Raw genomic sequence first — 142428 nt, forward strand, 5'->3', positions numbered from 1 at the left:
AAAACAATTCTGATCTCATTTGCTTCTCCTGTGCTGTGCTCACATGTGGAATGTGTTTGGGGATTGTTCACCCACAGGTGATTGTTCCATTGCATTCTGCTGGGAGTTGTTTTCACTCTTTGGCCAACCGGGGCCAGGCTGTGTCAGGGCTCTGGAAAGAGTCACGAGCTTTCATTAAATCTATTTAGCACTGTGTAAATATCCTTTCTGCATTCTTTTATAGAATATCATAAAGTAATAAATCAGCCTCCTGAGAACGTGGAGTCAGATTCATCATTCCTGCCTTCGTCAGGGCATTGCTTGCAAAGAAAACAAACCTCCATTCCCAAATCCTTCCCGGGGTCAGGGCTGTTTATTCCCTCTGCAGGGAGGCCTGAGAGCCCCTGGAGTGGGGCTGTGCCTGCAGGGCTGGAGCTGTGTGGGGATGTGGGGATGTGATCCCAGGGAGGGACCAGCTGGGTGAGAGCCCTGGGGGCCAGGAGTCTGCACGTGTCTGAGGGTGTGGAAACCAGAGGATTTGGCTACCAGAGGGCTCTGAAGAATTGCTGGAGAGGTCTGGGAGTCTGGAGGGGTCAGAGAGGAAGGTCCAGGAGCAGCTGCTGGAGACACACACTCAGTGTGGCTGAGCCTGTGGCAGCCTTGCCTCTGCTGGGGTCCCACATTCTGCACCTCCCCATGAGCAGCAGCATCAAAACCCAGAATATTCTGCCCCAGCTGGCTACAATTCATCTTTGAGTTTGGCTTAGTAAAGGTGAGTTCAACTGAAGTATTTTAGGAACAGCAACTTCTAAAATTCCATTTCCACTTCATGTTGGATGTAAGTGATTAAATGTGATTGGAATGTGTGAAACCCCCAATCACTTGTTTTTAAAATTTTAAAAGTTTAATAGTAATAAAATGGATATAAAAATAGTAATTTAATTAGAGTAGTAATAATTTGACAGTTTGGATTAGGACAATATGAGACAATAAAAACAAAGAGTTAGGGACAGTCCAGGTACCTCTTTCTGGGCAAAATAGCCCAAAAAAGGCCCCACGTTAACAGAGGATTAACCCTTAACAGCAACAGCCTGTTGCATATTCACACACCTCATCCATGGTGCATCAATTCCATTCACACACAGGATTCTGTCTGGGCAGTGTCAGCTTCTTCCTCTGAATCCTGATGGTGTCTCCAGGGCTGAGCGAGGCAGGAAGAAGTTCATTTCTCCTGATAATGGGGCAATAAATTCTCTTTCTCTGGAAGATTTCAGTGTCCTGTGGCTGCTGTCTCAGTGTGAGTCCTTTCTTTAAAAAGTATCCTACATAGCACAGTTTCTATTTTAACATTATGTTATAACCTAAACTATATTAACACACTACTTAAGAAAATTAACACAGCATAACTTTCTATCATAGCACATATAATATTGCTTTTAATATTTGCAAAAACCAATCATAAAATACCCATTTTTCACAGAATGGAGATTGAGAAATCCAGAACAAGCTGTGTTAAGCCCTGAGCTGGCACTCAGAAGGAACCAGGGTTTTGTGCTCTTCGGTATTCTTTGGAAATGTTTGAATGGCTGATGATGGCATTTCTCTTTGTGCCTTCCTGCACAAAACAGAGTGTGAGTGGATCCTCAGAATTCCTGGGGAAGGGCCGTGTGACAAACATTGCCTTGAGCTTTAGGACTGACCACCAGAGGATTTTCCAGCTCATTTCTTTTTACACAGTCCTTTTGTGACAGGAATGTGCCCTCTGTTGACAGAGTGACAAAATTGTCTTTTGTCTCCTAAAAAAGGAAATAAGCCCAGAAGTTTCTCTCCTCGATTAGGTGAAAAGACATCTCATAGGACCTGGGGGACTTCACCTCAAACTGAAGGATGGCCAATTGGACAGGAGCCTAAAAGTCCCACCTGAGCAATTTACTAAAAAAGGAGAGAGCAAAGAAACAAATCACTCTTGTGAGGTGTTTTACCAGGAGCAAGAACCTGCTGCTGTGTTAAGAGTTTTGTTATTTTGCCTTTTATTAAAACTTTTGGGTTTCCAACACTACCACAAAAGCCATCCTGCTGATTTTATGCCTCCAAAGGTAGCTGAGCTATCTCGGGTATCATATATATATATAAAATTATAGATCATAAATTATAAAATATATAATTCATTATATAAATCTCCAAGAGCTTATAAGACCTGCCTCGAGGAGACCATACATCAGGCTCCCAGGTGAGAATTTAAATAGAAAGTACCAAAAAAACCCCAAACCATGGAGGTTTGCATGGCTTTGAGACCTCAAGTACAAGCCAGAAAGGAACAGCTGACTCTGCCTTGGCCCTCTTGAAAATCTGTTCCTTGTTGGTTTTGTGTATGTGTGGAGGGGGAAATAACTGCCTGTGTTTAAACCAGTCCCATCCTTATCCCCTGAAACTGGAACAGGTTCCTGCCATTGAGAGGAACAGTGGGTTTGTCTTTCCAAAGCAGCTGTGGGTCTGCTGGGAAATAAAACCAACACTGGGAGAGAAAAGAAACAATGGGAAGGATTGCACTGATTGATGATGGAAAAAGAGATTTGCTTTTGCAAATAAACTTCAGGTTTGCTGATAAATGAAATTAGACATTGAAAGATGAAAGAAACAATGGGGATGAAAAACCCCTGAATTCCATAAGAATTAAAAATTAAAAGGGAGGGTTGTACATTAGAGGGGAATTTTTGGGATCAGGTGTTCTGGGGAGTCTGAACCTCTCAAGTACCTCAGAAATGGGGAAAGAGAGAAGGGAAATGTGGCTGGAAATTGGGATAAAAAGGAGGCTGTGTCCTCCAAAAATGGGAGAGACCCCAGGGGATGCCCCATGGCCTCTGCCTTGATTGGAATGAAGTCAAAGGACTCCTCTGTCTCCTGTTTGGTGTTTGTGGGTTAATTTTCCTGACACTTGTGTCTAAACCAGTCCCATCCTCATCCCCTGAAACTGGAACAGGTCCCTGCCATCATGGAGCCTCAGGTGGCTGCCCTGGTTCTGCTGCTGCAGTCGGGGCCCTTTCTTTCTCTGGGGTCTCTCCTCCCCAGGCAGTGCATGGTTACCTGAGCAGTGCTTCAGCAGGAGGGAAACTCATGAGGGAAACTCAGGAGCTCTCAGGTTTGGGGGCATCCACCCTTAGTATTTCAGGCATCAAAACTGAAACCAGTCACTTGTTTTTAGAATTTTAAAAGTTTAATAGTAATGAAATGGTTATAAAAATAATAATGTAGTTAGTGTACTAAAAATCTGGACAATTGGGATTAGGACAATATGGGACAATAGAAGCAAAAATTTATGGACAATCCAGGTACCTCTTTCTGGGCAAAATAAGCCCAAAAAAGGACCCACGTTAACAGAGGATTAACCCTTAAAACAACAGCCTGTTGCATATTTACACACCTCATCCATGGTGCATCAATTCCATTCACACACAGGATTCTGTCTGGGCAGTGCCAGCTTCTGCCTCTGAATCCTGACGGCGTCTCCAGGGCTGAGTGAGGCAGGAAGAAGTTCATCTTTCCTGATAAGGGAGCAATATTGGGGAGGTCGTGGGGTTATGGTAATTGAAGTGGCTTTTTTTTTTGAGTGGAATTTTTTTTGAGTTTTGTTTTTTCAAATTTATATATTTGTGTGCTTAGGGTAGTATTGTAAAATCAGGGTGCCCCGATGAGGAACAGAATGATTCATCTGACTCCATCTTCTCAGAAGGTTAATTTATTACTTTATGATATTATATTATAGAATACAGAAAGGATACTTATTGAATGCTAAAAGATAATAATGAAATCTCGTGACTTTTCCCAGAGCCAGCTTGGCCCTGGTTGGCCAAAGAGTGAAAACAACTCCCAGCAGAATGCAATGGAACAATCACCTGTGGGTGAACAATCCCCAAACACATTCCACATGAGGACAGCACAGGAGAAGCAAATGAGATCAGAATTGTTTTCCTTTCCTCTGAGGCCTCTCTCCCTGCCTTTCAGCTTCCCAGCAGAAAAACCCTGGGTGAAGGGATTATTTCAGAGAATGTGAATGGCACAGGGTGGTGGTGTTGCTGCTGCAGCTCTAAGCACCCGCTCTTGTCTGTGTGCTTTCGATGGTCCATTCAGGGCTGTGGTGAGGCCCTGACCTTGTCCATTTGAAGGTGCCACCTGGGGAGCCTGCAGGAATGGCTGAGGAGTTGCAGTAGGTTGGGGAGGCAGTGAGGAGGAGCCAGGGTCCCCTCAAGTTTCAGCAATGCCAAACCAGCTCGTCTCCTCTTAACCCAGGCTGACCCTGCAAAGGCAGCATCGATCTCTGGGCACGGCCTGAGGGCCTGAGCATTCTTAGGAGAATGGTGAGCAGCAGAATTGTTGTTTTTTAACTGCTGTGCAGCTAAGATCATGCAGTGATATTTGGTGTTCTTTATTACAGCTAAGACAAGAGCCCAGTGACAGCAGGAGATTCCCAGAGGGTGAGGTGCCCTTCCTTCACACCCTGTTGCAGTGTGTGTTTTTGATTGTAATGCAGTTCCAGTAGTCAAACAGTCCTTCCTATGTTGTACTGTTATAGCATATTTTATTACTAAGGGATTGTTCCTTTCCCCCCTGTGTTGCTGTTTTTTGCCCTAGCTGTCCATCTCCCCAAAGATCTGCCCTTTTACTCCCTGCTCCTCCTCCCATTGAATGTCAATCCCTCCCCAAGCCTGCCTCTTTCTCTAGAAACTTCTCTATCAATTTTGTATCCTTCCAGACCCCATTGGTTTGTTTAAGTTGTTCTCCTCCCCTATAGTCCCCTATTGGTTTAAACATTGTATTCCCCTCCTTGTGTCCCCTGTTTATAAACTGATGTGTGTCTTTAAATCAGTGTCTTTCTGTCCCTGACCCTCCTGGGAATGAACACCTTTGGGAAACACACAGAAGGCCTCTCCCTGTTCCTTGTCCCTACCCCCAAGGCAGTCCACCTGTGCCAGAGAGCAGCTGTGCCCTGCAGCTGCACCCTGGATTCCACAGCTTTCTGGGGGTGACCCCCTCTCGCTGTCAGGAGCTGGTTGGGCTGAAGAAATCCAACACCACAGCAACACTCAACATGGATTCTCATCCTCAGATGTCTGAGAGATAGGTCCAAGGCTGGGATCTAGATAGGGAAAGAAAGGGAGGTGCTGGGAGAGCTTTTTGAGCACCTTCTTTGGAGATGGGGATGTGCAAGAGGTGGCCCCTTAGGCCACATAAAGGAAAAGTCTCACAATGCTGAGGTGCTCAGGGCAGAGCAGTCCCAGTGGGTGTCGTGTCACTTGTCTGTGTGTTTTGTCTTTTGCCTTAGCCCTTTGAGGGGCCTGTCAGAAACCCAGGTGTCCATCTTTGCATCTCTGACCTTAGTGTTCCTGGGCCCAGTGCTGATTGCATCAAAGCTTTGACTCAGGATCTCAGACAGGCGTTGGAATCCCATCTCTTGTGGCATCCACTCAGATGTCTTGTCCTGTTCTGAGCTGTTCTCCACAGCTGTGCACCGCAGCGATCCATTCTAGTGGATTAGGACTTGTACAAATGCCATGATAGGTAGAGCATTCTGACTGTAGGACTCGGGTGCCCCCCTTTGTGGTGCTTGGAATAAGTAATTCAGTGAGCACCTTGCTCCTGCAGGGCTCTCTGAGCCGCGTGTGCTCGCCATCGGTGTCACCTCTGTTGTGCTGTTCCTCACTGTTCTCATCGAGAGAGAGAACAATGCTCATCTCTCTTTGTCTCCCTGCTGTCTGTGTGTTTGGCTCTGCCCTGCTGCACAGCCTGGTATAGGGACAAGTCCCGGGGACTTGAAATTGTAATGTGTGCTGTAGTTGGACTCCAGATGGGATTTGTAGTTGGACATGAGCTGTTGGGTTATCCTGCAGCGCTCTGACTTCTGTCCTAGCATTCTTTCAGAGCAGCCAGATTAAATCCATGGCAGAGCACCCCATCCTGGGCTGTGGGCTCTCCCGAGGTCAGCCACTGTTTGTCTTTGCAGGGGAAGGGTCAATGGTGACTGTGTTACAGCCTTGTTCTGTCTTTTCTTTTAGGAATTAAAACCAGATGTTAGCAGCCAAGGAAAGTGGGCAAGGTGAGCAGTGACCAGATGCAGCTGTCATTGCTCAGGTCTCAATTTCTCTTAGGCACCATTGTTGTCTGTGTGCTTTAGGAGGTCCACTCGTGTTAGAGGGTGAGGACCTGTATGGATGTGGCCAGAGGGAGAGGACTCTGCCCCTGGGTGGGCAGCTGCCTCCTGAAATCCTGAACTGCACAGGACGTCTGCCAGACCCAGCCTGCCACCACCTCCAGCGGGGGATGCCTTGACTGTCCCAAGCACCTCCTGCAAGCTGACACCAGGAACCTGGGCAGGTGAGTTTTGTTTCCCAGGGAAGAGGGCTGGTGTTGGTGTTTGGGTGCCTGTGGCCTGGAGTGGCCAGCTGGCTCCTGAAATTCCATATTTCGCAGGATTCCTCCCAGACCCGAGCTGGCATCACTTGCACCTTGGGCTGCTTTGACAGTGCCAGGTGGCTCCTGCAATCTGCCATCAGGAACCCTGGCTGGTGAGTTTTGTTTCCCAGGGAAAAGGGCAGGTGTTGGTGTTCAGGGGCCTGTGGCCCGGAGTGGCCAGCCCCCTGCTGAGGTTTCTCTCAGTTTTTTGAAACTTCTTCTGAGCTTCTAAAAATTGAGTTAGTTCAATGAGTAAAGCTCAGAGCAGTTTGACACAGTTGTACCTTGCCAACACTTAAGCAGTGACGTGCTGAAGCCCATCCCATGGGCTATGTATGATGTGCTAAAGGCTCCATTCCCTTGCTTGTCTCCACCTGCTCTGACTGACATTACATTTTATGTTACCTGGGACAAAGCCTATCCCTGTTCATACACTCCTGGCTTAATGTGGTGCTGGAACACGACTGCAGCGTGTCTAGGCAAACATCAGCCTTGTGACTCTGCTTATGAACAGTCTTGCTTAACTAGCCTTAGGCAAAAGGCAGCCCAAACTCTGAAAAAGGGGAGTATTTTAGATGCCCACCTAGAGACACTGCAAAAGTGGTCAGTGCTCAGTTCTGCATGAGACCCCACAGTGTCCTCCTGCTGACCATCACCCAAATTCCAGTGTCTCCTCAAGCCCCAGCATCCCTTGGCCACCACCTCCTGCAGCATAACAGCTCAGACACAAATCTGTGGGAGGGATGATTGATCAGCAGACACAACTGCCTTGCAGGTGCCAAACACCATCCCAGCAGCTCACAGGGCACAGAGCTGTGGCAGTGCTCAGCACAGGGGGGATTTTTAGGACCTGAATCTCAGGTGGAATCAGCTGTAGCTGCACAAGCCCCTGCTCCCTCTCTTGCTGCATTCCTGTGAGTGCTTGACTCAGGCACTGATCTCTGCCTCCTCACACTGAAGGCACTGAAGTGTTTGGAACTGTCTGTGGGGAACAGTGACCTGGAATCATTCTGAAACTATACCCAGGGCCTTGTGGACAGAGTTTGTGTGACGTGGATGGGAAACAGTCTTGTCTTCTGTTCTCATCACTGGCCACTCGCTGAACTCACAGATGTGGAGAAAGCTCAAAGAACCAGAAGGAATAATTAGCTGTGTGGAGTCCAACAACAGGTTTGGGGAAGCTCTTTCCCTCCTGGGCATTGTTGTACTCACCAAGGATGGGTGAAAGGCTTGAACTTGTTACTACTTGGCTGCTGCTCTGAGGCCTTCCTGGACTGTAGTCCTGGTCTTCAGTCCCATTCTAGGGGAGAGTGCCAGAGCTAATTTTCTGTCCAGGATGAAGGGCTAAGTGAGGTTCAGATCCCACAGGAATTTAAACAGGAGGAGCTAGGACCAGGCTCCATTACTGGTCTGCTCCTTATAAAAACACAGGAGCTGAGCAATGAAAATGCCTCACTAACCCCAACTATTTGTGTGAGAAAGAAGTCACCCAGACAATGATGAGAAAAATAGGTGTTATCTTCTCAACAGGAGAATACAGAGACCTAGACTCAGCTCTGCAGCTCAGCAATGCTTTGCAAACCCTTGTGACCACAAAGAAACTGCACCAATACTGGTGGCAGAAGGAGACACTGGCAAAGAAGTGCTAAGTCTCATCAGGAACAGAAGAAGAAAGCAGGAGAGTACTGACCCCACAAATCCTTTGCTGAGGGCACATAGTGGCTGGACCCTACACTGTTTGTAGGGTCACTATTATGGCAAAGCTCAATCCCAATCCTTGCTAAAGTCTGCTGCTTCCACTTCTCTCTCACCAAGCTGAAAAGTCTCTCAGAATGAGCAGTTTTGTCTTTTCCTGATGCCACCTAATGCCCTTCCCCAGCTGCTCAGCTGGAGCTCAGTGGTTCAGCCCTCACAGCCCTCACACCATTTGTGCAGAGGAAAAGAGGGTGCAGCTCAGTGGGGCCAGGACTGACAGGAACTATCTGAGAGTGGCTGGAAAACCACTTGGAAAACTGTAACAGAGCAGCATTTGGACTGCAGAATAGCTTGGATAGCAGGGGCTGAGTCTGCAGCACAGAGGATGACAGAAGCTGGAGGAGCTACTGGGCAGCTACACTACAGTACACAATATGTCATGGGATCTTTAGTGCTTAATTTTGATGATAACTTATCATCCCTAAAGATAGGTGAGAGAGGGAGCCAGACCAACTAGAGAGTGCACCTGGAAGCACAGCAAACCTTCAGGATCTCTGTTTCCCCCCCCAGAGAACACTGACCCACACTGATGTCACCTTAACCAGAGCCAAGTGTTTAATTGAGTGCAAGGGAGTGACAATGGCACAGTGGTTGTGCTGGGAGGGTGATTCCCACGGGGCAGGGGGACAGAATCTTCAGAACAGAAGTAAAGAAGTGAAGGCAGCTCCATCTTACAGTGTACAATGAGAAACAACTTATGCATCTGGGGGCAGCATTGGAAATAACGCTGCCTCCTAAGGACTTGCAAACACCCCAGGCCTGAGGCATCTCAGCATGACTGAGATGAGAGATTAGTCAGCACAACCAACTCCCCAACATCAGTACTGAACATCAGGCAATGGAGCTAAGGTTTGCTTTATATATATATATATATATACATACACACATATACATATATATATATATATATATATATATAACCTATCACCATATTGATAAACATTCTTTGGAACCTCTCTGAGGGCAGAGGTAAGAACAGCAGTCAGCCTGTTGGCACCTCAGCACTTCTGTTTCTAACCAATTAAAAAAAAATTAACAACCTTAACAAAAAAAGCCACAAGACTGCTGCCAGCATGCCTGGCTGGTGTTTAATACTGCTACTCCATCAGGGTTGGAGGGAGACCTGTGTGAATGGCAACAGTTTGCACTGTGACTTCTCCAGCTGTGCTGCAGAGCAGTGCAGGAGTCCCAGGAGGGCAGTGGGATGCAAAGGCTCAGACCTGTTACCAGTCAAAATGTGTCAGCAGCAGGGAGCTCCCACGAGGAGAGAGTGAGCTCACTGTGCACAAAGCTCCCTCTCTTTCTCTCTCTGTGCTTAAGGCTGAGTCAGGGACCCTTGGGACTGTTCTCAGCCCACCAGACAGAAATATGTGTCAGTTATAAATACATCACATCAGCTGGGGGTGTGGGCTGTGGTTGGGATGGGAGAATTTAGAATGGGTGCAGGGAGGAGAGAACGGAAAAAGACATCTTACATTTCCAGCACTGGAAAGAACAGTTTTGACCTCACACAATAAGTCACTGGAGCTTTTCAATAGTCTGATCTGGCTTATGCCCCATCATCCTTAGCACATCAGAGGGAATGTTGGCTGGCCAAGGGTTAAACAATCCCACACAGTGGAGAGCAAATCTGCAGTCTGCTGAGAAGATCCCAGCCACATCACTGATGATCTCAGAGTCCACCTTGGAGGAAGGAAGCAGCTCACGGTCTCACACATCGCTCAGGGCCTGCAGAGAGCCAAAGACAAATGTCAGCATGGACCTGCCCCAGCTCTGCAGGCTGCAGGGGAAACATGAATCACCACCTCTGCACACAGTTATGGCATTTGCCTTCATCCCTACAACACTCTAATTCCTTAATTTTTTTCTGGAACCTGCAGTTGCAGCCCAGTGGGCATACAATGGAATAATGTGGAAATACAGACATCCTTCAAGAAGCAAGACTGATCTGTGCTGGAGCATCCCTTCTTTACCCTCTTGTTTGTTCTAGAAATCAAGCACATTTTATCTAAGACTTTTGGAGCTTTCCAGTGGGAAACACCAGTCCTGCCTCCAACACCAATCAGAAGAGCACAGAATAGTTTGGGTCAGAAACATCATCTTAAACCTTAAACATTATCTTAAACATTATCCTAAACCTTAAAGTTATCTTAAACATCATCTAAAAAACATCTTAAAACACTGGACAGTTTCCTTGTCTAGCATGATGCTGCATAAATCTGTCCTGTGGTCCCTGACTTGTCCAGCTCCAAATTAGATATTATTTTTTTTTACACTTGTTCCTTTCATGCAGCAGAATTGTGATCCCATAATGGTGCATAGTGGTGACTTTGGTACTTTTATTTTCCCCTCTGTGGGCAAAGAAGAGAGTTCTGGGGAGGCATGGGCTTCCCTTCAGCATGTCTGGGACTTGACAAGTGAGCAAGCCTCGTGCAGTCAACAGAGCTGGCACAGGCTGCTGGAAAGATTGTGGCCCCAGACTGAAAGGTTCAGGTCAGCTTGCCTGGACTATTGGCCATCCCCCTGTCAAAGGGGGATGTGAATAAGTGCCAGCCTCTGAATTGCTGGTAAAAATCATCTTGCACCTGGCTTTGGTAGGTGAAGTAGGAGTGATCTGTCATCAAGGCATGGCACATGAGCCCAAAGAACAGCTCCTAAATGAACTCTGGTCTTCCCTGACTGACTCATACTCTGCTCTGTCATACAAAATGCTCTCCTGCTCTGACTTGCCCACAGAAGTCTTTGGGACTGCAAGAAATCCCCAGTCCTGTCTACTCCCACTCCTATCTCATCCTAGAGGGAGGTGTTGTGGCAGAGGCTGGCTCACCTTCCGTGCAAACTCTGGCAGGATGAATGCTGCCCTGTGAATGTCAGAGTTGTAGTACTTGAGACTCCTCTCCTCCACCTGCTGCTGGGAGAGCTGCTGCACAGGCTCCCGGAAATTTGTGTTCTGCAAAAACAAAGTCAGCAGCTTTGACTGTTTGGATAATGTAATATGTGTTGTACAATAATTAGTGCTAAAGGAAATTAAAACCACAGCATTTGCTGTAGAAAGCCAGGGTCGGGCAACAAGCAGTAATAGGCTATGTGATAAGGATGGAGATTCAAACAGCAGGGAGAGGACTGTCTCCAGAGATGGATATTTCAAGGGATTTTTCAATCTGACAAGACCCCAGCAGGAGGCATTTCATAGGCATCATCAGAAGTTTATCTCAGAAGGTTTTCACCGGACAGGATTCCAGCAATTATCCACTAGTTCTGGGAAATGTGGCAGCAAGAAAGAAAAAACACTATAGTATGCTAAAATATGCTAAAGAAGGGCCACTTCCAGAGCCCAAAAGATTGTCTTTTTCCCTTAGAAATTTCATCTGGAGACCCACAAGGACTTTGGTGTGATAGAGACCAAATCCTGGGTTCCCCAACTCTGACTGCCAGGCTCAGAGTCGAATCACTTGTGGCTTCTTCCAAATTGATATTTTGATTATTTAATAAATCTCCTTAATTATTAAATTGGAGTACTCATTTATAACAGATAAGGAGCCAAAGGCTGTGTGACAAGCATCCTGATGCAGGGCAGAGAACTGAGATGACTCACAGGAAAACAAACAACTTTCTGTTCTAGTATGAGGTCAAAGGTTCTGCGCAGCCCCAGTACCAAGGGCTGGGGTTTGAGCTCTGTAACTCCTGTGACCAGCACTTGTGCAGAGCTGTCATTGCATGAGGTCACACTGCATGAGCCGTGTGCCAGATGTGTGCCTGAGCATCCAAGAAACAAGGCTTTGCTCTTCAAAGGAGAATCCATGTTGGGCACAGTGCATGCTGCCAGCACCCCAGGTTAACCATGTGCAGCAGCAGCAATGCTGGCACCCCAAACCCATCTGACAGTCCCACTGAAGCAGACGAGGAAAAGAGTAAACTTCAGTGGCCTGACAGAGTTACCAGCCCACATCCTAACACCAACTCTCACTTGGAGGCCTCTGAGCAGATTACCAGTCACAGGCTGATTCTCAGAAGCTGCCTACTTTGTAACATCAGCATCAAATAAGCCAAAACCTTAAAAAAGTTGGAAATTACTTTCCCCCTTCCAAGTCTGTTGTACTAGACAGAAAACTATGACCATTTTTAAAGCAACTGGTAATTCTGCACTTCATTCAGCACTGAGCAGGCCCCAGAATCTTGAGGCCCCACAGCTGGGAGAGCTGAGTGCCACAGCTCAAGTTCTGCAAGGGGCAGCCTCAGGCAGACAATGGAAAGGGCCTGTGAGGTGCTGACACTCACGGGGTTCTTGCTGCAGAGCATGAAGCCGATCTGCCCGCTGGGGTACGTGGGGATGGTGCAGTAGGCGTACTCCACCACCGGGAACAGCGACTTGCAGAACTGACGCATCTCCTTAATGAGATCCAGGTGCAGCCACTGGCACTCACCTGCAGGGGAAAGGCAGAGAGTGAGAGCTGCCCCTCTTCCCTGCACAGAACTGAGCCAGGTTAACAGTGGTTCCAAGTCTCAACCTGTCCAGCTCATGTAGTTTCAAAGACAAGACAAGACCCTGATGCCAGTTTTGCTAAGCCCAGGCCAATAATGAATGAGCTGACATAGATCAAAACCACTGCTTTTCCTGGGACATGACATGTTTCACTCCCTGCATCACATCTCCCCAGGAAGAGTCCCCTCTGTGCCTCACACTTGGTGTGTAAAGGTCTGGCATCAGTCTCTGCCCAGGGACAGCATCCTCACCTTGGCAGCAGAGAATGCCATCTTCCCTCAGGGCTGTCTTCATCAGCTGGTAATAAGATTCTTTGAACAAACTTTCTGCAGGACCTGGGAGAAAGGTGAATAAAGAAAAGTTTTGAGCCTAGGTGAACCCCAGACTGCACCTAGCAGGGCAAAACAGCCAGGATTTTAGCTTTGCTAAACAGCAAGCCCAGGTCCCCTATTAAACCAAGTCTTAGCAGCTGCCTCTTGCTTCACCAAGCACTTTCTAAGCAGAACTCCTGCTCCAAACTGCCTTTTAGAGATGCATCTCTCTGTGTTGACTAGGGCAGGATTGAAGGTAACTCAGCCTTGTTGATGGATTCCATATCTACATGTGGTCCTTCTCTACCTCAGTTTCCCCCTTCAGAAATACAGCAGCCTCACCCCAGCTATCTTCAGGGTAGGGGCTGCACCAACAGTGTATGAGCCACTGCTTTATCAGCAGGCACATGTGCAAAGCTGCCCTTCCAGCATGGGATTGCTGCACTCAGGGAACAACTCTGCCAGAAGAAATAGTTGCTGGAGCTGAATTTTGAGGAGAGAAATGTAACAGCTGGCTTGAAGGCCTGCTGATACAATTTTATGGTTTCCATCCTTCCCTTTCCCTACTAAAAGAACCAAGTTGGCAACAGTCTTTTCACTTGAAAGGATCCTCAGCAGGCTGGCATAGCTTCCAAGAGGTAGGCAGAATAAAAAAAAGTGAAGGAGGTATGTGGGAAACAGTGCCCTTTTATGGCTAGAATTCTTACCCATGGGGTCAGACGAGTCTGTGATAATCACATCAAAGGCTTCTTGATTTTGTTTCATGAACTCAAAACCATCTCCCACGTGCAATGTCAGCTTAGCACTGGAATACCCCACTGCCATCCCTGGGAGGTATTTTTTAGATACCTGGATCACATCCTGAAACACAGAGAGCACAAGTGGGTCAGAGGCTTACAAGAAGCTGCTTCTCAGACTGCTGTGCAGCTGTGACTGGAAGAACAGCACAATGAGTCATTTCCTTCAGTACCTTCAGCTCAAATCTAGTGAAATCCACAAAAGCTGCCAGCATCTTCAGCCAGCAAGCCACTCTCAGCCTTTTCCTGCAGCCTCAGTGTTCAGTGACACTGTTGTTCTGTCTGTGCCAAACTCAGCAAAAACCTGGAGCTTCAAAAGCTCCCTGAGGAACTGAGCAAATATGATTACAGGTCAGACTGCTCTGTGCTCCTTTTTCCTACAGAACATCACTTGCATAGGTGATCTCAGCTAAATCAATTTATTTTTCTTCCTAAATAAAACCATGCCAGCAGGTTTCTGAATGCGAGATGAGAAATATCCCCATTTCTGCACTGTAGCCATGATATCAATCCCCCTGTAAGATAAAGTTTTCTCTCTAAAATCGTTAGGCAGCCACTGTCCTGGGCCCAGCAGCTGTACTGACCACTAGCAGCTTCTCAATATGCTGGTGTCAGGCAGTGCTTGTTAAAACCAGGCCCGTTTGCCTACTTAGCTGGCAGACAGAGCACCCAATCTCATATAGCAGTATTTCCTGTTCTCAACAGAGCTTTACTCCAAGCAAAAATTTCTGAGAAAAGGCTGAGTAAAGTAAAATAAAACTGGCTGAGAGAGGGACTGGGGAAAGAGTAAACTTCAGTGGTTTGACAGAGTTACCAGCCCACATCCTCTCACTTGGAGGCCTCTGTAAGCAGACAGGTTACCAGTCACAGGCTGATTCTTAGCAGGTGCCCACTCCCTAACAGTCATCATCAATAAGCCAAAGCCCCAACATGCTCTAATTGGTAGTGACTTCCTCCCTTCCAAGTTTGTTGTACTAGACTGAAAATTACAGCGCATTCTAAAGCAACTGGCCTGTCTATCACAGAAGCAAATCCCTGCTGCTTATTTCCTGATTTTGGTTGCAAGAGACTGCTCAAGAAAGCAACCATCCTCCTCTGCCAGGAGCACTCTGTTCGGCAGCGAAGGAAAGGGAAAAGCAGCACCTCCACAAAGCCAGGGCACTCCTCCAGATCCCGTGCTTGGCCCACGTCTGCCTGGAAGGGCCTCAATCGTATGTGTGTGAAGGAAATCACACAGAAGAGGCAGCCAGCTGCCACGTAGATGACTTGTAAGGCAAAGAGAGGTGGCGCTGTCATTGTCACGCCAGCAGAACCAGCAGCAAACGCGCCTGGTGCTGACGAGAGACAGCAGGTGAAAGCGCAGCTCCCGTGGATGATGTGAAGTCGGGCTCGCTTTGCCGGGCAGCCCGCCCAGGAGCCCCGAGCTCCCGGGGCTCCTGCCCGCAGCCGGGAGCCCAACGCACCTCATCGATCTCGCACTGCACCACGGACTCCACGGTCGGGTGTTTGACCACCTCCCGCAGCACTCCCCCGTCGCCGCCGCCGATGATCAGCACCTGGCACAGAGGAGGGCAGAACAGGGGCTGTCAGCGGGCCCGGCCCGGGGCACCTCCGGCTCTACGGCCCGAGGAGGAGCGCGGGCAAGCGCTGCGGGCCCGAGCTGCCCGGACACGAACGGCGGGGCCCAGAGCCCCGAGTGGCCCAGGACAGGCCCCGGCAGCCCTGCAGGGGCTGGGGGAGCCCTGAGGCGCGGGCCGGGGAGCGCTCACCTTGCGGGGGTCGGGGTGGCTGCAGAGGGGCAGGTTGGCGATCATTTCCTGGTAGGAGAACTCGTCCCGCTCCGTGCACTGGATCACCCCATCCAGGACCAGGACGTTGCCGTAGGTGGTGCTGGGCAGAGCGGGGAAGCGGGGTTGGAGCCGGCCCGGGGCTGCGCTCCCCCGCCCCCTCTCCGCGCCGCCAGGCCCCACCGCGTGGCGCTGACCGGCCCCGCCATCCACCCACCGCCCCGGGCGGCCCTCCCGCACCTGCGGAAGACGAGGATCTCCTGGTAACGGGAGCGCTGGTGGTGCAGGAGCTCCTCCACCTGCAGCGACATGGCCTGGCCGGGCCACAGCCGGCACGTCTCGCGGAACCAGCCCTCGCGGATCAGCGCCGCCGCGCCGCGCTCCATCCCGCACCGCAGCGGAGCGGAGCGGCCGCCCCCGGGCCGGGCCACCTGCGCTCGGCTGCCGCCGCCGCCGCCCGACCGCACCGGCGCGGGAGCCGCGCGCAGGGCCCCGCGCCGCCCCCGCCTGCGCGCGCCGCCATTGGCGCGGCCGCCGTGACGGCCGGGCCGCGTCAGGGCCGGGCGGGCGGAGCGGGGCCGCCCCCGCCGCCACGGGGAAAGGGCGTGCCCGAGCCGCGCCGCCACTGCCCCTGCTCCCTCTGCCCCGAGCCCTCGGCACCGCTCCACCACTGCCCCTGCTCCGTCTGCTCCGAGCCCTCGGCACCGCGCCGCCACTGCTCCTGCTCCCTCTGCCCCGAGCCCTCGGCACCGCTCCACCACTGCCCCTGCTCCCTCTGCTCTGAGCGCACGGAGCCCTCGGCACCGCGCCGCCCCGCCTGCGGAAGCGCCAGCGAACAGTTTTCGGGAAAACGAAAAGTCTGATTCGGGTGGTTTAAGGGTTGGACCTATTGAGGCTGAATTGTGTTGGATTGCACGAGGATGATTGGTGAGAGCATCTCTCAAGCAGAAAGGCTGAGGCAGTTGGGGCTGTTTAGCATCCAGAAGAGACGGGCGAGAGGGCACTCGCGAATGTGTAAATATCTAAAGGGAAAATGCCAAGAAGAGGGAGCTAAGGCTCTGCTTAGTGGTGCCAACCAGTGGGACACAAGGCAACAGGCAGAAACTGATGCTCGTGAAGTCCCAGCTGAACATTAGGAACAACTTTCCTATGTGGGTGACCAAGGACAGGAATGGATTGCCTGTAGAGGGTGTGGAGACTCACTGGACGTATTCAGGCCTGTGCCACGTGCTCTAAGATGACCCTGCTTGAGCAGGGAGCTTGGAGCAGGTGACTCGCTGTGGTGCCTACCATCCTATGATTCTGTGGATATTGCAAAGGCAGGTGCAGCTGCAGCGCTGGTGGGCCCAGGGCCTTACAGCTGGTGAGGGCTCAGTGGCCTTACAGAATGCGGTGTGTTCTGTGAGAAGCAGACTTTGGGAGAAATGCACCAAGTTTCTACCGAGAGTAGTTCTCCAGCTAGGTTACACAAAGACCTCCAACAGCTGCTGCACAAGAGTAAAACAACCTCACAGTAGGGGACTCCAGTGCTACAATTTCACAGGCACAACCAAGTGGATAAAGCATGGATGTAGTTGCTAGTCGCTTCCATTAAAGACATTTTAAAAACCATTTGCAATTCATAAAGGGAAAACAGAAAAAGACTAAAATTAGGATTGTCCTTGAAATGTCACTTGCCTTGGAATTTGAAGCAGAGGATTTAAACCACAGAGATTTTAATATTCCCTGGGCCAATGGGGGTTTTGCAATTTCTTCAAGTTAAAGAAATAACAAGAACTGGTAAAGCTGACAAGGAATTGGCAGCCCCTGCAAATGCACTTGGAGACAATTGCTATTTAACTGCCTTTTTACAAAAACATTCTCCAACATTCAGCCCTGCAAGCAGATTTTATAAGAAAGAGATTCTGTTCTACCATTACAATGCTTAGGCAGCACTGCTCACACTAAGATACCCAAGGAGGAAAACCCCTCCTCTGTTCCTTGCACTCCCTATTTCCCAGAAACAGGGAAAAAGATTGAAAACAAACTAAATCTCCTCATAGTCTTTGTAAAATAAAGCCCTGTTAAAATGTCAGAGGTCTTAATCAGAATAAACTCTGTCACTGACCCATCCAATACTGATGATACTATTTCTGATACTCTTTCTACAAAGACTTGAAGATAACTCACTGTATTTAAACTTGGACATGTTAGTTTAGATGTAGAGATTCAGTTGCAGCACAGAACCCTCTACCTTTCCCCCACCACAACACTGCCAATCCATGTTCTTCCCTTCTGCCTAATGCTCTTTGCTCTTACTTTCATTCTGGAACTTTATGGTGAAACCATTGGTCTCCTATACCTCTTTTTTTTTTCCTTAAAATACAATCTTTCCATTAAAATACAACAATACTGTGAGGTAAAATGCTCTTTTTCTGTATTATCTTCTCTTTTTCTGGATTACCTTGTATTTTAAGAGATGAGCTGTGAAGTTCAATTTGTAAGCAGGGTCCATCATAAAAGACACTCTGGCCTCATTTCCTTCTCTGAACTGCTGGGGTTTGAGTTACATCTACTGCATCTCTCTAATTTCTGTGCTACCTATAGAGATGCCAAGAGATTCCTCCCCTACTCCAAAGACAGGCTGGTTCTGCACTTCAGGCTGCTCCAGGAAGTGACAAGTTTAGCCTAATTGTGTTTGAGGACACAGGATCAACTTTCAAAATTATAAACAAAGCAACACTGTGAGTACAATTAGGAGGAAAAAAAAAGCAATGTGGATATAACAAAAGTGACATCAGTTCAGATGTTTTTCCTTTTGGAATAAAAGGATTTTAATGGTTTTAAAAACTTTCCTGTACAAAAACTGATCAATGGCTGGCATTTGCTTTCCCATGGTGGCAACACTTCTAATTACTGTTTCATTCTGCAGCAACTCCCACAAGTCCTGTAACAAAGATTATCTCTTTGGCCAGTGGTGTGTCGAACCCCTGCAAAAGAGTTTAACAAACACTTTAATTCCTGCAGTAAATTCACTCAAGATTGAAAACTAACCCTGTTACAATGATTCTATCAGGAGAGGGTCCTGAGGCAGAGAGCACCCTTCTCCCTCCAATGCTGCCCTTAGCTAGTGTTGTTTTTTTATGACTGTAACACACAATAATCAAACCCTGCAGGCTAAACACTAAGTATCTATTTGGAATAAGAATGTTCATACTTGGCAGTACTCTTATTCCTCCCAAGCTAGGCAGATGTTCTCCACTTCCACCTATCTCTGATCAAAGAAAGCAACTCCCACACCCTTTAACACCAACTTTTACCTCAACATTTCAAACCTTCCACCCAGTCATTGTGTTAATCTAAATTTTTGCATTAATTTTCATGCATTAATCCTAAATTGTGGTGGTTTTTTTCTTTTTTTGTCCTTTAAACTGATGTCAGGGTGTGATGCAACCTCTTCCATTAAACATATGCTAAAGCTCCCACAGCAGCAGAGGACAATAGCTATGGTCTGCCCATGGCTCTGGGGTAGGGTGTGCACACACTCCAGTTGGATGAGAGCAGGGTACAACCACACCTTTCAGCTTTCCCCACCAGGTAGGACATGCTCCGGTTTCCAGACTGTTGAAGTTTGTTAGCTCCAGCAAATTTCTGCACACAGAAACAAACAAACAAATCAAACACCACCCACAGTGAGGTTCCTCCCAGTTATATTCCATGACATTCATGTGCTGCCAGATCTTTCCAATTTCACAGAACTCTGCTCATTGACTTCCCTGTGCTGGTCACAGACATCCCTTAATATGCATAAAAAGGCAGCATAAAACATTGTGTCTGTTCAGCAACAATCCATGGCTTGATTGTTTATGGGTTTTTTCTTCTTTTCAATCTCAATTAGCAATAAGTTAAGTAAAAAATCTCTGAGCTGAGACTGTTCCTAATAACAGTACTTGGAGGGGTACATGAGCAACGTGCAAAACTGCCATGTCCTGGAACCACTGGAATGCCTGTGATTTTTGAGAATTTAATTTGGAACTGGAATTTGTGGTGTTTTGCTGTGGTCCAAATGTCACGCTTGTGACGTATGAAAGCGTAGGTGTGAGCAATGTATGAATAGGTGGGAAACAACAAGAGTCTGAGGGACTCCAAGGAAGCTGCTCCTGAATAGGAAGAAATAATAATTCAAAGCATGAACTTGGGATTGGAAGCTGCCTCTCAGCAGCTGTTAGGGAACATTCTGCAGATGCCCAAAATATCATGTGCCCTCCCAGAGAGCCCCTGGCTGGGTACATCCAGTTTCCCACATTTCTGTTCCTCCTTTCATGGCAGGTCCATACCTTGCCTGTGTAAGCTTGCTTGGCAGGATCAAATTGTGGTGACTGTTTTGATTTGCTGCCTCCTAAGAGAGAGAGGAGAGAAGCTGTTACTAAAATTTTCTATAAAGAACAATGCATTCCACAGTGTTCCTCTGATGATATGGAGGTTTCACTACAGTCTCCCACACAGTAAAATCCAGAACAATCTTTTAAGGGCAGGAGATGGATGTTTTTCAATAGCTGCTTTTTTACAAAGGAGTCAAATCTCCTTTGCCTCTTGGCTCCTGGCTCCAATTAAACAGATAAGAGAAAAGAAACAAAATCCAAATCCACAACCCACTTGACCAATTGTTTCAGGATTTTGCTTCCAAATCAGAAAAGGAATACTCAAGTGCACATTCCTCAAGTCAATTTTTTGAACTATTTCCTCACTATAAGCAAGCACATTGTAACAGTCTGTACTGCACTGGCACCCACACTCACACAGCCCTCTCAAGGCTCAGCTGGAACATTTTCCACAGCATGCAGCACTCCAGCAAGGGATCAGATCTTACCTGCAAACACTTTGAAGCTGGAATTGCTGTAATCAAAGGGGGTAAACTGCCTTAGTGCTTCCAGCTCCTCTGGTTGCTGGGTTTTTTTCTGCCGTTTCTTTTCTTGTGTTGGCAGCTCTGCTCCTGTTTCTGCTCCCATTTCACTTGTGTCTCTCTCCTTCTTCCTATTAGCTTGTTCCTGCTATGAAAGCAACCCACAGAACAGAAAAAAGGATAAGTTGAAGAAAGGAGAATGAAACATTTCATAGGGCAAATTAACTGTCCAGGCTTCAGTGACTGCTCTTGCTTTAGCAATAATAGCATGGGGAGAAATCTCTGTGCTCTTCCTTGGGCCTAAATTGCTTTTTTTTTTTGTTGCTTTTTTACCTCACAGTAGGAACTTCTATAAAAAGCTAAATTGTCATTTCACAGGATATGGGAAGCTGAGATCTGCTGTGGCCCCACTGGCATATTTGGGGGAACCTATGCAGAACAACTGAAGAGCCTTAAAGGAAGTGAGGAGCAGTGGTGCATCAGTGGAAAACATCCCCTGCTGCACACCTGGAGGGATGGGATGATGTGCACAGCACAGTTAACAGGAGCCTGTCACACCTGGGGCAGCACCACACAAAGACCACTACCAAAACACTCTCATTCAGCTATTTCAGTTACAGGGCTCAGAGTTTCACTCTTAATTATGTTATAGCAGTCAAGATGAGCAGTGGCAGGAAGGAGGAATTCTATGACATACCATGGCTTGCTGGCGAACAGATACAACATTCTGTGCTGCTTTTTTATTCAACTTTTGTGTCTGGACATGGGCAGCTATGGAGACAAACAAGCATTACTGTAAAAAGCAGGAGTAAGTTAGCCAGGGGCTTAGAAAAAGCAAGCAAAGCAGCTTGTATCAAGTCTCAAGACACACCAAGGAAGGGAAGAATGGCTGTACCTGACTGCTGGGCTGCTTTCTTATTGGTTTCAGTCTTGGACTTCTTCTGTACTGGTGCCTGACTCATCAACTTCCATCGATTGCTGATCTGCAATGTAAATATATTACCTGGAAAGGCTTTCTTTAAAGTTTTATGGCAAGAAGTTGTTTATAAACTTGCTAACACATGCTGGAGCTCATTAAGAGTATAAAAGATCAAATTAAGCTGTAAAAGAGATTAAGATCTGCTGCACCATGTGAAGTAAAACCAAATGCTTTAAAAGTTCAAAGCTACAAACAAGCCTCAAAAACAAATGCACACACTACTAGTAGAGCTTTCAGCTTTGACAGACAGGGACTATACAGCAGAATGTCTCCAATCCCTGGTCTTCAAAGGATACAAATGTCACAGAAACATGTTAAGTTTCTCAAGAAGTATCCAAGGAGAAAAAAATAAATCTCTATTGCTGAGGCTCCCAATGGAAAATAAACTACTTATTTGCTTCTTTTGTACTACTCAGCAGGAAATTTTAGCACCAGTCTTACTTCATAAATTTTTGATGATGGGTCAAACTTTGCAGATTGTGAGACATAGGCAGAATTCTCCTCTGGAGGTAGATACTGTAGAGAGGAAAAAGATTTTGCTTTAAACAGCATGTGACATTTAGCTCATTGCTAAAATGCTGCTTGTTGTAAATCAGTGAGTTAATTTTAAGAAATATTCTACAGATAGAACACCTTGTGGAAAAAAAGAAGCCACCACAGCTACTGCCAAGATAAATACTAAAGGAAAAACAACTAAAAACCCCTCCCCATGAAACCAAAACACCCCCAACAGACCAACCATCAACGGCACACCAGAAAAAAATTTGGTATTATTTTCTGGTAATTTACCAGTCCAAATGTGTAACAGCATTCTATTGTTCTTCACATTCATTACAAGAGTAGAATCAGCTTACTAATCCTAGCCATAAAAGATGAAAAACCTAAAAAACCTAAAACTAGCTTAAAAAACCCATGGTGAATGGTCTGTTTACTATGTAGAAAGACTTGTATCCAAGAGGTATTTAAATGTGTTTTGAAAACAAGTCCACACATGTGTCTCTGCAAGGACAATCTCTTGATTCCAGTCAGAGAGCAGCAGCTGATGCTCTATCAAGCCTTTCTGATATGCCAGGAAAACTAGCTCAGGGCATCCTGTGCATTGGGTAATCTGAATCCCACTACTGGGAGCTTTTACCATTTTAAATGGATTTTCAAAGGACTCCATTATTAGCTGAGCTTTCCGCTGTGCTGTCGTCAAAGTCTTCTTATTTCCTTCATTTTCATCACATTCCTTAAAAGAAAAGAAGAAAAGGAAGAAATATTAACACAAATATTCTTTTTGTTTGGCTACTGCCATTTCATGCCATGTTGCTTCTCACCCTGAAATTCTACTGCCAGCAGGGACCCTCCAGAGACATGGAGGAACCTTGCTGGCTTCCTAACCCAGCTGTCTTGGTTAGGCCTTATGCCTGTCAAGTCAGTACTGTTGCCAGGCATTCCCACCTTATTTCTTTCAACACTTCCACACAGTTTTATCAGATTATTAAGTCTGTTTTCCAGTATTTCAATACTGTCACAAACATACTGCTTACACTGAATATGCTGACAGTGGTAGTAGCAACAAGACATGTTGACTCTGGCTGACTGTCTCGAATATCCATTGTCTTCTCACTGTCTGAAAAGAGACAAACATCTTCCAAAACAAGTGCAGGGTCTGCATGAAAAGGAGACAAAATTTTCATTAGATCCTTGTGTATTTTACTGCTCTTTTGTGTCATGAGGTTTCCCTGAAAGTTTTTTCAGGACTGCTTATTTTCCCCATGTCAAAGCTCCACCATTATTAGCACAGCTTTTAGGTTAACTCTAAATTACCCAAGGCAGAGTTATTCTGGAAATGATCCATAGGAATCCGTGAACTGTCATGTGGTCCAAAGAGGGCATTCTCCAGCTTCTGCAGAGAGATTCAAATTATAAACACCATTGAAACACTACAAATCTATTATTTTAACATACTGCAGAGACACTTTAATGAAAATTTAAAAAAAGGGATGAAATTCAGAGATGAAATATTCTTAGTGTAGCTCATGTGCCAGAGCACATTGCATCTGGCACCAAAGGCTACCTGTGCAAACACCCACAGGCTAGTGGGATGCTGTACTTCATGTACATGACAAGAGAGAACGAGTCAGCCTTAGAAACTAATCTGAAACCTCCCTTCTTACAGCTCAGTCAATATATTCCAACATACATGAAACTGTCCAGCAGCCACGGTGTTTGCCGATGAAACCTTAAGTGCTGCTTTATGGTGGTTTGTAAAATATCAGTTAACAACTGGTAATATCATGAATCTGGCACAGATAATACCATTAAGCTAAAGCAGAAAACTTGTAAAATGGATGAGAGAAGCAATTTACTAGCAGGTAGCAAAGGTTGATACATTTGTTTCCAAGTTTAAGGCTGAAGACACTAGGTAAAAATACAATGCAAACAATACCTCAGGGTTGGGTGGAGGTGCTCTCTTCCTGACTGAAGTAATCTCAGACTAGAATGGGAGAGAAAGGTCAGTCACTTAAAAGCCCCGTTTCTTCTAGGCTGGCCACCTTATCAATGTTTTCATCACATTTATTACAAGCTAGCAGGTTAGTAAAATTACTTTCTTCTTCTCCTGCAGTGTTTGCACTTGGCTATACATTCAAACACCTCACACAGAGGGGACACATTCTTGCTCACATATGTTTTTTTCACTATGGATGAAAGCTGTATTAATATCAACATGCTGCTAATATATTTTAACTAATTAACTTCTTACACCTAGGTTGGTTCTTTTGCCTCACCATAGCTGTAAAATATTTATGAGTCCATTTACATGGCCAGCAAATTCCACCAGTTGCAGTTCTTCCTCACACAGGCAAATGTGATGTATAGTGTAAGACAAACTGCATTCTGTTCAAGAACTGTCTGTTTATTCACTGCTCCAGTTTTCCAGGAAACTACACTGTGTGTAAGCCACTACACAGCAGACTGGCAAGAAGTTACAACATATCTTTCTGTTCTACTACAAAATTCAGTGTTCAAAAAGCAAACTTCAGCATTCACATCATCACAGGTCACCATTCAGCTCCAGGGCCTGGCTTAGGGAATGCCAGTGATTAGTCTCCTGTGTGGTACAAGCTACTCCTACCTTGAGAAGAGGCATCTCTCGGGCCTGCTGAATGAGCAGATGCAATTCATTAATCTGCTGGCGAACAAGTGGTGGGACAGGGTTACAGCAAGCAATGATACCCTGGCATTCTCTGCAGAGAGAGGAGGAAAATTAAGTGTGCTGGATTTATGGCTGGTATGTTGGGCATTTGCATTCAAAGGATGTGCAAGTCAAAGGATATAACCACTATCCTGACTGTGACAGAGCAAGACAAGTCAGATTCATCTCTGTGATAAAATTCTGCACCAGGTTTGTGCAGATGAGGAGAAGCCATCAAGTCAGCTCTCCTCTCACTTCTGTGGTCTGTCTGTCCTCATCATAATTTATTTCATTTAGTATTCACCTATGAAAGTTGAGCAAGGCACCAAACCTGCCCTTTATTCTAAAGTATGGTTGTTAGGTGATGGGTACCAAATGTTAGGGGAAAATATTGTATAAATTGGGTGCTTTAAGGGATCTGTCCCTTACCCTCCCCATTCCTTAAGGAACTGAAATAAAAATCCAAATAAGTTTTGGGGGCACTCACCCCTCTCTTGCTCTGTAAAAGTGAAGGAATCTCAGAGGGAATGTGTAACAGAGAGCATTGCAAAGGAATGTGGTTTATTAGTGCAATACAATCCAAGTGATGTATCCCAGACATCTGAAGCCTTCTGAAGGAGTACTGCTATTTATTTCTCTTCCAAACTGAACAACTATAGAGAAAAGCAGTACTGACAGCTGGAAGGAAGGGACCAACTGCAGAAGTAATTACACCCTTGGAAGTGACTTGCTGGATATTAAGGTCAAGTAAAACTCCTTCAGTGTGAACAAAACTTACTTGGGCAGCTCCTCTGCTATCTTCAACAGCATATGGTTTGGTAGCACATACCTACAGCACAAAGAGGTGGTATGAATGTAACAGAATGTTAAAAACAATTAAAAACATCTTCAAAGTACACAACTGTGCCCCCATTACAAGGTCTGAGACAATGAAATAATTTAAAAAGAAAAGAAACATAACAAAACTTCTGTGTAACAAGCAGACTGATGTAGTACAGTAATTTCTAGAGGTAGCAAAGTAATCCCATCTCAGGGATGGAAGGGGTATAATCCAAGAGATTTACTAAAACATTAAGTCAGTGTCCATAACAAAGGACTTCCTACCCTGTGCTCTCATCCTCTTGACGTGCTATCTTGTCTCTCCATGCAAACAGCAGCCTAAATGCTGCCAGCTGTTGGGTATCAAGGTGTTTTTTCTGCCTCCTGTAGAGATCAAGGTAGGATTCATCTGTAAAGAGGGGCTTGATGTATTTCTGGATAGGAAAAAAAGAAGCACTCGTGAGCTTTCCGTTTTGCCTCTCTCAGACATAGAATTGCCCAAGGACATCAGGGGACTAAATTCACTCTGGTGCAATGTGTCTTTGAGCTTTTTATCCTAAACTGTTGGTAGGAGCCTATTCCTGAAAAACACACATCCATTGTTAGGGGAAATCCACCCTCATCAAATACAGGAGCAGCTTTGCTATCATCAAGCTTTATTACATCTCACAAAGCCTACTTTCACAGTTTTCTCCACAGGCACCATACAGTTGAATATGAATGCAACTCCAGTGAGGCTTTGACCTTCTAGGAACATCCAGCAGAACCAGAAGTGTAACATCTCTCTTAGAAAAGACACAACTGAATGCACTGTGAGGCCAAGGGATACTAGCATTCAGAAAAGAGCAGGAAGGCATCTGAATCCAAGGACCATAGCTAGTGAAAGTGACTGCACATGACTGAGTCAGAGTATATACAGACGTTTTCAGACACAAAAAAAGACAGAGAACAGGCAAATGACCTTTTCTCCTAATCCCAAACTCCGATCCAGGTAAGCAAAGCAGGTGAAGCTTTACCTTCAGGCAGATGTCCCTGCTGCGCTGCCACACAACCTGCAGCTGTGTGGGCTGCTCCTTCCCTCTCTCCCACAGCAACTCCCTCACTTTATCATAGATGTAGAGCAAGTAGTGAGTGTCTTCACGGGCATACCGGATCATTTCTTCTGGCAAGGGGCTAGAAAAAGAGCCAGAATTACACCAACATATTTCAGCTGTCCTGCCAAACTGTTACTTCTCTTAAAGGGCATAATAGGGCAAAATGCATATGAGACATGCCAAGAACTAACAGGGAAAATCTGTTTTCATACCAAAGGACCGGTTAGGGAACAGCAGTAAAATGCTGTGCACTCTCCAGTTCACATTCTTGTTTGTGTGCTGGAGAGCAGGACTGCTGTGTAGCTAAGTCATGTGGCAGAACTGCTTGCTATGGTATTTGTCATAGCTTTCTTCTCTCTGCAGAGCCTATAAAAGTAGACTTGAGATCTCTGTGGTGTGCAGGGTGCACCTGCATAGTCAAGATCTCTGCTCCAACACCATCTGCTCTGCCTTGCACAGGTGATTAAAAGTTTTTGTGGAGGCACTAGAGGAGCAAATACTATCTCTGTAACACTGTAGTGAGAACTGTTCCTAAGAAGTGGGCTTCCAGATTTTCATTACTTCATCTTTGCAGATCTTTCCAAAAAGAACTCATTTAATAAAAAAACCATGGGAAAATGTAACACTCAAAAGCTTGGTAAATGCTGTGCTCATTCACTTTGAGACTAACCCATAACTATGGGTCCTGCAAGGAGAAGCTCTAGCAATGCAAGCAAGGAGAAGTGCTACCCTGCAGCCCATGTGAGGGTCAGTTTTTACCGTATTCTCCAGTCAGCCAGCTGGTACTTCTTGTCAGCATCTACACTGCAATACAGCTTTAGCAAGTGATCCAAAGAATGTCTGCCAAGATTGAGGAGACGAGCAGCTTGGTGAGTATCAAACACATTCACCAAGTACAGACCAAAGTCTCTTTGCAGCCATTCCACGTCTGAATCAGCACCATGAAGGACCTTGAAAAGCATAAAAAATTGGGAATGATAGGAAGAACATTTCTACTCCAGGCTGGTAGTGCTGTGCTTTCATACTCATGTGTCTAGATTTCTTTTCTCTGTTTTTTACTGTTAAGTACAGAACTACTAAATAAGTGCATCTGACAAGCAATTCACTACTAACATCAAGGAAACAGGCTCCTGGACAAATTATAGTGAAAGCAGAATCAAGTGATCAAGACCGAGCACACAGAGTGATTTTACCTATAAGAAAGCTCAAACTAAACCCAATAACAACAATAATAATAATTAAAAAAAATCTGGTGAGTTTTGCAGCTGACCTTCACAATTGCAGGGTCTGTGAAGGTCTCATTGAGGATGTTCATGTCACTGCGCAGTTCCAGTGTATCAATAATGAAGTCTTCTGTTCGGGTGGAAATCTGCATCAGACACGTCAAGCCAAGGAAGCTCCTGTAGGAGTGGTGCTGAAAACAGGGAAGAGAGATGTAAGCTAGGATTCATTACAGAAACAATACTATAAAACAAATGGCATTCTAAATGAGGGAAGAAAGAGCAACAAGACTTCTTTGAGAAAAAAAGACACTGGATGAGCAAACTTTCTCTTTGTAGTGACTAAGATGACATTAAAAAAAACAGGATTAATTGAAAGAAGATCAAATTCACTAAGAAGTGCACAGCCAGCCCTGCCATTGGAAAACTTCTAATACTGACACAGTTTAATTCAACCTTATAGATAATATCAGACAGATCAGGGGTCAGGAATTGTCTTTTCATGTCAGAGAGTACAAAGACCAGGAGAAAACCACCCTCCACACCCCCCATGAGAAGAATATGATGGTCTCCTAGCTCCTAAAAGTACATGTGTAACTTCTAAATATAAAACACAATTGGATTACCTCTAAGTCCAAGGCAAATTCTTTACAAGTCATAAGCTTTTCATTTAGTTCTACCAACTCATCCAGTGTGGTGATAAAATGACAGGGTGTTTCCTCGATGGGCCTGTACATCTGGCAGAGCAAATGAATTAGGCATGGTATATTCACTGTCAACTCCCAATCCCAACCTCCACCCTCAAACCTGAAACTTGTCAAGTATGGCTTTAAATGTACTACATCTGTAGTTTAAAATTAAAGTGGCACCAACCTGGAGTTCAGGTTTCTTGAGAACTTCATCTGGTGGAGAAAAATGTTCCAGTTCATACTGGTAAGGATGAGCAAACCTGTGGAAATTAGGAAGAGACAAGCACAGACTAAATTCCAGTCCTCTTTATGAGGACAGAGCACAGAGGCTTTGAGAGCTACGGCTGTTTCCCTATTCTGTCTCTTTTCAAGCAGAGGTTTAGTGTAACTGCAGAGGTCTAAAGCAAATCACATACAATGTAGTGTGGACACAAACACATGCAGAAGTGTTATACATGATGAGCATCAGCACAATCTGACCACACAGGTTCACCCAGGGGACTCCAAGCACCTTGCTGTCAGGTTAGTTTCTTACATGTCTTGCTCAGTTTTCTGCGTCCTCTGCTGATGTATGAAGTCTGCCAAAGCAGCTGGCACATCCAAGTCCTCAGGGCGCTCCTTTCTCTGCCGTCCACTTTTTGTGAGGGCTGAACAACCAATATGGAATAACTGGACTAGGTCCCCCACACAACATGTTCTCAGCCTACTACTATCTCCCCCTCCACCCACCACAAGAGTTTACAAAGTATCAAAAATCTTTACAATTTAGTGCTGCTGCTTTTGCTGTCATTTTGTAGCTGAAATAACAACTCAGTTACTTGGCTGTTTTTAGGATGACACAAGGTGATTTTGGCTCAAAAGCTTGGATGGAAATTGAAAAATCTTCAGGAAAACTTTTCAATCCTTCCTGGTTACTGAAAGTACAACTGCATCAGTGCAGAATACAGATGAACTGGCAGCAGCAGAATGTGTTCCTGAGACAGGGTGTTACCAGCAGCTTTGATAAAGCACCAAAAGCAAAGGTAGGTCTCCCCACACACCTACTGCAGCTCACTCATCTGAAAGAATTTCTGTAAAGACGACTAGTCACGACTTCTCATGCAAAAGTGACTCTCATGTATGCTCAAGGTAGTAAAAAGCAGCAGCAGATTATCTGTTTGGAACAGATTATTTGCTGTATACCAGCAAGAAGATGCTGTTTGCTGACCTAGCCTGACATTGCAGACATGGAAACAATAGTGTCACCAAGAATGCTACACCCAAACGTCCAACATCTCCTGCTATTTGTTTTTATAGTCCGTGATTTCTCCTCTAGACTGTGAGGACAGGTTTGTGTCAAATACTTGCAACAAATTACTCCCCCAAAAATAAACCCCTTACCTTCAGGCAAAGGCTTCAAAGCATTTGGTTTGATAAAAATTTTAGGTACAAAGGGAGTGTTGGAATTGTCAATCTTTTCACGAAACTTCAGCTGTGGTCGAGAAATATTCTTGGCATGAAGCAGTCGGAATGTTTCAGACTGAGTTCTTTTGTGGAATTCTCCTGCCTATGTAAAAAAAAAACAGGTAAAACCAACACAACTTAGCTGACATTCTTTTTCTCAGTCTGGTCCAACATTCAGAGGAGGAGTTATACTCCACATTTAAAACCGAGTAACTTTTTTTCAGTAAGGAAAAAAAGTTGGGACTCAAGATCCTGAATTCATAAGCACAGGAAAGGCTGCTGAGGATGTGAAACTGGAATGGCAATTGAAAGCACAAAGATTTCAGAACTAATTTTGAATGAATAGAAAAAAGAGAAAGAGAGAGTGGTACTTAGAATGTGTGAAAAAACGTGAGGGAACATTTAACTACTCCACTCCACTGGAGAACTGGTAGTGCAATGGCTGGGAGAACAGCTGAGCTAACACAGCCAAACTGAGCATGGGGGGCCTCACCTTACGGTTCCAGCTGGAAACAATCATCTGTGGGGGCTGTAACCCAGCTGGCAGGACTGGCTGCTGGTTTCTATTCACTCCTGATGCTTCATCCAATAAAATACTCTAAAATCCAGAAAAACAATGTGAAACGCCTGTTAAATTACCCCAGACACTCTAGTCAGACTGAGTAAAATTGTGTAGGTAGGTACCTCCATAGCCATCTCCCCCAAATTCTGTGCAACACAAGACAGACAAACATGGGAGGAGTACGTTGAAGATCAGGGGTGGGAACAGTTTCTTCAGAGAAGTACTCTCAGATGTACAGACATGTTTTCAGGCTGTGAGGACTTTTTGTCAAACTGCATTTAATTTCCTCACACATCCTATAATACCTTCCTGCCCCTTGGCCCACCTACCTTAGCTGCTGTGATCTCTGGCCTGGCATTTGGAAGGGTTTTTAAAATAAAAAGGGAATACATAAATTTGAGGAAATAGTGACTAATTGTGGAAGCTGGGCCACTAAAGTTCTTGCAACAACAAAAAAGAAAACTTGTGGCAACGGAACACTTTTTAAGAACCACATCCAGAAATAATTTGCTTACCACTCTTTCAAGAATGACATCATTGGAGTCAACCAGCATATCAAATTTATCTTCCAGCCCTGTCACTTTGCTGGAATCTTTCATGAGGCTCCGGCAGCCGTGGTACTGCATCACCTGGCTCATGCTTGCAAGAGAACAGCACAGCTGTCAGCAATCTGAAAGCAGGCTATCTAAATACTAAAACATCCAGTTCTCTTACACTTTCTACGCTTCAAAGTCTGAAATCAAGTTATAGATATCATCACATGAGCAGTAAATAGAAAAAAACATCTGTACAGTATTAAAGTGTTAGAATTAGTTTCTCACAAATATGACTTTTAAAATGGACAGCCTAACTGTTCAGTATCAGGTGCTCCTCTCTGCACAGCTCCTCATGGCAATATAATGAAATGCCCTCTTTAAGCTTGCCACTTCACCTGCCAAGTGCTAGAGAAGCAGCTAAAACCAGATGTGTGAAATAAACCACCTTTTTACCTATGGCAAGTGTGAAGTTGTCAAAGAAGGGGGTTACCTTCTGGTTTGGATTGCCAGCTACCAGCACCAGCCCAGAGGGGCAGAAGGGCCCTTACCAGCGGAGCAGGCGGTCGCTCTGTGTGCTGCAGAAGGCACGGAACCCAGGGAAGCTGCGGTAGAAATCATACTCATCTCCAGGCTGGGGGAGCCCATTGGATGCCTTTGTTGCAGCCACCACCGTCCCGAGAGCATACTGTGCAAGAACACCGTTATCAGCTTTTGTCAGTATTTTGTTTCTGTTTACTCGGGATACTCTTTGATAGAAATGCACTTTGCCTGGCTGGTTGGAACTGCGCGGTTCTAATGTGTGGTATTGTGGGGTTTTGCACCAAATAACTTCATGTAGTTATTTAGACAGCTTTAAATAATGAAAGTTTAAAAACTTCCTTATAGAACTAGTAAATGATTATAGAACTGCTACTGATCATCCTCTAGTGATCAGGCACTGAACAGGCTCCCCAGGGAATGGTCATGGCCCCAAGGCTGCCAGAGCTCCAAGAGCTTTAGGACAATCCTCTCGGGCACAAGGTGGGATTGTAGGGGTGTCTGTGCAGGGCCAGGAGCTGGACTCCTGCATGATCCTTGTAGGAGCCTTACAACTCAGAATATTTTACAGTTCTAAACCAGCAGGTACGCAGATCATTACTTTATTACTCTACCAAAACACCCCAAATCCCTGCAACGCTTCCTATTTGGGATCTGGCAGCCATTCCCTCTCCGGAATCAGCATCGGGCATAGGTAAAACACACGGGAGCTGACGCTGCGATTTATAAAGCCAGGGGCAATTCTCATCGCGACAAGACCTCACGAGGCTCCCGATTCCTTGGCATTTCCAGGAATCCCCGGTGGCTGACAAGGCCATGGCCCGACCCAGGCGGGTAACAGGTCCCGATACACCTCTCTGGCCCCCGCAGCCCCCGGCCCGGCCCACACCCTCCTGCTGGCATTGGGGAACACCCTACGGGTGTCTCCCGCTCCGGCTGGGATCCCCACGCGGCCCCCGCGGGACAGGACTACAGCTCCCGGCATGGCCCGAGCGCACACGGCACGCCGGGAGCGGTAGTGCCTCGCCCTCTCTCCCTGCTCCTCTCCGACCGCACCTTGACGAAGGCGTCGGGGCTGTCGAATCCGGGCAAGGCCGACATCGTGCTGCTTCCCTCCGTGCCCGCGGGCATCCCGGAGCTGCCCGCCTGCCCCACCGGGCTCCCCTCACGGCCGGCTGCCGCCATGTTGACGCGCGGCGCTGTCGCGAGAATCGGGCGCTGTCGCGAGACCAGCGCTGTCGCAGCGCTGCCGGCCGGAAGGGGGGGGAGGAGACGAGCGGGGCCCGCAGGCGCCCCCAGCGGCCGGACGGGGCAGGACAGGCCGTGTGAGGGATGCGAGCAAGGCCCTGAGGGGAGCCTTGAGGGCCGCCCGGCCCGGCCGGACTGCTGTGCGGTACATTCGGCCTTTTTCCCCCAGAAACACACACCGGTGGGACCCAGCACCAGAGGGGAAGGGGCCCAGAGGAATCATCAGCTCTTGGACACCCCAACAATCCCACCTTGTACCTGAGAACGTTGTCCAAAGGCTCCCGGAGCTCTGGCGGCCTTGGGCAGTGACCATGCCCTGGGGAGCCTCTTCAGTGCCCCACCACCCACCGGGGGAAGAACCTTTTCCTGATATCCAGCCTAAAACTCCCCTGACACAGCTCCAGCCATTCCCTGCTCCTGTCCCTGTCACCACAGAGCAAAGATCAATGTGTCCCCATCCTTGTCCCCTCAAGAGGGAGTTGTGATCTGCCATCAGTTTCCCCTCAGTCTCCTCCAGGCTGAACAGACCAAGTACCCTCAGTGGCTCCTCTTCCCCTCCAGGCTCTTCCCCATCTTCCCATCCCTTCTTTGTACACTCTAGGGCCTTAAAAATCTTTCTTACATCGTGGTGCCCACTCCCCTTGACAGCCACACCAATGCCCAGAAAGTGACAAGGGCCAATACCCAAATTTGTGACTGCCACCTGCCCACTTCCCATTTTGGGAGTGCAGCATTTGCACAAGCAGCTGGGGAAGCCCAGGGAATCCCGTCCAACACTCCATGCTGTGCCCCTGAGCCCAAGGAAGCTGATGTTCTTATCACACAGATGACATCTCATCTTCTGGAAAACAAAAAATTTAGGGGCTGCACGGTCACAGCTTGTTTATACAACTGACAGATTTCATTCAGCTGCTGTCAGAAGGGAAAGAAAGCCAATGACCAGAGCTGATGCACAAAAAGACAAATCAATGGCAACAGGAACCTTAAAAAAAATTGTAATCTGCCCCTGCCTAAGAAAGACTTAGGAATAAACAAGAACACAGCTGAAGTGTTTACATTTTGATGTAATTTATTGGCACAAAAATATGCAAATACAACATGGCATCTAAACATGGCTACTCTGTTGTATTTTGTGCATTGTTTTTAATATTTTTAATTCATAAATCGTAACTTCACCTTCAACCTCATGTTTAATAGCCATTATTTTCCATTTCAAGTTACAACCAGTTCTCCCCCGCATCTGCCTCCTGTGCCAAACCCTAACTTTCCCTAGTTATTTCCCAACACTGCTTTTTAACCCAGACACTGCAGGAGGCTCCTCAGTGGTATTTATTTGTACCCTGCATCCAACGTGCCACCGATCACTCTGCACAGAGGCACCCCGACTTTGCTCAGGCTCAAGGTTTTCAAATCTTGGATGTGCTCAAAACCCTGATCTAGTCAGAAACACAAATCCTGAACTAGAGCAATGAGCAGATAGACAATTTCCAATTTTGGGGCAAGAATCAAGTTTGAAAACAAGGTACAGGAGGAAACAATGGTAAAATTCTACTTATCTTTCTTTCCAGTTATGCAGCTCCCCCCAAACCTAAAGGAAGCCTCCTGCACAAGCGCATTTAGCTCACTGCACCCACATCAACAGGAATGACCAGGGCAATAATTAATCTGCAAGTTACTTAGTTACATTGCAAAGTGAGTGAAAACCCGTATAGTTATTTTCAATGGATCTCCAGTTCCCCAAAGACAAAGTGGAACCATAGACATCTGTGGTACAATCAGTCTTCACTGTCCTGGAAACCCAAATCAAGTGTTTTGTTTCAGACAGCTTGTTTTTCCAACAGCAGCTATACATTGGCTTACACCAACTTTTAATATACAATAACTCTTTAAATTTACATTTAAAAATATTTGACAAAGGCTGTATTTCAGTCCAACGTTCAATTCGTGTTTGTAGAAGAGCAAGTTTGGAGTGAAAAAGCCTCCAGAATAAAAGGCTGTGCATAATCTGGAATCTCCTGTTACCAGAAAGGACACCTAAAGAAAATAAAGATATTGCAATAATGTTGACTTGCATGTAGTTTCACAAAGACAACACTGAGAAAGACTGAGATTTCTTACAGACTAGGCACCATTTGAGCACAAGCAAAGTTGCCAGGTGATCTTTATCACTTTAAACATTAGCAGGAAAGAGATCTATTTCCTTAAGCATAGTTCTAAGTTATCTAACTCTCAAAATGACACTAAATCAGCTTTGTTTTATCCTTCAGTGTGGCTGAAAGCACTGACCACCACATTCCTTATTTCAAACATTTAAAATGTAAAATCCGTGTCACTACTTATAACAGCAAATTTCCTAGAGGAGTGTCTATGTCTATTGCCATGGGCTTGCAGAATCAAGATTTGTAGGAGCCAGATCAGATGCAGTATGTGGTATGGCTCCTACAAATAAACTGCTCAAGTGAGGTTCTTTTTAGCAGTTCCCTGCTCAGACTATTCCAGAAGAGTTTTGCCAGGTTAGCTGAGTGACAAACTCACCATCCAATGTAGCACTGGCACAGGTTCTCATGGGAAGTTGCTTGTTTAATGAGCAGTTCTACTTGTGTGGGTACATCGAGAGTTTCGTCATGAGAGAAGTCTCGACCTTTGAAATTAAAGGATGAAAAAAACCACAAAAGGAGTCACAAATCCTGGTCCTAATCCCTTCAAGTACATTATCTGGCAGGAGGGGAGTAGTTTCTTAGAAACTTTAAAAGTGTAAAATTTTGCAACTAAATGCTGCAAACTATGAAGCCAGGACAGTAGAAATTCAACTTCCACTAATAAGCTAATACATGCAAAATATTAAGGCTTTGTAGTTACAAACACCTCTGTACTTTTCAAATCAGACTTATTTGTATCTAAATGCAGGCACAGTACTTAGGTTTTGGACAAAAGCAGGAAAATGGCCTCATCCACTTAATCAGAATATGTTAAATTAAAAGTTTAATTCAAAATACAAACACTAAGGATAGTGCTGATCCATCAGATTTTAAGTTTCTTTTATATAAACCTAAATAAACACTCACCGGTGAGCTTATCTCGAACCCTGTTGATGATCTGAATTGCCTTCTTATTTAGAGCTTCTGGCTTCACCAGACCATCTCCTACTAAAGAGAGAAAGAGGACACAGAATAAGCACTTCATCTGAACAATATTTGTAGTGCTGTTAGAAGTGCCTTTTCCAGATATTACTTTGAGAGCAAACCTAGATGCATTTTCTACAGATACAACTCTTTTTGGGAGCTGAGAACACAGATCATTTTTATGCTGACAAGAGACTGTATCTGTCCCATCTCATATAACTGCATTTGGACATTGATGAAAATTTCTGATCTAAGAACAGTTTCTGGATCAGTACAGAAACAACAATGAAACTCACTGAAGGAATGGATGGATTCAGGCACTGTGGTTCCAGTTTTTTTGTGGGCTGTCTCACCCAATTCCACACTGTCCAACATTTCTATTGAAAACAACATGAAAACACAAAAGCATAAATGTGAAGCTGAAAAGCAGCTGAAATATTCATCTGGAAACATTAGCAAGACTGGTAATCAGCTAATTTCAAAAGCATATTTGTGACATCTACCATCTTTTCTACTCACCCACTGACTGACTGGTTGAGTAGGAGTCTGTTCTTGTTCGTGAGCGCTTATTGCCCTTGGTATTTGCTGCAAGAAAACAAGGAGTTGGAAAGGATGAACTGAAGTTTCAGTGTTTCAGAGCAAATTTGTCCACAAAAAATACAGATCTGGTTGCCTTTCTCTTTCTCCAGATTTGATGTCACCTGAAAATAATTTCCATCTCCTGATCACTGCTGTAATTTCATATTAAAATCCCTAAAAGTGTGTGCACACAGAAATAGCACATGCAAACTAACAGTTTGACCAGACTGTTTGAAAACCCACTGGATTTCAGGATTTCTTGTATGCATATTCTCTTGCTGTCACTATTTTATCAGAATCACTTACTGTCCATCAGTCTCCAATTCAATAAGGGATCATACACAAAGGCTTCCAGCACAGCCATGACACTGTCCTTGTGCTCACGCAGCACTTCCATCACTGTATGACAGGTGATTCTGTAGTTCCCATCGAGGCCTGTCACCTTTGGAAGAAAAAGAAGGGAATCTTTGTTCACTCTGCAAGTACAACCCCAACACTCAGGGAGCAGGAAGTAGCTTTGAACTGGAGTTCTCTATGCTTTGTTCATTAAGAGAACCAGACACACATTAATTACAAACTAAGAAGCTCTCTTCTCCATGAGGATGATCTTTGTAAAGTACCATGCAACTGGCTGTGTCTGGTTGATATAAACAGCTATTTGAAATGGGGAAACTAATGAAGGCCTAAGAAATTGGAGGAATTTCAGGGTAGTTTATTTTCTAACTATAAAGTTGCTTTCCATGGTAATGTACTGCAGATATCACAGGTGATGTTTTAACTCACAGAAAACCAAGCTGAAATATTAACACCTCAGGTTCTTAAGAAGTGGTAAAATTTAGCCACAACAAAAAAATGCAGGAGAAACTGAGAAATGGTTGCCATTTTCCCTAGGAACAGTCTCCTCCAAACCAGAGGGAATGCTTACCTCCATAGCATTTGTCAGCATCCTTGTTAATCTAAATGGAATCTTCTCAGGGAACTTTTCTCTTGTCATTGCAACCTAAACACACGATGACGGAGATCAAGTAAATTAATAGCTAACTTACTTTTAAAAAGTTATTAACTACTGAGATCCTTTTGCTATAATCTTGAAGATTTCATTGCAAATAGAGAATAAAGTCACAGCTTTATGTTCCTCAGTTTTCACAAATTACTTGGAGAAGCTCAGTGATAAACTTGATAACAAAGGGAAGAAAACTCAAGCATGTGCCCAGCAACACAGACTGCCTATCAGCAGCTTAAATTGCTCCAAGAAATTTCATGAAGTGATGTTAACACTTCTTTGCTTGTTCCAGTGGTCAGCTAATCCCCACGACATGCTTCTGAGATGAAGTGTCTATTATTTTCATCCTGCCTGTAGACAGATACAGGGAGGATCAAGAGAGCCAAAGGGTTTGCCCAGGATCACACTCCAAGGTCAGTTTGTCCTGGCTTATAGATTAATTTCTGTTCCACCAGAAGATGTGAAATATTACTGAGAATGCCATGTCCAAATACAAAGAGTTACCTCAAAACAGTCCCCAAAGTCGATATGCAGGATCTTTCCACTCAGTCTGTCTAACATCAGATTGGAAGGGTGTCTTTGGTGAAGGAGTGGGAGAAAAAACAGACCATCAGTGACAGAGCATTACAAAAACCCAAAGGAAATCACAGCAGCTCCAGTCTGAAAATATATTTATCTTCATGAGCAAGAACAGCCAGTGGTAGCTTGCTTGTCTGAGATCTTCAATCTCAGGATGAACAGGAAACCTTCCTGACAGTGTGTTTTGCAATTACCTCTCACAAGTAAGAGGTAATTATCTTCTCACCTTGGAAGATAAATAACCTCCCAGACAAGAACCATCAGTACATTTCTTGGATATGAATGTTTATGAATGTTTATTTTTCAGTTAGGATACATTTTTCCACTTGTTTTATGCTTTTTTTTTAGTGTAGAAAAATGTAATGCATTATGCTGCACTTGAAGTAACACAAATTGTTTTACCACCAACAGAGAAGAAAATCAATCCAGACTAGCAAAACTACAGTGGTGCATTCATGCTTACATCATCCAATTTTGTCTTAATTCAGTTTTCAAGGGTTTATAACTTCATGTTAGAGACTTTAAAGTTCAGAAATAAGAGCTCTTGCTATTAAAACATTTAAGGGTTTAGCTGTTTTTGCATTATAGATTTTAAATCAAATATACATTGTCTTTAAAAGTATTTTGGAAATTATATTAATAAAATGGATGGAGAAAGATTTCCCATTCTGTGAAAGGGCAAAATTAGAACATGTGGTTCTTAATGTAGTTCCATGTGTTTTCATTTCAAAAAGGAAGAAGGTCTTGCTTGTACTCAAGGTACACAAACAGCATCTCACACCTGCAGTGCTGAAAATAACAGCAGCATAATTAAGACCTGAGAGATGGTATCACTACAACTCAGCAGTAACCACAGTGGAAGATGTTATCACATGAACAGATTCAGGAATGAACTGATGCCTTCACAATCTGTGCTTTTAAAGAAATGAAACATTTACAGCTTTACTTACCTGTCCCCAAGGCCCAAAATGTACCCAACCATTGACATCACAGCTAGTGAACGGGTGTAATTTGTTCTTCTGTCAAACCACACCTACAAGTGGAGACAAAACAGAAAAAGCCAGGCAGGTATGTTACATGCTTCACTTTATATTATAATTGATGCATTAACCATTGGCATTTTGCACAAGCAGAACTGTGATATGCTTAGATTCAGTGCTCTGTAAGTTTCAGGGGGTTCAAACATCCTGTGCCCTTGATTGGATGTCTAAGTCATTAAAAGAATATATTGTGGGGCTTCTGCTTTTCTCTCCCCTGCAGAGTACATGGAGACTAAAATCTCCAGTCTTGTGCTTTGCACTTCACTTGTGCTCTGAGCCTTGTAAGGCCCCTGGTGTGGGGATCCATGTGTGGATATGTTCTGTAGTGATTCAGCTGGGGTTTGGGATAAATAAACTCCACCTCTCACTCACTCTGCAGAGAAGATAATTCCACACTCTGCTGTTTGCCAGTACTTGTGTTGCACTCACCTCTGAGCTTGGACTTTTCAACCACAGCAGTTTGGCAAGGTCATCCCCAGCTGTGTTATTGACAGCATGTTCAAATACTTCTACTTTCTGCATCAGAGTCAGGTGGTCATAGTCTGGAGCCATCTATAATTCAGAAGTGACATTCAGCAAATTAAAAAGCCACCTCCAGTAGCTTCTGGTTGTACTGTGACAAACACAGTAATCATAAATCATTTAATATCAAATTTACACTTAAATTATTTGTAGACTGACCAGTATGTTTCAAACACAGCGAGATAATCACACAACAGTGAAGAATTGTTTTTAAATGGGATAGCAAATGATTTAGTATCCAAAAAGTCAGTAGCCCACAGCTCTATTTAACAAAAATAAGTGCACAGGTAAGTATTTTTCAAAAACCATTATCCAAATAAGTCTTCTGGGCTGGCAAAGGCTTTCCTTTTTGGCAGGAAATTTCCAATTTTCTAGCAGTATTCAGTTTCTCCAATCTGTCCAATTTTGGTCCTGCTGCTTAGACACAATGGTTGTAATTCCAGCAGCACAGCACCTTGTGTGAGACACATCACAGTCATGCGAAATTCCAAACACATATCAGTTACCAAATGGCAACAACTTGTGCTCACTAACTCTTATCTAAATATTTTCTATTTATTGTAACAATCAGAAAAGAGGCAGAGGAAGAAGCCTTGCACCATTTTCCTTCACTAAGTGGTGTGCTAAAACAATGTACCAAAACCTGTGCCAGCTTTGCCCCTTACCCTCAGCATGATGCGATGCTCAATGTTGAGCAGGATCTTTTTCTTCTCCCTGTAGTCCCGGATGAGTGCGTGCAGTGTGTCACAGTGGGGCACCCAGCCAATTAAGCCTGAATTTGTAGACAGTGGAATAACAGCATATCTCTGGATGCTATGGGGAAAAATGGAAAATCCCAGCTCAAATTCTATTGTAACTTAATATTTGAGATGTTTAAAACAGCCACTGTTAAATCTGATTCTGGTCCAAACTGTCAATAGTTGCTGCTTGTCTTTTCAAACAGACTTCAAACATCCATTTTGCACAGATTGTTGCCAGCTAATCTACAGACAAGCTCAAAGTTTATGTGGTTTTCACTGAAAGGCTGCTTTCAGAAGGTACATGTTGTGTCACCCACAATGATCTGTTATTTGCACAGGACATTTGATGTGTTCTTGCTTGAAAGACACTGCAGAATTGCATTCAGTGACTCTTCACCAAGCTATTTAGTGACTATAATAAAAATCTTTGGAAAAAACCCATTCTCAGGCTCCTAAGGCAGTGCTCAAGGTGTCTTGAAATAGGCATTGCTTCAAAGACCATAACAATTTACAAGATAGCACTTCAATTAAATAAAATAAACGATGCCCTCTGATACATTTCCTCCATGTTTGAATTCTATGAACACTGGTTTTCTTTTCAATTAACTTAGTTCCAAGATTTGCCATTTCTTCCCAAAACCACTGCTTGTGCCAAGGTTTACTTGCAAAGCTGCACCTGTGTAAGGAGTCACATGTGCACAAGCATTTTCAGTGATTCCACAGAGCACACACCTGAGGTTTTTACGAAGAGAAGTTGGGTCATTTGCCAACAGAGTGTTGACCAACCCAAAAAGCTGCATCACTCTTTCATCTTGGCGAAGGTCTTCGTGACCTTTCAGAAGGAATACAAACTCATGCCCATTGCTTCCTGCAAAAGAATTAGTGCACAAAAGTTTATTCTCATGGAATAAACAGACAAGAGTAAAGCCCAAAACTGGAAAGCGTGGCAGTCAGACCGATTAAGGAAAACTTCACCTGAAAGGAAAGGTTGTAGAGGTTTTACCAGAAAAATCTACAGCTGGACCTAAGAGCAACAAGTGTTTAAATACTGGAGTAGCAAAGTGAAAAGTGCTCTCTCTTACCCATTAATGTCAACTTCCTGGGTCGCTGCTTGGAGGTGATGACCTGCAGAGAAGGAGCGATGGACTGAATCCGTATGATGGGCTGGTTGGGATCGTACGTTCCTGGCACTGCCAATTCCAGATCCCGGCACATTAAGAGTTTTGGTGACACATACTGTAGCTCCAAAGAAGTGAGCTACCAAAAGCAAAAAAATACAACCCCTTAGAATTTCAGTTCAAATCTCACCGGAGCATCTAAAGAATTCATCTTGTCAAGGGCCCTAAAACAGTTCAGGCCATGACCAATACTTCAGATACTTGCACAAGTGCTGCATAAACACCAAATTTGCAGCAAACCCTTTGCAGTTATTTCCAGAATACCCAATTAGTATGTTTTGAATAACCAGAAAACATAAAGCAAAGGTTGGTATTGACAGCTTGCACTGTAAGACCCAGAAAAGATCTGAATCTCCCCCTCACCTGTGGCAGCTGCTTGGAGATCCGTCGGAACACGTGATAATAGAGATCCCAAGCCTGAGTTAGGTCTTTGACATTTCCTGATTTCATATACTTCCTGCACCACTCTTGAGCTTCCATGAGATCTCTGCCATAGGCCTAGGGATTCAAACAGCAGAAAAATGAATTTCAACAGACTGTAGTATAACAGGTGGAGACCACTTAACACCTACAAAGAGCATCAGAGTCTCTTTCCAAATTGCACTACAAATACTTGATCTCACATTTTTATAGCAGATCAGAATTTTATAGCATTTTTATAGCAGATCCAGAAATTCCTGGATCCAAAATCTGCATTCAATTTATCAAACAACATTGCTCACAAGTAGACTTCATTATAGGAGGAACTGAATAGTTAAAATCACCCTTTAACAGTAGGCTTACAAGCTCAGTTAATTCTCTGTTATCTGTGCTAGTGCTTACTGTGAACAAAGCAAAGCAGTAATCTTTTTGCAGTCCCTATCAGACACTCTGCCAATACAAGACTCCAGGGCAATTTGGACTGCCATGGTCTCTTATAATCACCAAAAGTGACACAGATCTGAAGATTTCATTTCAATAATGAAATCTGCAAGTAACATAATGAGCCCCAAGAGATTCACTTTTTGTGTTAAATGGCAAAGGTTCTTGTAACACATCTGTGGCTGTCCTGAAGAGCAGCCTCTGGGCCATTTGCTGATACCTGATTGAAGGATGTCTCCTTTAAAGTCTGAGGCCCTCGTTCCATCATTGCATGAAGTGGTTCCAGCACCTCAAACATTCCCTTTACATTTCTTTCTCCAAAATACAGACGAGATGCTTCTTCCAACCCTTCATGCCACATCTCATGCCACAGGATGGCCACACGAATCAGCTCTTCACTCACCTGTTTTAGGACAGGAAAAGAAATTAACATTTAAAGAAATCCCTGGGACTGGGTCCTGACTTAAAATTGCAAAACTCCTCTCTTCTCTAATGTTATGAACTATTTGCTCCTGGAAGCCAGAGGGAGCCACAAGAACTACCATAGTGATGGCACATTTCTTCTGTAAGAAGCTAATCATGCTTTTCTCACCTTATTTGTTACCTTTGAAATTTTCTACATGCTTGTGCAGCTTGGCCTTAAAGCATTATTTTTCATTTATTCATAAAAATATTTATCAAATTAATTACATTACTCTTTCTATGCTATGCTCAGTTAGTTTTGTTTCTACTTCCCATTAAGCAAAATCACCTCTATATGGAACAAAGATTTTTCATGTATTTCTTCTCTAAATTTATTCAAAGGAAACACAAAAATTCAGTGTGTGAATTATTGTAAAATGGAAGCATTCTCTGGAAATTACACTAATACTGTAACTTCTACCAGTTGCAAATACCTCAAATTAATTATACTTGAAGAGAATCAACAATGAATAGTGATTTTGTGTTACTGTAGCTGACATCCATCCATCCAACACAACACACAATGCTACCCTGAGCACTCACCATCATTGCCTGCTGCACCAGAGTGTTGCTATGCTCACACATGTTTTTCAAGATCTTATTTGCAGCATTGTGCCGAGCAGTGGTCGTAGATTTGGAAGCCACAGTCAAAGGATAGATCAAAGCCTGCAAGGGACAGCAACCAATAATACTTTAGAACCCCAAAGAAGGGCTACATAAACTTAAATAATTAGCAAAGCATTAACAAACAGCAGCCTTAGGAATCAATAGGAGGAAGCAAGCTTGCTTCTGAAAAGTAGTGACAGGAATTTACTACTCAAAGTCTTCTGATCCAACAACAGGCAGTCAAGACTTTAATTCACTGAATAGCAGAATGACATTGAGAGCCTCTTTCAAACTGGAAGAACAAAAATATCACAAAATATTTGTGATATTCCACACTGTGGAAAGAAATTTAGATAAAACCTGTGAGGTTTTATCTAAATGAGGTTAGTAGTCACATACACACATTTAAGGTGATTTGCACTGCCCAGCAGACATTAAAATAGACAAAGAGTTCTTCCCAGGCTGCACGGCTCATTCACCTCCTTCCCTTTTTATGTGAAGTGCTGAGGTGACAGCACTTGTCCCCATGCTCAGTGTCATCACTGCTGTGACGTGCTGTGCAGGCAGGGGACAGCTGTGAGGATTGCTGCCCTGGGCTCAGGCTCACCTGCGGGTGGTAGCGCCCGATGTCCGTGAGCAGCTGGTGGATGAGCCGGCCCACCAGCGGGCGAGGGGTGTCAATCCTGGCTATGAGCTGGGGGATCACCTGGGGGCAAGGGAAAGGAAAATAAACACTCCTGTCTATTGTACTGCAGGCAACCCCCAATGAGGGGGAGAGAATTGATGTCAGAAGGCTAATTAATTACTTTATTATACTCTATTATTCTGTATTACACTATATTACAGTACATCTAAACTGAATGTGCCAAGCACTCAACTCTGCACACACTGCATTGTGACTGTCAGTGACAGTCCCAACACACACACACACACACACCTGGCCCTGATAGCCAAGGAAACAAAACCCCATCACTGTGGGGAAACAATCTCCACATTGCATTCTACTTTGGCACAAACACAGGCACAGCAAATGATAAGAATTGTGTTTCCTTTCTCTGAGGTTCAGAGAATGTGAAACCCAGAAATATTCTTGGGAAGAATTGTGCCTTGCTTTTCTCTGTGAAGGGAAATGTGGCTACACCTGTCATCTCATGTGTGCCCCAGCTGTTGTGCCCTCTCCTAGAGACCTCACAGCATCTAAAGGAGACAGGGAAGCCCACCACTCATTTTTGAGCTCCAAACAGAAATGTACAACAGTTCTATGAGATCACAACTGTTCTGTGCAACACTGTTACAGGATCCTACTAAGGAAAAATGCTTCTTGAAGTATAATGCTTAAATAGGAAATAAAGTATTTTTAAATTTAATTACAAGAATCATTCCACAAGGCAATCCTGAAATAGACTGTGAACTACATCAAAGCAGGACAGAGGTGTTTTATACTTGATCACCACTGAATAGATGTCATCTTTAAGAATTTTCATTCTTTCTCATGAATATGCACTAACATTTCTCATTTACTCTGTTCAAGATGCTTGTTAAATCAGTTACAGACTGCACTGCACACTGCTCTCAGCACTCACCTATGGAGGATTGTTTAGCAAGGGATCATAACAGATATCAGCCAGCAAATCCCCAAACTACCCCCAGAGCTGTGATTTCTCTTGGTGCTATTTACCTGCAGCCAAGTGTCTATTTGGATTGCCTTGACTCCTTCTACCAAAGCCTCATTCACATCAGGCCAATGACCATAGTCAAACCACAGAGTAAGGACTCTGAAAAAGAGAAATACTTTTGTTAGGAACAAACAAACACACAACCAAAATGAAACAAAAACCACCAACCAACCAACAAATAAAACCCCACCACAAAAACCCCAAACAAACAAACAAAAAACCCCCAACCCAAAACCTATTTACAAGGAACTTTTCTTCCCAGAACCCTTAGAAAGGAGGAATAATCCATCCAACAAAAATTAGCCTGGACCAAAGCATTCACTTAATTCAACCATAACAAAAAAGAGCAGAAATGTGTTCTATCTAATCTGAAACCATGTGTTCTTACCAGCTGGATTTCATTTACCATGTGCTCTATTATGTACCTTAGAGTGTCTTGGAGGTTGTTTCCTCGAGACAGAGAAATGGATCGGAAGAAACCCTGGACAGCAGGGACTGTGTACATCAAGAGGGTCTTGGATAAATCCTTTTGGAAAGAAATTGCTGCATTAGCTTTGTGCAAGTACATCAGCCCACATGAATCCTAAACTCAAGAAGGGGAAAGAGGAAGAAATATATGGAAATATAGACCTAATCCCCATGGTAGCTGACTTCTGCTCCTATTCTTCACAGGACACGTTGCTCCTAGAATTTTATGTTGTGTTTGACTACACAAAGGTCTTTCAGCCTGGCAGGGAAAATGCTGTGGGGTTTTATACTTCAGTTTGTTTGCAAAGCTATGGACAGCAGCCCAAAAAGTACCACCTTACTATAACTGGTAAATGACAGAGATTCCTCAGTCTTCCAAGAAGGGCCTAACCAGCAGAATTTGTCAAGGCTCTCTATCCCCTATCACAGCCCCTTCAGGTCACAGCTAATATTCATTTGTGTTAATTTAGCCCACTTTTTTTCCTGTGTCTAAGCAGAAAGTACCAATCTCTCAGGAAGAAGAGGGAGGCAGGAGGGTACCTCAGTGACTTTTTTCTGCACTGGGGATGGGATGGGACTGTTCTCAGTGCTCTCTGCATCACTCTCACTGTTGCTGCCCTCAGTGTTGGCGCTGGTGATGCTGGCTCCGCTCGCGTGACGGAGTTTCTTCTTCTCATCTCTGGCCTGGTTTTGATGTTTATAGTGAAGCACTGCTTCAAAGTTCATCACTGCCCAGGCATGCCAGGCCTGCCAACAGACAGAACACAAATCAGACTCCTTTCTGCAACTGGCACTTCCTAATTGTTAGATACAATCCAACCTTTCTGTGTCTGCAAACAACAGTAATATCCTGCAGACAACACAATGCTTTGATTTCTCTAATTGCTTGTAATTTGAACTGCCTTATTATCTGAAATATCATCATGTTGAGTTCTTGGCCTGGAACTCCCTGTTGAATATTAAAGCAAATGAGCTCTGTACCAAAAATTACATTATATTTGCATATAGCTTAATTTTTCAAAGGCTAAAATTAAAGTTAGTATTTTAGGCCTTGGGGATGTGTAATGGGAAAAAATACAGGAGATGGCTGCCCCACAGAAGATCTGGCACCAAATATTAATTGAAATATCACAACCATGAAATCAAAGGCTCTCTGGAGAATTAACAACAGGGCTATTTTCCTCATTCAAGTATACTGACTGAGAAGAAGTTAAATTTTTCCATTTTCTTTCTCCTTCATTGCTAACTGACAACAGGATAGAGTCTCAAAAGCAAGAATAGAAACTGAACTGTGGCCTAGTTTTACCAACCAGATAAAATTCTAAACAAGCATCTCATGGTTACCTTGGGCCACTTTCTCTGTTTTTTGGTTCTGTTTTGTTTTTTTTTTAAATCCTACTGGCAGTGACAAGGCAGACAGTTATAGGAGGCCTTCCAATGAACACCTTCCCTTCCTGTACTATGGGGTTTGATAAAATTTATCAGGAAACTTTTCTGTAATGACCTTGTACCAGTTGCGATCATGCTCCGTTGCAGCACTGTAGTATTGCAAGACTTTGGGGATGGTGCTCTCATTGATGCCTTGCAGGTTCAGCTGCCACTCACCCAGCTTCAGGAAACACCTAGTAAAGCAAAGGGATTATTGATTCAAAATCTAAAATGAAAACAAAGCCTCTGGATTAAAAGGCTGACTTGCTGTCTGGAATCTAAAAGACATTCCATTGGTGAATCCAGTCAGGATTCACCACCTCCTGCAGGCTGGATGCAAGATTCAAAATATCTCCATCTTGCTTGTAGTGTGGAACTAACTAGTTGAAGGTTTAATTTAAGAGGAAAGGTGGGGATTAAACGTTTTTTCCTCATCTGTATAAGTTATAAAATAAATGTAAGAAGTAGGTAACAGCAACATTGAAAGACTTCATCAGTCTGTGCTGATAAAATGCATGCACATGTGCTGCTGAGCTGTGCTGAGCACCCTATGAATGCACCTTCTGGGGAGAACACTGACAAACAAACAGGGGAAACACAGAGGAACTGCTCTTCCCCCAGCCAGAACCCCATTAAGTCATTCCCTCCTAGAGGAAAGGAAAAACAACATATTTTTACTGCAGCAGGGTGGGGCTGGCAAGGTTTGCCCAAAACTTAATACTTTGCTCCCTCAGCAGGCTTTAAATGGCACAGTTAGGACATGGCTGTCCTTCCTGTATTTTGAGTTTTTCAGAAAGCATTGTGCAAGACAAATACTGTATGCAAATCATTACAAATTTGTTTTCCATTATAGTCACTGAAAAAATAAGACAACCAAGGCTTCCCATCCTCATAAAAACAAATTGAGTGCACACCTCCCTTGAAAAAAGCAAACCTTCAATAGAAAGCACTATGCAATTTTCAATTTAAACTGAAAAACCCAGATCTGGCACCTACAGATGCACAGAAGAAAATGGAGAAAGGGTTTTTATGCAACAGTATTGTAAGAGACCATCACATGCCAGGCACCTACTGCCCAAAGCACTGCTGTTGTGCTTGGCAGCCTGTGTGCTTCACACAGAAATGCCAGGCCTGTGGGAAGTGTTTCTTTCCTAGTGACCGAATCTCCTGAAAAGCAGAGAAACAGACATGCTGAGAGCTCTGCTTCTGCCAACGAGCACAGGGCTGGAAAAATCCAACCAGGCACCAGCAGCAAATATGAGCTTGTTTAGGCTGATGTGTCCCAGTAACATTTACTGAACATTACATGGTAGATAAGAATGTAACACCAAAGCAGCTAAATGAGAAATCCTCTTCTTTCAATCAAAGCATGAGCTTTGTCTGAAATGTGTCCCCCCAGGGACCCTGCACCTCAGGAAAGGCTTCAGTAGAGTCTAGAGCTAGAGGGTGCCCCGTGCTGACCGTGCCATGAGCTTGTGGAGCTCCTGTTTGTGCTGCTGGTCCTCGGTGGCGATGGCGTGCTGGGCCTGCTGCTGCATGGTCTGCACAAAGTGCTGCATGTGCTGGAATGCATCAATCTGCAAGGGATGGAGGCAGTCAGCACCACAGGGCTTCAATACCATTTCTCAAAGGAGAAAGACAATGTGAAATGATTTTCACAGAAATAAAAATACATGGTTTTGTTTTCTTTCAAAGCTTTTCAGCCATTAATCCCTCTAAAGTCACTTTACACTTTAAATATGTTTCAAATAAATGAAGAGGTTAGAGATTCTTATTGTCTCTGAAATTGCTCAGCTGAAGAACAGATAACTGCATCCTTCCAATGCCAGGCACACCTTCACTGTCATACAGACAGAGCCAAAGGTGTGACTGACCATAACACAGGGTGTGCAAGAGCTCCACTCTGCCAAAGCCAGAGGTCACCTGCACAGGGAGAAAGCTTCAACAGCAGAGCATGTGCATGTCCTGTTACTGTCCACACAGTGTGAGACACAGAGATACCTCGTTCTCAGCTGAGCATGAACTTGGCCTGGCAATTGCAACAATCAAATGTTTTGAGCTTACAAACTGTATCTGACCAGGACAATGCTGAACAGACAGGATCACAAATGCAGAGAAGCCTACCTGTAACATGCTACAGGCAGACAAAAAAACCCCAAAAACAACAACAGCAAAAAAACCAAAAACCCAAACCCAAAACTACAAAAACAAAACAAAACAAAAAAAACAACCAAAAACCAACCACCAAAACAAACCAAAAACCAACCAAAAAACCAAACCCATGACAATTTGAGAAAATAATGCCTGAAGGAAAACTTGCAGCTTTCTGATCTTCTCTCCTAACCTTTCAGCTTGTCTGGGCTTGAAGTACACACCATGAGCTGTTTCAACAAATTAAAGTTTAGTTTTCACCTAAAGTTTTTGAAGAACTTCAGATGTGCATTACTCCTTTGCCAGAATATTATACAGGGCAATAGTGTTAAAGCAACTTTCACTACCAAATACTGAGAGAAAATATATTTTTAAAATTCCTTGGAAAGTATTCTGGGGTAGGAGAGCCCAAGAATAAAGATTTAAAAAAAAAACCTATGCATGCTTCAGTGGAAAGAATTAAGAGTAAATCTCCTGCAATCTGCAAGGTCATTTCAGGTTAGGAACTGCAGAATATGCAGTTAGAAGCCTGATTTATTTCTGTGTATCTATAGGAATGAGCTGTGTTAGAGACAAAAACCACTTGAGCTCAAATGCCTCATCTATCCTGTTCCAATATCAGCATGCACTACTCAGTGCTGAGGAAAAAGGGAATTACCCAGGGTGAAATAAAGAAAAGAAAGGATCATACTCATAATATTAATATGGTGCATTCAGCCCAGGGTGAAATAAAATAAAGGATCATATTCATAACATTAATATGGTGCATTCAGCCCAGGGTGATATAAAATAAAGGATCATCCTCATAAAATTAATATGGTGCATTCAGCCCAGGGTGAAATAAAAGAAAATAAAGGATCATCCTCATAACATTAATATGGTGCATTCCACAGCTGGTAATCTAGACAGAAGGGACTGGGGGGTGGTGTAAATAACAATCTTATAAATAGTTATGCTAGACATCCATTAAAAATAGACAAAATATATTGCCAAACAGAATTACTACAGAATTTTTTTATGTGCCCCTCTCATATCTAGATACACAAAACAATCTGGTTTTCAGTTTCCCTTAAGATTGAAAACTGATGGCCATAAACTGACAGATGGAGCACTTAAGACTGAGAGCAGCAAGTTTTCCAGAACAACTGAATTCCTAAGTTTGTGTGCATCCTTTCAGAGGGATATGCCTTAGAATGCAGCTGCTGGCAAAGGCCTTTGTTAGAAGAAATGAAACAGGGTTGAGATATAAATTTTTATCTGTTGTTTAAGACTGTTATGGAGTTCTGCAAGTGCCATAAGGCTGGTTTCCTTCTAGATGCCAGCTTTTTTCCTGCTGGATTTGACAAGTGCCAAAATGGCAGCACTGAAAACTGTCATTTTAGGTCAACAAAGGAACCCTGAACTGCTGAGCTAGAAAAAAAATGGTCATTTCCCACCACAGCAGCCTACATCAGCACCTTAGTACTTAGGATACCAAATCAAGTGAACACATATAGTCACATAAAACTACACACACCATCAGGTGTAACTATGTATTATTTATCTATTTTGATATCAGTTTTCCCTCATCTTCAAGGGGTCCACTTATTCTGCCATCAGTTAATTTTAGACATGTTCTCCTACCCCCTTCATCTTTGTGCCTTCTCTCATCCTGCTTTCCACCAATGTCCTGCACCATGTCCATCTACTTCCTGACCACAAGGCAAACACCACAAAACACAGTTTCCCTCACAGAGACAGGCAGAGACCTCAGACACTTCTGGGGTCATTCACTGAAGAGGGTGAGAGACAATTTCACTGTTTTACAGAGCCAACAGAACAGGGCTTCAGCAACAGCTCCTTCTGCCTTTTTAATTCAAATAAAGAACAGTTAGTTGTGGCAATGTTCCCACAGCAATGGCTCTGCTCCAGTGCTGGTAATCCCAAGGCAGAAAAAATAAAGAAGATGTGGCAGAATATGAGGATAAATGGAGGCTTTAATGTATATTAAAAAAAGAGATAACTTATCCAGTCTGAAGCTTATTGGATTTGATTACGTAAATTCTCCCTGTGTTGCAATGTCAAAAATATTCACCCTGGGCTCTCTGGTGCCAAAGTGTTCCCATGACAAAACTCTAAGTACTTTTCAGCTGCCTTTCAGTTAGAAATTTCCAATGATCTCTTTAGTAAAAATCAGTTCTGCTCAGCAACTAAGTGCAAACTGTTCAGGACACTTCTAAAACTGGTAATAAATCCCCTTTACTTCCCTCTTTCTGCATGTGACCCTGAGCACAGGTACAGTGTAGAGACCCAGCAATCAAACAGTGAGTGAAAAGTCAAGCAGCAAACCTACCCAAGACAAAAGAGCTACTACTGACCATTAATCCTGGCTGCATCCTTTGGGTACCAGCTGCTGGGTTAGCAAAAATAATCTTTCCATATAGGAAATAAAATTAGGGCCAGGTTTTCTCTGCATTACAGAGATTTAATGGAAATAAAAAGGTTTCAATCTGAATAACAATAAGGAAAGGAATTAGTTACTCTCTTTAAGGGGAGTAAAAGTAAACCATGCAAACATGCAGCTTTGCTCTGTTGGGAGCATGAAGAGCTACCACTGCACAAAGCCTGAGCAGTGAAGGAAGCAGTGTGCTCTGTACCTTCCGGGCACTCTTCCACATGTGCTTCATGTAGGCATAGGTCACTTGGGGGTGCACTGTGGGCAGTGGGTGATCCAGCTGTCGAGAGGGATCTACTCCCAGGAGCAGGACAAGGGTCTTGTGGGCCAAAGCCTGGGAAGTGGCAAAGACAAAAAGCAGGTTAAAACATAATTGTTTACAGCTCATATTGCTTCAGAATTGTCCAACACTAAAAAAGTACATCTGACCCTCGAGCCACAACACAGACACAGCAGACCCCTGGACTCATAGAATACCACATGATAAACCACATGTCTTCCTTTGGATCAGGGCATTAGATTCTCATTTCAGAAGCCAGTAGAAAGTGTAAAGTCTCTGTTTCAAGTATTTGGTGATAAATTTTGTGATGAATGTGAAAATAGGACTGTTATGTTCAACAGTAACATCACATTCTAGATTTGACTCTCTGCTCTATTATTAATAATCTCCAGGAGTGCATAAAAACTTCCAGTTACAGCATGCAATGAAAAACTGGTCCAGGTATAATATAAATCCCATAAAAATAACCTTGGCTACAAGCATGAACTTTATGCTGGTTAGGATTTTAGCATTTCAACAATTTCTGACTAATTTCTTCCTCAGAGGAGAGCCCATCCCACTTGGGCAATGAAAGCATTTAGGATTGCTAAAGGCTGAAGCAGCACAATCATCCCAAAACCTGCTGAAGAGGACAGAGCCTGACAATGCTCACCAGCCTCCCACTCTTGCCACACAAGCTGGCATACTTGAGCCAAGTTCTCATGTCCTCATGAGGATTCACAACAAGAGATCGGACCATCAATATTCTCTGCCAGTCTTCCACGATTCGCTGACAGCCCTGAGAGGAAAAAAGAGAACTTGTTAGTGTTTGGTCTCCAGAGTACTGCAGAGAACCTTGATTCAGAATCTGAAGGGATTTCCTTCAAGATAGAGACTTCTATACGTGCCCATAATTCACAGCAGACTGACATGAGAAACTGTCTATTGTGGCATTCACATTCCCTGAACGTGATTCCTTTGCCCAGGGTTTTTCTCCTGGGAAGCTGAAAGGCAGGGAGAGAGGCCTCAGAGAAAAGGAAAACAATTCTGATCTCATTTGCTTTTCCTGCGTTGTGCTCACATGTGGAATGTGTTTGGAGATTGTTCACCCACAGGTGATTGTTCCATTGCATTCTGCTGGGAGTTGTTTTCACTCTTTGGCCAACCAGGGCCAGGCTGTGTCAGGGCTCTGGAAAGAGTCAGGAGTTTTTATTGTTATCTTTTTAGCATTGAGTAAGTATCCTTTCTGTATTCTTTAGTATAGTATAGCATTCTTTAATATATCATAGTAGAATAAAGTAATAAATCAGCCTTCTGAGAACATGGAGTCAGGTGCATCATTCTTCCCTGCCACAGGGCTTGCTGTGAATTTACAACTGTCTCTTTCTTTAACACTGCAGGGTGTGAAGAAGGTTCAGTCCCTGACTCTCACCATCTGCAGGCAGCTCAGTGCTTGCAGTCTAATGATATCCTCTAATGGAAAGAGGAGAAAAGCTCCTAAAGCTGAAACACATCCAAGAATCAGAAAAACTCTTCATACAATTCCAAAGTGAGTCCAAGTGCCTTCCAAAGTGCCTTCTCCACCTATTTTTGGTTTAAATCTCAACATGGAGATGGTAGAAAACCAAATGGTTGCGAAGATATTTTTGTCACTGCACTTTTTCTTTGCCTTGCATGTATTCCTTTTGGAGGCTGGCACCTCTAAACTGGTTTTCTGCCAGAAACTGCAGCTCCAACAGCTGTGCTGCTTGTGCAAGCATTTTCTGGTTCTTGTCTGTCTGATGGGAGAGGCACTGTCAGAGCAGGATGAGTCTGTATTTCAAACATCCAAGGATACTGCAGAGAAGTAGAATTGTGGAAGGGACTGTAACAACTAAATTCAAGGTGCTTGATATAGTGGCCAAGTACAGGGTAACAGTGATGCTCCAAAGTTTCTATTCAGCCAGGAACAACTTGATTTTGAGGTAAACAAAAGATTTTCCAATGACAGCAAGGACCTTAGCACCAAAGAAGTTATTCTTTCCTTTTTTCTTTTCTCCCAAGTTGAGGACTGGGAAGTTAAGCAAAGCCTGTTCTGTAACACCAAATAAACTTCTTTGAATAGGCATTTAAAAACCATTAAAAAACACCTATAAAACATTCAAGAACTGCTTGTACTGCTTTCAGGACTATAAAAAGCTGTATTCAGACATTACACTCTCTGCCACTTCGGTTTCTCTACCCCAGTGGAATGGTCCTGAGCTTTTCCAGACAGGAATGCAGATGGGAGACTAAAAGCTTTGTCACAGTTTCATAAAACAGCTAAAAAATACACAGCAGGCTTTCATAAGGTGGCAGATTATAGCACTGCCAGTGAAGGACTCTGCACAGGGCTAAGTTCTTCCTTTAGGCAGCATTTCACCTTAGCTATGCCCTCTTTTCCTTTTACCCCCTTCTCTTGCAGGAATCACCCACCTCTATTTAAACAGTGTTCTTGGATGTGTTACTGCATCTGAGGATATTCACTTTCACTGCAGGGATGCCTCTTGAAAGGAAATAGTGTCAAATATTTGTCTGATTTAAATTTTCAGAGGTACTTTGGATTTTTGATGTTTAGAAATGCACAAAGAAAGGCACAAACTTCTCTTTCAATACTGGAAAATCAACATTGCTAAAGATCTCTGCTGAAAGGTCAAGGGTAATCATAGCATCATTGAGGTTGGAAAAGACCTTTATGACTATCAAGTCCAACCATAAACCTAACACTGCCAATTCCACCACTAAGTCATGTCCCTAAATGTTACCAATCAGCTGGAAATGTTCTTGTAAGAGGTCCAAAAGGAACAGGATAATCTTTTATTTTACAAGCATGTGAATTCTCTGACCAGTTTCCCAACATTTGGAGAGAATTCACTTCTTAAAATCCAGCCAGCCAGGTAAAAAGTTCAAACTAGCTTGATCTAAACCAGTATTTCCAGATTTAATCCAATATTGAGATTACAGCCTTGGGGATGTTACTAGTGTCTCTTCTGCACACATCTATTTCAAGGCTTAGTTCACCCTTTTAAAGTGTCATATGAGCTGAGACCTCAGGAACATTAACCTGAAAAAAAAAAAAAGCCCAACTGAAAACCCCAGGAAATCAGGATAAGCACAAAGGAGATGAGCACACAGCCATGTGAGCATGGATGGAAAGAGACATGGAAAGATCTGCTGAGCCACCACAGTGACTCAGAAGGAAGCTGTTGATGCCAGCCCATCAGCATCTCCATCCTTGACCTCCCAGGGATGTACCTGCAGCCTTTCCCACCAGATCTGGCGGATGATCTCACGGCGCTCTGGGACAAGTTTGTACTGGATAACCTCTTCCAGCTCTGACAGCATCTGGCAGGACACCATAGCCTGAAGGAAAAAAATCACATTCCATCCCAATCACTACAGAACAAATCTATAATTAAGGAGCAGTATTTTGGCATCAAAATCTGAAGTACATAGGCTGCCCAACACATAAAGAACCAACTGCTAGATACTGGTACCTAGATGACCTGCTGATTCAAACTCCAACTAAATGTCAATTCTTCTTGACATTCCTAAGGGTCAATCCTTATTTCTTTTGAGGGGGTGGACCTCACTTCACTCATTTTAGTTTGTCCCAAAGCTGCTCCTGCAAAGCTGTATATTTTATCTGACAAAAGCCATTTAACTTGTGGGCCTACATAGGTCTTATGTTGGAGACAAGCACTACTCTCAAGTTTTATCTAACTTTTAGAGATAGTCTGAAGCAGCAATGAAGGAAGGGAATGAAGGCTGTCTCGTGTTTTATGTGTTTGAAATGGCCCCTGAGGTATTGAAGTCTCTTTTTTCCCAGCCCTGTGACCGAAGAAGTAGAGATTCCTTGGCTCTGCTTTTCAAGGTTGTTTATTTTCTCTTATCTGTTCCATTCCTTCTCTGACCTGCTGAGATCTGTCCAGCAGGTCAGGCTGTGGCACACTGACCACCCTTGGTAATTTCCCAATACCTATCACCTCTGTTAGACAGTCTGTCTCTGCTCTAAACCAATCCACAAGTGTCACCATCACAGCAGAAGATGGAGGACAAGAAGAAGAAGGAGAAAGAACATGCCCAGATTCCTCCATCTTGCCTCTTGAACCCCCATTCTAAATCCCCAAAATTCTACATTTTCACCCTGTGCCAAATTCCCTGTCATCCTACCCAAACCCTTGTGGCTTGTAACTCCTCACACAAAGCTGGGAATTGTTTCCATGGGCTAAAATCAAAGGCACAGGTGTGTTTGACTCTGTGCCAAGGTCCCTGAGCCCCTGCCAGGGTCTCCAGTCCTCCAGGGCAGCCAGAGGGATGTCCTGGGTCCTGACAGCTGAGAGCTACACTTACCCCATAGGCTCTGCTGTAGCTCTCTCCTGCCATGGCAGTCAGCTCAGCATCCAGCAGGTCTCTGGCTTTGTCAATGCACTGAAATAGAAGAAGATATTGGGGCAAAGGCAGTGTGCTTTATCTAGAGTCAACTGCTGAAGCTGCTGTTCAGCTGTTCCATCTCATGAACAAAGCTGGCATTGTTCTCACTTTGCTCTCTCTGGGAAAGGATCCTATAAATAGAAAGATTTGACAGGAAAGCAGTGGCCAGGGCATATATAAGGGAAGTCAAGGGACCTTCATTCATCACCTGCACAGTTTGAAATCTGTCTTCCTAGAAAATCAAAGTTTGCAGTATTTCTAATCCTACTGTGACTGTAGAGATCATCATTAACATTTGTAGAAGAAAGGTTCACATTTTAGTGCAAAAGAGTTTCAAGCCTGAAGAAATGTCTCTTGACACCACACAATGAAGGAAAATAGCTTGCACTGTTTTACATAACCCAACAGGATTTTATGAATTTTACAGGACAGCAAATTTCATTTCTCATCCTCAAACTAAGACAGGCTCTTCAAGCATGAAATAAATCCTGCTCTAGTTCTAGTCATTATATAATCTCTCACCTATAGCTTTTCCTGTTCAAAATGTTAAAGGTTAATCACAAACTTTACCTTTTTGAATGCCTGGTTAATTTTACTGTGCACATCATCCAAAAATCTATTTATGGGTTTTGACAGCACAGATTGAATTACTCCTTTATCTAAGCTGGCAAGCCAGCACAGAATTTTTAGAAATGGGACTTGAGCTTCCTTGGAAAGTAAACAACACATTTCACATCTACAGAGTCACTCTGCAAAACTCCTCTGTGACAACAAACAAGCATTACAAATAATCATTACAAATACAAATTACAAGGTCTCTTTAATAGACTCATTCCTTGCCTTGGTACCTCAATTTAAGATTTGAGATTTATCAGTGCTACCAGAAAAATTAAGATTATTGTACATGATATATGTTAGCACTTCACTGAAAAAGCTGTGAGAGACAGAAGTGCATAACAAATCCATTAGGAATCTTACAGGTGTCTCAGGCATTCCTGGAAATTTACAATCAATGCCTTTAGAACAGAACCTCTGCTGAGATAATCCTTGTGCCCTGCCTGTCTAGAAAAGAGGCACAGAAGTAAAAGAAGCCAAAAAATGACAGAGGCATTCTAATGTTCTCCAGCACTGGACCACTACTATCTGTCAATACATCCACTGCTATGTTTCTGGAAATATCTATCACCCAGGCCTAATATATCCATGGAAAACACATTATTGTGCAATTCATAGGTTACAGCCAACTGCTTTACTACAGCCTGTTTTTCCATGACACTCTGTAGCCTAGAACATCTGAAACCAAATTTTGGGGTACCAACAAGGAGGATAATTACTTGCTGAGCCAGTGAGAAAAGGTCCTGATGCAGTGCCAGCACAGCCCTGTAGAAAGCACCATCATGGGTGTCCCTGGGGATCATGCAGGTGTATTCCTCCATGCTGTCCCACTGACCTGCAGAGACACAGAGACCCTGAGAAACACAACAGCCTTCCCTGCAGTGTGGGAACACAACAGCAGTGCTTAGACATCAGTGCCTAGGCCTGAGTGCTGGGTGGGACTTTTGCATTTGAGTCAGCTCTCCAACAGCCTGTCTTTGGTGGGACACTGTTATATACATAAACATTCACACAGCTACAGACAAGAAAAACATAGGCATTTTTCTTCTAGACAAATTGTGATCCTTGTGGAAAAGGTTCTTTCATTCTTTGTGATGAAACAATTAAAGTTCTGACATTTCCAGAACATCTGAATGAATGAATGCCCTACAAAGCAAAAGATGAATTTTTCTCAGCAAAGGATGGCAGAGAGCAAGTGATCCATCAGCCTCTCCAGTAAATATCTTGCTAACAACACAAATGGACATTTGGACCACTATAGATTTATTCACTTCAGATTGTCTACTCTGCAGACACAACCTCTAAAATGTTCAGCAGATACTGTTCTTGTTCTAAATAAGAGTCTGCCACAAATCTGAAAAAGTCTTTTAACTTCCAGCCTGAGCTCTGGTCAGTGTAAAGCCAAGCAAAAAAAGCATTTAAGCAACCAATCATCTGCTCAGACCACTCTGTTACTGGAGACCACAATGGCAGACTTAATGTAAATGCAGGTTTTCCAAAGGACTTCAATATGGAATGACACTTGTCACATTCATATTTTCTGAAAAATCCCTCTGCCCAGGATTTTTCTCCTGGGAAGCTGAGAAGCCTCAAAAAAAAAGGAAAACAATAAATATCTCATTGCTTCTCCTGTGTTTTACTCCTTTGGAATGTGTTTGGAGATTGTTTCATTGGTTTCTGCTGTGAATTGTTTTGACTCTTTGGCCAATCAGGTTCAGGCTGTGTCAGGACCCTGGAGAAAGAGTCAGGAGTTTTCATTATTATCCTTTTAGCCTTCTGTAAGTGTTCTTTCTGTATTCTTTAGTATAGTATAGCATAGCATCCTGTAATATAACATAGTATGTTAAAATAATAAATCAGCCTTGAGAGAACATGGAGTCAGATTCATCATTGCTTCCTGCCACGAGGGTCCCCACAAATACAACAGACACTTCATTTCCCAGTGTAAACAATGTGGTTACTTGATGTTGCTGTTTCCTGTATTCTGCAGTTCTGAAGTAAGTTAAAACTATCTGTGTTGCACCTCACGGGCTGTTGCAGGCCAGCACAGGAGGATACATTACCCAGGCCCCAAGCAGCAGCAGCAGCCATCCTGGCCATCTTAGCTTGAGTCTCATCATTCACCTGGGTCCACTTTTCACAGCACTGCTGGTGGAGTTGCCCCCTAAGAAGAATCCACAATTTCTGATCAGCAAAAAGCCTCTTCCAAGAATTCTGCCTCATTAAACAATGCCCACTTCCCTGATAAGACAACAACCAGCCCAACTGTTCTTTTTATGCTTTATATTTGACTCCTCTGGCCAACTCAACCATGCTAGTCTGATGGTTGAGTTGGCCAGAGGTCTATGGCAAATATCCCATCATCAGAAAATCATTTTAAGATACACTATGTTTTGAAAATACACATCCAAAGAGAACTTTGCATGTGCTCCTCAGTGACTGTTAATGCCTACTTTAAAATTGGACTGATAATGCCAGTTTATAAATACAGAAAAAAAATTCTCAAGAAAACAAACAAACCACCACCAAAAAAAGGATGATTAAAATTTCTCCAAGTGTCAATAGAAGAAACATATGATCTGGATAGCTTGGGCATGGTTCCTACTAGCAAACATTTTGAATTAACAAATCAAGTCTGAAGCCAAAGACTGAAGAATGAATGTTGCTGTAACCTCATATGAAGACTTGTCATGGCAGGATCTCAGAGGGCATCTGAGTCTTTCATCTCCAGTGGAGAGGAAGCATCAGGATTTTTTATATTATTTCTTTCAAATCAACTGTGAATGCTGCACTAATAGAAGCAATCACCCTGGGTGTTGCAGTTCCAGGATTTCTCAGGCTGGATACTCTGTAGCAGTGAAACAGCTGCCAACAGTGAGGGAGAACAACTTGCTTTCCCTGGTGTTATCCTCTCCCCTCCCAAAAAGGAAGATGAGTTAGTCAAACAGAACCAATGGGCTGCCACAGGCAAGAGAGTAATTCTGACAGCTTAATGGCCCAGGAGGGAAAAAAACCCCAAAGCAAATGTAAAGCCAAGCCAAACCTAGCAACAGCAGTAAATCAGGACCTCATAGATGCTGATAAACACGATGGGTCCTACAGGAATAACTGTCTGAGGAGACAAATGGCTGGGAATGTTTTGGCTGTACTCTAAAAATACCACAGCAGAGTATTGAAATAGTGATGCTGCACAACATCATTCTAGATTCTCTGCCTTACCCTGTGGAGCAGACTCCAGCAGCTCAGTCAGTCAAGCTGAACACTGCTGAAGAGTATCAGCAGCCAAGCTATGGAATCCTCAGGCTCAGGATGACATCTCTAGAGTCAGCTGCAGGGCAGCAGACAGCACTTTGCAAAAGCATTTCTGAATTGTAAAAACACCTGCACAGAGTTGGAGCCCAGTCCCACAGGAGAACCTGGAGACTCTGATTGCTCTCATCACTACAGACTATCAATATATTCATCACTACAGACTATCAATATATTCAATAGCTCCAACAGAAGAAAACTGCCCTTTTGTTGTTCCACAGATTTGTTGCTGAGACATGAATAAGTAGGAGGTTCAGAAAGGACACTTAACACAAATACACATCCTGCAGGGGGAAAAAATTCTTCAAATCTGGTGAGAACAGCCTGCTTGTAATAAAAGCTGACTGAGGAATGCCCAGTAAGAGGACCTATTTTCTCTACTGGAAAAGCTGCACTCTATATGTCTCACCCTTGTTTAGAAACAAAAAGAGCAGAAAAATGCTGCCAGAATTAAGTTTCTCAAGCAGTTCTGTTCCTAGCAGTAAAATGACTTTAGTGAAGAGGAATCTCCTCACTGTGGTGCCATCCCCTGGGTTCATGTCAGGACCCATCAGGAGAGAGCTTGTCACAGGCAAAGTTCAGTAGAAAGGCGGGACCTGGAGGAACCCACACCTGCCCCTGGCTAGAACTGCACGCCACAGTGAGCAGGGTGCCTTCTCCAATTATCTTCTTTTCATTAAATAGCCAGAAAAAACAGAAGCCCCCAGTTAAATGGCAAGCTGTAAGTCACCAGCAGCTCTCCCTGTCACAAACACTGACTGGAATCAGTTTTGTGTTGACAACAGATGTTTGACACAAATACTGAATGTCTACAAAGACAAGGCTTAAGAAATGCTGAAAAAGACTAGGAAGGAAAACCTCATCCTTCTACAAGGCATGGGTCTGACACTGAATAACCACAGAAATCTCTCATGTTTTAATCTGAGTTTAAAAAGGAGGGTCACAATGAGCTCCTTTTATGACTCTTTCTGACAAGTTCTGCTCAGTTAATGTTTCCTCTATCTACAATGTCTTTCTCTGTTATAAATGGGGTTGACCTGATTATAAGATTGCAGATTCTCTTTCAGAGAGACCTTGACTCACCAGCTGGCCAGTCCCAAAAGGCTTAGAGATGTCATTACCAATTCTGACTTCAATGCACAAAGTGAGATGATCTGGTGATACTCCAAGTAAGTGGGAATAAATAGGAATTCAGGCAAAAAAATTGCACCTGAATGACAGCATACAGAGAACACAAAGACACCATTTTCCTCAGTCTTCATTCCCCTCTTACCATTCACCAAGGGCTTCCAAGCAACGCATGCGTCCCAGCATCAGCTCAGGATCATCCTTGTTTGTGTCCATCTTCTTGTCATAGGCCACCAGAGCATCTTCCCATTCATGAAGCTTTTCATACCAGGTAGCTTGAATTTCCTAAGGGAAGGGAAAAAAAAGTAAAAATAAACAGCAGGGTTAATGTTGATCATTCTATGTTAACTGCCACAGCTTTTCCTAGGAAATACTGTGTCTGTGCTGGTCATTCACCCTTTTATCATTCTAAATAACCTCATGGACTTCTGTGACACAGAGAAGAGTCTTGAGCTAGTGTGAAAACTGGAATCCTGGCACTGCTCCACCTGCCCAGAAATGCACTCAGGTTTACCAGAGGGATTAATCCAACATCACCCCCTTACTCAGTGCCACTGAAACACCAGATCAGCAGCTGGTGCTTTTCTTTTCGGAGAGGCAGAGTGAGTGGAACAGGAGAAAGGGTAAATCTGTAACATATTCCACTTCCCATTGTTGCACATACCTGCATTCAAACAAGTAGAACAGCCTTGTGTTCAGGAATGGAATGACTAACTAGAAAAAAAGGCCAAACTTTGCATCTGGCTACTGCTAGGCAATAACTCAACACAGCAGGCAGTATGAAGTAGGGGCCCAAGCACACCCTTCACAAGGGAAGGCAATGGTTTGTAGCAAAGCCATTAAAAGTTAGCCAAATATCACCTAAACCCTTTTCTTCAGTCTTTCTTTCTAGATTTTGTTTCTCATTTTTAAGAAATAAAATGCCTCAATATATTTCCATGCTTTTCTCTGCCAGTGTTTTTCTGCTCAGTCTTTGGCAGCTCATGTCTTGACACAGGCTGCAGAGCAGATTATTTTCCCAGACCTGTGGGCAGGGTCACTATAAACCATAATTTGCATGCCAGGTCTTCCACTTAGCCCTTCAACTTCTCAGCTAAGTCATATTTCAATTAAGTCCCTGAAAGTAGAGCTCACAGCTCCTCTTAATTTCTTTTCGTTTAATTTCAATTCTGGCAAGCTCTGTGCTTTGAACTACATTTACTGCTAGACTATATTGCTGCTAAAGAGTGAAGTCAGAATTAGGTAATGCAGAACTTTGCTCAATCCACCCAAGGAATTACAGGAAGCTGCAAAGATGTTTTGAAGTCTGTACTTCTCCCAGAAAGGACTTATTTTCCAGTCTAGGTCAAAACCACACATAATCCTACACTAAAGGATGGCCACCATTTTGTGCTTATACCTGGTTCCCACTCTCTAGTGGTTACTGCTTAGAGAGGCTGATCTACTGTGCTTCCAGGGCTGCCTTTCTTTTCCTAATTATCCTAAAACTCTGCAACAATTACCACTGCAAAATCATCTTTTTTACCAGTAGAACTATCAGGAGAGCATAGGTGGTTTGGTCTTTGAACACAAATTAAATGACTCATAAAATGAGAAGAAATAATAAGAGATACATCATTCTGAGGAAAACACACAACAAATACATAATGGGGTTATTTGATTTTGGTGAGCAACCTAAACTATAAAGAACTGGTTAATTTGCTATGCTAAATAATACCTGTGAGCACTTTTGAGATAGACTAGAGGTTAACTTCCATTAAATCCTTATCTTGAGGGTGTTGATGCAGTTTCTCAAATGCTTTAAGCTTAGAACAAGAACTCCCTCCCTCCCTTCCCAGCCTATCCTAAATTAAAGGATTTATGTCATCAAGTTGCTGGTTGCTCACAGCTGCATTTAGTACCAACAGCAGCTGCAAAATTCTCCTCCAAATCAGCTTCTTGCAGCCCTCCCTCTACCCAGCCTTTGCTGCAAAGTGCCCACTGAACATCCCTGCAAGCAGTAAGGCCTTTCTCTATGAACAATGAAATATTATAAGCAGGGACAGAACCTGGATGTGATTGAGAAAACACAGCACCACCCACCAAAAACCAAGTACAGAAACCATAAAAAGATAAGACATGAAGAAGTGGATTATCCAGCAGGACTCACCAGCTCCCCAAAGTGCTTCATGGCATACTCCAGCACACCAGCAGCTGCTTCTGGCTGTTGGAGTTTATTGTTAATGCTGGCAAGGGAGGAAAAGAAAGATGATTTAACACAACTGGCATATTAGAGCTTGGTAGAAGCTTCCACTTGATAACACCAAGGTCTATCATTTGGAATCACCAATGGAACACTCTTTTTGTTTAGACTTCCACACGAACAATTAAACTACATAAGGCACACAATGACCATTTGTTTTCAAAACAAGAGGTGCACACACTCTCTGCACACAGTCTGAAGACTTGTTACACAAAATAGAGATGGTATATATATGATTATCAATTCTATGTAACAGCCTGCATAGGGAGAAGAAGAGCTGCCAATAATTTTAAAGGCATGATTTTTCAAACAGCTGTACTAAAGTGTTTTACACTACTAACTTTTTTCCTCCCCATTCTCTTAAACAGACTACCAACTCCTCAAAAAGTCAAAGCAGAGAATTTAATGATGCAGGAAACAGTCTATATCATTAAAACAGCTGACAAATGTCACCAGGAAATTACATAAGAAGTGTGCAACCCTCATCGCAGTTTCACATTTTGTACAAAGCCTCTGCATGGGTACTAGCCAGCACTGGCACTTTTCTTTGGCTGGTTTTCAAGAACATGCCAGAAACTGCTCCATCACAACCAATCCTCAGTCTGCACCAGGGAAGCAGTAGTGTTGCAAGGCCTGCTGAATTTTATGAAGCACAAGCAAATAGGCCATTCCTGAACCTGATTCTCTAGTTCATGATGTACAGCTAATCTCTGAAATCATCTCTATTTCACATTTGTCTTCTTATCTACTATCAGAAATGGGGTACTCAGTGAGTAGCACTACTCCTAAACCCCAATTTAATGAGGAAATTAACTTTTTATTAAGCTTCTGCTATTTCATAAAGCTTGGTTATGAACAGCTCTGGTTCATTGCCTTCCTCTTTCCCTACTGACCCTGGAAAACCAGAAGAGAAATTGCTCAAAGCAATATCACAACACCTGAGCACCTACAACACATCCTGCAGCCCAACACTAACATCAGTTCATGTCTGGAATGGTGTGGGGGTCCCAGCTGTGGGGGTCCCAGCTGTGGGTGTCTCTGGCTCTGGACTGAAGGCACTCAGACAGCAGTTCATGCTCACACTCAGGTGTTTATTATTCCTTATCAGTCAAACAGTCTCACTGCTGGGAGTTCAGCAGCTTTTCATTACAAGGCACAAAATGCCCAACAATCTCTTGGTCCAAGGGCTTGTGAGACTGAACTGTCCAATGAAGAGCTGACACCTGGATTATTTTCCCTTTTAACCCCAGAACTGATCCCACAGAGCTACAATACAGACTTTTCTGCCCAATTCCAAAATGCCACCCAAACCCATGGAGAAGGAGGAAGAAGCAGCATGAAGAAGAAACCCAGGACAGCACCCTGTGCCCTCCATCTTGCTGCCACCCACAACATCCTAAAAACCCCAAATCCTCAATTTCTCACCCAGTGACACACCTGCACTGCTCTCTAGAATCTATTGCACACTTTTGTGGGTTCCAGTCTCTCCTGAAGTCTGGGAAACTTTCTCCATGGATGAGGGTCAGAGTCAGTGCTGCCCTGGGGGTCAGGGCACCCCAGAGCAGACACAGAAATATTCCTGTGCCCTGGGTTTGCACAGAATGGAAAGGGCATAATTAACAAAACAAAACATGGTAACAGAGAGCAGTGCAAAGAGACTTTAATGGTCTTTGAATAGGACCACAGGCACAGGCAGCTCTCAGAAATTCTCTTTCTTGCTTGCCATCATCAGAATGGCTCCATGACTTCCCCTTAGAAGAGGGCAGGGGATGAGTAAAGAGAAGCAAATCTAAAGTATTGAAGGGAGTAATACACAGACAAAAAAAGGGGAAATTTTTCAAATGAGTGCTGCATTTCTTCTGTCTCTGGAGGCCTCCTTTGCTGACAAGTAAAGAATCAAGCTCCCAGACATACTCTGGATACCTGTGAAGGTTAAGTAGAATACTCCTGGATATTGGGCCTTTGGATTGTTGAACTAAAATCAGATTTAGCCATCCTCACAGTTTAAGATGACTGGCACCAACAAGAGGAAGCACTTAAAACAGCCCCATGTCATTTTTTTTAACAAAGTAGTCAAAGACCACACTAAACCCAGCTAGTTTCCCAGGGAAAGCTTGGCAGGAGCCTCATGTGATAAATGGCTGTCACATTTCATGAGCTGATGACTTAAAGAGCCATTGCAGACACATTCCAGCATGTCAGACAGTTAATTACTTCCAAGTTATCCTTCTTGACAACACTTCCTGACAAAACTGACCATTTTCTTTTATTATCTGACAATTAGCAATGCTCCTCTGCCTCTTCCTGGTGCACTCATTTACTTCTTTTGTTTCTTACTTTCTTAGCTGTCCAAAGCAGAATTGACTGTCTCAAATCTATTTATGGTTAGGTTTAAGCAAAGGGAAGGAAAAGATGGGGTGGGAAAAGAGAGAGATTCACAAGAATTCACAGCAGTAGTTGTCAATAATCACAAATTACTCTCCTGTAACAAATTATCTACAACACAACGAGCAGTGACAGGTAATTTTGTGGACTAGGATAAGCCTCTGTGAAAAATGGGTATTTTAGAATTGGCTTTTTGCAAATATTCAAATGAATATTATATGTGTTATGTTAGAAAGTTATGCTGTGTTAATTCTCTGAAGTAGTGTGTTAAATATAGTTTTAGGTTGTAACATAATGTTAAAACAGAAACTGTGCTATGTAGGATACTTTTTAAAGAAAGGACTCACACCAGACAGCAGCCACAGGACATCTAAATCATTCAGAGAAAGAGAATTTATTGCCCCATTATCAGAAGAAAGGAACTTCTTCCTGCCTCACTCAGCCCTGCAGACGCCGTCAGGATTCAGAGGAAGGAGCTGACACTGCCCAGACAGAATCCTGTGTGTGAATGGAATTGATGCACCATGGATGAGGTGTGTGAATATGCAACAGGCTGTTGTTTTAAGGGTTAATCCTCTGTTAATGTGGGGCCTTTTTTGGGCTCATTTTGCCCAGAAAGAGGTACCTGGACTGTCTGTAACTCTTGCTTCTATTGTCTCGTATCATCCTAATCCCAACTGTCCAAATTATTATTACTTTATTTACATTATTATTTTTATAACTGTTTTATTACTACTAAACTTCCAAAATTTTAAAAATAAGTGATTGGCATTTTTCACAGCCTTTGACTGGGATCAGCCTCTCCCAGCAGCTGCTTCTCCCTGTGCTCAGGACCCTTCTGTGACAGCAGTAAATGTTGGGACTCCCTGCTCCTGTGGCATTCACATTCTCTGAAATAATCCCTTCACCCAGGATTTTTCTCCTGGGAAGCTGAGAAGCCTCAGAGAAAAGGAAAACAATTCTGATCTCATTTGCTTCTCCTGTGCTGTGCTCATGTGGAATGTGTTTGGGGATTGTTCACCCACAGGTGATTGTTCCATTGCATTCTGCTGGGAGTTGTTTTCACTCTTTGGCCAATTGGGGCCAAGCTCTGTCAGGACTCTGGAGAGAGTCACCAGTTTTCATTATTATCTTTTCAGCCTTCTGTCTGTATCCTTTCTGTATCCTTTAGTATAGTATAGTATTCTTTAATATAATATAGTATCATAAATTAATAAATCAGCCTTCAGAGAACATGGAGTCAGATCCATCACTCCTCCCTTCATCAGGGCACCCCCCAAACACAATATCCTCCCAGCCTATTTTGTTTGCACACTATTTTAACCTGGTACTTTCAAAACACCCATGAAGAAAATAGAACATTCTGTGCTTTCCTTCTCTTTCACCTTCCTTCCATGAAGGCACTGCCTCTGTCCCTGCAGACCTGAGGAGTCTGAGCTCAGACAGAATCTCCCTAAATGTTGTAACACTCTTAAAAGCACTACAGAGCTGTTTTCCAGCCACCATGCTGGAGACTGAACAGGAACAAAAACACTGCAGAAAAGCATCCAGGCATTCAGAAAAGGCCCTGAGGGCTAATATTGCAGCCAGGCAGAGTTGCCAGGGGTTTTTAGCCACAGTGTTGCTGCTGGAAATCAGGGCAGTTTACTGGATGAGAATCAAGGGGATGGATTTCTCCTTCTATCTGGAAAAAGATAATCACAAAATCTCTCTGGATGAAAGGAGAAGGTGGGAAAACATCTCTCAAGAAATGAGAGGCAATGCTGTTGGCTAGGCTGCTGGACAGTGACTGAAGTCTTTGTTTACTCACAGATGTCCTTGCAATTATTCCTAGAATAATGTTAAGTTTAATATAAAGGAAAAGCTCAGTTGTTCTCCACATCCACTGAGGGAGGAACATATTCATCAGTTCATTTTTGTTAAAAAGCTAGAAAAAACTCCACCACTATCTCCCTCATTGAAGGCTTGGCAGGAGGGTGTAAAAGAACATTTTTAGGGCATTTTAGAAATTTTTAGGTATAGGTTTGGTAGGTCACTGGTAATATCTGCCAGGAAACACCCAAGTATTCAGCTCTACTGCTTGCTATGGGCCAGCAGAGCCTTCAAGGAAAAGATTTTAAAGTTATGTGCTTTCAGTGCTAACATATTTACTAAAATATACTGAAGCTATTTCAAGACACAGCTGTCCCATGCTTGCAAGTGGGAGACCACAGAAATAAGAAGACTTCCTAAGTCATATCAACTTTAGACTTATATATACTTTGAACTAATGCACTAATTTCAGTGCTTAATGCCCAGCATTTCATTGTCACAATATATTCAATAAACAAAGTGATTAGCAAAACCAACAAAACAACAGAAGGCCCTTATACTTTCCCTCTAAATGAGCATAAATCAGTTGCAAAATTAATTCTTATCACTGAAGTTTGGTATGAGTTCAGCTCGTGTGGGCTCATTGCATAATTAATTATGCAGAACAATATAATTTAAATTTCCCCCCTGTTTATTAAACAGTGTCTGTACTGGAGTCAGAATCCTGTCCAACCCTGACCTATTTGGAGCACTTGATCTTGATGAGTGGGATATTAAAATGTAAACCAGCCTTCTGATGAAAAACATTTTCCAACTGCTATGTCAGTCTGTCCCTATAAAAAAGTGACTACCCTTGACAAACTTCCTAATATAAAAATCTTGGTCAAAAATTTTAAATCTTCAAATTTTATTAGTAGTGAAAAGCTACATAAACCTACTGCTTGATTATTAAGATATCAAAACTGTAGGTTTTGATACAGGTTTTTTTATACTGAGCTAGCATTATGAAAAAGAACAATGCTTAAGAGAAATATACTCCTATTGCTTGTATATTTTAAACAGAAACCAGAAATTAACTGGGAATCAATAATTAACCTGCACTGGTGATTAACCAGAACCCAACCTGCCACACTCACCAGAGCACTGGTTGGGAAATCTTAAAATTGGAGAAATCTGAAACTGGCAAACCAAAATCACTACACCAACTGTACTGTGTTCAAAGGGAAGAGAACACAAATGATGGGCTTTTCTCCCCTACAAACCCAAGGCATAAATGTGTAATTTTTACTAGATATGTTCTCTTTTATAGTCCTGGGAGCTTTCCAGTCTTCCATTCTCATTGATATTGACAATATTCTCTGTCACTCAAAATATATTAAATTTTCAAGAACTTAGAAATAACCAGCCTTTCCTCATCTTCTCATAAAAATTAGAAGAAGAAACCCTTTATTTAAATAGAGCCTTTTCAAGCAGTCCCAAACTTATCCATGAGGGAGCACACACATTTCCTATTGCCAGAATACATCCCAAACAAAATAAAGAAACCTTATTTTTGCAATAAAGCAGCTTGTATGCAGAACCTAGACAAGTAGATAACATCTTATTTTTTCCAGTCTCCTCAAGTTTGCATAGAAAGATTCTCCAGAGGACAGATTTCACAGCCTCAGCCAAGCTTGTTTTTCCTTCTGAAGAAGTGCTGAGAGCTGATTCTAGGACTGGAAGGCACTGCTGCTTTGTGGAGGCTTGGGGGAACAGATAATCCCCTGGCAAAAGGAGTTGGCTTTGATGGCCATTTTCCCCAGTTCTATGATTTATTTGTCTTGAGGCATCCCCCAGTCCTTGACTCAAGAAATCTCAGAAAACCAATGCATGTCCATCAAGGCACTAAAAAGTATTACCATTCTGGGAGCAAATATGTTTGAGAAACTGATACCAGGAAAGAATTGTTTTCAATAAAGACTTGTGGTGATTGAGTGCTTCCAGGCCAGAGCAGCCCCTCTGGCTTCCACCACATTGCTGACAGGCATCAAAATTCCCAATCTTGATATAAATGCTTGCAAATCAAATAAAAACATTCATCAGGTTTGAAAGAAAAAATCAGTGAAAAATGTTGCAATAAATTTCTTAGCTAACCCTGCTGCTTGTATCACCTATTTTTTATTAGCCAGAAAGCAGAAGAAAAAATTGCTAAGTAGGATATTTAACCTACTAAATATCCTAAGAGGGATATTTAAAGAAAGGTGAAACACAGAGCCAGTCTTTGTGTATTGGTTATGCAAAGAGGGGATGCCTTAAGTAAAAAAGAAACCACAAATCACAAATCACAAAGCCCTTCTGGCTTCCAACAAGGAGACAGCACATTGCTGACAGGCATCAAAATTCCCAATCTTGATATAAATGCTTGCAAATCAAATAAAAACATTCATCAGGTTTGAAAGTAAAAATCGATGAAAAATGCTGCAATAAATTTCTTAGCTAACCCTGCTGCTTAGGCTGCAAAGGAATCACCTATTGTATCACCTATTTTTTATTAGCCAGAAAGCAGAAGAAAGAATTGCTAAGTAGGATATTTAACCTACTAAATTAAAGGTGAAACGCAGAGCCAGTCTTTGTGTATTGGTTATGCCTTAAATAAAAAAGAAACCACAAATCACAAAAGAAAGCAGGAAGTAGCAATGTTTTGTTTCTTATCTCTCTCCTGTCCCACCTGTCCCATATAATTTCAGAGATTTACAACACAATCCTGGTTTAAAGTAAACCACAAATGGTTTACTTTGACCATAAAGCTATAGTAGAGTAAATGTTGGAACATTTATGAGCATCTCCAAAGCCAAAGGGGAACAGTTTCACAGCTCCTGGGAGGGAAAAGCAGCATTTCAGAGCTCCAGCACAGTGTGGACTCCATCATGGGCCAGCTGAGAGCTGATGAAGCTTCTGCCACCTCAGCAAGCATCAGGAATTCCAGATTTAAGCATTTGCCAGATGCATATTAAGGGTTTGCAAGGAATGGCTACCAAATAAATAGCCACAGGGCACTGAGCTTCTCTTCTTGTCTCAGCTCTGCATACACCTGCCAGAACAGCTTCCCAGAGAAGGCAATCATTTAAACTCACCTCTCATTTAATCTGGCCCTCCAGGGACAGGAGAAAACTGGCTCTAATCAAGTAATAATGATATATTTGAATTTAGTAACATCAATCAACATTATAAACACATGGCACATACAAATTGAAACCATGATTAGCCTCAGTTCTCCCAACCACTTCAGAACTACATCAGGAACAGTCCAAAAGGATTTGTCTCGTGTTCTTGACTTTATGATCTTTTTTGTCTTTTTAGATATACCACAGTATTTCCACACACAAAATAGAATGGAGGAAAACTAGAGTGATGGATTCAGGCCAAATGATGCTCAATCTCTCCATCACTATTGGGGAAAGGAAAGAACAGGACCCACTCAGTAATCATGGAACTAAATTAAAGTCTCCCCAGCTATGCCCCAAACTTTACCTCTTTACAAAATGTACCAGGACCCTGAATTCAAATCCTAAGTAGAACAGTACAGAAGAGCAGAACAGCTTTTGTCAGCTCCCAGCCTGGCAATGACTGCCACCTGTAGCTACTGCTACCTCAGGAACCATATTCAGTTCTCCATGAAACTGGGACAGACCCATCTTTCAAATATTCATAAAGAAATCAAATTCCACTGAGGCTGATATCTCTGCCAAGGGATGGCTCTGCCCAAGTCTCTTTGAATGTTTTCTCTAAAATAATGACAGATGGGAAGATTTTGCTTTCCCATTCCTGCACAATATGTCTGTTGTCACCCTCTCACACAGATCAAAGTATCTTCTCTTAAAACAGGTAAATCAAAGGAACCTGGAAGAAAGATGGTTTGCATTTGGATATACAAATTGGAAGCTGAATCCAAAATAAAACCCTGGCTGTCTTATTTCCAATTAAATATTCCAGTTTAGAGAAGGGATCTGGAGGCCTTTTTGTGGTGTTTTGTAACATGTGTGTTCAATTGAATCTTGGATCCTTTCAAAATTTGCATAAAGAAGGAATGCAAGGACCTACAAGTGGCTCCCCTGTTCCACATCTGCCCAAGACAGGAGAGTTATGGTGAGTGGGAGCAGCAGCAGAATGGACTGAAGTCCTGTGTAACACAATGGGGGTGTTAGCAGGGTGGCCTTTTGGGGCAGAGAAGCAGAGTCTGGCCTATCCTATTTTCTGTTCCAACTTTGACAAAAACATGTTTCTCATCTCAGGAAGCCAGTGAAGAATTTGCCTCTGGGAATCACAGAAGCTCCAGCTGGAAGAGGGCTCAGACAGGATTAGAGGCAGAACAAAAAGGTCAGGCTTTCATCTGTGTGCAGTGGCACTTTCTGGTCTGAAGTATAAAAAGCAATTTTGCTATGGAAGGTTTCTGGAATGTCCATGACAAAAATTGACTGAAGCCTATGGTCTGCTCTGGAGGTACCCTCTGTGCTTTAAACAAATTGTACTTGCATATCTCTGGCACTATCTCAGCTCACCAATCCCACACACTGGCCTCACTAGCTGACACAACAGACTCAGCTGTTTTCTCTTGGGCACAGCACACAGGCAGGCAGTCACCCACAAGACAACTGCTTGTTTGGAGAGCTCTAATTCTGACCTCCTCATCAAGATTCCCTCTTCCTTCTCTGTGGAAAATTCAGGTTTACAAGACACCTGTATCCATATTCCACTCCTGCAGTGCTTGGATCACTTCATCTCCCAACATCTTCACACTCCTGGGGGTCTGTTTTGGAGCAGAGCTCTCAGCCAGCCCCAGTGAAAGTCAGAGGCAGCAACAAAGCATCAAGCAACAAGTGCATCACAGCTGAGGAGGGAGAGAAACTGCATCAACAAGCAATTGTGCTTTCCATTTCTTTAAAAGCAAATGTCAGGTCAGCAAGGCTTTCCTAATGGTTCCTAATCAAGCAGAAATCCTGCAGCCACTTTGGATCAGCAAAAGAAGCCAAGATGGGGCAGTGTGTGTCAGCTGGGTTTGTGCTAATGGCCTTTGTGAGAAGTGCAGAATTAGCTTCCTCTTGTTTCCTTGGACATCAAGAAGCTTTCACAGCGTTTATGCAAGGAGCAGATACATGAGGCATTCAATCCTTTACTTCATCTTATTCCTGCCCATTATCATCATCAGAAAGTGTACAGGAAGATGCAAGAACCCACATGTTGGGCAATTACAGAGCAGCTGGCCTGAGGAGCAGAATCTTATCCAGAAGGATCTAGAAGTAAGCCTGCAGACCTTCTGGAAAAGGCTGCACCTTTGCTGAAATGGTTTTATTTGGACATCAAGCTGCTATAGTAAAATTCTGAACTGTTAAAAGATATAAAAGAGGAGGGGAAGCTGCATCTCAGCCAGCTGAGACTGGACTAATACTCTGAACGTCTAAAAATTTAAGATTTACTCTAAAATCTACTGTTTATGTAACTATGGATATTTTAATTAACCATAGATTTTCCTCTCAAAATCCTATCAATAAACTGGCCTCCCTACCCCTGGAGTTAGATCACACTGCCTGTAAAAACACCCACCCTGTGTCAATTTTACACTGACTCTCACCATTACTTAATGTCCTTTCACTTGCTCACTATGAATAAACAGAGGAGTGAGTTTTTACTTACACATTCTGCAGATTTCATTTCATCCCACCCTCAGATATCCCATTGCTAAAAGAGCAGCAGTGGATTTTACAACATTAATAGTGCAGAGAACCCAGTATCCAGAGAGAAGAGGATGAGATGCTTAACTAATTAATTTGCTAAAATACTGTCTGAATTAAGAAATAATGCAATGATAGAGTTACCCCTTACAACTTCTGGGGTTGTAGTAGGACTTGTAGCAGTCAGGGCTACCTTCTAGGGAGTTCCCTTCCTTGAACTTCTATAAACTCACCCATTTTGAACTGCCTTTTCACATTCTGGATCTCTAATGCTCTCATGTTATTTAAGTGCCAGAACCAGTCACCAAGAGGGCTCCAATCCAAGAGGCAATAATTGCTGGAAATTCTTCTCATTTCCTAGCCCTCTCCTACACCCCTTCAAGACAGAACTGAGGGAAGTCTCTCCTGCTCTCCCCAACCTTTCCTGGCTGAAACCTGTTCCAATTTCACCCTGGAAATACCTGATATGAAGAGATGAACTGGGAGGGGCCAGCAAGCTCTTCATAGTTTCAGGGGGGTGGAGGTAAAGAGAAAAATAGTATATAAGATGCTTTGAGACAGACTTCCAAAGTGCATAGACTCTGACAGGAGGTGTCTGAAAAAAAGCCACTTCCTCAGGCTCCACCTTCAGAGACTCACTTCACTGGAAGCAAGGAAGGTACCAGGCTGCTGCAGGAAATTTTATACCTATCCCAGCTGCATTCAGCCTACTGCAGTCAGCTGGAAGGTTTCTGTTGCTGTAAGCAAAAATGCCAGCAAGACCCAGGGTTCAGCTGGCATGGCTCTGCATTGTCACTGTGTGTGTGGTGATCTACCCAGCCCTGCTGCACAAACCTCCCAAGAGGAGAATGAGCAACGGGAATGCACAGCTGAAGGTGCCAGGCTGCTGTGAGGAGATCAAGGAGCTCAAGCTGCAGGTAGCCAACCTGAGCAGAATGCTGCAGGAGCTGAGCAAGAAGCAGGAAGGGGACTGGGTGAACGTGGTGATGCAGGTGATGGAGCTGGAAGGGAGCACCAAGCAGATGGAGTCGCGCCTGATCGACGCCGAGAGCAAGTACTCCCAAATGAACAACCAGATAGACATCATGCAACTGCAGGCAGCTCAGATGGTCACACAAACATCAGCTGGTAAGGAGGGAGACACCAAGCTCCCAGATGCTCCTCTCAATGCACAATTAATGACTAATTCCTAGGGCTAGCACGTCCTGCTAACGTGGTTAGCAAGCATGCACGCTGAAAGCTGCTGCTAGGCAGTGACCCTGAGGAAACTGGCTTGAATTTCTTCATCTGTATTTTTATATCTATGTCTGTTCTTAAGGAGTGCAGAAAATGAACAGGTATTGCATTTCTATATTGAGGAATTCAGTCTAATACTGCATTTTCTGAGCACTGCTCTAGCAATCCTAAAAGAAGGGGAGCTGGCTTGGTTAGGGAATGGCTCTGGCAGGAATAACCTCTGAGCTCACAGTGCTGACAGGAGACTAGAAATTGTTAAAACAATTAGAAATGCTCTCCAGGAATTACTAAAGATTTGTAATTGTATCTTTATGACTATCTCTGAACCAGAGTAAAAAAAAGAGTGATCCATTATTTTTGAATGATAATTCTTAAAAATTCAAGGCTGTAGCTTGAATACTAACTGTGATATAGAATACAAACTGTGATTTATACCTAGCCAGACCACAGTTAAATTCTTCAAAATTCCCTTCCCTGAGGGAAAATGTCACTGCACACAGTGATTGCACAGGCCTGTACTCAATGTGGAATGCAGGTGCATTTTTAGGTCAGCTACCTGTAAAGGCACTTCTAAAAGAAAGCATCCTCCTTGCTGACTTTTCTCTTCAAATGAAATTCACTGCAAAGAGCTGAAATTGTCTCAGTCTCAACTGGGTTTGCCAAAAGACTTCATTTGGATTTTTTTTTTTAATTAAGGAGGAACTTCTAAATCTATTTACTTAATTCTTCCTCTAAAATAGTTCCATCTGGTGAGGTTTGACACATCGCTATTTACAGTAGGCCTTAAAAAAAAGTTACACTTTAACAAGTCTCTTTGAAGCTGAAGAAAAAACAGTTACATGCAACAGAAACTGGCCCAGAAGGTTTTTAACACAGATGTTTCTCACCTCACCAGGTAAGAGATTATAAAGCCTTGCTTCAGCTCATTTATCCTCCTCTAAATAGCTATGCATTTTACCATCTTCAAGTCAGCTCCTGCACCAGGAGGAAAAGAGGCTTTCACAGACTGAGTGACTGCAGTTAACAGGCACTTTCTTGTCACAGATGCCAGTGCAGAAAGGGCTGAACAAATATTCCTCAACCACAAACCTGGCCAACCTGTTCACACACTCCAAACAGGCACCTTGCAGCAGGCTGGGCCATTTCACTGGATGAGCCTTTATTACTTCCTAGGGGGTCAGCAAATCTGCTTCCAGCACAGACACACACTGGCAATGGGATGAGAAAGCAGAGATGTCTTTTTGCACAGCAGAGGTTAAAAAAATCAATTAATAAAAATCACAAAATCCCGGTGTTACAACACCTTTGGCAATGCATACACTCCTCATAATGAAGCCATTGCAGGAAAACATCAGTCTTGTGGAAAGCCTTCTTCATCACTCCTTGTACTACAAACTAAACTTTCACAGAAGAGGAGTTCTTGCTGCTCAGATTCTCACTTTCTGGTTCTGATTCAAGTAGATGCTGTTTATGACTGCTCATCACTTTACCAGAGGAACTACAGAATTTCTGGTGTTTACAAGTTACCTCCTGATGAATTTTTGGGAATTCCAGATCTGGAGGTAAGGCTATTCAGTACACAATGTATATTACATGTCTTTTAAAATATAATCAAGAAATACCTCTCTACAGAGATGAAAAAAGCACACACTAAGTTTTGGTACAAAACTGCATTTGCCATCAGCATCTTTATCTAAGCAAACTTAAAGGGATGGAAAGAGTGTATGTACATTTAAGAGAGAAAACAGGAAAAGGGTTTATCTAATAATTTTTTGCCACAGAAGTTTCTTCAGGTTGTAAAATCTGGAACAATGTCATGTTAAGGGAACTGAACCTTCCTAAGTCTACTGACAAGTAACCACTGCCTTTTTTTCCTATTCCAGGTGTTCTGTGACATGGAGACAGATGGAGGTGGCTGGACTGTCATCCAAAGACGTAAAGTTGGTTTGACATCGTTCAATAGGGACTGGAAACAATACAAGGAGGGGTTTGGCAATATTAAGGGAGATTTTTGGCTGGGAAATGAAAATATCTACAGACTTTCAAGACGCCCCACTGTTCTGCGAGTAGAGCTGGAGGTAATTAATCAGCTCTTAATTTCAGCAGCAAAAGGCTTTTTTATTCCCCAGTACCATCTCCTATCTTTTTAGGAGGCCCAAAGAATTTGCATGCTTTAATTACAGGAGAAGGAAGTAGGATCAACCCAGGAATACATTCAAACACAAGACAGAAGTATGTTCTCCCCCGTGCAAAGTCAGGGGCACAACCTTCTGTCTGCACACACACTGTTTTCAGAAATGTCTGGGGTTCTTTGCAGAAGCCACTGCAGACAGAGATCAAACTGCTCATCTCAGATTTAAAAATTCAAAAAAAGATGTCCCATTAAGTTTCCAAGCCTCTGAGTCTTTTCATTTTGCAGCCTGGGTACAAGAGTTTGCATTGTGTTACCCTTAATTTCTTCAGTCTGTTAAAGGCTTGGATTTGACTTAGACTAGTTTATAGTTGGTACAATAGCTTTGAGGGATGGGATATGTACAAACTGAAAGGCTCAATTGTTGAGTTTGTGAGGACCTCAATTGTGAGGTCCCCAGGACGAGGTGAGAGATGAGGATTCTGCCTCCATGTTCTCAGAGGGCTGATTTATTATTTAATGATATGATATTATATTAAAGAATGCTATAATAAAACTGTATATAATATAGGATATTTACAAGAATGATCATGAAAAACTCCTCAGAGTCCAACACAGCTGATGGTGATTGGTCATTGAGTAAAAGCAATTCACATCAAACCAATCAAACATGCACCTGTTGGTAAACCATGTCCAGGCCACATTCCAACAGCAAATGAGATAATACTGTTTTTTCTCTGAGGCTTCTCGTCTTCCCAGGAGAAGAAATCCTGGCAAAGGGATTTTTCAGAAAATATGACAGTGAGACACTTAATATCTAAAAGTCACTGTTTTAGAGAGGAAAAAAATTACTTGAGGCAGCATGCTGACACAAGGATAGTGAATGCAAGAGCTGCTCATCAGGTTTCCTACAGATTGTTCAACACCAGAGCAGACAAAACATGGAAGTTTTACCTTGTTTTCAAGTTTTACCAAGTGTTTCATGCCTTCCTCTGGAAAGTTCCTTTGCCTTAACAGAGCAGTTTCTGCAGTCTGAGACGTGCATATAGTCATGGATGCTGGAGTCTTTTTCATACCTGTTCTAACAGCACTGCTTTCCTCTCCCCTGTTGGGGCAGGACTGGGAAGGTAACACCCGCTATGCCCAGTACCAGCAGTTCACCCTGAGCAATGAAATCAACAGCTACAGGCTGTTTGTGGGGAACTACAGCGGCAACACCGGGCGGGATTCGCTGCGCTACCACAACAACACAGCCTTCAGCACAAAGGACAAGGACAACGACAAGTGTGTGGATGACTGTGCCCAGTTCCGGAAAGGTAAAGCCCACCAAATGTCACTGGTAGGTTGGATGTGACACACACATGTGATTAGGTGCTGCTCTGGATCCAAACCCTCCATCAGAACTGACTCCTTTCCTCCACCATCGCATTAAAGCTTCTCAGCCAGAGGTAACCCTGAGGAGCAGACCCTGGTATGGGGGAAAGCTCCATCCCACAGCCACCAAAGCTCCTGCATGCCTGGACTTGCCTCCACGTGCTCAGCTGCAGCACCCAGCCAGCCAAAGGTGTCTCTGGGGTGAAAACACCACAGTGCCTCTATTTGGTTCAGCACCAAGGGCCAGACAAGCTCAGGCATGTCCCCATCTGGCTAGATTGGTCATTATTCCTATAATTAGGTCTAAGAAGAAAAAAGGGTTTTATTTTGTGTGTTCTCCAGGGTTGTGGTTTGAAAAGGTAGTGAGGTTTTTCGGAGGCTGTAGTCAAACCAATAGGTGCTCAAATTTGAATATTAGCACCTGGTGTAGTCACCATGACATCCAGCTTATATACTCTTAACAAAATGTGATCTTAAGTCATTAATACATCACAATAACTTGTATTCATTGGTGCAAAGCAATTAATGTCAACATAATTGGCAAAAGTTTTACAGAAATTCAATAAGGCACATGTACACATCTACTAATGCACATAGTTTAGCTTACAAAAATTCTCATGGATCTTTCCTAATCTGTTTCCATGCTGATGGCCTTGTCTTCTTCTTTACTATAGATACACTTGAAAATCATCAATTGTTATTTCTTCCATGAACTCAGCTTTGCTTGCAGGCCAGCTGTCCAGCCCCTCCATACTCTCCCCTTTTTGTATCTGAGTGACAAACACAGCTGACAAGGATTTTTGCAGGGCCCCATGCAAAAATCCAAGCAGACAAGGGAGATACAGGGCAATAATTAAAATCACCAACAAAATTAACAATCCAGCCTTCAACAAGGCCTTAAGTCACCCAGTGATGCCCCAGCTCTTGAAAAAACTGTTCAGCCACCCCCATCCATCATTCACTTGTAAGTAACTGCTTTGTCCAGTTGTGCCTAAGAAGGTTCTCCCTGCATCTCCCCTCCTGTCCTAAGAGAGCTGCTTGGGTCAGGTGTAGAGAGCCCAACACTCCCTCTTTCCATGCAACTAGTAACATCTGAGTGGCAAATCAAAGGAGAGGTGACCAGTTCTGGAAAATACACTTATGTGGGAAGTCTGGCAGTTAAAGCTGATTTACAGAGCCAGACTGTCACCATCACATTTTCTGAAAAATCCCTTTGCCAGGATCTCTTCTCCTGCGAAGCTGAGAAGCCTCAGAGAAAAATGAAAACAATAATTATCTGATTGCTTCTCTTGTGTTTTACTGCTTTGGAATGTGATCTGGAGATTGTTTATCCAACAGGTGATTGTTTGATTGGTTTCATGTGAATTGTTTTAACTTAATGACCACTCACAGTCCAGCTGTGTTGAGGCTCTGGAGAGTCAGAAGTTTTTAATTAGAATCTTGTTGAGCCTTCTGTAACTATTCTTTAGTATAGTTTTAGTATAGCATTCTTTAATACAATATAATACACAAAATAATAAATTAGCCTGCTAAGAATATGGAGTCAGATTCATCATTTCCTTCCTGCCACAGGGGACCCAGAAAATACCACACCAGACTGTGTATTACAGACATCAGTACTCTTAAAATAACTGTGTGCTCTCAGTCCATTACAGTATCTGCCAGACTATCTCACATGCTGATAAAACAGTGATACAGGACGTTATTCCTTAGTATCTATCAGGTTCTGATTTTTTTCTTATATTGTTATAAGTTTTCAAATCCTAGTATTAGGCACCTGTAATTCTTCTCCTGTATTCACCTCCACGTTCAGCTTGACTTGTGATCTTTATTACAACCCTATTACAAGCCTCTAATTTCAGAGGTCATTCTCTTAATTTAATTTAGTATCTTTGAGTTCTGTCAAAGATAATTATCTTCATTACATCTTGCTCTTTAATTTCCCCATTGTGTCTCATACAATCCAAACAACGTGCAAATAAAACTGTTGATCTCAGTCTCAGTAAATACTCAGAGAGTTCAGGAACTTTTTAAACACCTTAAGATGCTCTAGTGAATTACCCAGATTCATTTCCTATGCTAATTCACTGAGACAGAAACATGTCAAGGAAATATTCTAAGACGAATGAGCAGCTAAATTAAAAGCTACTGAACTAATTTGACTATAGAGCTGTAATGCCTTTAAGTTCCTAAATATCTAAGTTTTAAATTTACCTGCAAGCTCAACAATCAGAGCCACAGGCTCCAGGGATTAAGTGCTGCATTCTGCTCAGTGTCCTCTGGAACAAGTAGTAATCATTAATACAAAATAATTATATAAATATAATGAATTTAAATTAATGTCAGGAATCTCTTCTGTTTCCTGGCAAGGTGGATATTGGTACAACTGCTGCACAGACTCCAATCTGAATGGGGTCTACTACCGCCGAGGAGAGCACACCAAGAGCATGGATGGCATCACCTGGTACGGCTGGCACGGCTCCACCTACTCCCTCAAGAGAGTGGAGATGAAGATCCGGCCAGAGGACTTCAAACCATAGAAGAAATCAATGTTTGATGGTACAGCTACATGACTTCACCATGCAAAAGGTGGGCAATAAACAGCCAAATAATGTTTTATTTCATCCAACACATGCAACAGCTATGTACTGGTGATGTACACAAACACTGCAACACCAGTCAGAGCCACCAGTATTATCAGGACTCAGGCCTGTTCCCTCCTCTTCAGGCTCTTTCCAAAGGGAAAAATATTGTGTTAGAGTAGCTTAGAACTGAATGCACTTATAGCACCTTCAGAAAACCTATGGGTGTGTTTTCACTAGCAGTGTGATTACTGGGTTGCCTTAGTACTATTAACCAGATAGGCAGGGACTGAACAGCAAAAGCCTCTGGGCTTCCTTTCCTTCAGTGTCTGGAGCAAGCACTGCAAAGCAACTTCTTTCAAGAAGTACTCAAACCACAAAAGTTAAAGACTCATTTCAAGCCAGAGGAATCAATCAGAAGTGCCCCTGATGCACCTTTCTTTAGTGTATATTAAGTGACTGACTTTCCCACAGAAGAAAGAACAAAGCTCAAAAATGTTGTTAATTAGCATTGTCCAGATTCTCCCCTGACCTTTTACTGCCACCTCCTGCTGCTGCCTCAAATAATCCCCACTGAAGGCTGCCCTAACAAATAGCAACACTGGAGGAGGATTTGTCCCATGGGCCCTCCAATGTTTATTTCTATTCACACAGATCACCTAAATGCTGATAAACTAGAAAAACAACTTTCTGGGCTGTTCCCAAACCGTGTTCAGGTTAGAGTACAAACATGCTGTATGTCAGTGAGGATGAGAGTCAGCAGCAGGTTAGCAAGCCAAAGAATTCAACTCCAACACTTAAAACCATTGCATTCATGAGCAGAATAACAGTTCTCACACCAGAGAATCCCTAAGTGCCAAAAGTTATTTCACTGTAAGGGAATATTTGCTAACACAGCAGACTGAGGAGTATCAAAATGTGTTCCAACTTCCCAGGTGGAAGTTACCTAGAGATAGTCTGTCAAAAATAGAAAACTTTTCCTTCACATAACAGACTGTTAAAGATAACAGTTAAAAAAGAATGAGACTTCTCCTATAGGTCTACCATTGTTTGAATATGTTGGAAAAAGATCATGATAATTAATATATCTATTTTTATTCACCTTGAAGAGAGTTTGAATCTAGATTAGGTTGTTCAGTCCTTTGTGAAATGGAAGATAAAGGTGTCTTGGGAATTTACATATGTTCAAATATTCATAATGCAATTTTCAACTGTGTGGAACTATAGTTTGAACTATTTTAACTGTGGTCTATAATGGATTTTTAAAGGTTTCTAAAACTTTTTCATTTCTAATAAATTGTTTCATTTTTAAGTGTGCTTTATGTCAATTCTTTGCTCCTTCACTTGCTTTTTGATACACAAAAAACCCAACTGCATAAGCAACTGAGACCAAGAAAAAATACACTGAATTCTGTATTTTTCTCAATAACATGAGGCAGAATGGAGGATGAAAACAAAATAGAGGAGAAAAAAATTGGAAAACACAATTCCAAGGAAGTAGGAGGGTTGAAAAATTCACTGCATAAAGACAAAGTTAAACTTTTGCTCAACCAAAATCAATTTGTTCATCTCAAATAGCTGAGCTAACATTTCTGTGATACAGAATAGAGATTCATATTTTAAAATGTAGTTTAGCATCAAATCCTGTGCAGGTTATATCAGGCTAACATCTGTGTCACTGACCAAGCTCAGAAACAACAGACAATTTATAATATCTTCTATTTGACATAAGTGCAATGAGACATATCTAAGCTAAATCAGCACAATGTGATGAGAAATTTTAATTAAGAACTTCAACTTTTCTGACTTCTTTATATGCAGGTATAGAAATCTGTCTCATTTAAGCTGCAGCCATTTCATGACATTCCATAGTGAACTGGAAGGGTGAGAAAGGGGAATCAGAACATTTTCCTGCACTTCTTCCTCCAAAACTTCCCTGGGCTTCTATCATAGTTTTAACCACACAGTAGACAGAACTCAGCAGCTAAAATTGTACATTTGCAAGTAGTTGAACAACATCTTGTGACAGAGTGAAGTCCTAAGAACTACTTAGAGTATCTTAAATTGTAGCTACTGCAAGAGCAGAAATCTCACCAGCTGTGGTCCTACCTGATAAGAGACTCCAGAATAGCTGGGGTGGGGCCCTTTTGAAATTCCAGCTCTTTGTAGTGAAGGGCCTTAGCATATGCTCGACATTTGGCAGCTCTTTCCCCCAGAAGGACAATGCCATTGTCATCCCTCAAAGGCAGGGGGCCCTGGGAAGGAGCACACACATCCACACCAGGATGAGTATTACAAAGTACTCATGAACTCCACACCAGAAATAGAATAATAGAATAGCCACCACAACAGCACTGGAAGGAGCTGCTCAACAGCACCTCTACCTTGTCACTGTGCTCCATGAATTCTGCCAAGTTCAGTAGGGTCTGAGTGACTTCTGCAATGTCCTGAGAAGTCAAGGCCAACTCAATGCTTCGGATCAGCTCATCCTGCTGGTCTTCATTCAGTTCAGACCAGCATGAAACAAAGGCAGCATTGAAGAGGTCTCTGGGGAGGAACACAAAAGACAGTGTGAGGTCGGGATTCATGAGAAAAGTCTGTTCAGTGGGCTCACCTTCTTACCCAGAGAAAGAGAGCTAAAAAATACACTTACAGGCCTGCCTGCAATAAACAGTGATTAGCTTTGATAAAGCTAACTTCTATGAAACTTTCATTTAAAAAACTATGGAACAGGCTGGTATATACTACAATAATAGAAATATTGTGCTATCATATGCTATCAAAGTTTCTCCCAACATGCTGGTTGTAAAAAACCACTGCAGTTTATTCCACTCAGATGCATTTTTATTCCCCACAGTAAATACTCAATACAAATATTTCATATTCTGCTGTTTTTCCAGCTTCACTTATGTGCATTACCTTACTTCTGGACTAACATGCAGAATTTCAATGAAAGATTTTGTGCACATCATGGAGCAGCCAACTAGGAAGGGTGGAAATGAAATCAAGCTGTTGGCTCTTTGATTTATGCCAAAGCAGGAACTGTCTCTATTTATGAAACCTAAGAGCTTCTAAATAACCTTCATTTTTCCTTACAATATCCAGCTTCCATCTGCCATTTCAAGTGAGATAAAATTCTGTACCGAGCCATGGGATTATAGGCCTGAGCCAGGGCCCAACATGAGCGCAGGGATGGTGAGGAAGAATCTTTCAGCAGCTCCAAACTCAGTCTCCTTAACCATTCCAACCAGTCATCCTTGGAAACTCTTCTTGCTGCTCCCCAGGCCTGCAGTACAAAGGAAGATAATTCACCTACCAAACAAAGCATTATCCAAGAGCACAAGAAATCCATCAGCAGGCAGCATTATTTCTTTACAGCTCCAAACCACATGCTGAGAATTCCTTTTCAATTTCCTGAAATCCATTGCCTTTACCAGATAATCTGCAGTACTTAAGTCTCACGTCTAAGAAATCTTCCCTAAATGTATTCCTGCCATGAGATGGCAAGTATTTAACATGAACAATCCTTTCTCTACAAAAATACATGCTGAGCTGAAGCCACTGTTGAAACATCAGCTTAAAATCCATAATGCATTTAGAATTACATTTTTGAGTCCAGCATTTTCAAACCAATCCATCCCATTACTGAACTGTGTGCTGCATGCATGAACTGTTCAAACTAGCCAGTGCTTAGCTATTAGGTTCTGCCTTCAAGAAAATATAAAACTAGGATGTAAGAGGAGCAAAAGCAAAAAAACAAAGGATGGCAGAGGCTCTGAAAAAGATGTCTCTAGAGAGACAAGAGATTATTCATTGTAATCTACAAAGTCTTGCTCTTACTTAACAAGCAAGTGTAAAGGTTACTTCACAGCCATTCACTCCTATCTTAAAAGTTGTTCAGCACCTTCTAATTTTAAACAGTCTCAGACACTACTTTGACTTCAGTTTTGTGCAGAAGAGAAAAGCAACATAAAAGCAAGATAAATAAATGTAGTTCAGATGCATCAGATAAAACTCCTTCAGTGTGACACACTAGCTCCCTTCAGCAGCAAATTCACACTGTGAAGGCTCTAGTCTTACCTTCTGCAGGTTGATGGTGCTCACATGTAATTTCTTCATGGGACCTGTTTCCACAGGACCAGTGGCTGAAGTTTCTCCCTGGTTGCTTCTCAACATTCGATGCTGATAAATCAGGGGATCCTCCTCTTCATCAGCAAGAGTGTAACCCTACAATAATTGGTTTACAGTGAAGACCACACCACACATACAGAAGCAATTCTTGACAAGCCAAAAGAAAGAGCACTTGCAGCAAAATCTTGCAGCAAAATCTGTGAAGCAAATAACCATGTTTTGTTATAAAGATTACACCTTATAAGTCAGAGAACTCTAAACAGTATCCCTTTGAAACTCAAGGTAGCTGTCAAGAACTCTTAGCTCCTAGTACAAAAAGCCAAAATAATGTACATTGAAACAAGCACTATTGCCTATTTGACTTGCTAGTAGCTTGTTCCACACAAATTGTAAACCAGTTACTAAGTTTTTAAAATGTAAGACATTCCACAGAAAATACTGAGATAACAAGGTCTCCTCAAGTCCTGAAACCATGGGAAAAATAGGATAAATCCACATTCAAGAAAAGAATAGTAATGACACTGGCTACAAGTCTAAGTTCTTCCCTAGAACTTGCCATGACTCTTCTGTAAGAAATATTTAATATCAGTAGACAAAAAAATCCCATTGCAACCTCAAAGCTGCATTAAAAGCCTGCACTTAACACAGAAACAGAGCAACAACCACTCCTCATTTTATGAGTAAATCCAAGTGAATGTTCCAGCTACATCTGTTTCAACATGACAATATCCCAAGTGTACAAACAACTGCACACTTGTCAGCTTACCTTGACAATCCTGCAGATGAGAACATCATAGCGTTGATGGTTAATTCTGTGTCGCACCAGGACTTTGTTCACCATTGGGATAAAAATTTGGTACTGTCAAAGGGAGTGCATCATAAACTCGTTACTCAGTGGCACCAAGAGCAGTAAAATCCCATCACTTTGTTTCATTGATGAGAAACCAATTCTGACAGTTTGATTTCAGTAACTCTCAATTCCAGAAACAACTAAGAGAAGAAAAATCAGTTCTCTTGGAAATCTGTGAGTACATTACAAAACTTCAACTTTAAAGCCTTGATCTCTGGGACAGTCACACCTTCTGTGAGCTTTCAAGCCAAAGAAAAATCTTACCTTCTTTCCCAGCTGGAACACCAGAGAGGAGAGGGTGTCCATTGCAGTTGTTCTGAGCTCAGGGCTCTGATCTAGTGTTCGTACGATGGGGTGAATAATCCGTGACGCATAATCCGTGAAATCCAGGGACTCTGTCAGCCGGTCCACTGTTTCTAGAGCAGCTCTTAAGTCAGAGCAAAAAGAGGGAAGAACTTATCTCACAGAGTGGTAAGAAAGAAATAAGAAAAATTATTAAAGTGTTCAGTCTTCCTAGGATTAATAACAATAGGAAAAACAGGCCACCAGAACTCTGTTAAAGCAGTGAGTACTTGCAGGACAGTTTGCAAGTGATTAAAATAGTGGCAGGTGAGAATTAGAAAATTTTAAAAACCCCAAAGAAACAACAACAACAAAGAAACCCAAAACAACCAACCAAAAACCACCAACAAACCCAAAAAATTAGTAACACTGCTGTAACGTCCAAACAAAAATAACCTTCCACAATGATTTAATACAAAAAGCTGAGGAAGGGACTAAGTAGTATTTAATTGTAAATGTTCAGCCACTGCAGAACTTGGCTATCACAGGAAGAACTACAAAGAGAGACTGAAAGCCACCAGGACTTACTTGCGAGCCACCACAGGGACATCTGGGGCATCAAATAGCTTTACAATGGGAGGTAGTAACAAGTGAAGGTAGTCATCCAGGTTAGCTCCAAAGAGCTGGATTGCATTAAGAAGCTGGAGAGAAAAAACACAGAAGACTAGAATGTCAAAGGGTTTGAACAGAACTTAAAGATCATCTAGTCACAACCCCCCTGCCATGGGCAGGGACACCTTCTACCAGACCAGGTTGCTCAAGGCCATATCCAGCCTGACTCTGAACCCTGTCAATGCTGGGACTTCCATGCACAACCTGTTCCACTGTCTCACCACCCATGCAGCAAAAAATATCTTCTTAATATCTAACCTAAATTTCCCCTCTTTCAGTTTGTACCTGTCACCCTTGTACCTGTTACTCCTTTCCTTTCCCTCTTACTCTTTGTTCTTGACAAAGTGTCTCTCTCTGGCTGCCCTATAGCTCCTTTCATATTGTGGGTCTCCATACAATCTTCTCCTCTCCAGGCTGAAGAGCCCCAACTTTCTCAGCCTGTCTTCATAGGGGAGGTGCTGCAGTTCTCTTATCAACTTTGTGGCTTCCACTGGACCTGCTCCAACAGTTTCATGTCCATCTTACACTGAGGACACCAGAACTGCAGATAATGCTCCAAGTGGGGTCTCACAAGAGTACAATTGAGGGGGAGAACCAAAACCTTCAACCAAAAGGACCCAGTGTGACTCAAAGTCATGGATGAGATCCTTAAAGTCAGTATCTGTCAGCACATTTCTCTTCACAGAGAAAAGCAAGGCACAATTCTTCCCAAGAATATTTCTGGGTTTCACATTCTCTGAACCTCAGAGAAAGGAAAAACAATTCTTATCACGCCAAAGCAGAATGCAAGATGGAGATTGTTTACCCACAGTGATGGTGTTTTGTTTCCTTGGCCTATCAGGGCCAGGTATGTGTGTGTCTGTCTTGGGACTGTCACTGACAGTCATGAGATTCTGTGCAGTTGTGTGCAGAGTTAAGTGCTTAGCAAATTCAGTATAGAATAGAATAGAATAGGAGTAATTAATTAACCTTCTAATAAAATAGAATCAAATACATCATTCTCTCCCCCTTATTGAAAACAAAAATATCATCAATAAGTGTCCAGTGAAAAGTTTCTTCAACCCTGCACTTTAAACAACTGTCTGCATCATTCCACACCAAGCCATTGCCAAAGTGCACCTGTCCCATTGGATTGTGCACCACACAAGCAAGGAGCCCTGCTGAGCATGGCAGGCTGGGAACACCTGCCTGGGCAGTGCCCAGAGCACAGCAGTCAGTGCAGCCCCACTCACCTTCACAGAAACAATGCGACCCTGACTGTTGTCGTGCATGAAGACCCGTAACATGTGAGGGATGAGCTGAGGCAGGTAAAGTTTGAATTCACCTCCTAGAGCTACCACAATCTGCTCAATAAGTAGGATAATTGTGCTCTGTATGGAGTTGTTCATGACCCAGAAGTCCTACAGAAGAAAGAAAAAAAGGGAAAAAAAAAAACCAGCAGTTCTTCAACTGAGCTGTACCAATTACAGGAAAAGCAAACTGTAGGAGACAGTCTGTAGATAAATTCAAGATTGCAAGGAAGGACTATAATTCCTGTTTTTAAAACACTTTGCACTTCCAGTACATTTATAGTTGTTGAAAACAACCTCTGGAAAACTGATTTTCTTCCTAATCCTTCTACAAGTTTGTAAACATTTACTGAAAATTATGTGAAATGACACTTATTTATGAACTCCATATATCTCCTACTAAAACTGTGTTTCTGAAAGTATTAGGTGCACAAAATCCAAGTGCTGGAAAGAACTCAGTCACTATCAGAACCTGAAGCTACACTTACTTCAGTTACTACCAATAATGCATATTCTAACTTTGAATAAATGGTATTTCAAAATACAATTATTACTTCAAATATATGCAACTCTGCACTTCTTATGAACTTCTGAAGTAGTTGATACTTTGGATAAGTTATATGAAATAGACTGTCCACCCTTCTTGACAGTAAAGTACTGGCATAAAGATTGCACTCACTCTCATCAAGGTGACAATTTCATCCATATAGGGCCGAATATGACTTCTCACAAAGGACACCAACATTCCCAGCTGCTGGAACAGGAACTGGAAGGAAGAAATGGGAAATAATCAGTGTAGCTTATCCAGATATCAAAGCCACTGGGTAAAGAGTTTCACAGGCTCATTTATCAAACAAATAGCATGCATAGCTCCCATCTGCTCAAAATCTGGGGCTAAATTCTTGGCAGCTTCAGTTTAGCAGTTTGGGTTTTGTGGGTTTTTATGGGTTTTTGGTTAATTTTTATTGGTGGTGGTTTTTAAGAGGACAGTGGGGAAAAAAAGTGATTTGGGGTTTATTGGTTGGGTTTCCCCCCAGCTTGCATAAAAAAAATAAATTGCAAGCTCATACCCTCAGACACTCAAGCACACAGAAGGGTTTACAAAGTCCCAGCAAATCTCCAGTGTCAGAACAGACTTGCAAGCACAGACACCTCAATTACAGTGTATTGTAATTTATAAGGATGCTTCCAAAAATTTAGCCCCTAGTCTTTTCCCCCTGCCTGAAAACCAAACTAACACACATTTTAAGATATTCCTTCTGTACTTTTTCCCATCCCCCACAAGATACATTGGTGAAAAGTTACTGGGGAACACAGTTAGGTCCTTGCCAGAAACACTGCATTTTTTTAAAAGATGGTTGATTACACCATTCATTCTTCACCACCAAGAAGAATTTTGACTTACACTATGTATTGTGGTGAAAGAATTTGCAAAACTGTCAATCTTAAACATCCAATTGTGACAATGAATTTACACTTTAAATTGATTTGAAATCACATGGGCTAAATTGCCCATGTAAAATTGATGCAGATAGTCTATTTTCTGTGTACAAAAGATAAAATGTAAGTTACTGTCTATTCAATTTCATTTCTTCCTGCAGTTTTTGAAGACTACAGTCACGAAATACAACGTGGAGCTCATAAAAAGAGATAACACTTTCATGAGATCTAAATAAGAAATAATCTCAGCTTCTTTAGTGAGAGCAGTACACACACATTTACCAAAGATGAACTCTGAGCTCCTGTACTGTGTCTAATTTTTGGTGTAGTGAGAGGATGCTTACATACAGGACAAGGACCTTCCTCTTTTAGGCTTTATGTCACGCATACCCACCTCAGCTCTTCTCCCCAGTACACTTTCACCATCTTCTTTTACCTGAAAATTTTTAAACAGAGTGTGCACAAGTGCATAGCTTTCAAGCAAGTTAGATCAGTCAGGTCTAGAACCTCAGACAACCCAGACATGAGATGTTTTCCTTACAATCTGAGTAGTAGTTCAGGCTGGGAGAAAACAGCAGTTCAATAGCAGAGCTGGGATTCTGCTAAGGGAGCACCTATAAAACACAGCAGCAATAACAAGTGCAAACTGCCCTTCACACCCCAGAGCATTTGGCTGCCTGATGAAGAGCTTGGCAAACAGCAGCCATCTCTGGTTAGGTGAACCATAAGCCCATCATCATCTTCACACAATTCTCATTTCCTTCTATACCTGTAAGTTAAGTGGGAAGGAAGAGAAAGCACTGCTGTGGAATCACCACCCATGTTGCTATAAATGTTGGCAGACTGTATCAAATTGATTTTTCCTTCTAAGAGATGAGCCAAAGTAAATGAGTGCACCAGAAATTTGAAGAATCTACCCCTATTATTTAATAATACTGTTTGCCACAGAGTATCAACACAGAGATCACTGAAAGATCTGGGAGCTGCACAGATGTTTTTCTGAACAAGAACAGCTTGGTGAAAACAGAATCAAATACTGGCCTTCCAAGGATTATGCTCAGAAGCAGCCATTTCAATAAAAAGCAGAGAAATTGTTTGCACTGGGCATTCCAATAATTGCTCACAGAAGGGAAAAAGCAAAGCTGAACCTCACTTCTGCAGTGTGCTTGGCATCAACACATAGCACAGCAATGCCCAAAGCCAGCCACAGTCTCTTCCAGGAAATGGATTCTCCTTTTTCAGAGTGGAGCAGGCAGGAGTGGTCCCTGGCACACTCACCTCTCGGATGGCACCGTCACACACCCGGATCACGTTCAGGAACGTTGGCATCACCTGGGGCAGGAACTGCACACACTTCAGTCCAAGAGATTTGAAAATAAAGGTGATGGCCTGAACTACCATAGTGTGGTGTTGGGACAAGGATTGGTCTCGGAAGATTCTCATCAGTGCCACCATGGAGACAGCTGGATAGAACTCATCCAGAGGGAGGTTGCCCATGTTCACCAACATCTCACTGGTGCTGTAGTCAGCTAGGAGAAAGAAGGCAGTGTCATGAGCTAGCTATTAAAAGATCCTGAATATGGGTTCAGGAACACCCAAGTGTAAGTTGAAAACATGTACACTAACAATTCTTTAAGAAGAGACAAAGTGGTGACAAAACAGTCAAGATCTGCTTGTAAATTATAAAGCTATCTATCTGAAAGAAAGTGAGATGCTTACAAGAATCCTGGCTGGATTTGGACTCCGAGAGGCTAACAGCTGAAGCATCTCGTGACTGATCAATCATGCCAATGTTCACTTTGTGTTTGTAAGGGTCCAAAGCACCCAGCAGCCCTAGCACACGAATAGCCTGAAAAGACACAAAGAAAATCCACCAGAACTTCATCACTAAGGACAAAGACAGCACTCTAACCCCCATATTTGAAAAGATCCTGATGATTTAAGAGGGAAGATCTGGAACAGAAGTGACTGCCTGGAAAAAACAGTGCTTTCCATCCAGCTTCTGGAAGCCATTGCATTGACAGTACACATGCATTCTCTTATTTCTGCTTATTGCATTTTGCTCAGTCACAACAACATTCTCCCCCTTCCTGCCTCAAATCTATGCAGGCACATTTACCTGGCACCTCTCTCTTCCCAAACAGCTTTGCTAAGTGGCTGAGTGGTAGTTTCATGTTCATACCTCTCTGCGGGTGCCCTGGTTTTGCTCAGTCTTCAGGAAGTTCAGGAGCACCTCCAGCAGAGTTGGGTACTTCCTGTATGGCTCTACCACGTAACCAGTGCTAGCCACGAGCTGCCCCAGTGTCCAAAGAGCCACCTACAAAGATGAAGCCCAAAGAGGATTAGTTTTGACCAGGGAATTTATTATGCCTTCTGATACATCAGTCATTCAACTTCTGTAGAGTTTCTTGGAGCATTTGATCACGCTGCAAATCACAGTCCATGGTTGGAAAACCTCTATAAAGAACATTTTTCTATAAGCAATAGTAAAGAAAGTAATAATCCACAATATCTCAGGCTGTCACAATTGCTCTCACTCAGAGGTACAATTCAAACATTCAATTCAGTGAGTCCGAGCCTTCCAATAAAAACAGCTTTCTTTTCCTTCTTGTTTTTCCTCCAACAGTTTTGAACTATGCCACAACAGGCACTGTAAACCCTCACCTGTGTACCATGACTATAACTCCACTAGAGACTGGAGTGATTTAAAGTTTCATTTTAGCAGCTCTGATGGGATGTGTGGATATTTTGTTACAGCTATGGTCACAGCAGCTATCAAGTTTAGCACAGTTGTAAACACTTACTTGTCTTTTAGCCAGAAGGGAGGAGTCCTGCAGCATGTCCATAATTATAATGAAGAGCTCATCCACCCACTTCCTCATCTCCAGCCCACTGACCTATTGAAAGACAAAAATTCATCCTCCATCTAGCATTCCCAAAACTGACCTATTCAAAGACAAATATTTATCCTTCATCCAGCATTCCCAAAACCTTAACAAGCATGGCAAAGAGGTATCTGCAGTATATCCCTACCTGTGCAAGCTCCCCTATTGTAGCTAGGACATTGTTAATCACGCCTGGATTGGGATCTGGATCAGGATCTTTCAGTTTCACGATCAGTGCCTGGTGGATGACAGTGGGACAAATTAAAATGTGTTTAAAGAGTACTCAAAATTATCTTTCCTTTTGTTTACACCTGAAATTGACCCCACAATCATAGTAAGAATTTCAACAGTAAAAGAAACTTGGGTCTCATAAACATGATGCAAATCTGGAATTAAATTTGGCTTAACTGTCACCCATGTGTGTTCCTCTGAGTAACATCTACACCCATCTGTTTTCTTTCCTGCTGTGATGAAGCAAAAGAACTGTAGCTCCTGAGGGTCAAGTAACCACTTGCTGTGTCACTTCATTCCAAAGTCACCAGGAAATGTAGAGACTCTACCTTAAGAATAGGCTCCATGTAGGGACGGATGAGGCGTGGAGCATTGGAAACCAGGTGACCCAACATCCTGGCACTTTGCTCTTTGATTCTGCCAACACCACTGTGTTCCAGCTCTGTTAGAATCTGCACAAGAGACAATGGAAGCAAGCAAACCAGAAATAAAAAGGCAGGTAAAAATTCTTTTCATTTTTTTCTGTCACAACTCAGTACTTGTAAAGGCTGTAACTATGTTTCACTCTGTTATTATTTATCCTAAATTAACTAAAATTAATTAGCATAAAAGTGATGGCTCCAAAATCTGTGTTTACAAAGAGGTACCACGCATTCACCCAAAAGCACCACACAACATTCTTCCTCAACAGAGGTAGAAAGCACTGTGGCATGATGACTAGGGGTGAAATAACAACTGCTGTCCTTCCTTTCCCTTTTAATACATCCACAAGCTTCAGTCCAACCACTGATCATGACAAAGATCTGCTGAAACCCACGAAGCAGGGCAATAACTACTTTCCAAAAGAGATTGATTCTCCCTGCTCTCCATGCATTTACAGCTAGATAGCCCAGGTCTTTAACACCACCTCAGACTTCTCAATATCAGTTACTCTGTTTCCCCTGCAGGAATCCCTCCTCCTCACCTGGATTAACATCTTGCGAAGGAAAGGCATGACAAAGGCAGGGTTCATGCTGCTCAGGCGCCCCACGGTGCAGATGGCCAGCTCTCGGATTTCAAACACTTGATCATTCAGGGCCACAAAAAGAGCTTGCAGGTTTTCAGCCTGGGCAAGGTGAGCATCAAACCGCTCATCCAGAGAAGCCAACACGCAGAAACGTATATCAGGGTCTGCAGGAACAGATTTATTTCTCTTTAAATACACTAAATTCCAGCCACTTTTTTTGCCTTTGTTCACAAAACAGCCTCAAAAATTCTTCACAAGAGCTTCCCCAGAGCAAGACACGATATCAGTGTTTCACACACAAAAAACATGATGGGTCAGCCCAGAAATCCCTGCGCTGCTCAACATGCCCCAATAACCAAGTCAGTACAGTGCCAATCTCTTGCACCTGCAAATGTCACTTTTGGATGCTACGTGGCAACCTGAGATGAGTTCAACTGAAAGAACAAAAAAAAAAAAAAAAAAAAAAAATCAAGTACAAATTTTCAGCAAGAAGGATCAATTCCTTCCCAAACTACAAAATTTAAGGCTGTGACCCAGAACAGCAGCAAAAAGGAGTCTCAGTGTTCTGCTTAGTTCAAAGGATTACCAAAGGCACATCTAGAGCATTTTTCAATAGTGTTCTATTAATACCTCAATAATCAAGATGTGGAAAAAGAAATTGGGAGACTTTTTAATCTTACCAAGAGTGACAGATTAAGTTTAGTGGCAAATATGTTTAAATTCTACTCCAAATTCTCTTTGTATTTGTAACACCATCACCAGCTCACATGATAAAATTAACATGCGGTAGGAGAGCCCTTTTCTCTGAATCCCACACTAACCTGGGTCAGTTATTCCAACCACAAGCAGTTTGCTGAGGACATCAGCCACAACCTGCACTGCTGTCTGACTGACCACATGGGCATGGCCACTGATCAAGTGGATGGAGGGTGTGAGCAGGCGAGAGCAGGTGCGGGCGGCTTCCATGCGGATCTCCTTGTGCTCGCTGTTCAGGAAGTGATCTGCGCAATGCCGAACGAACTGAGTCAGGGAGTGGCCTGAAGAGAGGAAGATGGGTGGTTAAAACACAGGTTTACACCTCAGTTACCTGTTTTACCAGAGAATAAGAGTATAAAGAATATGCTCCCAGAATTTTTCTGCTACTTGTACTCTACTCCAATGCCCCAGCTATTTCTATCCTATATGCCCTTGCCCCCTGCTTCCTTATTTCATCTTGTGGGAATCCATAAAATCAGAGGGTTTTGGGAAAGCTGCAAAAGGCAGGCTTCAGAGACAGCAGAACCATGATTAGAGCTAAGTAGTAGCCATAAGATTGGTCAGCAGAAAAATTATTTAAAAAGTAGAAAACTAAGAAAAAATAGAACAATGGTCTGTGTATTAATGTTTGTCTAGAATAACTCCTTAAGCTGCAGAAAAGTATACGTAGAGAGATATTACGAAGTTTAAAGCTCAATAATGGAGCTCTGTGCATTGTGTTTTAAGGCTCACAAGCAGGTATTGCATTTGAAATAAGCAAGCATTATTTCAACCAAAGGTACATATGCTTATAGTGGTTGGATGGAACTACTGTCAGTATGCTTCTGCTTTGTGGGATTGGTCAAAAGAGTTTTAAAGTAAGTTGTAACATTGAGTTCTTTGTCTGCTGCCTGGGATGTGAGCTGATGGCATCTTCCCATTGTCGTAAGCATGTAATGAGACTGATGCTGGAAAATAAAACAGCTCAAGACACGTTCCCAGCAGTCCTGTCCCACTGGTGATTTGTACACAGCCCCCGGCCGGCGATACATCTCACCTTCAAACTCAAAGCTACCGAGCGTGCGCAGGGCAAGGGTGATGCTCCCCACATCACTGGCCTCTGGGATGTTGGTGAGACTGGGGGAGGCCAGCTGGTGGGCAAGGCCCTTTGGCATGCCTGGATGTCGCAGAGGCTTGTGCATCAGAACAAGAGAGAGCATTTTCAGCAGCCCATCCTGGATATCCTTCTTCAGCTGTGGGATCTGACGGCTCAGGTCGTACAGCACAGCTGTTAGAGCAGGGCTGAGGGCAAGAAGCAAGAAAAAGTCATTAGAAAAGAAACAATGATGTGCATATTTCACCTTTTTGTTTATTTATGCCTTTGCCAATCAGAATATAATTGTGGGCATTTGCACATGAGAGCAACACCTGCAAGCAGAGCACAAGGTCCTTGTGTGAGCTGAGACATGAGGTGACCTTCCTGCATAAAGTGGGTGAGCAAAGTCCCAGGACTGCTGCACACATCACTACATTAGCCAGTGTTGCTGGAAAAGTGTTACAAATCTAAATGACTTCTTACACTTATGTTTTTTTAAACCAAAAAGCTACTAAATTCACTTCCAGATGACAATATACTTTAAACAGCCTTGTGCTACCTGAAAACTTTCTCCATACCTTTCCATACTAACAACTTAAGTAATTCCTCCAATAAGAACTGTCAGCTACACAGGTGAAAGAAGCCAGGAGCAAATATTCAGCACTTCAGCTCTCCTTGTCTGCCGGTTTGATATGGCACAAGTCTGCTGGCTGTCACATGCTTTCAAAAATTTCACAGGTTGCTGCCAAATGTGTTTGAATAGTGAAAAATGAAGGAGAATACTTTTGGACTAGCTGTTCTACAACAAGATTTCTTTAGTGAGACATGAATTCTCTTAAATAACAGAGATATGAATTCTCTGAAGTAATACAGACATTAACAGTTAAAACATACCATTCTTCTGAAACAGCTATAGTGATCTTCTGAAAGATCACTTATGTCAACTTAAAAGCAATAATCTTCCTTATCAATCTGAAAACGTTTAAGATCTCACTCTGAATGGCTGACAATGCCATCCTGCAGCTAACAGCAAAACAGATTTATGCTTACCTCAGGCCCACAGCCAGCATAGGTTCCAAAAGCTCTTTGATGTCCTGCTGGATACTGGGTCCCATGGCTCGTGCCAGCATACTAATGCAGGTGAAAACTGTAGCATCAACCTGCACAGACTTCTGTCTCCTGGAAAAGGACCACAAAATTACAAGGAGCTGCAACTTTTCAAACATCTTTCTTCATCCTCCTTCTGTGTGAACAGTCTTACAGAAACACTTCTGATTTTAATACAAGAATTTGATCCACATTATAAAAATTCTATAAAGAGCAAGTGTTTCCATTTCTTCCTCTAACTTCCACATACTTACTTGTGGGCAAAGTCCTTTGGGGGAAGAGCTGCTTTTATGATTTCAAGGACTTTTGGTAGGTAAGCTTGAAACTCAGACCTCACTGCCACAGAAAGCAAACCCAAGGCCTGGAAGGCTGCTGTTCGCTCCTTCTCCTTCTTCACACAACTGAGAACATGATTCATGGTGTCTGGAAGATACTGATCAGCTGCCCACAAGAGAAAACAATACAGATATTAGAACTCACTTAGGTTTATACAGCTGCGTAACATTTCCAACTAAACCTTTACAAGTGTTAAAATAGAAAACAGACATAGTAATATTAAATTTGCTGACATGATCAGTGGCAAATATGTCACCATATAATCAACTTTTCAAACTACAGAAGACTTTGTTTTTAAAAAGAAAAATCAAAAGAGCTATAAAACACCACCACTGCAACAGGTTTTATACACATAAGATAGTGATAGTTTCATAGTGATTAATTGGAGATTTGGAATAATTAACACAAAAATTGTTCCAACTCACTAAGAGCAGCTTGGTGACTTGCCTCCAACTCTGATACTCTCCTAAACTTGCTTGATAAATCAACTAAACTGCTTTAAATAAAGCTGGCAGTTATTTCCTAGCACATGCAACAGAGAAAAAGGAAGAGAACTCTAATACTATTTGGCATATACTGAGTCAGAGCATGAGAGAATTTTCCTCTAACTCTAACATATTGAGGAGAAAACAGAAAAAGGAGGGTTTTATGTCTTATGGTATTGATCACCAAATTCTGAAAATAGATTTCAATCTATTTTCTTCATCAGAGCAACATTTTGGCATCAGCTATCAAGTCACACTTATTCAGAACAAAAGACTGTCTTTCCACAGAGGAATGGGCTCATCAGACAAGCACCACATTTGGTGTGCTGCACAAGTTCATCTGGACCAAAGAAATGTGGATAACTTCCAGTCCAAAATCAGCAATATTTCTAATATCCACCATTCATCTTGTCACCTGTGAATGCTGAAGGACGGAAAGCAGCCAGTCGTGGTAGCAGATTGAGAACTGTCATCTGGATCAAAGAATTTTTGCTGGTTCTGCACTTGAGAACCCACTGGCAGACCTGGAAGGAAATAGATTAGGCTTTAAAGGATGGCCATTGGCAGTAACACACACATGTTTATCACCTGTGTGCTTTCAGGCATTCTACTGACATTTGGCCTCAGAGTCCCTCAAAGAAAAGGATAATCAAGACTGCTTCCAAAGGAAATAAATCATTTGCCCTAAGACAGACAGTGACAAAGCCACATGTAAATATTGAGTTTTGAAGGCTCAGTTCAATACCAGCTGGTATTGCCTGCTAAGTAAAAACATAGAGTACAATTCCTCTGCAAGAACAGATGTTGAGAATGTTGGGAGACAAGTTGAAGAACTAATACATACTTGATCAAACTTCTCTTCCATTAGATCCCTGCAGCATCGACTTTCTACCAGAGTAGATTTTACTGGGACAGGTGAGGTTGCAAAACCCATAATTCCTTGGTGAGCACTGTACCCCAGGAGACCAGCCAAGGCATTTGACTGAGAGGGCTGAAGAGACTGAAAGCTTGTGAAGGGAGTGATGTGGCGAGGCTTGGTACTGAAGCCCATGAGGTCTTTGCAGTACTTGTCATGCACAAGCTGCTGCTGAGTGATCTCCTCCATCTCCTCTCTAAGGCGCTGGACAAAGTAGAGAAACATTAAAAAATAAAAAGTAACTAAGATACTCTCAGTACAGTATTACCCAAATCTCCTGAATAGCATCCTGTATACTCAATATTCAAATGGCTGTAACTGAGTAAAATCCAGCAAAAATATTTGAGTTTCTAACATGCAGGAGAGTCCTCATCCCATAGAAAAAAATATTTTTCATTGTATTTAATCAAGCTAATAGACTTTCCATTGGAGCTTATTACCTCCTCAGCCCAAACTTGTCCCTTTTTATTTCTCTAATACACTTTAATACTCGATTCCATGCTCAGATGAGTCTTCAACCCAACAACCCCACTGCAACACTATGGGATATTTCCACAGACTGCAGAGTTGCTATACAGTCTCAACCAATGCCCGTAATTGCCACCTTGCTCCTTTGCTCACCTCTCCCTCCATACTGCTGATTCTCACTAGCTCATTGAGGATCAGTAAGGCACCGTGGATTCGGTCATCACGATTCATTCCTTTCTCTTTGGCCAAAGTCTCATCAAAGCCCTTCTCAGCCTCTTCATATGTATGCTTGGGGGAAATAGAAAAAAATCTCAGGGACACTGCAGAAACAAAGTCTGTGGAAATGAAGTAGTACTGCCAGTCAAGAGTTAGTGACATTCTGAACCTTCCAAGAGTAGCCACAAACCTCAACTGAGTAATAAAAGAAGCATAAGGCAATACAATTCTGATTCACCCAAAAGCTGTGGACTCTGCTGCAGAGCATTTTCAGCAGCACTAATCAAACTGCATGGTATCAGCTCCATCACTATCTGCAGCACTTACTTGATTACAAGAAATCCAAATTCATAACATCTGACTGCACTGCCCAAAACTTACTTAATATCACCAAGCTTGAATTCCTGTGACAATGGCAGCAAAGCAAAGGTTCAAGCAAAAGAATTCTTATCTTTCACACTTATGTTTTATCTACACTAATAAAACCCTCTACTAGTAAGAGATGAAACTAGATAATTGCATGGCTATAAAACTAGGTCAAGTTCAACAGCTGAAGATGAGGTTCAGATAGACCAATGTAATCTTGAAAGAGTTAAATCTTGCTTACTTTTGCAGCAGTAGGCTGAAGGAGCTACTCACTTTGGAAGCCATTATATTTTCAACCCTTTCAAGGAGAGGCAGTTTTTTAGCTGACAGAGGTGACAGGTTCTTAGCTTAGCCAGCTCTTCTGAAAACTGGCACTTCAACATCTGTGTTGCATTATAAGGGGCTACTTCAAAACAAAGTTATTTTCTTACTCTGTACCACTGGGGCTTCTGCATCTCTTTTGGCTCCCGTTGCGTGGTGAGGATAAGGCAGGCTCTTAAGGCAGAGACAGCTCCCTCTCGGATGGCCTGCTTGGGATCCCACACAGCCACAAATATATTGTCAAAGAATGGCTGCACTTGTTGGAAGAAGAAGGTAGGCACGCTGATTGCCAGCTCCCGCAAGACAAGGACCTGGATGTGGGGAGGGAAACAGTAACAATCTGAAAGATGAGCACACAGAGACAAACCTCATCACTTTTACAGTGTAGTACCATTTGTTTAGACTGTGGATGTCTGTGAGCTGTTTCCAACCCCACACTCTGATAATTCCTAGTATAACAGTGTCTTGTCTTCATTAGTCACTGGGCTAATGGAGAAGCAATGAAGCAGCACGCTGTCTGCCCAGGAGAGCATTACAGATTCTCAGACATGGACTGGCAACCATTCCCACCCTGACCAAAGCTTTTCTGCAGACTTCTGTGAATATTTCCTACCACTGTTCCCTAATCCCAACTATTTCATGACAACAAAAAAGGCGTCACTTACAGCTGCATGTCTACGACCTTCGTTCCTGTCAGCTCCCAGCCACTCCAGAGCTCGTTTCACCTCAAACTCCACATACTCAGCTGTGAAGGTGTCACCAGCCATTGCAAGCCTCCCAATAGCCTTGGAAGCCATCTCCATCACAACAGGGTCATTGGATGGCAGGAGGTTCCTCAGGTAGTTGGCAAACCTGCCGATACGGGTGGCATTACCTCCTTCAACACCGATAAGACTTGCTGCAGAGAAAGGGAGCAATGCTGCAGTTTTCATGTGCTGCAGTTCTCCCCAAGAGTCAGTGAGACAGACAGTAGGGAACCCCTGGATGACAGCTAGTATTCCCTACACGTTCCTTAAAGATTCCCACTAAGCCCCCCTAAACTACAAATCCACAGGGAGAAAAAAAAAATCAAGCACAGGAAGGGCCATCATTCTTTTGAGCCTGAACTCTTAAAATGAGTGGGAAATGCATCTGGTAGCCTCATAAATTTTCCGTAATTTCAGTTTTAGAAGAGGAAAAAAATAATTCACCCTGGGATCACAGACCCTTTCCTAATAGAAAGACATCCATCTGCATGCAACTACTACAGCTAGTCCCCCTCACAAGAAAAGTCAAAGACTGAACAGACCAAGGAAATGCTCCCCTCCTCAGTCCTAGAGACAGTCTCTCCTGGAGAGGGTGGAGGAAATTCAGCAGACACCAGCATGGCAGAAGCTTTCACTGCCAGTGCCTGAGTTGTACTTGTTTTGTAGATAGAGGCCATAAGTGTCCAGGGCTGTCAAACTGTCACCTTTCAACATCACAAAGCACCTTGAATGTGATGCTGTCAGCTTAAGACCTGATGTTATCAATAAAGATTTCTCTGAGGGATTTACACTGCCTTCAAACACATTGGGACTGGATGATTTTTATGTCTATGAGCCTAAACCATAAACATCTCTTTGGCTATTTAAGAAGTAACTGCTACAATACCAGTTACTTGTCTGGAAGGCAAAGTATTTATGCAAGCTGACTTCCCCAAGAGTGGGGATTCAGGCAGCTCTGCAATCTCAGAGAGCACACAGCCAGAGCTGCTAATGGAGAGGGTGATCAGAATCAAAGCAGAAACTCTGTGAGCCCCTCTTGGGGATGGAAGTTGCTGTTATGGAGCCAGATAAATTTAAATAACAAGAATCAATCTCTCCAGATGGAAGAGAGTTGAGAAAGTCAGCCTGCCCTGAAACATATAAAGGGGCAGCACAAAGCGCTCTCAGCTGAGCTCCAGAACAGAATTTTCATGTGCTCAGCATTCACATTTGATGCTCCACTCCCAGAAGAGCTCAGGGCCCATTAAGTACCAGGTTTCCAGCCACTCTCAGTAGCTCCCATGCTGACACTTCACGCAGATTTTCAGAGCCAGCAACTAGAACACACCCAGTATCCTGAGCTGTCAGACATCTGGCCCCAACTATAAAAGCTCATTCCTTTTGAAAATCTGTCCCTAAAGGTGGTTGCAGGAAGAGAAAACTCAGCAGAAGCATTATGCACTTTCACTTACCTATAGCCAGAATGCCACCCTTCCTTTCATTTGCATCAGAGCTAGAGACCAGCTCAAATATGTGATGGTTCAGCTGATCATAAAACCTGGTAGATTCTTCCTGACTCATCTGTAAAAGCAAAAAGTTCAAATCAGCTTTCAGCTTTCTCTCTCTCTCCCTCCTGCTCCAAAACCTCCATAATGAAAATGCTTCTTATGCCACTTAAACAGAAAGAAATTAAATCAACCATATGTTACAAGCTCAAAATAGTTTCTCTTATTTGTGACCTATATGCAGCAAGTTTACTTATTCTGGTACTTGACCACCCATTTGCGTCACCAGCTTGCTCACCTCTCCAACATGCCAGGGGGCAAAGATAAACTCCCATCTCCTCCCTAAGACCAGTTTCCATATTCCAAAAGTCTCCATTGCCAAGGCACCAGCCCATTCCTCTACATTCACACGATACACAAGGATGATTAATGCCACTGGGAGCACTCACCTCACGCAGCTCCATGGTGACATAGTGCTGCAAGTCCTTGGCAGCTTTGGCCCTTGTCTCTTCGCTGCGACTCTTCAAGCCATTGGCAAACTGCTGGAGAATGGACACAGTACCCGACATGGTGGCAGTATGCTAGGGCTCAGGGGCATCAAGTCCTGTAAATTCTTCAGAGACACACATCTTTTACTGCTTGAACTGAAATCTCCGAGCTTCTTTCTTAAGGCTGTCCCTCCTGACTGTTCCCAAAAGACCCATAAAGATGCTGCGTTGGTAGACCATAAAATTACAAGCAATGACTATATTCCTTAGGCATTACACTCCATGATAAAACTGTATCACCACATACCACGACCCCCAGCCTATTTGCTCTCTAGCTCCCAAATACATCGCAGTAGGCCAGGTCCCCTAGGGTGATCCAATCCTAAATCAATGGTAATGCAACAGTTGAAAAACAGCAGGGTGAAACTAGAGTTTGCAATTACCTATAATAAGTAAGCACAACCATTCCCAGGATTATATCACTATCATATGCCCTCCCTGAACACTTTCATCCAAGTTTCTTCACAGAAATCTCAGTGTTACACCAACACAAGGAAGACTCAGCACTGGCAAGTGTTACATCCTCCAGTAGATATTTAGAGATGGGAAGTCCAGTTATAGCAACGCCAGTCATTGCAACACGGGGTTTCCTAGCATAACACATAAACAAACTTTCTCAGGAGCCTTTCTTTACGTCGAGAACATTTCAGATGCTTGACACCCCCCCCCCCCGCCCCGATATTCAGATTATGTAAGACCAAACCAAGCACTAACACCAGAACTTCAACTGCTTCTCCCCAAATATTCCACACGCGGTCACAGACATCCAGCGGGACCATGGGCGAGGTGGCTGCTGGCAGCAGCCCAGCAGAGGCTCCCCGGATCACAGAGCAGCGGCGGGGTTGCTGCTGCCCATCAACCCAGGCCGGAGGCAGTTCCCGGGATTCCCTCAGGGCCACAGAGCCCAGCGGGCAGGACCCGGCAGGCCCGGGTGCGGGGGGAGCCCCGCAGGCCGAGAGTGAGGGAGGGATGAGGCGGGGCAAGGCGAGCACGGCCGGCGGGGCCGCAGGCGGCGGGGCCGCGCGGCCGGGCGCTCGGGCAGGTCGGGCCGGGCAGGAAGCGGGAGGTGAGGGGAAGGGGAGCCGATGATGATGAGAGGCACCGCCGCTCTCACTCACCCGCCGCCGCCTCCCCTACTCCGGGCCCCGGGCCCCGGGCCCCGTGCCTGCCCCGCCGCCGCGCCTGCAGCGCCAGCGAGCCGCGGCTGGCCAATAGGATCCCGGGAACGCCGTGATCGGCATCACATCTGGCTAATAGAAAAAGGGAACGGGGGAAGAAGCGCTCAAAGCTCCGCCTCTTCCCCAAGGAACCGCAAGGGCAGTCGCCGTTTGACCAATCATCAAGGCAATAGTGACTGAGTGGCAGTGCATCTAACCAATAGAATGGCTGGGTTTACTCTGTAGGCCCACCCTGCCGATGCCGGCTTCCGCCCTTCCGTGAGGTGCCGGCTATGGCCGGGCTACAGCATGGGTAGATAGAGTAGAACAAGCGGCATCATCTGCTTGCGCTCGTGGGAAGCGCTTGGCACTGTTCCGCATGACATCCTGGTCTCTAAACTGGAGAGACGTGGATTTGATGGATAGACCACTCGTTGGATAAAGAACTGGCGGGATAGCCGCACGTAAAGTGTTGCGGTCAGCGGCGCATTGTCCACATCGAGACCAGGGACGAGCAGTGTCCCTCAGGGGTGGTACAGGGGCTGATAATATTCACCAGCTTTGTCGGCCACAATGGGATTGAGGCACCCTCAGCAAGTGACACCGAGCTGTGTGGTGCTGTTGTGGAAGAAGAGAAGGTTGTGTGGAGATCTCAGAGCAGCCTTTCAGTATCTGGAGGGGCATACAAGGAGGAACTCTTAACCAGAACAAGGGGGAAATGGGTTCAGACTAAAAGAGAAGAAATTTAGGAAAATGTTTGGGGAGATCCTGGCATAAGTTGCCCAGAGAAGCTGTAGCTGCCCCATCCATGGAAGTGTCCAAGGCCGTGTAGGACGGGGCCTGGAGCAGCCTGGGCCAGCGGAAGGTGTTCCTGCCATGGCAGGGGCTGACACCAGATGAGCTTTAAGGCTTTAAGGTCCTTCCCAGCGCAAGGCACGCTGCGGGTGTGAGCTCGGAGTGCGCCCTGCGCATGCGCAGAGTGAGCAGGGCGCTGCCGTACCCGCTGTGCTCCTCTGAAATGTGTCCGGCCGTGCCCGTGACAGCAGCAGAGGCGGCTGTGTCTGCGCCGGGCTTCGGGCGCTCCGTGGCGGCTCTGACATGAACCGTGGTGCTGGCGCGTGCTGCGGGGTGAGCCCCTCGCCGCCGCGCATGACGCCGTGGGCCGCTTCATTTTCCTTTTAATTTGTACAGCGGGAGGTACCGGCAGGTGCGGAACTCTTCGCCCAAGGCCGCGGGAGTGGCGAGGCCGGGCAGGCTGGCGGTCCTGTAGGGTGGGTAATGGCGGCGCCCTGGCATCTCCCGCAGGCCGCCATAGCGGCGGCGCCCCTCGCTCCCCCCGGGCCCCGCTAACGCGCGGCCCTTCCCCTTCTAGGTGCTGCTGCTGCGAGAGCGGGGCGAGCATGGGACCAGCAGACCTGGTGCAGAAGATCAGTATCAGCGCCGAGAGCCCCCGCGGGAGCGAGAGCAGCGGCACGGCGTTGGCGGGCGCTGACGGGGCCGCCCCCGGCAGCTGGAGACACAAGTGCGCGGCCTATGTGCTGGCGCTCCGGCCCTGGAGCTTCAGCGCCTCGCTGACCCCCGTGGCGCTGGGCAGCGCCCTGGCGTACCGGGCCGAGGGAGCGCTCGACCCGGGGCTGCTGGTGGGAAGCGCCGTGACCGTCCTGGCTGTGCACGGGGCCGGCAACTTGGTGAATACCTATTACGACTTTTCCAAAGGCATCGATCACAAGAAGAGTGATGACAGGACATTGGTGGACCAGATTTTGGAGCCGCAGGATGTAGTCCGGTTTGGAGTCTTTCTCTACACCGTGGGCTGTATCTGCGCTGCTGGGCTCTATGCTGTGTCGACGCTGAAGCTGGAGCACCTGGCCCTGATTTACTTTGGAGGACTTTCCAGCTCCTTCCTTTATACCGGAGGTAAGTGCTGCATCCCATTTCTTGGGAATCTGAATGCAGAAGTGATAAAATCAGCTGAGTTGTCAAGAGGTTTCTAGGAGACACACATGATCTATCTAGTGCACTGCATTAAAATATTTATGGTGTTTCCTGAAGTATTGGTACATAAACTTGTATTCCTTGCAATTGAATGTTGTGGGAAGAGTCATACTAAGATCTTTAGTTGGATAGTGGTGTTGAGGCGTTATTGTTTACATACATGGCTTTTGATGCTTATCAGAGCTGTTGCTGAATCTTTTTGTGAAGTTTATCTCATATCCTTTAGCAGTGTAGCTAAGGGCATGTTTTCTTTCCTTTGGTGGGAATGTTACTTTGTTTTGGAATGTTTTGTTGTTATTCTTTAGATGGAGCTTCACTGTGAATGCTTTACAGTTTGTGATTCTTCTTAATATGACAGGGATATTTTAGTGTCTTCCTGTGTTGGATAGATACAAACATCATTAGGAGGAGAAGAAAAAGCAACTTTAGTTTCTAACTGTCAGACATTGAGATATGTGTGTTTCCCTGAAAGCATCTTGTCAGCTTTGCATTTCGTTCTGAACGTTTTCTGTATTTCTTCAGGATCAGGTTCTAGTATGCATGATCACACTGAAAAGTACCTTATTTCTATAGGTTTCTGCAGACAGCTATATCTAGGTGGGTATTTAAACCTGGCCTGTTTTATTTGCTTTGCCCCCAGATGAAGGCAGGAATGATGCATCTGACTCCAAGTTCTCAGAAGGCAAATTTATTACTTTAAAATATTATATTATATTAAAGAATATTATACTAAACCATACTAACTAAAGACTACAGAAAGGACAGTTACAGAATGCTGAAAAGATAATATTGAAAACTCGTGACTCTTTCCAGAGCCCTGACACAGCTTGGCCTGGATTGGCCAAAGAGTGAAAACAACTCACAGCAGAATCCAATAAAACAGTCACCTGTGGGTAAACAATCTCCAAACACATTCCACACAGGAGAAGCAAATGAAAATAAGAATTATTTTCCTTTTTCTCTGAGGCCTCTCAGCTTCCTAGGAGAAAAATCCTGGGCAAAGGGATTATTTCAGAGAATGTGAATGCCACATTGGCCCTTAGTTTTTGTTACATTGTTTGTCTGGAGAAATTCTTATCTTAAAAAAGAAGAAAGAAATAACATGTTTCTTGTCCATAGCTGCATGTGCTTTGGTTGTTTTGTAACATTCCTAAGAGAAAGACTGAACTGTTATGTCATCCATTCTCTTTTGTCATTTGAATTCTTTAAAAATGCTTGATTTTATTCTTGTGTCTTGCCACAGGAATTGGATTTAAGTACGTTGCCCTTGGCGATGTGGTGATCCTGATCACCTTTGGGCCCCTGGCTGTGGTGTTTGCCCATGCAGTGCAGGTTGGTTACCTGTCTCTGACCCCCCTGCTCTATGCTGTCCCTCTGGCCCTCAGCACTGAGGCCATCCTGCACAGCAACAACACCCGGGACATGGAGTCAGACCGGCAGGCTGGAATTGTCACCTTGGCCATCCTCATCGGCCCCACCTTCTCCTACATCCTCTACACTGTGCTGCTCTTCCTGCCCTACCTGATTTTCTGTGTGCTGGCCACACGCTACACCATCAGCATGGCACTGCCCCTGCTCACCATCCCCATGGCATTCTCACTGGAAAGACAGTTCCGGAGTCAGAACTTCAGCAAAATTCCTCAGCGGACAGCCAAACTCAATCTGCTGCTGGGCCTTTTCTATGTTTTTGGCATTACATTGGCACCAGCTGGTGCTCTGCCCAAACTGTGAAAAGAGCTGTAGGGTCAGGCCTCATAAATCACTATTCATGCCAATTACCAGTGGATGTTATGAATAAATGGCCCATTATGGACAGTGAGAAGAATGGAAAGACCACCTTGCACTGTTGATAGTGAATGTTATGATTTCTGGCCTTGGGTAGCTTATACAACACAGCTTATACTTTCAAAAAAGTGATTTCTCAGTTCTTCAGAAGGGGAGAACTGTGGGGCTTTGCTCTGAGGAACAAGCTGACATAAGGTCAAGGAAATGTTTAAAGAGCCTCATCCTTCTGCCACCTAACTTTTTCACTGTCAGTTCAATGAAAGCTAGAGCCTCAAAACACACTCTCCATTCACTTCACAAGCACAATGATTTCTCTTATCACTTCTATAGTGGTGAAGGAGTCCAGTGGCTCCCATATGGGAATCAGAAAACACTGCCAAATGTTTAGTATCACAACGTAGGTGCCATTAATTCACTCTCTTGTAAGTGTGTTTCATCTTCACCTGTAGTATGTTTTAAGTTTTGTTTTGCTTTTCCTAGCCAAATTTTGAGCTTTTATTTCCAAGCCCCCTGAAATGCACTAGATACTGATTCATGAACTATTGCTTCTGCTTGTCCCATATAGTCTAGAAATGTCAAAGTCATAAATCTCTGTGGGTTGTAGTGCTGAAATGGAGCACAAATAGCCCACTGCACAAACTTTAGGTCAAAACCAGTAAATCTGTATTCTGCTACAAAAGCTGAAGCTGTAAATGCAAACCATGCAACTGGAAAGCCCTTGATGGGTAGAAAAGCAAATGGTTTCCATTTTTGTATTTGCTTAGAATTTACTTTCTGAAATGACAGTTTTTAAGTTAGGGAGAGCTGAGAGAGTGCCAAATTTCTCTGAATAGCTATGGATTAATGGATATATAGGTGGAAAACAAATTCTTGATTTTAAAAAAGCTTTTTTGTTCAATTAGTTTGTTTATTTAGATTATTATTCACAGTATTATAGTGAAATGTCTTATTATAAGAAGCCCAGTTCACCAAAGAAGAAAGATATAGTGTTGGAAAAACCAAATCTGGATTATTGCATTGGCTCTGCATAAAAATTAGGACTGGAAATTGGAATAAACCAATTTTGTTAATTGGTTTATTCTAGAGTTTGTGTCACTGAATCACAATTAAGTGATCTCTGAAGGGAAGTTCCCCACTTTATACCTTATAGCATTGCTTTGTTTTCTCCTTGCCACTTGCTGTTCATGTGGCCCTTTGGAGAGCTGATTGTCTCAGCAGCTATGCAGCTGTGTTAAAAACATGCCAAACATAATGGGGAAAATACGTGCCTTCCAGTGCAAAGATGAATTTGATCCATAGCATATTACTTAGTGGCAACTGAATTCTCTTCTGTGTTACTTAGTACCTGTACACAGGTTTTCCTGGAAAGCTTTGCAGGAGCTGTGATAAGCTCAGAGGAACTGATGCAGGTGTTGAGCTAGAGCTCCAGGTGCCAGGTCACAGCCTTGCTTTTGAACAAGTGTGTGTGTGGGAACCCCTTTACACACGAGCAATAAACTAGCAATAAACTCACGTGGAGTTACCCTGCATCTGGCATAGGTAAGCTATGCCCTCATGGTGTAAATCTGAAAGAGCCAAGTGTCCCATTAGTGGGTTGTCCTGCCAGCAGTAAAGCTGAGTTGGTGGTACCAGAGTACAAGGTACAGCTCTTTAGACACTGGTTTGATGGCTTCACGTTATCCACTGTTACCCAGCAGTTATATCTGAGCTGAAGTTAATGGAGAGGAGTCTTTGCAGGCCTATTTAATGAGCCACAGTTTCATCTTTTTTTTATTAAAATGGGCAAATGATCTCTCTGATCTGGCACTGGACAAGAAGAGATGGACTTCAGCAGCTGCTTGCTACAGCAAAATACTTGTTAGGATTAAAAACACAAGGACAAAATGCACGAGTTCAGTTTGGATGGAGGGAGATCCAGAAGGTTTTGGAAACTATTCAATGCAGATATACACAACAAGTTTCTGCTGTTGCTTCTTTGTGGACCTACAGAATAAAGAAGAGCCTAGCTCCAATATCCATTTCACATTTCTGCAAACCAAAAGCTTTTGGTAGAGATGAGTAAGGGCTGAGCTGACAAATCTGTTAACCTTGCACTTGGGGATATACAAGTTTATTGGGTTAATCCTGCCCTTTGTAGCAGCTGTGTGCTTCATTTTAGGATAGCTTGGTTTTTAATAGCTTTCCATTTCAAAGAATGGTTAGTTATCTTTTCTCTACTTTTTTTTTACAAAAACTAGAGTACTCCAGCTAAATTCCTTAAAGTAACTTGGCTTGCATCTTTGATGACTGTAATTGTAATAATGGGAAGATCATTGGAGTATGTAACTCTTACTGTATCCTGACATCCTACCCTTTCTTGGGTGGGATGTCTCCCTAGGGCTGGACAGGACCAGTGCTTTTTGTTACTAAGATGAAACAGCTCATTATTACAAAAATGTATGTGTGGAACACTTTCTGAGGTAGGGGGAATTAAAAGTATTTTAATAGTAAAACTGAGATGAAAGTTTGGTAATTTCTTACTAGCAGATGCTGGTTGCCTCCAATTCCCTCTCTTTGAAAAACAGTTTCATTCCAGGTTCTTGAGGATATTAGTAATAACTAACACATTCTTCACCTTGGTTTTGATGAAGTCATTTAACTTCTCTGTCTCAGAATACAGCTAATTTTTGCCTAACTTACAGGGTTACTCAGCTGACATCATTGTCATAAAGAGCTTTGAAAGTAAAAAGTGTTTTATCTCTGTGCTTTCCAAAAAGCTTGTTAGTACTAGAAAACATTTTAGATAGAAACTAACATAAAGGGTGACTTAACCAATGTCATTAGCCAAAATAATCTTTACCTGTAATCAATGAGTGGTTAGAGAGGTTCATTTATTGGTTTGCTTTGTGATGAAGATGCTGGGTCTCTTCCCCCACCCCACTTTTCCCTGTCCCATGCTACTTTCCCTGAATATAAACTTTAGAAACTTCTTTCAGGTCACTCTTGATGAGCTGTATTGCAGTGTGATGAATGTGCACTGGTAGATGAACTGATCTGTAGCCCATCTGTTAATGTGTTCTAAAGCACCTCCTGGCCTTTCTTCTTACCCAATAAACTGTCTGAATGTTACTCAGTTTATTATGCTATGTTTAATTATTTTGTATTACTCAAGTTGTATTTTTACACATGGATTAAAACATGGTCACAAAAAAAAGAAGGTCTTCATCTGTGTCTTGGTTTGGAAAGACAGGTGTGTGCTAAGGAAGGCAGGAGCCTCCCCTGAAATGGAAAATGTAAAACTCTCCCCTCAAAATTGTTATAAATTTGAAATTAAGGGGCTCTCAGGCAAAGATATGGGAGCATATCTTTCCTTTTTTTTTCAGGAATAACAGTTCTTAAATAGGGAAGAAAAGAAAAGGATAAAATAAACAATGCAGTAAACCAAAACAGCACTGCCAGAGCCAGAGCACAGCCTGACACCCTGTGGGTCAGGGGGCTGGCAGCAGTGCCACTGGAATTGTGGCTCAGCCCTCCTGCAGTGCCAGGGCTGGTTCTGCTGGAGCAGGGATCCTGGAGAAGGGAGCACTCTGCCTCTGAAGGGCCAGGGGAAGAGGCAGCTGCTGCTCCTCTGGGAAATCCAGTGGAGAAGCTGTGCTGGTGTTCCAGAATCTCAGATTCTATCTGGGTAGGAATGCCTGGCTCCTCCCTCTGGGCTCCCATCTCCCACTGGGATGCTGCAGTTCTTATCAGCCATGCAGGGACAGTCCATGGTCTCTTATCAGCAGGTGTCTCCATGGGTGTGGAAGAGATAAGGAAAACTGCCCCCTGAACGGAAGACAAGTGCCCCACCTCTAACAGATGACAAATACAATACACATTGCCTTGCAATCCAGGACAGTCTGCCATGTTTATAGTGTAAGTGCCTGGAAAATCATACTTTTTTTTGTGTAAAAGTCCTTTTATGAATCACATAGTCCTGTCCTTCCCTCTCACAAGGCAAACAGCTCTGTAACTGATCATTTCCTACTAATGGCAGGCTTAGAATAGTTCTGGCTATTAATCAATGTGCAGAATTTTCTCTGACGCAGTTTTCTGTGCTGTGTACTGTTCAGTGTTTGTAAGGAGGTTTCAGCTGACTTTAATACCTTTAATAAAGATGAACTTTTCCATCCTCACCAGTGTGTTCTGCCAGTTTTCCAGCGCTATGGTCACTGCTCCATACAACTGTGACAGCATAATGCCTCCCCATGTGTGTCATAAAGGAGCCTAAAGCATGGCTTGGAATTTTCCTGCCTTGGCCAGTGGCACAGAGTGCTTTACAAACAAATTTAGAGTTATAAAGGATAAAATACAGGATAACATGATGTCAATACATGGCTCATCTTTCCAAATAAGGAAGCTTCAATTCCAAGTGCCTGCAGATGGCAGCGTTACTCTTCCATTGCTGCTGCAGAGCCTTTTTTCTACAGGAACCCATGAGCTGGGCTTGCAAAGGAGTTTTTAGTGTTTGGTTGTATCTCATTGAGTCTCTTCTCATGTAAGGGAACTTGAAAGTTAAGTGGCTGCAGACGAATTTCTATTGTGCAGATTATAACTGGACAGATGTTCCTGGCCTAGGCAGGTACTGGCAGAAATGGACATTTGAAGAAAGCCAGTCAACTCTCAAATTTTAAAGCCTTTGCTGATGGCTTAATAAGCTTAATAATGCTTAATACTCTTTCTGGTCAGATGCTGAGGGCTGGGTTTTCAAAAGAGTGTGGGCAAGCTATGCATGAGGCACAGTATACTTGTGGGGCAAAGAATGCCAGGTCTGCACACTCCATGAGATGTACTTCTGTTCAGTCAATTGCTTTTAACACATCTTGAATCCCCAGGGAAAAATCTTAATACTTTTATAATGTTTTTGGTAGCTTGGACTCTGTTCTCCCTGTCACTTGGGTGAGCAGACTGAATCACTGCTGCTTACTCCAGGGGATGCTCCTTTGTTGCAATACAACATGAAATGAATGACACTCACATGCTGAGATGTTTAAGGTTAAAAAGGTGCATTTATTTCTGGACTTTGATATTTACAGAATTCTAAAAGTGACCGTGGATTGGAGGATGAAATTGCTACTTCTCCAACCACACTGGTCAAACCAACAGTCTATCAATTCTCTCTTCCTCCAGAAAGGAATGCGAAACAATCATTATTTACACGAATAGTGCATGAAAAACTCTATTACAAATATGTAAATATCAGAAGACTAAGAAGAACTTTAGAAGAACAGGGCAATGCTCCTTGGAGGAGAGCACTTGACAGTTCTCCTTTCCAGTCTGAAGCTTTAATAACTGGGCCTTTCATGGGTAGATTATTTTTATTTTGTTATAGATGGGCAATGCAATGGTTGGCTCTCACAATTAAGGGATGTGTATGTTAAGAGAAGTTTTATAGAAGTATATTTATGTTGTTTTAGTATGTTCTCCCCATAGTTCTCTCTCCCTTCCCCCTTGTATTGCTGACAGTGCTCGAGCACTTAGGCAGGGCAGGCTTGTTACTAGAGTCGTGTGTCTTGGTTTGGGAAGACAGGTGTGTGCTGAGGAAGGCAGGAGCCTCCCCTGACATGGAAAATGAAAACCCCCTCCCTCTGAATTGCTATAAATTTTAAATTAAGAGACTGTCAGGCAAAAAATATGGGAGCAGGGAATAACAGTTCTTTAACAGGGAAGAAAATAAAAAGGTAAAATAAACAATGGAGTAAACCAAACCAACCCTGCCAGAGGCAGAGCACAGCCTGACACCCTGTGGGTCAGGGGCTGGCAGCAGTGCCACTGGAATTGTGGCTCAGCCCTCCTGCAGTGCCAGGGCTGGTTCTGCTGGAGCAGGGATCCTGGAGAAGGGAGCACTCTGCCTCTGAAGGGCCAGGGGAAGAGGCAGCTGCTGCTTCTCTGGGAAATCCAGTGGAGAAGCTGTGCTGGTGTTCCAGAATCTCAGATTCTATCTGGGTAGGAATGCCTGGCTCCTCCCTCTGGGCTCCCATCTCCCACTGGGATGCTGCAGTTCTTATCAGCCATGCAGGGACAGTCAATGGCCTCTTATCAGCAGGTGTCTCCCTGGTTGTAGAAGAGATAAGGAAAACTGCCCACTGAACAGAAGACAAGTGCCATGCAGATGGCAAAGAGAATACAATCTGCTTGGCAGTCCAGGCCATCGTGGCATGGCAACACCTGACCTCCAATCAAGTTGTAAGAAAATGATCTCCACCAATGGATGGCAGAAAAGGAATTGACTGACAAGACTTTGTGAGGGGCCAAGGATATAAAAACCAAAACATCCCTTTTGTAGATGAGCTCATGGCTGTTTAGTTCTGTGCTCACAGCACTGTAATTTTCATTTGTTCAGTCTTTTGTTGTGCTTTGTTAAAGTTTAATAAACCTTTGAAATTTTAAAAGTGAGTGCTGTTTCTCACATATTTGAATCACCTTTGGTCACTTTATACTTTGAGTTTGAGCCTGCTTAATTATGTTAAGGAATGAAATGCTGCTCTTGCTTTTTAAGTCTATTTTTCATTTAAAGGTGGGGTTAAATATCTAGCCAAGATAAAATCAATGGCATTGCCTAAAAATGTGTAAGTTTCAATGAAGCTCAGCAGGGCTGGATTATTGCAGCTGTATCTCTAAAGGAAACAGGCCCATTGCTGGACAGAACCATGCCCATGTTTTATTGTCTGAAGCAAGGTCTTTGTGCTTTTCTGAACTCAGAGTAACACCCAAAATGAACTAATTTGTCATGGGATTTTTTTGCACTGTCTTCTGATGATAACTCTTGATGCTGTCCCTGTTTATTCTTGCTACATCTTGAGGAAAACCTGTGTTCCAATCCAGATATTTCAATGGCCACAAGGATTTGTAGTAATGACAAAAACTTGAAGGACCCAGTTAAGCATTCCTTTGGGGTCAGCTGAGAGAGTGTGCTTGTGCATCTTTCCCAGGCTTCATGCATGCACTGTCCTGAGTGAGAAGTTCACACACCAGAGTTCACGACCTCTCCCCATGAAGACCCAAATGTATTTTAAAAACAGAGCAAATCCAAACAAAACTATAACCCCTGACTGTCCTCTGCTGAATACTCACTGGCCTGCCAGGGCCTGAGTGATTTGAAGAATTAAAAATGTATGGCACCATCAAGTTACTCTATCATGAAACAGAAACGAGGAGAAGCTGCTCATTAAGGAGATGGCTGAGCAAGATGAATTTGCTGGCTGAGAGATGTGGCACAGGCAGTTTGTCAGGAAGCAAGGAAAGCAATGAACCTTGCTAAAACACTGGATCACAAATGCTGCTCTAGGAGCTTGAAAAGGTAGAGAGCTTTAGAAACAGGAGGTTAGGGTCTGCCTCCTCCATCTGCCTCCTGGCTGGCACCTTTCAGGTGTCCTGAGCTGGAGTAGCACTGGGCAGGTCTGCTAGTCTGAATTCTGCCATAAAGCTTGTTACACACGAATGGATGTATTTACCAGGCTCAGCCCTTGAGGAAGGAGAAAGTCTTGGTTTCTGACAGTTTTTTGATTTGCTTTAGTTCCCAATATAGCCTTAAAAATTTCCATAATTTCCTTTTACGAGCTGTCAGCATATTTAGAAAAAAAACAAACACCTTTGTGGTCTACAGTGAAAAAAAAGGACAACAAAATGTCATCCCTGAGACAGCACTGGTATGTGAGAGGATTCAGATGAGATATTTGGCTTCTCAAGAGGTCTAATTAAGAAATTACAAAATCATCTGGGTACAATAAGCCTTACCCATATTAACAAATTAATGGGATTGATTTATCTCCAGAAACTACAAGGATTGAATTTTCTTTCTGCAATGCTCCATGTGCTGACACAGCCACTTTAGGAACCTCGAAGGTGACATGACATCATTTTGTCTGATTGTCAGTGATCTTTATTCCTCTCTTGGCCCCAGACTTTGTCTAGTGTCTCATTCAGAAAGGAGCAGTTCCTTGAGCATGCTTTCTTTTCCAGAGACACATTCCTTCTCCTTATTCATTGGCAGAGTCTTTGCATTGAACATTCAGTGGTTGCTGATTGCACTAATAGTACTGAAAACACACCAGGTATGATCTGGAGTATGACCTTCATGAATTTCTGTGAGGTGATGCTTACACACCATTGCTGATTTTAGCTCCTAATTTTTTGTTTTGGTTTGGTTTGGTTTTTTTGGGGTTGTTGTTGTTGTTTAGTACTAGATTTAAGGCCATTGATAGTTCCTGCAAACTCCCTGCAGAGATGGGGATAGTGTGTTTGACTTCCTCCGTGGTTTGTTCTGCATTTGTGAAGATGTTTTAAAGGAAGTTGCTTCCACTGTATTTATGAGCTCCTCTGTGCTGTTGCCAAACACTTCACAGTCCTTGAGAGATGATTTTGTTATTTAATGTGGCTTCTCTATAAAGAAGAGAACACCTCTGATGCATTCACATTCTCTGAAAAAATTCCTACGCTCAGGATTTTTCTCCTGGGAAGCTGAGAGGCCTCAGAGAAAAGGAAAACAATTCTCATCTCATTTGCTTCTCCTGTGTTGTGTTTGTCTGAAATGTGTTTGGAGATTGTTCATCCAAAGCTGATTGTTTCATTGATTCTGCTGGGAGTTGTTTTGATTCATTGGTCAATCAGGGCCAAGCTGTGTCAGGGCTCTGAAAAGAGTCAGGAGTTTTCATTATTATCTTTTTAGCATTCTGTAAGTATCCTTTCTGTATTCTTTAGTATAGTATAGTATTCTATAATATACCATAGTATATTAAAGTAATAAATCAGCCTTCTGAGAACATGGAGTCAGATTGATCATTCCTGCCTTTGTCAGGGCATCCTACAAATACCATACACCTCCCCTCCCTCCCTGCTTTTCTGCTAATGCTGCTGCCTTTCACTGCCATAACCTGAGAAAAAGCTGACAACACAGAGCAATACTGCCCAGCCAAGGTGGGCTGCCAGGTCTGGGCTACAGAAGTTTGTGTCCAGCCCTGCTTGGACAGGAGCAGGCCCTTCCATCCCAGCCAGCCTGCCAGCACCCTTTGGGAAATGGACTGTTGAAATAGGGGTCTCCTCCAGCCAGGTCTCATGAGCTCTTGGAGATCTATTTCACACCCAAGATAGCTCAGCTGCCTTAGAAGGCATAAAATCAGCAGGATGGCTTCTGTGGTAGTGTTGGAAACAAAACGGTTTAATAAAAGGCAAAATAACAAAACTCTTTACAGAGGAAAACCAAATCAGGGCAAGAGGTTCTTGCTCCTGTAAAACACCTCACAAAAGTGATTTGTTTGTTTGTTCTCTTCTTTTTCTAGTAAATTGCTCAGGGGGAACTTTTAGGCTCCTGTCCAATTGGCTATCCTTAAGTTTGAGGTGAAGTCCCCCAGGTCCTATGAGATGTCTTTTCACCTAATTGAGGAGAGAAACTTCTGGGCTTCTTTCCTTTTTAGGGGGACAAAGGATAGTTTTGTCACTCCATAGGGGGCACATTCCTATAGAGCAAATTATCCTTTGTGTTTGTGGGTGTTGTGAGCTGTTGTTTCACAGTATCTGGAGAAAGGTGTATCCCTCCCTTGTTCCAGTGGAAACACAAGACAGAGCAGGTCTATCAGAGCCTGACTTCCTTGCACCAGCAAAATCTTTATTTTTTCACCTGTGATGATTTTAAAAGTTGTTACCTTGCAGGCAATGCCTGTGCTGGATCATGTAATTAAAGACTAATTGGGCACCTTCTATCCCAGCACAGTAAACTGAGATCATGACTTTTCAGGGTTAGCAATCCAATTATCTGGAGAAACAGTTCCAGATTGAAATACCCTTCTAACCTCTTACTGCTTAGTTTTCCAAATCCGTACTGGAAATTTCAAAAGTCGCATAATAAAAAAGGCTGGAATGATCCTTAACACAGCTTCCATACAGGTTTTTATTACCTAGTGATAATTCTATCTCTGAGCCTGTTTTGAGAAGTTTCTGGATTCACATGAGCCAAAGAGAACTGATGATTTTAGAAGATTACACTTTTTTACAGGCCCTCCAGTGTGACACAGAGAGCTTGTGGGACTAACTGCACTTCAGATGCCTGAATTTGCTTCTTCCAGGAAGCAAAACCCCTATGAATTGTTTTCTTTAAAGTTTTAAAGCAACACGGAGGTGTGGGGGTTTTGTTTAAAAGACAGAAAATACTAACACAACAGGCAGTGTTGATCTGGGCACTAGTGGTTCTCTGTGGGATGTTGGTACATAGTGGGAAATTTACCACCAAAGAAATTAGGAACTTACACTGGTTTTGTCTGGAGTTTGAGTCCAGATGTTGCTATGACTGTTGTTTTTTATTAGTTTAATATATGTTGAAGTTGGCAAATAAATGCTGAGAGCCAGGTGGGACAGATGAGATGTGATGAAGCTCTTGGATGATTAATAATGAGCAGGGAAAATCAATTGTGTTAATTTCTGGCTTGTCACTGGGTTGGAGAATTAATGAGAAAGTCTCTCTAACTTAATGGTATTTGCACATTATACAGACTGTGATGAAATGGTCTTCAGGCACTGCTTGGCATCACAATTGTGGGATTATTGTAGATCTAGAGGCAGGAACAGAAATCTACAAGCACAGAAACTCCTTTCCCAAGCAGCCACCAAGACATACCACCTAAGAGAGCTGAGGAGAAAACAGAGACATCATCTTTTGCTGCTTGTGCTGTGCATTTAGGAACACATTGGAGGGGCTGTGGCTTTGGGGTGTGATGATTCATATTGTGAGTGGTGCTGTGCTGCTGATAAACACTGTGTCCTGTGGGAATCCTTCCCTCCAGCACTCTGTAGGCAGCAGGGAGGCTGCTTACACTGCAGTGTTTTCTAGAAAGCTGCTGAAAATACTTGAAAGATTTTAGTCCCCATCTTCCTCTGAGCCAGGAATGGCTGGCCTTTCTGCCCACTGAGCATGAATTTTGTGCCAGACTAGCGAGAGTGTTATGGCACAGAGGGTGGAGCAGTGGCGCCAGCTTCCCTGCACTGACCTTCCAAAGCAGGCAGGAAGGGAAGCAGCAGATGGCCAGTGGACCTCTGGAGCAGTCAGTGATGCTCTCAGTGACCCCCTAGCAGAACTGAGCCCACATGTGGCTGCTTGGATGAGAGGGGAGTGCTGGTCTCGATCATGACTGATGATGACATCACTTGATCATGACAGAAAAGGGGATCCATCTCCACAGCTGCCTCCTGTCTGCCCGTTCATCCAGCTGAGACAGCAGCAGTGTGATGGATGGGGTACTGCTGGACAAGTCATCCATAAACCTGGGCACTCAGAGCACCTGCAGAGCCTCTTTGCTTCTCCTGTCAACCTCCCTGTCCTTGCTTAAAATCAGCAGGATGGCTTCTGTGGTAGTGTTGGAAACTAAAAGGCTTAATAAAAGGCAAGATAACAAAACTCTTCACAGAGAAAAGTGTACTGTGGTGTACTTCACATACCCTCCCATTCTCCAGTCTACACTGAAGTATGCTGAGTGCTCAAAATCCAAGAGGCTCCCAGGGCTGTCAAAAATGGAATAAATGCAGATGCTGTATAGAGAGTGACACTAAATTTGTTCAGTGTTTTCTCTCTAAAGATTTGGTGCAGGTTCTTTTCTTTCCATCTCAACGTGTCTAGGTTTTAGTTGTGATGGAAAGTTTTGGAAGAGAATGTTTGAAAGTTTCCCTTTCTGACAGGTGGACAACTACAAGGTTTAGAGTCAGAGGAGTAGGCCAGACCTCAAATGCCCCCAGAGCTGGACTCTGCAGGTTTCTCAACTGCCTGAACTGCTTATGGTATTGCACAAATATCTTAACATGTCTAGAGTCTCAGTAGTACATATTAGGGTTTGGTATAAGGCACTTGCATCAAGATAAAGTTTAGCAAAATCTCCCACTCACTTATTAATGGAGAGATCTTTCATGCTTGGTAATCCCATCATCAATGCACTTCCAATGTAAAGGGTGATGAAATGTTGATGTGGGCAGCATCAGGACAATTGTGCCAAAGCTCAGCATCCTGATGGACTCAGCCCATGCCTGGGGGTATGTGACTGGAGTTGGCTTCACATTTGAATAACATTGTCTTTGCTAGGTGTAAACTGAGATGAAAACCTCATGGGCCAAAATCATTTTTGTCATGCTTGAAATGACACAAGCAGAATCATACTAAGGAAGAATTTGTTCTTTTCTGCTAACTCTCAGCATTCCTGGGGCTTTAAAGCCAACATGGGAGAGATGGTATCTCTTGCTTTTCTCATACCTCTTTGAAGTTGGCATCTCTCCTAAGCCTTGGGCATTGACATCCTCCTGCACAGCCAGACAGTGACAGCAAGCAGCATGTAGTGGCTGTAGTATCATTCTTTATTTCTTCAGCAGAATATAATCACTAGCTCTGTTACCATATCACTGCCATAGAGCATTACTAATGATGATGATTAATGGGTTTAATTTACTCAGAAAGAATAATGTGCAATAATTCCATTGTGAAAGCTGAAAATCTGGAGTCCCAGCTTCAGATCCTGTCAGTACTGCTGTTACAAACCCTTCTGTGCTAGGCAAAAGTCATTCAGAGACGTTATTTCCCATATGTTTTAGAATATAAGCTACCCTGGGAATTTTCCTTTCCACTGATAAATCTGCTTTGCCATGAAAAATCTTTTAGGAAAATCCTGCCTTACTTTTTCTTTACAGTGCTTAAAATTTTCTGTAATTATGCTTTTATACACAGTAAGAAATATTTATTATCTGTTGTGTTGAAGTAGAGGAGTCTGCTGGGGTTTTTTGTAGTGCTAGGTGAGAGACAGCTCTTGGTGGTATAAAATATGAGTGGGATTGGTTTATTTGAGGCTGGACAGGCTGGCTTTTTTCACATGGGGTAAGGAATCCCAGGAGGGTGAGATCCCACAGTGAGGTGCTTAATGCATTTAAATAGATCACATTTCTGCCCTCTTCCTGCCTGCTGATGGAGCAGTACCAGAGGCTTGTTGAGGTGAAGGCTGTGTATCAGGTGCCTGCTGTCCTCTGGAAGGCACCTCCACATTTTTTCCTTTGTTTTAAGGTAAAGTCTGTTTAAAGGAACACAGTGCAGCAGGGCCCTGGTTTAATTTAAGATCTTTAAGAATGTTGTAATATTCAAGGTAATATTTCATGGCAGAAAAGAGGGCAACATTGAACTATAGGTGATTACCTACTGGCTCAGCTCTTATTCAAGTATCCATTAAATCTATCTCCCTTCAAATGAAGCAGAATCTTCATCCTCTCCCTCATGCTCCACTGAAAGAGTTAATAGATAATGCTCATGTTTATAGTCCTGCCAGGATGGTTTTAATTACCTGCATTGTTTTATTACATAATGCTGATATTTGCTCTGTTGGGCTATTGGCACCTTTGCAGGGAGCAAACAAACCTACTGGCATCCATCAGGCTGAGCAATTACAGAGGGTTTGTTTATTTTTTACAGGTTTCCTAATCAATCCTGGCACTGTCTCTGCTCCAAGCCATGCTGCTCATGCAGCCAGCTCATCCTGCTGCCTTAGCAGTCAGCTCTTTGGGAGATGATGAGGGTTTGATCATCCTGAAAAAACAGGATGGCAAGGAAGGCAAAGGAAGAGAATAATTCATATAGATAGCAGTGATTTCACCTCCTCTCCAAGGTGTGATGAGGCTGATGCCCTGATACAGGAGCACATCTGGGGAAATAACTACCAAAAGTCATATATTCCCCCCTCAGTGCCTGCCTCCTTTCCTTCCCACAGTGAGAGCCCATGGAAAGGAGAACAAGGCCTTGTGTGCTGACTTGCTGTTCATCTGAAAAGTGCTGTGTCTTGGAAAGTTAGAGCAAAGGTTCAAAATGAATCCAGAAGGGGCAGGAACCCAGCTTGAAGGCTGATTGGTATTCTGTTCTGGTGCAAAGTGCTTAAGAAAAAAACTTATTAATTTCTCCTTCCACGAAGAGCAGGAGTGCGACAGTAATCACAGTATCAAGTCATAAAAATAAAAAAAAACTCCATGAAAATAGATGTTAAGACTCTGGAGGGTTCAGCAGGGGAAGACTGTGTTAAGATAAAGTAGATTATAACACTGGTGGACATTAAATGTTGTCACTGTATGGTAAATCATATCAGGAAGTCACAACTGCAGCTCGACACAGTCAGGGCTAGAACACTCTGATACAGCACTTGATTTATTCTCTGTCCCTGTTACTCCATCACTAGCAAACACATGGGTAGAAAGAGGAGAGGAAGAAGGGAGAGACTTGTGAGCTAGACTGGATTCCTGAGCTGTGCTTTGGGGAAGTTGGATGGGACTGGAGTGATGCCAGACACATTGTTCCCCTTCTGCCAGATGCTGGGGCTTTGCAGATGTCCTGCACTGCAGAAGCTTGGAGTGAAGCTTTCCCCAAAACTGATCTGTAGGATCCACACAGTTCTAGAGCCGTGTGTCCCACAGAGAGCATCTTGTGCTCCCTGTGCTGATGGGGGCTGCCAGCTGGGCTCCTCCACTGTGCAGACTGTCTCACTGTCCCCACAGGGGCAGCATCCCAGCAGCAGCTGCCACTCCCAAATATGTGCAGGTGCAGCCTGGAATGTCACCATGATATTTGCTGAAAAATCCTCTGTGCCCAGGATTCTCTCCTGGGAAGCTGGGAAGCCTCAGAGAAGAAAGAAAACAATAATTACCTGATTTATTTACATTTCCTGTGTTTGCTGCTTTGGAATGTGGCCTGGACATTGTTCACCACCAGGTGAATGATTGATTAGTTCCATGTGAATTGTTTTAATTAATGACCAATCACAGCCAGCTGTGTTGTAGTCTCTGAGTCAGTCATGAGTTTTTATTAATCATTCTTGTTAAGTTTTCTGATGTATCCTTTCTCTTTCTTTTAGTATAGTTTTAGTATAGCATAATGATATGATATGATATGATATGATATGATATGATATGATATGATATGATATGATATAATATAATATAATATAATATAATATAATATAATATAATATAATATAATATAATATAATATAATATAATATAATATAATATAATATAATATAATATAAATATAGTATAATATAAATATCATATCATCCTTCTGAGCACAAGGAGTCAGATTCTCATCTCTCACCTCGTCCTGGGGACCCTCACAAACACCACCCCAACCCAATCTGTAGCATCCCAAAATTGTCCCAAGCACACCTACACACTTCTCAGCTGTCCAAATACTTTTGAAACTTGCTCTCTCCCTTCTCTGCCCAAAGTAAATTGCTGAAATCTCTTTATTCCTTGCTTAGAAGTTACAATCCAGGAACAATGCAAGAACCTATTTAAATCTGCCAGAGATCTCCTGATGGGACTGTACACAGGACATAGCTTGAGCAAGTCCTTTCTCTGCTGTGTAGGTAAATGGGCAAGACAAGGGCCACTGTCTCTCTCCTCCCTGGCCAATGCTTTAAGTGCATCTCCCCAGGAGTGTGACCCAGTTCTGTCTCAGATATGGATTAAACCGATGCCAACAATCACCTCCATTCTCATTTTGCAGCTGAGTGCTTTCAAATTCCTGCCTATCATAGTTCTGTATCCTTGACAGATCTGCACTTGAAAGTCACTTTGTATTCTGCCCCAGACCTTAAGTGTCTACCAGATAGCCTTACCAGCAAGAGGTGGGAAAAATCACAGACAAGTCCTGTGATTTTCTTCTGTACAGACACCACTGACACCTGCAGAAAGGTCTTTGGCTAGTGCAGCTTGTGTGGCTTTTGCAGATGGTTTAACTGCAGCAGCACTGAATTCCTCCTCATTGTCAGAGAAGCACTGTACCTTCCAAGAGCCTTGGCAAAGACTGGAGCAGTTTTCTTCCTTGCACATGGACAGTGACCTGCTCTGTCACCATCAGAAGCGTCCTGGACACACAAGGTGTTGTCCTATTGAACTCTAGAATCTCAGACTGATCCTCAAGTGAGGCATAACAGCCTTGGCCTTTTTGGGGTGCAGTTACATTAAAAACTTTCCCTAACCCACCCATTTTTTTAATCTTGCTTTTTCAGACCAAGCAAATGTTGTTTTCACACTTCTGCCTCCAAAATTGTTGGGTGTGGAAAGCTGTGTGGAAGCTGTACCTCTCCAACTTTGGTAAACTTGCACAAATGCCTCTTCTCTGAATGTGCTTCTAAAACTAAAATGTATGTTTTTTTCTGGTCTTGGCACCCTGCTAGTTCCAGGTGAAAGTCAGTTTGCAGGTTTCATAGTGTTTCTGAGTATTAAAATCCTGAGAAATGAAGGCAAAGGCATATAAAATATAACAGGCTTTTGCTGAGATGAAATGTTACCTTGTGTAGATTAACTAAGTTCTTTCAGTAGCCAATATGCAAATTTAGAAACTATTTCAGAATGTGGAAAGATTTAAAAAGAATGCTAATTTCAAGCTGAGAGAAGTGTGTTTGTTGAGAGAATAAGAAAGCCAGGACTGACCAGATAAGAAGTGAACTGAGTTAGTTCTGATTCTTCTGCTTCAGCTACATTGCTTTGTTTGCTAAAGCATTTCAGATCTTTTGCCCAGTGCATTGCTTTATGAGCTCTCACGTGGGGGGAAGAGAAACAAGACTCAACTCTCCTAAAGGATGTCAGGGGTTGTAATGAGAAGAACAGAATAAAAGCTGAACAACAGCCAAAGAGCTGGAAGGAGGATAGAAAAGCAAGCTGCATATTAAACACAAGCCCCTGTGATTGAGCTGCATGATTTCAGCTAACTTGCTTCCCACAGAACAGCCTGGGTTCACCCAGCTGCTGAGCTGTGTTCAGAATCTGAAGCCTGTTGTGGGCACTGAGGCTGTTTGCATGTTCTGCCAAAATCATGCTGCTCCCCCTGACAGAAGCAGAAGAATATTAGGGAAAACCTGATTCTCAGTTTGCCCCGATACTTCTTTTTGCAAATATTTAAGTAGCTGCATTTTGCTGGCACAGAGGTTTCTTGGAGTAATTTGAAGCTTCATGCACAACACTTAGAGGAGTCAACATGAACAGCTACACACTTCTGTGCCCTTCAATTGAAACTGTTCTATGTCACTTATGTGGCCAACAGCAAAGTAATAACTGCTCAAGCCTGTGAATTTTTATCAAAATTTTATGTCCAGTACAGATAAACTCAGTAAACAGCTCTGAATAATGGCTCTATTTCTGGAAACTCTCTTTTCCATCATGGTAGGATCACAACTTGTGTAAATTTATTTTTATACAACTCTGTGAAATGTGGCAGTGCCAAGAAATTGCATCTGGCTTATAAAAAGGAAGCTAAAGAGGTGACTTGATCACAGTCTGTTAGTACAAGAAAAAGATTTCTGATAATAGAAAACTCATTAATCTAGCAGACAGTGGCCACAGTGAGATCCAGTGCCTGGAAACTGAATAGCTGGAAGTGTATGTCCTCTGACTCATGCTGGGATTAAAATGTAAAAGAGGAGATAATTAGGTACTGGAGCAAATTGCCTCAGATTGTGGTGGATTGTGTCTTATCAGGAGTCTTTGGATGAGACTGGGGGTCCTTCCAGAAGGTGTATGATCCCTTAGGTGGCCTGGCTGGCTGAAGGAATGTGGTGGGCTTTGGGCTGTAGTGGCTGGGAGCCTTGCTTTTGTTTCCACCTCACCTCTACCTTCTTCTGGCATCATGCAGGGTGTTACAGAGGGACTGTGGGTAACACCCCACAACGTCCTTAAAACCAGTGCTGGGCTGGTCATCAGCATCAAAGGGATCAGGATTTTACTGCTTGTTTTATTGGTGGATTTGGTTCTCCAGCCTTTGTCTATGGCATGACAGTCCTGACAGGAGGGCTGTGCCTTTTGTCCTTGTGCTCTTCTGCTGGCTGGGCAAGGACTGGTCTTCTCCTCTGTGAAAACCATGTCTAAGCTTGCAGCTAATGAGACTCTTGCCATGCCACTGCAGTGTGTCCCTAACTGCACTCTGGTTATCCATTATGGTTCTGTTTCTCTAGGAATATTTATTATTAGAAATAGCAGAGAAGCTTTAGGTCAAAATCCTAGAGTGAAAGAGAAAAGTTATAATTAGAACAGAATATCCAGAAGTGAAACCTTCTGGTCCTCACCTGGATGGTTGACCAGTGGTTTCTCTGACTGGCCCTGGACCTTTATGAGAGAGGCTGCTTTGATCTGGTTGACCAGAAAAACAACTTAAATGGAATAGCAAAACAACAAACACGACAGCATGCAGAGAGTGAACCAGAAAAAAGCCAGGGGCCAGGGTCTAGCAGGAGTATTTATATATTTCTGTATAGGGAGGGGTTAAAATGGGATCTGAGGGAAGGATCCAATAAAAAAGAGCAGTTAGGAATATTACAATTTTTGCAGCAAAAAAATTCCAATGGCAACACAGAGAACTCAGAACTTTCTAGTAACAATTTGCATAACCAAACAAGAGGGTCATGGGTGGGAGCTCCTGCTCACCCTAAATAAAGAGGGTTTTCCCATGATTTTAAACCAAAGTCTTCTCAATCTTTCAAACTACCCCCAGCACAGAAGGGTTTGGTTAGAAGTTTGTCTGACAAAAGTGAGCTCTGGATACTTTCCTGACATTGGGAAGCTGAAGATGCTGTTTAGTCTAGGTTATCCTGATGTGCTTAATATAAACTATTTTCCAGCTTTCTGAGCATTCTGTCTTGCTCCCTCAGGGGGATTCCTGCAGGATTTTCATGGGAAATTTCCCTCTCAATCTTATGGCAGACCTGTGTTCCTCTCATGCTGGGAAGCATAGCCTACCCAGCCTAAAACTGCACATACAAATAAAATCATGAGGCTGTGTGAGGGAGACCTTAGTTCCATCATCTCCTGCTGTCAGCAGCTTAATGAGCTGTGTTATTAAATGGCTCTAGATTGTTACCTCGGGCTGGTGATGAACATGGGCAGTGGGCAGAGAGGAGCTAAGCTTCCCAGAGGTATTGATTTCTTCTCTGCTCACAAATCTGGATTGCACTGCTGACAGGGTGTTGGTTTAGCACTTCAGTGACTGCCCAGAGCCTCATCCCACCCAGGGCAGGCAAGTGTGACTACAAAGGCAAAGGAGGGAGCTCACCACATCTGCCTTAGAGATAATGAATTCTGTGTGTTCTGAATCCAGCCAAGGAACTCCCTAGGGTGGTGAATTTCTCTGGAGATGCTCCCCTTGCTCAGGCCAGCTCCTGCTCTGATGGAGAGATTTGTTTCCCAGAGTGTGGGGTTCAGGCAGGGAGGATGGGCAGTAGAGGGGTGTCACTCTTGAGTCAGCAATGACACAGAGGTGGCCAGAAGGCTCAGTGGCATAAGCACCCCAATTTTACTGGAACAGCTTCTTTCTGCTGCTCTGATACAGGTGGACCTGATTGGTTATTAATCAATACATTTCACCTGATTAGCTAATTAACAAAACACCCATTTGTAAATAATCTTATGAGAATAACAGGAAAACAGATATTAGAAAAACAACACCTGCAGGTTGTTTTAAATAATTAGCTATTGTTGTTTATCTCCAGCTCCCTTCAAACTTCCCAGGCCAATACTAGGAAAACTTTCTCTCTGACCAGGCTGTCAGAGAGAATATGGAATGTGTTATGGAGATTTGTTTACCAAAGGGTGGTTTTTTAATTAGCCAATGGTGATGGTGTTTGGATTGGAGGACCAATTAGGTAGAGAAACAAAGCTGTACACCGACTTGTTTGTCCATTTTATCTCACCTTGGGTGGTTATTCCAGCTCAGCTGTTGCACATTATATTCTTAAGCTGCAATTCATCCCATGTCTGAATGCCAGGGTGTGCTGTGAGGCAGTGACTGGGAACCTGGGGCTATGAGGGGCTCATGGTAACACCCAAGCACAAACCTGATTATTGCAGCCCTCCTGGGAAGAGCTAGCCATGAAAGGGACATGTCAGATCCTGCTCAGAGGGCAGAAGGTATGAATCAGCACTTGGAAACAGAGAAATTAACAGAGCTGGCCTCATTACTGAGTAGCAGGTTTTTTGATAACTCCCACTCCTGGTGGCTCTGAGGGAGGGAGGCAGTGTTCAAGTATTTCCCTCTTCTGTGCTGTCCTAGATTGCAAGGCAATGTGTGTTCTATTTACCTAGTGTTAGAGGTGGGGCACTTGTCTTCTGTTCAGTGGGCAGTTTTCCTTATCTCTTCCACACCCACCCCTCCCTGGGGAGGGGACACCTGCTGATAAGAGGCCATGGACTGTCCCTGCATGGCTGATAAGAACTGCAGCATCCAGTGGGAGATGGGAGCCCAGAGGGAGGAGCCAGGCATTCCTACCGGATAGAATCTGAGATTCTGGAACACCAGCACAGCTTCTCCACTGGATTTCCCAGAGGAGCAGCAGCTGCCTCTTCCCCTGGCCCTTCAGAGGCAGAGTGCTCCCTTCTCCAGGATCCCTGCTCCAGCAGAACCAGCCCTGGCACTGCAGGAGGGCTGAGCCACAATTCCAGTGGCACTGCTGCCAGCCCCCTGACCCACAGGGTGTCAGGCTGTGCTCTGCCTCTGCCAGGGTTGGTTTGGTTCACTGCCTTGTTTATTTTATCCTTTTATTTTCTTCCCTAGTAAAGAACTGTTCTTCCTGCTGCCATATCTTTGCCTGAGAGCCCCTAATTTAAAATCTGTAGCAATTTTGAGGGGGCAGTTTTACATTCTCTGTTTCAGGGGAGGCTCCTGCCTTCCTTAGCACACACCTGTCTTTCCAACCCAAGACATATGGCCAGTTTTGATTTAGGAGGAAGGAGCAAGGAAATAACAGAAGTATGAGACACAGGTAATGCCATTATGATGATATAAAACTAACAAGAAGCACATCCTGAGTGCCAGAATGAGGCTCAGCTGTGTCTGGAGTGTGGCAGAATGGTACCTACCTTTCCACTGGCCTCCCTTGCCTCATAGTAGGATATGTCTAGGGAGCTGGAGCACCAGCAAGGGTGTGACAGGGCTGGGAAGGAAATAAATGTACTTGTACATAGTGCTGCCCTCGGGAATTGCTGGCTATTAATAACAGTAATAACACATGCCAGAATGTGGAAGAAGCATATTTTGTAAAGTGCTGATCACTGCCACTATCTGGGGTAGAAACAAATTGAAAAAAAACCCAGTTTCATTATTTTATAATGCACAGTAAGGCCATGTTTTTTTGTTTTGTGGTTTTTTTTTTTTTTATGGTTTCCTTGTGTTTAAATGTAGGAGAGCTGTTTGTTTTTAGTAGGCTGTGCTGCAGACTGGCAGGTAAATTGGGGTGCTGTGTGTGGGAGGGTGCTCAGCAGCCCCAGACAGCCATCACTAGAGATAGCCAGAACAGAAAGCTGCTAAAGCAGAGAACAGGGTGCCTTGTTTAACCTTGTAGAGCCTCTCTTACATGCTGAGTTGTACCACTCTGACATCTATAATCTATTTTATTCAGCTGTAAGACTCCAGTTTGCAGACAAGGGAACATAAGCAATGACAGTTGGAGAACTATCCTCAAATATGAAATATGAAGAAATAGGTTATGGACCACTGGAAGAGGCAGGAGCAGAATTCAGTAGCCCCAGCTCACCTGCATGTACATGTTTGCAGCAGCTGGGAACACTGGATGTGTTCTCTGTGACGGGGCAGAGTTTTGGTGTATCTTTGCACCTTGTGTAGCCCAGAGGAGTCTTGGCTCACCGGTTAATGCTGCTGCTGCTCCCTGTATACTTAAGAAAAGTCAGAGCTCCTTCCTTCCTTCCTTCCTTCCTTCCTTCCTTCCTTCCTTCCTTCCTTCCTTCCTTCCTTCCTTCCTTCCTTCCTTCCTTCCTTCCTTCCTTCCTTCCTTCCTTCCTTCCTTCCTTCCTTCCTTCCTTCCTCCTCCCTCCCTCCCTCCCTCCCTCCCTCCCTCCCTTCCTCAGCAGTCTATTAATTCACTTCAGTCTTGTAACATAGAAGGTGTTTGTTCCTTCCATCTGGCTCTACAGCCAAACAGAGATAAACACAGAGGGTGTCTTGGAACACACGTTCTTAAAATTGCACCAGGCTACTCTCATGTCTCCTCAGAATCATCTGTTTTCACAGGACTTGAACACACAAAACACTGAGAATTAAGCTTGGATACAGACAACTTTTTCTTGTACAAAACCTGAGGTGATATAGCAGTGACTAGCAGTATTTCACCAGGCCAGAGCCATTACTGTTTGTCTGACCAGCACATTTCAGAGCCAGCTTGGGTCTGAGGGAGGGATAAGTGTCAGTGCTTCATTTCTCTTGACCCATCATTTAATCTTTCTGGTTATGAGCCTGTCACCCTGATTTTTTAAACATTTTCTGAGCCTTCTGATGTTGACATTCTTGTAGAGAACTTTCTCACACACTTTCTGTAAATAACTCATTGTTTTGCATTCTTTTATAGAAGAAGAGAAATTTGATGGACTGTTGGTTTGTCCAATGTCAGTGGAGAGGTGGCACTGTCACCCTCCAATCCACTGTCACTTTTGGAAATCTATAAATGTTGGAGTCAGAAAATGAACTTCCCTTTTCTCTTCACCTTGAGAACAGAGGTGTGTGCCTGTGTTCTTTTGTGTCCTGTAGTGGCATGAGCCAGACATACCCTTGTCCTTGCAGGGCACTGTTAAGAGGCAGAACAGGGTCATACAGCCTTCAGTGCCCCTGTCTCATTCTATTTCTCTAAGCTGTGAACAGCATGGGATCCTGTGTAAGGCCCTAATGATGCCCAAGCAAAGGTTGACTTAAAAAACTCCTCTGTGATCTGTGCTGTCGGTGGAGCAACAAAAAGGTGGATAATAAAAGGGCTGGAGACTGAAGGCAAATCCTCCCCTCAGCTTAAGGGAAATTAAATCCCTTGGGAGATGTGTAATGTATGAGGCTTCATTATTCTTCTTGGGACAAGCAGTGTATGATCCCTTGGTTGGACAGATAAAAGGATCATGAAGGGAAATGGCTCCAGATAGTCTGTGTGACTCAGATGACACCAGGGGATGTGCTGGCAGGAACTGGATACAGCTCAGCCTGTCTTGTGCTGTGAAAACAGTTCCTGTTACTCTGGTGTCTGGGTTGGAAAAGCCAGGTGTGTGCTAAGGAAGGCAGGAGCCTCCCCTGAAATGGAAAATGCAAACCCCCTCCCTCCAAATTGCTATAATTTTGAAATTAAGGGGCTCTCAGGCAAAGATATGGGAGCAGGAGTAACAGTTCTTTATTAAGAAAAAAATTAAAGGAAAAGATAAAAATACTTTACTACAAAGCAATCCTGCCAGAGTCAGAGTACAACCTGACACCCAGTGGGCAGGGTGCTGGCAGCAGTCTGATGAAATGGGGGCTGCAGCCCTCCTGCAGTGGCAAATGGGGGTCTGTAAGGCTGGGGTCCTGGGCAAGGGTGGAGATTTCCTCTGAAGGTCCAGTGGGGCTGTAGATGGGCCTGGTCTTCTTCTGAGAATCCAGCAGAAAGGAAAGCTGCTCCTCTGGGAATGCAGGGAAGAGTCTGGATAGTGCTGCTACCTTTTGCTTAGTCCTCCCTTTTTTTTTTTTTTTTTTTTTTGTGTGTGTGTGTGTGTGTAATAGAAGGAGCTGAAAAGAAAAGAAGAAAGACCCTTGTGAGAAAGAACAAGGGAGCCCTAGCAAGGCAAGCAGGTGGAGCTGCACATGCCACCACCCCAGAATGCAGGAGATGCTCAGTCATTGCCTGTGTCAGGAATTGCCAAGGATGTCCTTGAAAGCATCTGCAGCACAGGTACTTAATCCTCCTGGTACACCAGGGGGATGGCACAGACACCACCAGTTGTTCCTGTAAAGCATCCAAAGATCCTTCTTGCAAATCCTGAAGTTCTTTAATGGAAATTCCCTGGTTTCTCCCCCTCTGGGTCTCATCAGGCCAATGAAGGCCTCATTTCCCTCTTTAACCCACACACCACCTGAGGTCTTGTGAACATCTGGAGTGGTCCCCAACAATTCTGGGCCACCATTTTCCACAGGGTGGCAGCAACATGCTTTCAATTTCCATGCTGAGGGATCCCACTTGGGTGCTTCTCTGTCAAGGTGCTGGCTGGGATTAAACCCAAAAAGAGAAGGGAGGGAAGGATTTTGCACACACTCCATGCAGGCAGCACACATCCCCAGATGAAGCATCCTGGCAAAAGACAGCAGACAGAGCTGCAATGAAGGATGCTCCCACTTCTTTCCAGTGCAGCATGAACTTGCCTTCCACATTAACCCTACTTTGTTCCACCCTGCACAGAAAGCCCTCAGGGCAGGAAGGAGATTCCATCTCTCAGGACTTGAAACTGTGAAATGACAGCTGAAATGTTTATTTTTATGGCTGGATTTGAAATGATGGTGAAAATTCTCAACAAAAACACCTCATGAATATTCAATTACAGCACCAGCAACATTTTGCAGTAATGGATTATTTATATATGAAATAACCAAAGCTTCATAAATAATAGAGTAGCAGCAGTCTCCACTGTGTTTTATGTTCCCCATATACAGCAAGGGGGTGGGAGAGATGTTCTTTGTAGCAGATTTACATGCTCTCTCTTGCAGGCTGGGAGGACAGAGGCAGCAGCACAAAGTGTGCAGGTGAGGAGGTGTCCATGTGTACATGGAAATGTTTCCTTTGCTCCAGTGCTTGTGGGATGATCTGAAACCATTGAGCATGGATCAGTTAGGGCCTGAGAAATGAGGGCTTCCTTTCCTTAAACCACTTGATGTCCTGCTAGCAGTCCAATTTGGAGATATTCTCAGAGTGCCCCTGGCTGCAGAGAATTTATGGTATGGCATGAAATATTATTGGTTTTGAGGTCATAGCTGGGAGCATGTGCAGAGGGAGAAAACTTTCATCCAGGACATGCTGATGTAGGGATGCAGATCAAACATCTGGCTGCCTTTGGCTTGGTGTGGCTTGATTGCAGCTGTCTGCATGGCCATAAACATGTGGGATATCTGGAGGACTGACTGAGGTGGGCTCTGCTAATGCCAGCAAAGCAAAGCCAGTTTATGACACAGTTTACCTGTATTTGTCACTACGTTCGTACAGAATTTTCCACTCCAGCCCCTTTGTCCCAGTCCCCTTAGAAACACAATCTTCTGATTTTTCTCATGCTAGTAGTGTCCTTTGTTATCTCTTTGGCCAGTAAAGTCCTTGTTGCATCTCCCCTGGTCAGTGTCAGAGGGTCAGAGTGACCAGACATGATGTCCTCACTTCTGTCCTTGCCTTTTCTCTCTCCCTCAGCTTTCACTGCACCAGGGCCAACAGGTCTGCAGTGCTGCCCAGCTCAGCCTCTGTAGCTGTCTGATCTCTGAGAATGTCTCCAAACTGGACTGCTAGCAGGATATCAAGTGGTTTAAGGAAAGGAAGTCCCCATTTCTCAGGCCCTAACTGATCTGTGCTCAATGGTTTCAGATCATCCCAAAAGCTCCATGTTGGCAGAGCTGATGATCTCCTCTTGGGAGCGGCTTGTGTTGTCCTAAGTGGGAATGGGCAAAGGACAGGGCATCCCTCTAGCCAGAGCAGCACCTGCATGTTTGTCTCATTTAGGTAAAGCTGTGCTTTATTTCCCAGCACCAATCTCTCCCTCCCATTCTCCAGATGAGCAATGGGCACGTGCTCACAGCTTCTTATACCAGACAGAAGCATGATTCTGGGTGATGTATAATGGAGCTCCTCTTCCCCACCCAACCCCACTGTCCAGTCAATAATAAAGGAGAATAACAATCCTTTCCTTATCACCAGGCAGCAACATGAGCACCTGATCTTTGCAGACTCCACTGCTCTTGGAAGAAAGGTTCTTCTGCCCAGACACCTTTACTGGGTGCTCCCCAATCCCATGGGAATGAAGAGAACTGAGCCCTAGGTTCCCCATGATCTTCTCTCCTTTCCTGGAGGTTTATGCTGAAGCCCTTCTTGCTATTGCTCCCACTAGGAAGGACAAACTGCCAAATCACTGAGGGATGATTCATCACTCTCATTTGGTGGCAGCATATTTATCCCCCCACCAGCCCACCCAGCAAAGGAAAATTCCTGTCATCTCTTTTTATGGGACATGTAATCAGGTGGTAATGTGGAGCGTTGCTTCAGCTCAAAGTAATTCAGGATGAATTATTCATTCCCTTAAAATGTCTTTAAAAGAGAGGGAAACTGTCTCCCTCTCACAGTATCTCTTCCTGGCATTGCTGCAGTTGGGCTTTGGTTGAGGAGTCAGATGCTCAGCATGGTGTGGCATTCACATTCTCTGAAATAATCCCTTTGCCCAGGATTTTTCTCCTGGGAAGCCTCAGAAAAAAGGAAAACAATTCTTATCTCATTTGCTTCTCCTGTGTTGTGCTCATATGTGGAATATCTTTGGAGATTGTTTACCCACAGGTGATTGTTCCATTGCATTCTGCTGGGAGTTGTTTTCACTCTTTGGCCAGTCAGGGCCAGGCTGTGTCAGGACTCTGGAAAGAGTCAGGAGTTTTCATTATTATCTTTTTAGCATTGAGTAAGTATCCTTTCTGTATTCTTTAGTATAGTATCATATTCTTTAATATAATATAGTATCATAAAATAATAAATCAGCCTTGAGAGAACATGGAGTCAGATGCATCATTCCTGCCTTTGTTGGGACATCCCCCCAAATACAACAGGCATGGGGTAAGGAGAGCTCCCCACCAGGTCCCAGGACCTTCTGCAGCTCTCTCATGGCTGACACAGCACTTCTCCCCTGTTCCCAGGGACAAAGATGGATCCCCCTGCTTGAGGTTTGGGAACAGATTTAAATGCTCAGCATCCTCCTGAGGGCTTGTTAAGGGGGCTTGGAGTGCATCTGGTCTGGATCTCTGCACATGGCAGAATTTCATCTCCTCTGCAGGGTCCTCATTGATTATCCCCATGGGAAGACCTGTCCTATGAAAGTTGTCCCCTCCACAAAGAAAACCTCCTACAGTAGCTGAAGAAGGCCATGGCTCTCTGAGAAAAAATACCAGGGTGAGCTTTTCTTTTTGGTTTTGCACAGCCTGGTTTTTGGTAGTGGAGGGCTAGAGAGGTGGCTTCTGTGAGAAGCTGCTGGAAGCTTCCACCATGGCCAGCAGAGCCAGTCCCTGATGGCTCTGAAGGGGGACATGCCCCTGGCCGAGGCTGGGCCAATTAGAGATGATGGGAATGCCTCTGTGATAACAGACTTGAGAAGAAAATCAAAACATGGATCTTTGGAGTAATAACCAGCTTTTTATAATTACCAAAACACAACTTGTCAGGGTAAAACATGGTTTTGCTTGTTTGTGTATTGAAAAAATTGATTGTGGTTGTGTGCAAAGTTCTGAAAGAGCTGTAGATTAGCTTTTTTATTTTACCTTCTCAGCTAGCAAGGAAGAAGAACAATGCTCCTTATAGAGAGAGAAATCCTCTGTATCCACCTTCTCCATGTAACTGATTTGATATGCATCTTTTTCCAGAGGAATTATATTGGGAACCAGAAGTTACTGGGAAGGAGAAATATTCTGTATCATTATAACTTGGATCAGGAAGAGAAAAAGAATCTACAAATATTCCAGTGCTTTTTGGGTAGGAGATGTAGCTCACAGCACAGGTGTTTCTGGGATTTCATCATGGTTTGGCTTGTGCTGTTCATTCTTTTTGGGGAGTGGCTATTTTTGTTATCTGCTTTCCAGTCATTTATCCTCACTTTAAATCCAATAATAGGAAAAATAATTTCTTTCTGCTAAGAGAAAGGCCTCGTGTCTGAGTTCCACCCAGGAGCCCACAGAACTAGGGCAGCTCCCCTTTGCCACGCAGGTAATTCCATTTATGAAGAGTTTGTAAGGAAATGGTGAATGAAAAATGAACTTTTTACATCCATGGAGAAACTAGTTCTCAAAAATCATGGCTGAAAGAAGGAGGGAAGGGAAGATGAGCAAAGCAAAGTGAGAAATATTGTAAACATATTAAGCTGGGTTTCTCTACTTCAGTGTTGGGAGCTGTCTCTGCTATAAATGGTATTGATTCAGAAACTTACTTGAGCTATCTGCTGCTATCAGTTCCTTTTTCCTTACTGCTTTCTTTACCTGCTGGGCAGCTGATGGTCTGACAGAACTGAAACCCCAAGTCTTCTCAACCTAGAGCTCATGAGAGCTGGAAAACAGAAAAAAGTAATTTCCACTACTGCTGTTTCCTATTGGAAAGGCAAACAACCCAATGGCTTCATGGGTGGGCTTTTCCCAATGTCTTGAATTGGAATGGGAGAAGTCTGTGCCCTGCAGTTCCTGACCCTTCCTTCAGGTGCTCTGATGAGGAAATTATTGGCTCATTTTGCTGATTCTTTATAATGATCTCTCTCTATATAGAAAGAAGAAAAATAAAGTCTAGCTTCTTTTTACCAAATTCAGACCTCCAGTATCAGAGCAACCCACAGGATTTTCTTGGCTACAATCCAGAAAAATGAACATTCAGGTTGTTGAAAAGGCTTTGAAAACCTCACTCTGAGCCTTTAAACGTCCAATTACTGTCTCAGTGCCCTGACTTCAGGTCAGCTTGGTCTCTTGACTTCACTAACTGCTTTAAAACTACCTTGATTTTCTCATCTCTTTTATTCTATGGGAGGTCTCTTTCTCTGCCTTTTTTCTCTGACCCTTCATGAATCCTTTTTTCCCCCTTCTTGCACAAAACCAGGCAGGCAGAGATGCAGGGCAGGGTAAGGTGAGGCTGTGCCTGGTTCAGTGTCCTGCAGCCCCATCACCTCAAGCTGTTGTCAGTTCTTGTGTGCTGAGCTAAATTGGGCTGGATGGTTGATGCTGAAAGAAACCTGATTTTACAGTAGAAAATATTGGAAACCTGGGAGCTTTGTGTGCACAAGGCTCTTAAGTGTGACACCAATTAGCTTGGTCCCAATGCTGCCATGAGCTATGGGAGGTCAGGTGAGGAACCAGTGACTTTGCTCAAAGGTTGCCCATTTCTTTAGTATTTACTGCAAACTTGGCATGATTCCATCTCCTGGAGACCCTAGAGGAACAACATGCCAGAAGCTATTTTGTTGTGCTGAGAAATCAATTCCAGTCTCACAGTTACAGTGGAAAGCTTGAACATTTCACCCAGGTATGCTTTAAAATGTTTCTTGTTTTCTGAGCCAATTTCATGAGTTATGAAGTGTTTGACTTAGATTTGAATTCAAGAGACTTCAAGCAGTTCTAAAAAAACTTAGGCTGTCAACTGTGGTGGTGTTTGAGGGTCCCCAGGAGGAGGGAAGAGATGAGAATCTCCAATCCATGTTTCAGAAGGCTGATATGTTATATTGTATTATATTATATTATATTATATTATATTATATTATATTATATTATATTATATCATATCATATCATATTCATATCTATATCATATCATATCTATATTCATATTATATTCATATCTATATCTATATATGCTATACTAAAACTATACTAAAGAAAGAGAAAGGAGATATCAGAAGGCTAGAAAGGAATGAATAATAAAATTTTGCGACAGACTCAGAGAGTCCAACACAGCTGGCTGTGATTGGCCATTAATTAAAAACAATTCACATGCTGGCTAAACAATTCTCCAAATCACATTCCAGAGGAGCAAAACAGGGAGAAGCTGAAGCTTCCCAGGAGAAGAAACCCTGGCAAAGGGATTTTTGAGAAAATATGTCAGCGACAGTCAACAATCCCTGTGCCTGTATGTATTGAGTGACCCTGGTGCCCAGACACTGATACCACAGCAAGACAGGGAGATCTGAGAACCTTCTAGAAGAGAATCCCTCAAAGGTGTTTGTCAGCAGGATCCTGAGCTGCTGAACACGTTTGAAAGATCAGGGTTTCTGCTGACTAAACCAGTGCTAGTGTCAGTAGTGTTTTGGAGGATGCTTTGGAGCTGGAAAATGTGGCATAATCACTTGGGGCCAACTGAGGCAGTGCCCTGGCAGCCTCCTGGAATGTGCAGCTGGAGTACACCTGGCAGGGCTGGAGCACACCTGGCAGGGCTCTGCAACTTCATTCCTGACCTGGCAGGCCAGACATCTCAGGGCATTTTTACTTTTTAATTTCTTGTGTGGTAACCATGGTTCAATATGGTGTGAACTGAAACCTTCTCTTTTAGCTGAATATGTGGGTCTTTACTTGTCACATATAGGTAAAACCTTAGAAAAGAAAGGCCTTGTAAATCATGGTTCAGGCCTTGGTGCTTTGGCTAAGTCCAGCTAACAGCTAGCCTGACAAGTTCCTGTGAGAAAAGAATTGTAACAGTGAGAATCAGCTTGCACATCAATTTATTCCTGCAGGAACTGATTGCTCCTGTGAGGAGAAAGACTCTCACCCATGAGAAATTGTTTTTTACCTAGGAGACAAATATGTAAACATCATTAGAGAGAAAAGTTTTGATGGACATGTACACTTATAGGAATGTGGCCTCTGTTGACAGAGTGACAAAACTATCCTTTGTCCCCTTAAAAAGGAAAGAAGCCCAGAAGTTTCTCTCCTCAATTAGGTGAAAAGACATCTCATAGGACCTGGGGGACTTCACCTCAAACTTAAGGATGGCCAATTGGACAGGAGCCTAAAAGTTCCCCCTGAGCAATTTACTAGAATAAGAAGAGAGCAAAGAAACAAATCTCTTTTGTGAGGTGTTTTACAGGAGCAAGAATCTCTTGCCCTGATTTGGTTTTCCTCTGTAAAGAGTTTTGTTATTTTGCCTTTTATTAAAACCTTTTTGTTCCCAACACTACCACAGAAGCCATCCTGCTGATTTTATGCCTTCTAAGGCAGCTGAGCTATCTTGGGTGTGAAATAGACCTCCAAGAGCTCATGAGACCTGGCTGGAGGAGACCCCTATTTCATAGACTGATCATTGCCAGGCAATGAACTGAGTTACAATGAGTTGCTGACCGACTGGAATCAAACACAATCCCTTCTGACACCACATACCTATCAACTGTGTGCAATAAAGATTTGGCATGGTGCACCAAGAAACAGGTGTCTTTGTCTGGCTCTATTATGACATTTACTTTTTTCCTGGTCTTTTGTACAAAGGGCTCTTGTGGTATTTTCTGCTGAAGAGACAGCTACATTGTGTTTACGCGGACAAAAAGAGACTTCTTAATGTAAAAAGCTTAAAATGACTTTATTTTGCAAAGAGATATTTGACATGCCAAAAAGAAGGCAGTCTTATGTCTGGGGTGATGGTAGTTTATTTTCACTTGTTAAGAGTGCAATATGAACTTGTTATTTTGATGGTGTATATGAGTGCTATCTTTCTGTTTTAAAATGTGACAAATTCACCCCCAGACATCTCACAGTTACCGCTCAACATCTTTTCATTTTAAAAAAAATCATTGTGGCAAAGGAGATTTGACTCAGATCTGTCTGGGGTAAAATTCATCTCTCTTCAGACATAATGCTGAAGGAATTTGCTGAGGTCCTTTATGAGCAAGGCACAGGTACAGACTGTGTCATTGAGTGACATCTCTGAGTCTGCCTGGCAGGGCAGGGAGCAATGAAATTCTGATGTGGAGCAATGCACTGGCACATGCACAGATCTTCTGCCAGTCCATTTGCCTGGGGTGTAAATCTCTCAACTGCCACATTAAAATTGTAATGCCTGGAACAAGTCCTGAAATTACAGCCATGGGCCAGATTCTTTTTGTCTTCTCAGTGCTCTGTTTGGATTCACTCCCTCTGCCAATGCAGCCAGGCAGGCAGAATGTAAATAAATGCTCCCCACCGGGCAGGTGCAGAAAGGTTAGATTTGCATAAAGGGGCTGGTGTCAATTTCTCCTGTTTGTATTCACTTCTCCAACTGGGAATCTCAAGGCAGAGATAAATGTCAGCTGGAAATAGCACTTGAGTGCTAGCAGTTCATCTCATCCTGCTATGTCCCTGTGTGCCGCTCTTTGCCACAGATCAGCCAATCTCCTCTGCTGTGAACCCTCATTACTGCTGTTCTGTTGTTGCTTTGCTTGCAGTCCTGACTTTTCTTTAATGTTTTCTGTTTGTTAATTAAGCTCTTCTCATCTGGTCAGTCACTCTACTGAAATGGTTGTGCTGCAACAGTCTGCTCCAGGTTTAGTTCTGTGAATGGCCCAGTGCGTCTCTGCGCTCTGCTCCTGAGCCCACACGGCTGAAGAATCCCAGAGATTCTCTTTTCTGTGGTTCATCATACAGCACTCTGGCTAGCTGGGGATGCTGCTGCTGGAAAGAAGAATGAGTGCCTCATGGCTGGGTCAAGGTTTTTGTGGCATTGTGTTTTAAAGATTTGTTATTATTGGTTGTTAGTTGTTTTGTGTTGAGAAAATGGTTTGGTCCTTGGTTCCCCCCATGTTCTCCCCTCATGATGGTTTGTCCCAGGTTGTCTGTTACTTTCCTTTCCCGCCACTTGCCTGCCCATCAAACCCAGTGATCCTTCCCTCCTCCCTCCCTGCCCTTATCAGTCCCCTCCCCTCCCAGTGGTGCCACCTACTCCCCTTGTCACTCACTGTAACCACCCCCCCTTTTGTTCCAGATTTTTCCATGTCAATCACCCTTACTGTGCTGTATGATTTGCCCCTGGGGCTTTTCCCCTCCCATGTATGATCTTTATTGGTTCAGATATGTTGTTCGTTCCTCCCCTACCCTATTCTTATTGATTACTCTGAGTCTCCCACACCCTGTATCAGCTCCCCCACGAGCGTGTCTCCTTTGTCACTTGCCTCTGGAACCATTAAGGAATAAAGCCTCCTTGACAGCCACACAAGTGTCCTCTCTTTTTCCTTCACCTTGGACTCCTCGTGGTCTCCTCCTCGCCTGTGCCACCCACGCCACAGACGGCACCACCACCTGGGGTCCTCTGAGGGAACCTGAACCTGGCAAATCTTGTGGCTTCCTCCAGCCAAGCTTAGGGAGCAGCTAGCCGGGACTGACTTGCTTCTGTGGCAAGGGAAAGACCACAGGCTTTCAAGTCTTTGATCTGGACACTCCCTCAAGGACCTGCTGCTGGCTCTAACGGTGGAAACCACTTCAGCCGGTGAGAGCAGGCACTCCCTCCCCACTCCTGCTTCCCCACACCCTCTGCTTTTCAGTCCCCCTGGCACTTGGTGCCCTGTAGGAGGCTCTTTAATGACTCTATTTTCCGTTGCCATCTCTCTGACATTTTTTCAAGTTTCTCCTGCTTATTTTGACTGTTCTTGATCATCTGCTCTAGCTCTGGTTATATTTTTCTACATCTTCTGCCTCTTTCACAGACACACAGCCATTGGTCTACAGTAGAGCTGTATCATAGCTCAGTTCAAACCAACTCGTATCCTTGTCATTTGAGCAGCCTCCATTGCTTTGTACCAAACAAAGACACATTTAAGTGTTCCTTGATTTAGCCTGGCTCAGACAGCAGCTCTTCTCGGTGTTTCTAATGAGATTTAAACCAGCCCATAACAATGAGGCCCATGTTGCCATCTCCCTTCTGCTGTGCCCATGTGCCCCAGGGTCACCATCATATTTTCTGAATAACCCTCTTTGCCCAGGATTCTCTCCTGGGAAGCTGAGAAGCCTCAGAGAGGAATGAAAACAATAATTATCTGATTGCTGCTCCTGTGTTTGCTGCTTTGGAATGGGGCTTGGACATTGTTTACCAAGAGATGCATCTTTGATTAGTTCCATGTTTATTGTTTTAATTTAATGACCAATCTTGGTCTGGCTGTGTCAAGGCTCTGAGGAGTCATGGGTTTTTATTATTCATTCTTGTTAAGCCTTCTGATGTATCCTTTCTCTTCCTTTAGTATAGTTTCAGTATGGCATAATATGATATAATATGATATGATATAATATGTTATAATGTAAGGTAATATAATATAACATAATATAATGTAATATAATATAATATAATAATATATAATATTCAGCCTTCTGGGAACATGGAGTCAAATTCTCATCTCTCACCTCATCCTGGGCACCCTCACAAACACCACACCACACCACAGGGATCCTGTCCTCCAAGCCACCACCTGGCCCCTGTTTTTTCCAGCTGTCTGTTCTCAGTAGAGTCCCCAACTCCTCAAGAGCTGTTTCCTGGCTGGTCTAAACCAGACTCTTCTGTACCCTTGGAATAAACTGTACAATTGTTTCAGCACTTCTCCAAGAACACTTTAGCCCCTTCATGTTGGCCTCTGATGGGGGATGGCTTTCTGCTCTCTTTCTGCCCTTCTGTAATGTGTAAAAATTTGCTGTTTCAGGCAGCCTCTCCAGGGCTGCTATTGCTGCTTTCAGTAAGAGGGAGGAGATGAAAGAAATAGATCAATAATTTGGTTCTAAATCACTTCCCCACAAAAGCAGTGCTGAAGGTCGCTTGTAATGAAGCTGTCACACAGGCAAGGCTCACAATCAGGCAGAGGAAAAGGAAAATGAGGCTGGAGATGAGTTCTTGGCAATCTGGATTCAATTTCACTGAGGTGCAGGTGTTTGGATTGGGGTTTGGGATATTAGCAGGAAGGTCAGGACAGAGAAACTGCTGGTGTGGAATTTATCTGCAGTGCCAGGAGAGACTGCAGAGCCCTTGGTGGTGCTCAGCCAGAGGGAGCTGGGTCACGCTTGGTGGGAAGGGTGGGATTGTGCCCTGCCTGCACCTGGGCACAGATTCACCTCCTCTGAGAGCTGCAGGGGGGCTTGCATGGGGGTTTGAATCTCCAGCTTGGAGACTGCACAGCCCTTCCTGTAGCAGTGTGTTAATGTGCAGGAAGGGAGCCTGGAATTGCAGTAAAATGAGGAAATAGGATTTCTTAATAAAAAACACTATAAATTGCTAAAAAAAATTTTCTTTTTATGTTTAGAATTTATGCTGTCATAAAATAAAATAGTTTACCAAAAAAAAGCAAACACATTGTGCTGTTTTAAAAGTAAACCAGTGGGAGAAATTAACCCCACACCAATACCTTGCAAGAAATTTCAAGTTGGAGTTACAATCAATTAGAGAGATTATAATAAATGCAACAATACTGAAAAAATTAATTTAAAACCACCGAGTGAGAGTGCAGCCTGGCCCCTGTGGGTCAGGGTGGTGCTCCCAGGCCAGCTCAGCAGTGGTGGCAGTGCTGCATTCTGCTGGCTCTGAGAGTCTGCCACTCTCCAC

The 142428-nt window shown here is 43.4% G+C and overlaps 5 protein-coding genes across 11 annotated transcripts; 2 read left to right on the plus strand and 3 right to left on the minus strand.

Annotated features, from left to right (window-relative positions):
• Nucleotides 1-8713: 8713 nt before the first annotated feature.
• On the minus strand, nt 8714-16019 carry SRM (spermidine synthase). The gene is made up of 8 exons (XM_030232963.2): nt 15800-16019; nt 15542-15662; nt 15236-15328; nt 13683-13836; nt 12916-12999; nt 12460-12605; nt 11009-11131; nt 8714-9909 (listed from the first exon to the last, which is right to left on the minus strand). Exons 1-8 carry the CDS (start codon nt 15943-15945, stop codon nt 9892-9894), a joined length of 885 nt encoding a protein of 294 aa, XP_030088823.2. The 5' UTR covers nt 15946-16019; the 3' UTR covers nt 8714-9891.
• Nucleotides 16020-18339: 2320 nt separating this feature from the next.
• On the minus strand, nt 18340-32756 carry EXOSC10 (exosome component 10). The gene is made up of 25 exons (XM_009095634.4): nt 32558-32756; nt 31513-31649; nt 30944-31067; nt 30360-30464; nt 29804-29969; nt 28959-29070; nt 28608-28683; nt 28361-28471; nt 27785-27928; nt 27274-27464; nt 26437-26593; nt 25706-25854; nt 25380-25430; nt 24542-24653; nt 23855-23902; nt 23233-23311; nt 22953-23074; nt 22556-22651; nt 21862-21936; nt 21337-21424; nt 21139-21212; nt 20409-20589; nt 19876-19937; nt 19116-19189; nt 18340-18528 (listed from the first exon to the last, which is right to left on the minus strand). The coding sequence occupies exons 1-25, from the start codon at nt 32684-32686 to the stop codon at nt 18498-18500; spliced, it is 2694 nt and encodes an 897-aa protein (XP_009093882.2). The 5' UTR covers nt 32687-32756; the 3' UTR covers nt 18340-18497.
• Nucleotides 32757-33795: 1039 nt separating this feature from the next.
• MTOR (mechanistic target of rapamycin kinase) lies at nt 33796-103714 on the minus strand. Of its 6 annotated transcripts, none has more exons than XM_050982574.1 (59): nt 103560-103714; nt 102343-102506; nt 101861-101969; nt 100329-100561; nt 99774-99974; nt 98914-99048; nt 98221-98496; nt 97792-97900; nt 96810-96996; nt 96499-96627; nt 95410-95654; nt 94439-94654; nt 93576-93781; nt 92941-93063; nt 92529-92618; nt 92300-92392; nt 91678-91812; nt 91215-91344; nt 90774-91024; nt 89890-89931; nt 88735-88821; nt 87999-88166; nt 86683-86795; nt 86077-86239; nt 85729-85821; nt 84912-85058; nt 83975-84117; nt 83216-83378; nt 82941-83086; nt 63511-63586; nt 61507-61646; nt 58988-59088; nt 57644-57759; nt 56229-56306; nt 55131-55238; nt 52531-52656; nt 51801-51932; nt 48475-48590; nt 47090-47207; nt 46126-46332; nt 45543-45643; nt 45120-45216; nt 44049-44147; nt 43379-43501; nt 42594-42776; nt 41876-42010; nt 41417-41591; nt 41067-41202; nt 40260-40407; nt 39502-39624; nt 38983-39065; nt 37958-38030; nt 37376-37450; nt 36757-36892; nt 36391-36456; nt 36168-36248; nt 35815-35892; nt 35285-35390; nt 33796-34783 (listed from the first exon to the last, which is right to left on the minus strand). In XM_050982574.1, the coding sequence occupies exons 2-59, from the start codon at nt 102460-102462 to the stop codon at nt 34768-34770; spliced, it is 7605 nt and encodes a 2534-aa protein (XP_050838531.1). In that variant the 5' UTR covers nt 102463-102506; nt 103560-103714; the 3' UTR covers nt 33796-34767. The 6 variants fall into 6 exon arrangements, with proteins under 6 accessions (XP_050838531.1, XP_018776014.1, XP_050838530.1 ...); XM_018920469.3 differs by having other exon boundaries at nt 35815-35895; XM_050982573.1 differs by lacking the exon at nt 103560-103714 and adding an exon at nt 103156-103525 and having other exon boundaries at nt 35815-35895.
• ANGPTL7 (angiopoietin like 7) lies at nt 74099-82087 on the plus strand. Its single transcript, XM_018920474.3, has 5 exons — nt 74099-74636; nt 76203-76306; nt 76628-76822; nt 77993-78191; nt 80620-82087. The coding sequence occupies exons 1-5, from the start codon at nt 74258-74260 to the stop codon at nt 80787-80789; spliced, it is 1047 nt and encodes a 348-aa protein (XP_018776019.1). The 5' UTR covers nt 74099-74257; the 3' UTR covers nt 80790-82087.
• An 894-nt stretch (nt 103715-104608) lies between the features above and the next one.
• UBIAD1 (UbiA prenyltransferase domain containing 1) lies at nt 104609-110486 on the plus strand. Of its 2 annotated transcripts, XM_030233187.2 has the most exons (3): nt 104609-104869; nt 104971-105515; nt 106837-110486. In XM_030233187.2, exons 2-3 carry the CDS (start codon nt 104999-105001, stop codon nt 107322-107324), a joined length of 1005 nt encoding a protein of 334 aa, XP_030089047.1. In that variant the 5' UTR covers nt 104609-104869; nt 104971-104998; the 3' UTR covers nt 107325-110486. The 2 variants fall into 2 exon arrangements, with proteins under 2 accessions (XP_030089047.1, XP_050838537.1); XM_050982580.1 differs by having other exon boundaries at nt 104699-105515.
• Nucleotides 110487-142428: the final 31942 nt, after the last annotated feature.

This window comes from Serinus canaria, chromosome 21, assembly GCF_022539315.1.
Source record: "Serinus canaria isolate serCan28SL12 chromosome 21, serCan2020, whole genome shotgun sequence".
Classification (NCBI taxonomy): Eukaryota; Metazoa; Chordata; class Aves; order Passeriformes; family Fringillidae; genus Serinus; species Serinus canaria.

Coding starts and splice junctions, on each gene's coding strand:
- MTOR (XM_018920469.3), bottom strand. CDS start 102,462: ATGTCGGGTACTGTGTCCATTCTCCAGCAGTTTGCCAATGGCTTGAAG. Junction 88,167..88,734: donor AAATTGTCACCTTGATGAGA/GTGAGTGCAATC, acceptor TTTCTTCTGTAG/GACTTCTGGGTCATGAACAA. Junction 85,822..86,076: donor TGTTCCAGCTGGGAAAGAAG/GTAAGATTTTTC, acceptor TCCCTTTGACAG/TACCAAATTTTTATCCCAAT.
- UBIAD1 (XM_030233187.2), top strand. CDS start 104,999: ATGGGACCAGCAGACCTGGTGCAGAAGATCAGTATCAGCGCCGAGAGC. Junction 105,516..106,836: donor CTCCTTCCTTTATACCGGAG/GTAAGTGCTGCA, acceptor GTCTTGCCACAG/GAATTGGATTTAAGTACGTT.
- SRM (XM_030232963.2), bottom strand. CDS start 15,945: ATGGAGCGCGGCGCGGCGGCGCTGATCCGCGAGGGCTGGTTCCGCGAG. Junction 13,837..15,235: donor TGCAGTGCGAGATCGATGAG/GTGCGTTGGGCT, acceptor TCTGTGTTTCAG/GATGTGATCCAGGTATCTAA. Junction 11,132..12,459: donor TGCTCTGCAGCAAGAACCCC/GTGAGTGTCAGC, acceptor TTGTTTTTGCAG/AACACAAATTTCCGGGAGCC.
- ANGPTL7 (XM_018920474.3), top strand. CDS start 74,258: ATGCCAGCAAGACCCAGGGTTCAGCTGGCATGGCTCTGCATTGTCACT. Junction 76,307..76,627: donor TGGGAATTCCAGATCTGGAG/GTAAGGCTATTC, acceptor TTCCTATTCCAG/GTGTTCTGTGACATGGAGAC. Junction 76,823..77,992: donor TTCTGCGAGTAGAGCTGGAG/GTAATTAATCAG, acceptor CTGTTGGGGCAG/GACTGGGAAGGTAACACCCG.
- EXOSC10 (XM_009095634.4), bottom strand. CDS start 32,686: ATGGCGGCAGCCGGCCGTGAGGGGAGCCCGGTGGGGCAGGCGGGCAGC. Junction 27,929..28,360: donor AATTTGCCTTGGACTTAGAG/GTAATCCAATTG, acceptor CCCTGTTTTCAG/CACCACTCCTACAGGAGCTT. Junction 19,938..20,408: donor CAGCTTCAAAGTGTTTGCAG/GTAAGATCTGAT, acceptor TCTCTCTCTTAG/GAGGCAGCAAATCAAAACAG.